At 43.4% G+C, this 142,455-nt stretch overlaps 2 protein-coding genes across 2 annotated transcripts; both read left to right on the top strand.

Annotated features, from left to right (window-relative positions):
* The first annotated feature begins 33,846 nt into the window (after positions 1-33,846).
* Positions 33,847-102,923, top strand: PPP1R9B (protein phosphatase 1 regulatory subunit 9B). Its single transcript, XM_073607773.1, has 10 exons — positions 33,847-35,298; positions 53,561-53,693; positions 79,303-79,423; positions 83,597-83,701; positions 84,272-84,407; positions 84,599-84,754; positions 86,694-86,747; positions 89,999-90,228; positions 95,364-95,460; positions 97,626-102,923. The coding sequence occupies exons 1-10, from the start codon at positions 34,150-34,152 to the stop codon at positions 97,677-97,679; spliced, it is 2,235 nt and encodes a 744-aa protein (XP_073463874.1). The 5' UTR covers positions 33,847-34,149; the 3' UTR covers positions 97,680-102,923.
* Positions 102,924-130,509: 27,586 nt separating this feature from the next.
* Positions 130,510-133,228, top strand: LOC141113753 (uncharacterized). Its single transcript, XM_073607035.1, has 2 exons — positions 130,510-130,562; positions 131,849-133,228. Exon 2 carries the CDS (start codon positions 131,930-131,932, stop codon positions 133,001-133,003), a length of 1,074 nt encoding a protein of 357 aa, XP_073463136.1. The 5' UTR covers positions 130,510-130,562; positions 131,849-131,929; the 3' UTR covers positions 133,004-133,228.
* The last annotated feature ends 9,227 nt before the right edge of the window (positions 133,229-142,455 follow it).

Raw genomic sequence — 142,455 nt, 5'->3', positions numbered from 1 at the left:
TGGTATCCGATCACTATCCAATAACAATGACCCTCCGATTCCCTGACCGGATTTCTTACACAAAGACCTAGAAACTTGACCCATCTTTACTCACAGATACTGTGAACGTTACACACATACGAGACTCTTTACAAAACTTTTTCAGAGACAATGACACCCCTGAAGTAACCCCGCTCACTCAGAGGGAAGTACATAAATGTGTACTGCGCGGAATATTCCTCTCACTCTCCGCTGCACGGAAAAAGGCTGCACAGGCCCATTTAGCCTCCTTACTATACACAGTGCGGAAACTCGAAGAGACTTATAAATGCACGTGTAGCAATAACGCTCGGTGGAGCTGCTGGTTTAAGCGGGCTTGTTACCTTCACTCTCCTTCCCTCTGTTTCACCGGCACCGGGTCTAGGGTTCTGTTGAGTTTACCTCCGAATGATATAAGCACCAACACTTGAGTACGTTTTCAATGCTTTATTGAACAATTAACGAAGGAAGTAACAGGAAAGAGGCAGAAGGGAAACTGCAGGGAAAGCTCAAATACCTTTCTGTATAATTCTTGACAAATGTCCTTTGGAGTTGAATATTACAGTAGAATGCGCTCCCCTCATGGGACACACTCTTTGCTCGCCTGGATAGGCCTCTCTCACTTGCCTAGCAGCCAGTACGTAGCATGAACAAAAGTCTCTGCCACAGACTTGCTTGGGATGAACCCGTATGATCCTCTGCCACAGGATGTATTGGTTTTGTGGTGAATGTCAGTCACAGTGCTTGAACCTTTAAGCCAAACCCGGCAACACTATGCTGTAAAGTTATTTTAGGATACGTCCTCCAACTGAGTCACCAGGCCCCTCTCCAGACCAGCACTCTGCGTGATCCTTCCATGATGGGTCCTCCCCTGGGATCTCCTCGGTTGTCCAGCTTCTTCACTCTGGATAGACAGCTCAGGACCATTCCTTGGCTGCTATGGTAGGCCCCAGACAAGCTTCTGGGCCCACCCATGCCCCGCAGCGATGCGGGCCTCCGGAACGGAGGACCACGAGGTAGCACGCTAACGCATTCCTGTCAGCCAGGAGGGCCAGCAGGTGGCTGTAAAACGAACCCCAAAATATGGCGTCTGGCCCATAAATACCCTCTCCCAGAATGCAACTCGGAGGACCACCTCCACCGAGTCATCTCCGGGACAGAGAAGCACCCATACGCTTTGACACGTTGTCTTTCCAACACTAGCTAGTGGTAACAGCGACACCCACTGGCTCAGTGTGGAAATACACGCAACGTCAGCCAAGCTGGAACAGAGGCAAATCTAACTTCCATAACAAACAAGTTACTAAATTTACCTATCAGATGGTAGATCACAAATCTACCAGCGCTACACACGCTAACCCAACAGGTATACGCGGAGTTACTTCATGCCTGTGTCAGACTGGCAGAGGGACTGAACAGGAAAACTAAGGGTAAATTTAATACAGAAACAAAAGTGGCAAAATTCTAGCCAGATCATTGCAAGCTAGAAAGGCAGCCTCCACGATCCACCAAATTCACACCCCACAAGGCCAACCTGTGGTGACTTCCACAGAAGTCGCATCGCAATTTGAAATGTATTACTCTGGCTTATACAACCTTCCTCCAGCACAACACCCATCAGATGACCCCAGACCCCGACTAGAACTCATCCAGGACTTCCTTGAGCAATATAGCCCCAAACCAATTCCCCACAAGACAGCTACCAAATTAGATGGTCCTTTATCTTATGAAGAACTAAAAACGTCAGTTAAACAACTAAAGTCAGGGAAAAGCCCAGGTCCAAATGGATATACGGCAATCTACTACAAAACGTTCCTTGATGTCCTTGCTCGCCCTTTCTCCGGGCATTCAACTTCCTATCAAAACCAGACATTAACATGCATAACCTTTCCGAGGCACACATCTCAGTAATTTCAAAAGCAGGAAAAGACCCCAATCTAGTGATTAACTACCGCCCAATCTCACTGCTCAATGTAGACCTAAAAATATTTGCCAAAATACTGGCTAATTGCCTAGCACAAATTATTAATACTCTAATTCAAACAGATCAAGTAGGTTTCTTCCCAGGTAGGGAAGCAAGAGACAATACTATACATCATTGGCTCATCTCCTCTAAAAAAACAGGATTCTTTCTCTCCCTTGACGCGAGAAGACTTTCGACAGGCTGGCCTGGGACTTACGGCGGTCTTACAGAAGTACAGACTTGCATGTTACATTTCATTATGGCTCTCTATAAAGTGCCTTCAGCAAGGCTCAGGGTCAACGGCCTCCTGTTGAAAGCCTTCTCCATCCATAACGGGACTAGACAAGGGTGCCCCCTTTCCCCATTGTTGTTCGTGCTTACACTTGAACCCTTCCTTAGACGCTTATGGGCAAATGACAACATTAAATGGATAACAATTGCAAATCATCAATAAAAAGCCTTTGCGAATGATGTCCTGCTATTCCTTTCCGAGCCACACATCACCTTGTCCAATCTTATCCAAGATTTTCATCTCTTTCAATTTGTTTCTAACTTAAAAATAAACTTTAGCAAATCCCATGCTCTAAATGTCACCTTACCAAAGCCAATAGTAGAACAGTGAAAAAACGAATTTCCCATTCCACTGGCAACCAGAGGCAATAACATATCTAGGGATACAACTGCCAATACGTCTATCTGAAATCTATGCCAGAAACTATATACCGATTATACAAACCATAACAGAGGATCTGGGACAAACCCATTTTTTCCTGGTTTGGGAGAGCGGCTATATTAAAAATGAATGTGCTCCCACGCTTACTTTATGTCTTGCAGGCAGTGCTGATAGAATTACCTTCAACATTCCTGCGCACCTATCAGAAAATATGTACAACCTTTCTATGAGGCAGAAAAAGCCCACGCATCAGCTATGCTCAACTAACCCTACTGAAATCAAAAGGGGGGTAGGTCTTCCAGACCTAGGTAAATACCAATGGGCCTGCCATCTAGCCAGAATAATTGACTGGCATGCGCATGATAAAGCAAAGGACTGGGTACAGCTGGAAGGATCATTTTCGAAGAGTCCTCTGAAAGCCACCCCATGGTTGACAATCCGTCAACTCCCCACTCCTCTGCAAAATCATCCGCTTATTAAACCGACCATTGTCAGCTTCCACAAAGCATGCACTAAAACCGAAATATCATCAACGACATGTCCCCTAACACCATTGCAAAGGAATCCAGACTTTCAGCCTGGGACATCCCCTGGTTTTCTAGCAGGGGCGGATCCGAACGATGGGCTTTGTGCACACCGCTTCCTTAATGCAGGGACATTATTGGATAGAGAGCGCTTAGCCTCCCAATGGCCAGAAAGTAGTATAACCCCATAGACATATATTCAACTTCGTCACTTCTTCCAAACCTCAGCTCACAAAACCAAAATGTCTCGGCCACTTACCCCGATCGAACATATATGCTAAAAAGCCGACCCTCAACAGCACGTCATTTCTACAGTTTATGGTCTTCTCGGAGAACATACACCAGTGAATACAGGCAAAGCGTGTCGTGCCTGGGAGAGAGACTTAGCTGTCGACATCCCCTTGGAAGGATGGAAACGTACGTTCCATGTTAACCAAAAAGGCTTGGTAAATGTCTCAACCCAGGAGACCAACTACAAACTTATGTCTAGATGGTACAGAACCCAAGCATTGATACATAAGTTTGATCGTACATGCCCCAACCGATGTTGGAGATGTCAGCAGGAGGTAGACACACTTTTACATGTATGGTGGGAATGCCCACTCCTGCAACCCTTTTGGACTGCAGTACATTCAACCACCCTTCAGGTTACCACAGACACACTTGAGTTTTCACTAGCACAGTACCTACTGCATTACACCTCACTCCCTATCAAGAATTATCACAAATCTCTAGCAATGCACATGATAAACGCAGCTAAGTCATGCATACCAGTACACTGGAATTCGCCATGGGTGCCTTCCATAAAGGAATGGTTCACACGCATTAACAAAATCACTCAAATGGAGGAGCTGATACACATAGCTAATGACAAGAATATAATTCAACATGGGCCTGTTGGCTTCACTTTCACACAACAGATGCATACAATCACATAATGAAAAATGGTCACTCGCAGGCCCATGCCGCAGACTCCAATACTCCCTGAAACTCACCTCCCTTTTAAAAAGCCACCACTTTCTACGTCACCTTCCAATCCAGAAAACACACGCCCCAAACTTTAGAACATTTTGATAAGTGAATTGATACACTCATTGATTACCATACCCCATGGCTACAAACATAATACAGATAAGAATGCTTGAGCTGTCAGGCATTTCTCTCGAAGGCTCAGATTTTTTTTTTTTTCTCTTTCCCCTTCTCGCTTCTCTTCCTTATCCCTGTCTCTAGACCCTCATATTAGGCTGAAGATTTCTCCACAGCCAGGTACTCTACAGTAATAAGAGGACAATAGAGGCCAAAGTGGATATAAGAGTACAAACACACTAACACAATAGATCCCTCCAAGAATAATAATATGCACACCTTACTCCTGGTAGGAGAAACTGTCATTCCCAAATACCTCTCACTCCCTCTCGACCTTCTCCCTTTCCTATATTCAAGATGTTCTCTAAACTTATAAGCTCTTAATAACCATTTTTTAGATAAATTGTTATACGTCTCATAAAGATCCATATACTACTACCCTGACTTTTAACCTCAAGTTTAACCACTGGCCGACCGCCGCACGCCGACGTACGTCCCTACTTTGGGGACAGATATTGTTGTTATGGCAGCAGCTAGCTGCCATAACCCCCGTATCCCCATGTTTGGCCGGCGGTCGGCTACAAGATAAAAGTGGTCTCTGCGGCGGATTCGTCGCAAGATCACTTTTATTCGTGGAGGGAGAAGGCCCCCCCTCCCGCCGCGATCCGGCGCCCTCTGCCGATATCCGGAGCCGTCGGCAGCGGCGGAGGCGATCGCGTCTGTCTCCTTCCTTGGTATGGAGATGAGTGAGGGGAAGATGGCCCCCACCCGTCTCCATACCATAGCAGGGCGGAATATGTCCTAAATGCACATTTTTCTGTTGTCATTTTTTCAAATGACAATTTTTTTTTTTTATTGCATTTAAGTCCAAATATGAGATCTGAGGACTTTTTGACCCCGGATCTCACATTTAAGAGGACCCGTCATGCTTTTTTATATTACAAGGGATGTTTACATAATAGGAATAAAAGTGACCCAATTTAAAAAAAAAAAAAAAAACAGTGTAAAAATAAATAAAATCAAGTAAAAGAAATAAGAAGAAAAAAATTTTTTTTTAAAACGCCCCATCCCGACGAGCTCGCGCGCAGAAGCCAACGCATACGTGAGTAGCGCCCACATATGAAAACAGAGGTCAAACCACACATGTGAGGTATTGCCACGACTGGTAGAGCGAGAGCAATAATTCTAGCCCTAGACCTCCTCTGTAACTCAAAACATGCAACCTGTAGAATTTTTTAAATGTCGCCTATGGAGATTTTTGAGGGTAAAAGTTTGATCCCATTCCACGAGCGGGCGCAATTTTGAAGCATGACATGTTGAGTATCAATTTACTCGGCGTAGCATTATCTTTCACAATATAAAAAAAAATTGGGCTAACTTTACTGCTGTCTTATTTTTTTGCAAGTATTGCAATGAACGCCATTTTATTCTCTAGGGTGTTAGAAAAATAAAAATATATATATATAATGTTTGGGGATTCTAAGTAATTTTCTAGCAAAAAAACTGTTTTAAACATGTAAACACCAAAATCTCAAAACGAGGCTGGTCCTTAAGTGGTTAAATGTTATGTATTTCCATATATGCAATTCAAATGTAAAAGTCTTGATACTATTAGCTGACTCACGAAAGGACTGTTTTCCTACTACTCATCTGCTAGGAATGTCTTTGACTATGTGATGTTTGTAATGTTCAACATGTATGAGCCGTTTACCTGTATGTAAAATAACATTTGTTTTGGAAGGAAAAAAAAAAGGAATACGCATATAAAAATGGTGTTTTTTGTTATACAACATATCATAAAATTGATCAATGATACAATTCATCCAGCAAGTCTATAACATGACAATTCCTCATATTTTCATAGACATATACTAATTGCTTGTGGCCCGGCACGTTTCATGGACATGGTCCACTTCTTCAGGAGATGCCAGTATAATTATGTATCAAAAATTATCTGCATAAAAACAGTAGCTAAGCTTCCAACACTTGTATAGACAGGAAGAAAACTTTATTCACAGCATTCTAGGGGGTCCTCAGGAATGTTCTGATGCTCAATGAGAGGGGCAGATATCTTCCAATCATTTAATTTCATTTACAAATGAAGAGTAGATATTTACATCTTTGTCACGGTCAGAGCCGCACGTATAATGCTAAGCAATCAGAAAGGCAAATTTGGATTCAGTGTTGTATAAAATTAAATAAGGGCTTGTTACTCTTCATCGAAAACACCTCCAGAGTCCTTGTCAAAGTATTTTATCCAAGATACATGAAAGGCATCGGGCCACAAGCAATTATTAAATGTCTATGAAAATATGAGGAATTGTCATGTTATAGACTTGCTGGATGAAATGTATCATTGATCAACTTTATGATACGCTATATTACCAAAAGTATTGGGACTGCTCCCTTTACATACACATGAACTTTAATGGCATCCCAGTCTTAGTCCGTACGGTTCAATATTGAGTTGACCCACCCTTTGCGGCTATAACAGCTTCAACTCTTCTGGGAAGGCTGTCCACAAGGTTTAGGAGTGTGTCTATGGGAATGTTTGACCATTCTTCCAGAAGTGCATTTGTGAGGTTCGGACGAGAAGGCCTGGCTCGCAGTCTCCGCTTTTATTCATCTCAAGGGGGATCTATCGGGTTGAGGCCAGGACTCTGTGCGGGCCAGTCAAATTCCTCCACCCCAAACGCACTCATCCATGTTTTTATGGACCTTGCTTTGTGCACTGGTCCAAATTATCATCATCCCAATACTTTTGGTAATATAGTTTATGTTGTATAACAAAAAACACAATTTATATATATATATATATATATATATATATATATATATATATATATATATATATATATATATATATATATATATATATAATTTATTTATTATTTATTTCAGGTACTTATATAGCACCGTCAATTTACGCAGCGCTTTACATATACATTGTACATTCATATCAGTCCCTACCCTCAAGGAGCTTACAATCTAAGGTCCCTAACTCACATTCATACATACTAGGGACAATTTAGACAGGAGCCAATTAACCTACCAGCATGTCTTTGGAGTGTGGGAGGAAACCAGTGTACCCGGAGGAAACCCACGCAGGCACAGGGAGAACATGCAAACTCCAGGCAGGTAGTGTCGTGGTTGGGATTTGAACCAGCGACCCTTCTTACTGCTAGGCGAAAGTGCAACCCACTACACCTTATTTATATATATATATATATATATATATATATATATATATATATATATATATATATATATATATATATCTTTAATAAAGAAATTGTATTTTAAGAAAAGTGCTGTGCCTTAAAAATCCAATTTCATATCTTTTGTTGTTCTATTTTGGTTAGTCATATAGAGATGTGGCACTATAATTATAATCTATCTAAGCTTTTTGTACAATACTTTTTGCGTATACAAATTTTTTACATAATTTTCCAAAAAATATATATTATTTGTCATTGCATTATTACTTTATTGCTAAAAAAAATATATAAAGTTAAAAAAAATCTATAGTGCTTAGAAGACAAAGAGCTGCCTTGATATATGGAAGACTGACTTTTCACAAAACTCTTTGAAGAAGTGTACCTGTATCCTCATACTAAGTATGGAAAACTAGCATCTGGATTTTAAATTCGGAGTCCAGTTTTCTTCCAGACCAGGCAAACTACAAATGCACCCTTCTACGTTTACCTTTCTGTGGCCCTGTAATTGGTCAGTCAGAACACTCATGATATTTAACAGCCAATAGCAAGCCTGAGGAGACATGGAGCTGAAGTAGCTGGATAAAGTCGGTATTTGCATATTTCAGCTCCTCGGGTTTAGAGACTACTGGGATGTTCTGGAAAAGAACAGTCTAAGCCTGTAGACACATCTAGGAAAACGAGGTCACTTGATATTCTGTACCTTGTTGCCAGGAATTTTGCTTTAAAAAATGCTGGCAGCCATGAACTATGAAGCATCTGTATTGACAACTAATTCTGAATAAGCTCATTACCAGAGGACATACAGTAGAACGTCACTAAGTGCTCTCTGCATCAGAATGTCCCTGTGACATTACACTGATGTCATTTAAAGTAGAAAAAAACTCCACTGTATATTGTCCATTATATGTCCAGGGTTCAATGGGGGAGAAATTTTAGCATAGGTGAAAGGAGAAAACTCCCCAATAGTGGGATTATGTGGGCCCAAAAAAGAGTATAAGAAGTGTAGCAAGGCCCCCTTGGGTACTGCTGAGAATTACCCGCTCATCTGCTCGGCCATGACCAAGTGAACCTTCCAACCCACCTGACACACTGGGTTCAGACATCCTCGTAACACTGTGCGGCAAGAATCAAACAACTCAATAGTATTAGTTTCTGAAATATTTTTTTTTTTTATTGGAAAAAGCCAACTTTATTTGAATGAAAGTCATTTTACAATGTAGTTACGTATGTAAGATAATAAACAGTACATTTTAACAGTCATTTTGTGTGAGATTCTTCATACATACATGTTAAGGTACAAGGTTATGATGGTGAATACATCCAGTATATAAGAGACTTCATGTCATTCTACTACCAATATATTTCTGATTAAGATTTACCTGGTTTAAACCTCCATTAGGACAGTCACCTTCTACTTTTATCTAAGTAGGTCTGTCTGCGAGGCATTGGGGTGTTCTAAGCACATGTTTCTCCATCTTCTAACCTTTGAGTACTTATGTGCGCATTTTCTATGGGCATAGACTAACTTTTTAAATAGCAGTGCATCATTAACATCCCTCTTCCACTGACGTATGGAGGGAGGCTGAGCCTGCATCCATACCTTGGCTATGCCCTTACGCGCCATAAACAGAGTTTCATTTAGAAATGTAGCTTGGTATTTGTCAATTTCTACATCTGGCAGAAGTCTCAAAAGACATAATTTGGGGTCCAATACCACCGGGGATCCCATATTGTCATGTAATAATTGGACAATCTGCGTCCAATATGTCTGAATGTTTGGGCAGCTCCATATGAGATGAAAGAATGTACCTGGTGCTGCGTGACACAAATGACGTGTTGTGTTATATGTACGGAGAAATTTTGCCTTTTTTAGGGGAGTCAAGTAGGGTTTGTGTATGATGTATATTTGTGTCAGTCTGTCTGATAACTTAGGGGATGTCAATCTGGTCCCTTCCAATAGTTCATCCCAGTCTTCCTCCCCTATGGGGCCTATGTCTTTTTCCCATTCCATTTTTGCCTTTTGTGCAGTGGCATTTGACCTACGGTTTCTAATCTTTAGGTAGAGAGCCGATATAAGTTTAGAGGGTTCCTCTCCCAGTATTACATCCAGGACTGGGGGAGAATCCGACACTACTTCCATATTTGGTATTTGTGTTTTTAATGCATGATGAAGTTGCAAGTACTTAAAGGCCATCTGGTTAGGGAGTGTATATTCTTCCTTAAGCACCTGAAACTGCTTGAGTCTGGAGTCAGATAGCACCTGATGGATGTATATTATGCCATATGTAGCCCATACTGTTGAGTCTGAGAGGTATTCTAACTCCGGTAGGTGTTTGTTAAACCATAGTGGGGTGTGGGTGTGAATTTTCCCAGTGTTTTGCTTTTTCAGCATGATTTCCCATATTCTTTGATGATGGAGCAGCATTCCCATATTATACCTTGGGAGTTTTTTAGTAATAAGTTTCCCTCTAAGGATAGCTTGAAGCGGGGTAAATGCTGGGTGACCCGGTTTGTTACATACTAGGGATCTATAACGTTGCATTTCCTCTTTATTAAAGTGATATATATGGGAGAGTTGAGCTGCCAAGTAATAATCTTGTAGATCAGGAAGGGACACTCCTCCCCTGTCTAGGTTCTGAAATATTTTACTTGAACCAAAAAGGGGAAAGTTATTTCACAGAAAGAGGTTATAAATCTGCTGAGCCGGGATAACAGGGCCAAGTCAGAAAACAAATTCCTCCCAATGGCACAAACAATGGTTCAGCAACGAACAATATTATATACATGTATGTACACTATATTCAGATCCAAAGTCACCTCCTAGCGGATGTTTCAGTTAACTACTTATGTTGCCACCCTGAGATAGATGTGATCTAGCCAGCCTATGCTATCCTAATGAAACAGCAGGTCTACAGAAGGTAATATATAGGCTTTCCAATGAGTAATGGCAATAGAGTTCCATGTTGCACATCTGATGTTCTTCGTTAGCTAGTTGGAGCTCGTTAACTGTAATCCATTTGGTTTTAGGTAAACCAATAGGTTCCTAGTGGTGAAGAAGAAGAAATGGTGTTCTGTAATGGTGGCAGTGAATAGATAAAAGGTCGAGCAATTTGTCCTCTCACCAACGACCAAATCGATCTGAGGTCTTTTGGACAGGTAGACGTGTAGCGGCATTCGGGCAGCGGATCCGCTGTCTCAGTCTTCCGAAGTGACTTGCCCCACACACCCACACCGACAGGCAAGCGATTCAAGTGATGTTAGTGACAGGATGTCCGACAGTGAATAACAAAGCTAGGCCTCGGGGTGGAAGTAAGGCGCTGCGTAGTAGGCCGCGACCTCTCTCCCTGTTACACATAGAGGTCCGTCTGGAGTCAGGCCCAGGAGGAAGAGACCTCTGCGCGGGCTTCTCAGTGATTTTATAGTCACTCCCAGCAACCTTCATGTCACCGTAAGGATCTCTGGGATGTGTAGTCTTAGGGTACATGAGTGCATAGCAAAGTCTGAAGAAGAACTATACGTCCCATAATTGGCTTTGCAGCTTTCATTAACATAATAAGTGCTGATCCTGCTGTGGAGGTCCTTGTTCATGCACTTGCTGTTGTATGGTGACAACTAGGGATGAGCTTGATGTTCGGGTCGAACATAAGTTCGACTCGAACATCGGGTTTTCGCCCGTTCGCCGAAGAGTGAACATTATGGGGCGTTCGTGGCAAATTCGAGCACCGCGGAACGCCCCATAATGCAATGCGAGATCGCAATGCATTGCAGTATAATGATTGGCCAAAGCATGCACCATGACCTGCATGCTTTAGCCAATCCCAGTGCCCTCTGCTAAGAGAGCCATAATTGGCCAAAGTCAGTCAGGGTGCCCTTGGCCAATCATGGCTCGGGGGAACTAAGTCCATGCCCCACACTATATAAGGCTGTTTACACGGCGGCCATGTGTAGTATTGTTGGTGTGGACTAGGAATGAGCCGAACACACCCCCCCCCCCCGGTTCGGTTTGCAGCAGAACATGCGAACAGACAAAAAATTAGTTCAAACACGCGAACACCGTTAAAGTCTATGGGATATGAACGTGAAAAATCAAAAGTGCTCATTTTAAAGGCTTACAGTGCCTTGCAAAAGTATTCACCCCCTTGGCTTTTTACCTGTTTTGTTACATTACAGCCTTTAGTTCAATGTTTTTTTTAATCTGAATTATATGTGATGGATCAGAACACAATAGTCTAAGTTGGTGAAGTAAAATTAGAAAAATATATACATAAAACTATTTTTCAGAAATAAAAAACTGATCATTGGCATGTGTTATGAAGCCCATAAAAAGCTCTGGTGCAATCAATTACCTTCAGAAGTCACATAATTAGTTAAATGATGTCCACCTGTGTGCAATCTAAGTGTCACATGATCTGTCATTACATATACACACCTTTTTGAAAGGCCCCAGAGGCTGCGCAAGAGGCACCACTAACCAAACATTGCCATGAAGACCAAGGAACTCTCCAAACAAGTAAGGGACAATGTTGTTGAGAAGTACAAGTCAGGGTTAGGTTATAAAAAAATATCCAAATCTTTGATGATCCCTAGGAGCACCATTAAATCTATCATAACCAAATGGAAGGAACATGGCACAACAGCAAACCTGCCAAGAGACGGCCGCACACCAAAACTCACGAACCAGGCAAGGAGGGCATTAATCAGAGAGGCAGCACAGAGACCTAAGGTATCCCTGAAGGAGCTGCAGAGTTCCACAGCATAGACTGGAGTATCTGTACATAGGACAACAATAAGCCATACGCTCCATAGAGTTGGGCTTTATGGCAGAGTGGCCAGAAGACAGCCATTACTTTCAGCAAAAAACAAAATGGCACATTTTGAGTTTGCGAAAAGGCATGTGGGAGACTCCCAAAATGTATGGAGGAAGGTGCTCTGGTCTGATGAGACTGAAATTGAACTTTTTGGCCATCAAAAAAAACGCTATGTCTGGCGCAAACCCAACACATCACATCACCCAAAGAACACCATCCCCACAATGAAACATGGTGGTGGCAGCATCATGCTGTGGGGATGTTTTTCAGCAGTCAGGACTGTGAAACTGGTCAGAGTTGAGGGAAAGATGGATGGTGCTAAATACAGGGATATTCTTGAACAAAACCTGTACCATTTTATGTGTGATTTGAGGCTAGGAAGGAGGTTCACCTTCCCGCAGGACAATGACCCCAAACACACTGCCAAAGCAACACTTGAGTGGTTTAAGGGGAAACATGTAAATGTATTGGAATGGCCTAGTCAAAAAATCCTCAAACAATCCAAGTAAATTCCAGGTTGTGAGGCAACAAAACACGAAAAATGCCAAGGGGGTGAATACTTTTGCAAGGCACTGTATATGCAAGTTATTGCCATAAAAAGTGTTTGGTGACCCTGGTCCTACCTCAGGGGACATGTATCAATGCAAAAGAAAGTTTTAAAAACTGATGTTTTTTTCGGGAGCAGTGATTTTAATAATGCTTAAAGTGAAACAATAAAAGTGAAATATTCCTTTAAATATCATGCCTGGAGGGTGTCCTTATTATGCCTGTAAAGTATCACATTTTTCCCGTGTTTAGAACAATACCACAACAAAATTACATTTCATTGAAAAAAACAGCATGGGTTCCCCCCCTCCAGTCCATTACTAGGCCCTTTGGGTCTGGTATAGATACTAAAGGGACCCCGCACCCAAATTTACCCTTCACCTATATACTCTGAACTGCAGTATATATACTATACGGCCTGCCCTATATACTCTGCAGAAAATTGGGCCTTAGGTGTTGGTGGTACCAGAACACTGTAAGCCCTCACAGTTACTCTTGGTGAGCGCAGGAACGGGCCCTGCTGTGAAATACTATATCAAAAATTGTAATTACATGCCCCTGTTGAACAGAGGCAGAAAAATTGGGCCTTTGGTGGTGGTGGTACCAGAACACTGTAAGCCCTCATAGATACTCTTGTTGGGCGTAGGAATGGGCCCTGCGTTGAAATATTATATCAAAAATTTTAATTACATGCCCCTGTTAAACAGGGGAAGACAGAGTGGGCCTTGGGTAGTGGTGGTGGTGCCACAACACTGTAAGCCCTCACAGTAACTCTTGTTGGGCGCAGGAACGGGCCCTGCGTTGAAATATTATATCAAAAATTGTAATTGCACGCCCCTGTCAAACAGAGGCAGAAAAATTGGGCCTTGGGTGGTGGTGCCACAACACTGTAACCCCTCACAGATACTCTTGTTGGGCGCAGGAACAGGCCCTGCGTTGAAATATTATATCAAAAATTGTAATTAAATGCCCCTGTTAAACAGGGGCAGAAAAATTGGGCCTTGGGTGGTGGTGCCACAACACTGTAACCCCTCACAGTTACTCTTGTTGGGCACAGGAACAAGCCCCGGAGTGAAATATTATATCAAGAATTCTAATTACATGCCCCTGTTAAACAGGGGCAGAAAAATTGGGCCTTGGGTGGTGGTGGTGGTGCCACAACACTGTAACCCTTCACAGATACTCTTGTTGGGTGGGTGCAGGAACGGGCCCTGCTGTGAAATATTAGATCAAAAATTGTAATTACATGCCCCTGTTAAACAGGGGCAGAAAAATTGGGCCTTGGGTGGTGGTGCCCTAAACCAAAAATATTGTTGGAAGCTAGCATCATCAAGATTGAGAAGGAATAGGATAGTCAGCATAGTCTTCAAGGGATCCCACATCCATAGCAAATTCAATCAATTACATCAGCATCAAGTGCTTGATAGCTGCTGATCCAAGACTGATTCATTTTTATGCATGTGAGCCTATCAACGAAGTCTCTGGACAAGCGCATTCTTTGATCCATTACAAACCCTCCAGCAGCACTGAATGTGCGTTCAGAAAGCATGCTGGATGCAGGACAGGCCAGTAGCTCAATTGCATATTGAGCAGGTTCTGGCCAGTGGTCCATCCTCAAGACCCAGTAACCCAGTGGATGCTCTGTTGGAAAGGTCAACAAGTCTGCTCTTGCAGACGCTGGCGATGGTTGCTTGAATCGATCAGACTTTGGCGCTGAGGACTGAAAAATTGTTTAAAGGCATCAGTCAGCCGGCCACCTTCTCCACCACTCTTCCTCTGACTGAACGAAGCCTCAGCAACATGTTGTCCAGCACCAGGAAATTGTAACCTCCCAGGGTCTGGAAATGCATTGCACAAACCTTTCTTCGAGGCCTCCTGAAGATGTTTCATCCTCTGCTCCCTCTGCGAAGGCAGGATGAGTTCTGCAACCTTACCCTTGTAACATGGATCAAGAAGGGTTGCCAGCCAGTAATGATCCCTCTCCTTGATACCACGAATCATAGGGTCCTTTCGCAGGCTTTGCAGAACCATGGAGGCCATGCAGCGTAAGTTTGCAGAGGCATTCGATTCTGAGTCCTCTGGGTCACTAAGCATCACATGAACCGTAACTACCTCCTCCCAGCCACGTACAACTCCTTGGGTTTCTGGGGACTAAAAACCATCCCTTGAAGACTGTTGCTGAGTGTTATCCTCTACATTCATGCTGACACAATCCTCCTCTTCCTCTTCTTCCTGTGTGTTTGGCAGGCCTACAGAAATGCTATCTGGATAAAGGGGGCCTTGAGAGGTAAGGAAGTCCTCCTCTTCCTCCTGTTGTTCTGCCTCAAGTGCCTTGTCCATGATTCCACAAAGCGTGTGCTCCAACAGGAAGACTAGAGGGACAGTGTCACTGATGCATGCATTGTCACTGCTCACCATCGTTGTGGCCTCCTCAAATGGTGACAGGACAGTGCATGCATCCTTGATCAGTAGCCACTGGCGTGGCGAAAAGAAGCCAAGCTCCCCTGACCCTGTCCTGGTGTCATACTCGCACAGGTACTCATTGATGGCCATCTGCTGTGTGTGCAGCCGCTGCAGCATTGCCAACATTGAGTTCCACCTCGTGGGCATGTCACAAATGAGGCGGTTGGTTGGCAGGTTGCATTCTCTTTGAATGTCAGCCAGCCGAGTACTGGCATTGTATGACCGTCGGAAATGACCACAGACTTTTCTGGCCTGCCTCAGGAGATCCTGTAAGCCTGGGTACCTGCTCAAGAACCACTACACCACCAATTTCAGGACGTGTGCCAAACATGGAACATAGGTTAATTGTCCCTGTCGGAGGGCGGAGAGAAGGTAGGTGCCATTGTTGCATACAACCATTCCTAGCTGAAGCTGGCGTGGCGTCAACCACCTCTGAGCCTTCCCCTGCAGAGCTGACAGAATCTCTGCCCCAGTGTGGCCATTTAAGAACAGTCACGGAGTTGTTATGAAGTTAGCTGTGTGCTTAGGGTCATTGTCTTGTTGGAAGGTAAACCTTCAGCCCAGTCTGAGGTCCTGAGAACTCTGGAGAAGGTTTTCGTCCAGGATATCCCTGTACTTGGCCGCATTCATCTTTCCCTCGATTGCAACCAGTCGTCCTGTCCCTGCAGCTAAAAACACCCCCACAGCATGATGCTGCCACCACCATGCTTCACTGTTGGGACTGTATTGGACAGGTGATGAGCAGTGCCTGGTTTTCTCCACACATACCGCTTAGAATTAAGGCCAAAAAGTTCTATCTTGGTCTCATCAGACCAGAGAATCTTATTTCTCACCATCTTAGAGTCCTTCAGGTGTTTTTTAGCAAACTCCATGTGGGCTTTCATGTGTCTTGCACTGAGGAGAGGCTTCTGTCAGACCACTCTGCCATAAAGCCCCGACTGGTGGAGGGTGCAAGGGTTTAATTGACTTTCTACAACGTTCTCCCATCTCCTGACTGCATCTCTGGAGCTCAGCCACAGTGATCTTTGGGTTCTTCTTTACCTCTCTCACCAAGGCTCTTCTCCCCCGATAGCTCAGTTTGGCCGCACGGCCAGCTCTAGGAAGGGTTCTGGTTGTCCCAAACATCTTCCATTTAAGGATTATGGAGGCCACTGTGCTCTTAGGAACCTTAAAGAGGAGTTCCAGTCAAAAAAAAAAAATTACAAGTCAGCAGCTATAAATTCTGCAGCTGCTGACTCTTAATTGGACACTTACCTGTCCCTGGGTCCAGCGATGCGGGGGATCGAAGCCCCGCTCGTCTCCCCCTCCGTTCTGCGGCGTCGGCATTGCAACTGTGGGCGCCGGGCTGTGGCTTCACAGCCTGGCACCCACTGCGCATGCGCGAGCGGCGCCGACCACCGTGATTGACCGCTCAGTCACCTGGGACCTGTAATGGGTCCCAGATGATTGACAGGAGGGAGGGAGCAGAGCTGAGCCCTTCCTGTGCCGAGGGGGAAGTGATGTCACCAGCCCAGGCACTGGAAGAGACAGACTACGAGGGACCCCCTAGCAACAGGGATTTAGAGGTGAGTAAAAAAAATAAATATCCAAATTTTTTTGTATTTTTTTTAGGATTTTTTATGTAATTTTTTTTCTTTGGGTGGAACCCCACTTTAAGTGCAGCAGAAATGTTTTTGTAACCTTGGCCAGATCTGTGCCTTGCCACAATTCTGTCTCTGAGCTCTTCAGGCAGTTCCTTTGACCTCATGATTCTCATTTGCTCTGACATGCACTGTGAGCTGTAAGGTCTTATATAGATAGGTGTGTGGCTTTCCTAATCAAAAACTTGAGTTAAATATATGAGCATCACAGCAAAGGGTCTGAATACTTAGGACCATGTGATATTTCAGTTTTTCTTTTTTAATAAGTCTGCAAAAATGTCAACAATTCTGTGTTTTTCTATCAATATGGGGTGCTGTGTGTACATTAATGAGGAAAAAAAATGAACTTAAATGATTTTAGCTAATGGCTGCAATATAACAAAGAGTGAAAAATTTAAGGGGGTCCGAATACTTTCCGTCCCCACTCTATATATCATATACACTGCCTGTACTGACTGAATATATATATATATCAAATACACTGCCACCAACTAACCTGCCTGCCTAATCTAGCTCAATCTCTCTATCTCCGTCCACTATAACACACTATACGGGCGCTGTGTAAGCACTCTTATATAGTGTGGGGCGTGGACTTAGTCCCCCTGAGCCATGATTGGCCAAAGGCACCCTGCTTTTGGCCAATTATGTCTCTCGCTGAGGAGCGTGCTGTGGTTGGCCAAAGCATGCAGGTCAGGTGTATGCTTTGGCCAATCATCATACAGCAATGCACTGTGGTCTTGCAGTCAAATTTGCTGCGAACGCCCCATAAAATTTGCTTTTCGGCGAACGGGCGAACACACGATGTTGGAGCCGAATGTACATATAAGCCTTTAAAATGAGCCCTTTTGATTTTTCACGTTCGTGTCCCATAGACTTTAACGGTGTTCGTGTGTTCCAACAAATTTTTTGCCTGTTCGCATGTTCTGCTCTTGACCGAACCGGGGGGGTGTTCGGCTCATCCCTAGTGTCAGCGCTTTGTCCTTGCATACCAGTTGTGCTCCTGCATTGTCACCCTGTTACATGGGCTTCCAATGAAGACTACAAGTGGCCCTTTCAGAGCAGCTTACGCAGTCATGGTCCTCTCTGTTGTAGCCATCATTTCTCATCACTCTGAAAATTACTGTGCAGCCATTGCTGGGGTGTCTGTGGAAGGAAAGAGGCTGCAGCAGTACTGAGATGCAACAATGAATTTAAAAAAAGATCAAAACAAGTATTTTATTAACCTGATGTCACTGACTGTACGCATATACACTCACCGGCCACTTTATTAGGTACACCTTGCTAGTACCGGGTTGGGTCCCCTTTTGCCTTCAGGGCTGCCTTCATTTTTTGTGGAATAGATTCAACAAGGTGTTGGAAACATTCCTCAGAGATTTTGGTCCATATTGACATGATGGCATCATGCAGTTGTAGATTTGTCGGCTGCACATCCATGATGCGAATCTCCCATTCCACCACATCCCAAAGGTACTCTATTGGATGAGATCTGGTGACTGTGGAGGCCATTGGAGTGCAATGACCTCATTGTCATGTTCAAGAAACCAGTGGTGAGATGATTGGAGCTTTGTGACATGGTGCATTATCCTGCTGAAAGGAGCCATCAGAAGATGTGTACACTGTAGTCATAAAGGGATGGACATCGTCAGCGACAATACTCAGGTAGGTTGTGCTGTTTAAATGATGCTCAATTAGTAGTAAGGGGCCCAAAGTGTGCCAAAACAATATCCCCCACACTATTACACCACCACCACCAGCCTGAACCATTGATACAAGGCAGGATGGGTCCATGCTTTCATGTTGTTTACGCCAAATCCTGACCCTACCATCTGAATGTCGCAACTGAAATCCAGACTCATCAGACCAGGTAATGTTTTTCCAATCTTCTATTGTCCAACTTTAGCCCATCTGCTTCAAGGTTCGATGTGTTGTGCGTTCAGAGATGGTATTCTGCACACCTTGGTTGTAACGAGTGATTATTTGAGTTACTGTTGCCTTTCTATCATCTAAAACCTGTCTGCCCATTCTCCTCTGACATCAACAAGACATTTTCCTCCACACAACTGCCACTCACTGGATATTTTCTCTTTTTCGGACCATCCTCTGTAAATCCTAGGGATGATTGTGCTAGAAGATCCCAGTAGATCAGCAGTTTTTGAAATACTCAAGACCAGCCCGTCTGGCACCAACAAACATGCCACATTCAAAGTCACTTAAATCCCCTTTTTTCCCCCGTTCTGATCCTTGGTTTGAACTTCAGCAAGCCGTCTTTACCACGTCTAGATGCCTAAATGCATTGAGTTGCTGCCATGTGATTGGCTGATTAGCAATTTGTGTTACCAAGCAATTGAACAGGTGAACCAAATAAAGTGTCCGCTGAGTATATGTAGCAGCACATCCATGGGCTCTAGCATCAAGCTGCCACATACATGTGTATAACTGGCGCCGCTGTTCTGTGCTAGGAGCACGCTCACTCGGCACCCCCAGCTTTCTGACAGAACTGGCACCAACAGGTCCTGGTCACCTTTTATGATCAGTAGCCAGTAGGTCAAGCTCACAATCATTTGACCACTGTGACAGCCAATTAGTGATCACATGATCAGGATCAGCCTACCCACATAAAGAACCCCTTAACCGGCTGTACATAGTTTAAAAGCCGATGTTGATCGATAGATTGACTTCAGTACCACCAGAATGCTTAAACATGGATCAAAATTCGTCCAGTCCCTACTGAACGGGGCGAATTTCGATCCACGTAAAACCACCCTGTCGGATTTTTGACACTCAATCAACGCCGCAGGCTATAGTCTGTAATGCAGATCAGTGAATTCTCACAGTGGGGAAGCCTCCCTGCTGTCAGAATACAATCGCTCGACGGGAGGATTCCTCCATCCACCTCGAATGTGTTTATGGGGAAGTAAAGTCATTTTATTCTTTTTCCTTAAACCTGCTGGTTCAATGAAAAGAAATGACTCATCTATGGACTGCTTTAGAAGGCCAGTGGGAGCTGGCAGTAGGAAAATATGGTCATTATTTTATGATACACAATGCTTTGACAAATTAAATATCATTCAGTTAGCATTTGCCCCCATGTTATGTGTAATTTGGTTGTGTTCTATTTCAATGGCTTTCTATTTTCAAAGAATACAATTACGTAAAAGCTGGTTTTCTTTCTAAAAAGGGTATTTTGCATTTTCTGTGCGCAACATACTGTATCTGATTTGTATTTTTTGGAAGTTTCCAATCTCATGCCCACCCCCCGCAGCACCTGACCACACTTCACTTTATTGAGGCTTCTTGGCCTTTTCCACTTTGCCACTTCCTTATTTATTACATACCGAGAAATGACTCACTAGCCTGCTTGTGATTGTCATGCACAGTGCAGCATATGGCTGCCCAAGGAAGAAGCAAAGGAAAGTGTTGTCATGTTACTGGAAAACTGCCATGTGACAATCACGAAGCCTTCCATTGACCACCATTCCTTCTGATGATGCAAGTTGTCTGGCTGTCATGCTGGTGCATTTGCTTCCAATGCTTTCCGAATCACTGAGCTAGAACAAGTTAAGTAACTCGGACACTCATTTACACCACCTTCCAGGTCTGTGACCCAAATAGTATTGATGCCAGACAAAACCAGCTGATGAGTATTTTTCAGAAGAAGATCAGCAATGGTAGTCTCTCCATACATCCCCCATGACAGGGTCACTTTAAGCACTCTCACACAAGCAGAAAAAAAAAACTGTAGCTGCAGGATCACACAAGAAAGTCAAATAATGAGAAGGGGTATTGAAAAATGAGATAACAATATTGTAAAAATAAAATGTAGGAGCAGTTGGTAATCATTGCTGATTTTCTTGCATGGAAAAAAGGTGGAGTATCCCTTTAAGCTAATACTCAGACATGGCTGGCCTGCAGTTAAATGGGCAGAAGGGTGTGCATTGTTTCTGGCTCTCACAGATCAATCTCCTTCCTCTCACTGCAGAAGGGGATCAATAAGTGAAATTCTGCCTGCATATTAGGAGACACAACTGACTAGTACAACCAGGCTTCACAGATGAGGGAATTGTTACTTGTACGCATGTTTTGATGAAAAATAAAGTGATGCAAGTGTGTAGAGCACATTAAAGAAGGACAACAATTGTTGAGTCCTAAAGTCCCAACCGGGATACGAGAAGGCTTCTCCACCAGAAGTCCCAGAATGTGCCCCGCTACTCTAACAACCACCCATAGCCTTCATAGAACTCAACAACATAGGGATTGCTAAAAGCTATGCTATCCTATAATTTTGCCCAGTTCCCCATCGTTCTGCATTGTGCATGTAGAGCTAGAGGATGATAGAACTGCCAAGAATAATATGAGCACAAATCAATTAGTCAGAGCAGAAGAGATCTAAAAAATATAGATGACTCGTTATGGTTTTGAAGCTTAGGCCCATGAAGGACTATTGATGCTGACACTCCTGAAACTGGTTGCAAGTCACTAGCAATAGGATCTTAGAATGCTGCTTTTTACAACTTCGCTCCTCTGAAGGCCAACTCACTGTACAATCTCTCCTGTAGGTGAGGGAGCATAAAAAGAGATGCCTTGCTGACCCAACCAACATGACAGGCGCAGTTGAGTAATTTCATTGCTCTCATAGGGATATTATTGCTGGGGACATAGAATTTTACTGGTGTCACTGTTTTTTCACCATTAGATGTCCCCAGCATTCCGGGTGGAATGAAGCCCAGTATTGTTTAACCCAGAAGACTAAAGCCTAGTACACACCACACACCACACTGACAGCTCAGATCGGAGCCGCTGTACTAACAGCGATAAATGTCGGCCGGTTTCTATTGGGCCCGTGAGTACTAGGCTTAAGGGCATACTGTGTGGTGCAGGCCATCATAGACCTGCCCCTTGAAGTGACATATAGGTATATATAAATCTACATATGTATATATAGATATATATCCGCATAGACTGATCATTACTTGGGCCTCATCCTGAAGCAATGTGTTTTAGGCTCAGGACCTTAGTTCCCTGCTGGAGTGGATATCTGGAGGGAGCTTGGAAAGAGGAGCTGGGTAGAAGCTAATGCTGGAAATTTTAGGACTGATCCATCACCCACAGATCAAGGATCCTGTGACTTTGAGAGGGTCAAGAGCCATGCTGTGCCTGCTCTTAAAGGATCATACATCTGCTTGGCTACTCTCACAGGGTCAGAAAATACCAAGACGTCCAGGTACAACTTAATTCCAATATAAGTCAGAGGGACAATCCAAAAATTATCCAACACATTTCGAGGGCCCCAAAACGGTCCCTTCATCAGGTCTTGATTGAAAACAATGTGAATGAACTAGAAGTGAACTGGTCCTTTAATGTTATTTCTTTCAGTGCGATTACTAGCAGAGGCAGCTGGTTCAGCTGCCATGGGACAAAGGGGCATTTTTGGACCCCTGAAACACCTTGGATACATTTCAGATTTCCCCCCTGACTTTTATTGGTATAAAGTTGTATCTGGACCTCTTAGCAGTGGTGTGAAGATTCAATTTTCCATTTTTGTTACAATAAACCACAAGACAAGAAGCCCATAGAGATCCTCTAGGGCAGTGGTCATCAACCCAGTCCTCAGGACCCACTAACAGTCCAGGTTTTATGTATTACCTTGGGGAGATGCAGACTAGAATACTGCAAACACTGATCAGCAAATGATATAATCTGTGATGTATTTCAGTTATATTGCAAACCTGGCCTGTTAGTGGGCCCTGAGGACAGGGTTGATGACCACTGCTCTAGGGTGTTGAAGCCTGCCTGGGAACCATTATTTACATCAACATCAATACATTAATATAACCTTATGTGTCCAGCACTATTTTTCCACTTTCCTTAACTAACAGAAAGGTTGCTCTTAACGGGCCTACTGCTACCAGAATATCTGTCCTATTTTTATGACCTTTTTGGGTATCTTGCACCTCAAAACCCTCAATCCTGGAATTGAGTTCCATAATAAAAGGTAAAAGGACTACATTGACTGGTGCCCAACTTATTTTACACCTTACCATACACCAAGAACCAGAACCTGAGATGGAAATGTTAACCTGTCACAAAACGTAAGGGGCCATTCTGCACGATCTCAAGAGGATGACATAAAATACAATAAATACACAGCAGGAGTATTATATTACCTATAAGGCTAGTGTTGGTTAGACTTTGGCACCTGAAACTCGACAATGTGTGTTATTTTTGTGTTTCCAAATACTGATATGTGTGACATTGCACGTGTATTTCACTATTAGGAAAATGTCTGCATTTGTGTTTGATTGTTTTGTTTGTGCAGTTCACTATTGTGTTTGTTTACTGTATATTTCAGTATATTGAAGGTACCTACAGTTTGTGTGTTATTTTATCTGTTTGCCTCACTTTAAGGCCGTTGCACAGAAATCCTTATCCCATCTCTTCTGCAAGCAAGAATCAATTCTTTTCATGAATTCTTTTTCTCCTGGGCTTTTAAAGTAAGATTTATTGAAGAGCAGCATTTAAAATGCAAAAAAAAGTGTTTTTAGTATAATCAGCAAACAAACTAAGATGGAGAGTGGAGAAGGTAGTGCTCGCTCCTCCGAGACAACTACGTGAATAGGCATAATTGTAATGCAGTCAATTTCAAGTGATCTCTTATTGTTGTTACAGGATATGTAAACTCCCTATCCTATGCACATCATAAAAGGGCCTTCTCAAAACTGTTGCCACAAGGCTGGAAGTGCACCATTGTCTTTGTATGCTGTAGAACAGGGGTGTCAAACTCAATTTCATCATGGGCTGCATCATCAGTATGGTCACCCTCAAAAGGCCAGCTGTATCTGTGGTGCACTACGTAGAGAGTGCAGAGTTCAGGATTGCATTACGTACAGAGTGCAGAATTCATTACTGGTGTATGGCTGATGTAGTGTCTGCCACCACCTACTACCACAACCCCTCTTACTGCCCAGCAATACCTTTAAAAGAAACACGTGACACTCTCTGGATTTTAAATGGCCGTAGCGGCCCCTTTATTAACAACCATAACAACATATTCCATTTTATAACCCAACTTTTTTACCCAACTTAAACTGACTGACTATGTCTCAGGTTGATGCAGGAAGGTACAGTATAAATATCTATCACATCGGCTGTACCACTACCACCTCAGCATCTTGGACCCTAGCCGCAGTTCCACCAGCTCAGTAACAAACTTTTACCATTTTCTTGCCCGATGCAGCCCGATGACTGATACCCCATTATTTCCATGGTAGGGAAGGTACCCATACCGAGATGGGCCCAACCCGTTCTACACCACATACTGCATTCCTTCCACCATTCCAACCTTCAAGAACCCGAGAACCCTGCCACAGACGCCCACCAGTGAAGCCTCACGCATGGGTGACCCACCATAGCCTCAAGGCCCTCTGAAGCCCCTCCTGGAGGCCCAGAAACCACATATCTGTGCCCACCGCTGACAGGTGCACTCTGTTACCCCTCAAATACAGCCCATTGTCTCCTCCAACTCCCCATGGTGAACAACCATCCCCCCATTGCAGACCACAAACTTGGCCACTACTTTATTGACCTCGATCCTGGCCTTGTTGATCCGATCATCTGACTGGGCCCCCCAGCAAGCTGCCCTGCCAATGATATCAGGCCAGACCAGGACAGTGTCCGGAACGGCCGTCCGCAAGTGGAGAAAGTCCCACTTGATGTCCCGAATAAGCTCTCTTGAAGCCCTAATACTTAGGTCATTACCACCCACATGCAGTAGCAGAACATTAGGAGGCCTGTCCATCCTGGCGTACCGCTGAATTTCTGGAAACACCCGTGACCACAGCATACCAGGGATCCGATCCACCGAACCACTGCCTCGCTGTGGGGAAAACCCAACTGCCTGCCTTCTGGCCTAACCAATACCCTCTTAGCCCCTCCAGTGAATATACAAGTGGCCCAGAATCCATGTCAAGCACACCGGGTCTGAAAAGAATACAGCACAAGAGACAAAGAGAAACCATGAACACCCCCTCCACACATACAGACCCCCCACCGGCCTAACAAGGCCACAGCACACAAACACACAGACAACACAAGATAAAAGATGCCTCCCTTATTCCACCACCGAGAAGAAACACCGCTAAGGAACCCCCCCAACCTTAAAGAAGGTGCGGACGTACATATAAGCGACAGCGGTGGGATTCCCAGTGACCAATACGCTGTAGGGTCTGGTTGCTCAAACCCCAATGCGCTGCCTCCGTGGCTGCCCCAATCCTGAAAGAATGCGAGGAATATTCCCCTTGCGAAAAACCTCCCACCACCAAACACTTCCTGAACACAGAATCAAACCGGTACCGTGAAAACACAGACCTGTACTCATGGATCAGGAAAGGACCAGGCCCAGCAGGCCGCAGCAACAACCAAGCCCTTACCACGATGACCGGGCATAGGGACAGGCCTGCCACTCCGCCAAGGACCACCCTAGCCCCTTTTCCCAGATGGTCGGTTTTTGATTTGTGAATAAGCAACGTGACAGCGTTGCCCTGCACTGACATGTCTGCCACATCCAACCCCCCAACCACTGCCTTGAAAGGACTAACCAATTCACCCACCCGCAAAGCTCCGAAAAAGGCAAAGACAAAAGCCGTCCTGCACAATTGAACCTCAAAGGATGAAAAACAGACACGGAGAAGAACTCCCGCCAACACTCCCAGCATACCCAACGACACAGGTCGCCGGGAATCTGGCCTAAGCTGACCCTTCCTATAACCCCTCAGGGCCATTCGCACTATAAAAGCCTTCGTAACATCTTCCAGCCCGCCATTTTGAACAAAAAGGCCAGGCCTGACATCTTCCGATTAACCGAAGCGACAGAAACCCCCTCCTCGCAGTTCTTACCTAGAAAATACAGCAACACATTTAACCTATCCTCGCCGCTAAAACAACCCCCAACGGTACTTAGCAGATCGTGCCACTCTTGCCAAACCCGCTCAAAGGCCTGCCACGTAGAATCTGCTACCAACTTCCGAATCAACCCAGTTTTGGTGGCAAAACGAGATCCCACAAACGACTGGGGCACGGGATTCCGCCCCCGGGGCCAACTGATGGAATCGGTCCCACTATAGGTGATAAAGCACATCAGCCACCTCATTCTCAGCCCCCGGGACATGAACAGCAAACACAAAAACATTCAATTGCAAACACAACACCAAATGACACAATAAGCGGACCACAGGCAAGGAGGAAGCTGACAATGAGTTAATGGCATGCACCACACCCATATTGTCACAGTGAAAGCGGACCCGCTGATTCCTAAATTCCGACCCCCAAAGCTCCACGGTTAGCACTATAGGAAACAATTCCAAAAGCGCCAGGTTACGAATGAGATCAGACCCTCTCAATTCCTTAGGCCAAGAGCCTGCACTCCACCGGCCATGAAAGTAAGCCGCGTAACCCGCCGACCCCGCCGCATCCGCGCACAGATCCAATTCCGTGGCCTGGACCAATAATTCGACATGCAAAATTGAGTTTACCCAACAAGGACTGCAACTCCCGCAACTGCACCTTGGAACGACGAACCACCCTGGCCACCGACCACCGAAGGTCCTTGAGCTTATCACTCACCAACCGGCATTCCATCAAGTTGGTATCAATAATGATCCCCAAGAAATTCAACTCTGTAGTGGGACCCTCCGTCTTACCCTGCGCCAATGGAACCCCAAAAATGTGAAAGACATGTTGTAACGTGGCCAACAATATGAGACAGGACCGATTCCCCGGAGGGCCCAACACCAAAAAATCGTCCAGATAGTGTAAAATGGATCCAAGGCCCGACAATTCCTTGATGACTCATTTGAGAAAAGAACTGAACATCTCAAAATATGAGCAGGAAATGGCGCAGCCCATCGGCAAACACTGGTCAACAAAGTAGACCCCTTTGCAACAGCAACCCAACAGGCGAACACTGTCTGGGTGGACCGGCAACAGGCGGAAAGCTGATTTGATATCAGTCTTGGCCAACAGCGCCCCCCAGACCAAACTTTTTAACCCACTGCACCACTTCATCAAACGATTCATATGAGACAGTACATAGGGAGGGATCGATCGCATCATTCACCGACCCCCTTTGGATGGGAAAGGTGGTGGATAAGGCAAAACTGATTCGGCTCCCTCTTGGGGACTACCCCCAACGGTAAGACCACCAGGTCTGCCACCGGCGGAACATAAAACGGGCCCGACATCCTCCCCACGCCACCTTCTTCCGCAGTTTCTGAGAAACCACTTCGGGGTGAACATAAGCCGACGTCAAGTTAGCCGAAACAATAAGAGCTGTGAAAATGTGGAATAGACTCTCTCCAGAGGTGATTCTAGCCAGCTCTGTAGATTGCTTTAAAAAAGGCCTGTATTCTTACCTAAATGTACATAATATAACTGGGTACTAACATTTTTGGGTAAAGTTGATACAGGGAATATCCGATTGCCCCTTGGTGGATCAGAAAGGAATTTTCTTTGGAGCAAATTGGATCATGCTTTGCTGGGTTTTTGACTTCCTCTGGATCAACTGTGGGTATAGGATTGTGTTTATAGGATTGTTTAATTTTTTTTGCTTTCCTTTTATTGGCTGAACTAGATGGACTGGTGTGTTTTTTAAACCAGACTAACTATGTAACCTGCTTTTTGTAGGAAGAGCATTTGCCAGTGACATAGAAATTGAACAAATTTTCTTTTTTTTTGGGTTATTCACTGCGTCATGCAAAAACATAAATATAGAAACATGGACACCATCATGTCACAATTTACACCAACATGTTTAAATATATTGTGCATGAAAAAAACATATTAACCAATAAAATAATATTTTTATTTTATAACAAATGTATGTTTTAAATGAGAATTCCCATGACAATCAGTTTTTCGTTTTTAAATGGGGTGCTGAGGGGTCAAAGCTTCTGACATATGGAGACATTTTTCCTTTTACTTCTTGCTGTGGCTCCAAGATGGAAATGAAAGAAAATCTCTCCATGGGACATGAAAACTTGACAGAGGTTTTCACAATTTTTTACTCCAACGTTTCTCAACCTCCTATTCAGTCACAGCACCCTTTAAAAGTATGTACATCTTGAGGCACCCCAGTCTACAGTGGAAATGTTACTTCACATCAGAGGTTACCCATCAGATAAGAGGTCCCCGCATCACATCAGAGGTCCCCACCATTACATCAGAGGCCACCCCTTCACATCAGAGGACCCCCATTTAATCAGAGTTCCGCCCATTACATCAAACCCCCTCTTCACATCAGTGTCCCCCCTTCACATCAAATGTCCCCCTATCACCTCAGAGCTCCCTTTCACATCACAGATCCCCCGATTACATCATAGCCATTCCTTTACATAAGAGGCCCCCATCACATCAGAGTACCCTGTTCACATCAGAGGTCCCCACATCAGGTCAGATGTCCCCATATCACATCAGAGGCCCCCATCACATCAGAGACCCTGTTCGCATCAGAGGTCTCTATCACATCAGAGGTCCCCTCTTCAGATCAGAGACCCCCCCCCCATTCACATCAGAGGCCCCTATCACATCAGAGGTCCTTCCTTCATGTCAGAGCCCCCCCCCCCCCTCACACCAGAGCATCCCTTTACATTAGAGTCCCCTCTTAACAATAGCGGCACCTCATCACATCAGAGGTCCCCACATCAGGTCAGAGGTCCCAATATCACATCAGAGGCCCCCATCACATCAGAGGTCCCCCCCTTCACATCAGGGGTTCTCCCTTCTCATCAGAGGCCCCCCATCATATCAGTGTCCCCCCTATACATCAGTATATCCCTTTACTCCCCATAGCATTAAAGTTATTTCTATACATTAGAAGCCTCATATAGATGAGTCGACCTATCACATCAAAGCCTCCCCATCACCAGAGTACCCCCATCACATCAGAGCTCCCCCGATCACAGAGCCCCTCAATCACAGAGTCCCAGTGGCACCCAAATTAAGAAAAACTGCCATATCCAATCCAAAACTAAAATAAAGTTTTGACTCTTGAAGAGATACTTTAACCATCGGGACAGTTACCCCTTACCCCTGGACCCCTTCCTATATCAGCATCATGTTTTAATGAAACAGGGAAGCAAAATCCATGTAGTTTTTATGCAGTATTAAATACGAACTCCAGGGAGAAACACAAAAAGAAGAAGCAGTCCTGCAGCTACACATTTACAAAAAATAATTAAACTAAATGCATTGAAATGCAGCCAATGTAAATATCTGAATCTGTCTTCATATTAACCTCCTGTCATCTCCTGCACAGCAGAACTCAGGCTGGGAGAAGGAGGGGCAGCACTAGCAGCCAATCCGGCTCTGCTGCAGCATACATCTGGTGAGAAAAAAAAGGCTAACAGCAGGAAAAAAAGCAGAGTGAGTAAAGAGATGACCCTATCGCTATGCTGCTACACTGCTGACCAATCAGACCAACCTGCTCTGCTGCAGTAAAGGTCAAGGACAAGGCTGCGCTGTCTGGCAGCATCTGGATCACAAGACTGCCGGGGCAGAATTACGCATCCTGCAGCAAGTACAATAATTTCCATGTATGTAGCTGTATATATATCTGTTTGCCTGGATTTCGGGGTTAAGGATCATGCAGGACTAACACTACTCTTACCTGTAGCTGCTCAAGTCGCAGCGGAGGCATGAGCAGTAAGAATTCACAATTCGCCTATTTTTTTCAAGATTTGTACTGCTGTTTTGATACAAGCGACCTGATTAATCTGCCCTATTATTTTCTAGGTCAGCGTGTCATCCCGATATCCCCAGAAAAACTATGAGCTTTGACCTCTTGACATATCCCCTTGGTAATGGCAATGTTCCCTTCCTGTTACCATGGCAACCTAATGCTTATACTCTATGGCGGCTCTCTTACCCCTGCACAACTTACAGCCAAAAACCTGTAAACCTCAATGGGACATGATAACAGGACTTATTACTATGTATTTTACAAATATCCATACATTTATAATCACTAATTAAAATGATAACTAAATAATATTCCCCAAAATAATCCCTACACATCCACTATTTAATAGCCTTGTGGTCTCTTTTTCATGAAATTGTTCCTTACTGTGTTTTTCTGCCCCCTTGTAACATCTTCAGTTAGCTCCCTAACCTCTCCTTCTCCTCCACCTCATTTCCGTTTTTACGGAACAAACAGCGGCCATTTGTTGCAGTCACTTGCATTACTCCATGCATACTACAAATCCCATAGTCTATAGGCCATAGTTCATCCTGGAAATAATTAAGAGAAGGGTGACTACTTTCCTACATACAGTGGGACCATGGAGAACGAATGTAACCAACCTCTAACAAGAAGATGGGTCACAAAAAAAAAAAAAAACTATCATAGGCGTGCCAGGTGTGCCTGGGCACACCCTAATCACCCCATGAAGCACAGATTCCCCCCCCCCCAAAGCTCCCCAAGGGGGCTCTAAAAAAATTGTAAAAAATAATAAAAAAATAAAATTGTAAAAAATAATACAAAAATAAGATCATAAAAAAAAAAAAAAAAAAAAAAACTACTGAAACCGTCCACTGCCACACTGACTCCAATCTCTGGCCTACTGATACCATCTACTGCCCTACTAACACCGTACATGTTTTAATACATTTTAAAATGTTTTTTACATTTATTTATAAGAGTGTGTGTGTATATATTGATGTACGTATATGTCTGTATATATACAGTTGTGCTCATAAGTTTACATACCCTAGCAGAATGACAGGTCGACTTGGCCTTGTGTTTTGGATCATTGTCATGCTGGAATTTCCAAGTATGTCCCATGTACAGCTTCCTGGCTGATGAATGCAAATGTTCCTCCAGTATTTGATAACATACTGCATTCATCTTGCCATCAATTTTGACCAAATTTCCTTTGTAGCTCACACATCCCCAAAACATCAGCGATCCACTTACGTACCTTTTATCATAGACCTTGTTGACTCCTCTCCGAATGTAGCATTTATGGTTGTGCCCAAAAAGCTCAATTTTGGTCTAATCACTCCAAATGACTTTGTGCCGGAAGGTTTGAGGCTTGTCTCTGTGCTGTTTGGCATATTGTAAGCAGATACTTTGTGGCATTTGCGTAGTAATGGCTTTCTTCTGGCGACTCGACCATGCAGCCCATCTTTCTTCAAGTGCGTCCTTATTGTGCATCTTGAAACAGCCACACCGCATGTTTTCAGAGAGTCCTGTATTTCACCTGAAGTTATTTGTGAGTTTTTCTTTGCATCCCGAACTATTTTTCTGGCAGTTGTGGCTGAAATTTTAGTTGGTCTACCTGACCCTGGTTTGGTTTCAACTGAACCCCTCATTTTCCACTTCTTGATTAGAGTTTGAACATTGCTGATTGGCATTCTCAATTCCTTGGATATCTTTTTATATCCCTTTCCTGTTTTATACAGTTCAACTACCTTTAACCGCAGATCCTTTGACAATCCTTTTGCTTTCCCCATGACTCAGAATCCAGAAACGTTAGTGCAGCACTGGATGCAAGCTGCAAGGGTCTGTCAGGAGTCCAGAAACTCATTGACCTTTTATACACACACACTAATTACAAGCAACCAGATCACAGGTGAGGATGTTACCTTTAATAGCCTTTAATAGCCATTCAAACCCCTTTGTGTCAAGGGGTTATGATGTTATCAGCCCAAAATCACCAGGGTATGTAACATTTGATCAGGGTCATTTGGGTAGTTTCTGTTGTCATTATGATTCAAAAAGAGTAAACACAGTTAAATAATAATAAATGGCTTCAGCCAAACACTAACCATGAGTGAAAGAAAAGTTTTTGTGTTATCATTCATATTCTCTAAAAAAATGGCCAAGAAATCATAAATTCTGCCAGGGTATGTAAACTTATGAGCACAACTGTATATTTATATATATATATATATATACACAGGTAGTTACCAAGTTACAAACAAGATAGGGTCTGTAGGTTTGTTCTTAAGTTGAATTTGTTTGTAAGTCGGAACAGGTAAATTTTTTAATTGTAGCTCCAGCCAAAACAATAATTTTTACGTTTTTTTGGATAGCATAGGGAAGGGTTTACACCCCTGTAACATTTGTTTTGCTGTCTGTGCCCCTGTCTAGAAGATTTCACCTCACTTTCTGTCCCTGTGACAATTGGATTTTGAAAATTTTTGGTTGTTGTGGAAACTAGGATTGGTGATAAAGCTCCAATGTGGACACCTTTATATATATATAAATAGCACTGTATCTATATCCTCTCTCTCTCTCTCTCTATATATATATAATATATCATTTTTTTTTCTTCTCCGTAATTTTTATGATATTGTTAACAGCTGCTGGTTAGGGCCCTTTCACACGTGTGCGACTTGGGACTGCAAAAGTCGTATGACAAGTCGTAATCCATGATTTCCAATGAGTACCGTTCATATCTGTGCAACTTTAAGTTGCAACGACTTCAAAGTAGTCCCTGCACTACTTTGGTCTGACTTTGATGCGACCTGGGGGTTTCAAGATTACACAGGCATTGCTTCAAGTCGCGTCACGGTCGCATCAAAGTCGCATGACTTTCAGGTCGTACAAGTGTGAAAGGGGCCTTAGAGCAGAACTTAACTCATCGATTTAACAGTTTTACCCAAAGCATGCTGTGAAAGACAACTGTCAAATCTCACTGTGCTGTCAACCGAACTATGAAGCCATCACATGACTGGTGGATGATCACTGATCACATGTACAGCACCATGGAAACTGCAAACCTAAACAGAAGCTAAGATGGCAGCTTCTTTGGCTGTAAAAGAGAGGAGGGTTTAGTTCTCCTTTAAAGAGGTAGGTACTTTTCACTTTACTTTTCTAAAAAAAACCTGCAAAAATGTTAAATATACATATATATATATATATGTATATATATATATATATATATATATATATATATATATATACATATACACATACACACACACACACACACACACACACATATATATATATATATATATAAAAATATATCTGAACAGTTGATTGGTTGCTGATCTTTTTACTAAATATTCCCACTAAGGACTTGTGTATAGGAGAAGCCTCATACAAGTCTATGTTAATGTGGTGTGAAGCAACTCAGAAGCAGCTTAAAATTATCCTAAATTCAAGCCAGTTTCTCCTATATACACGAACTCTAATGGGTAGTGATTTTAATGGAAAAAAAAGTAAATGATTGTTAAGACATTTTTGATTGGTTGTTTAGCACATTGCTTTAGAATGGTTCAATAAATGGATGGCGTCCTTACCTTATCAAACGGGGGTCTTAGGTTTGGAGCCTACTAGGGGCACTATTTGAAATTTATATGCTGTCCCCTTTTTTGGTTATCCTTCCTAGATCCAAAAAAGTACTAGTAGTTTAGGTATAACAAATACTGTATGAATGGCTCGTTAAGTTAGTAAAATGCACAGTAACCATCAGCAACAAATAACCAATAGCAACCCTGTTATGAGATTAAAGTGTCAAAATAATAATGTATTAAAGTGCATTATAAAATGTCTTGCAAACAATGTATGTATATATCTATCGAGAGATATATATATATATATATATATATATATATATATATATATATATCGATATACTGTATACAGAAAAAAAAATATATATATATATCTATATATATGCATTTGTGTGTGCGCATATCTGCACTTCCAGTATGTCTTGTCACTTTAAACGATTATTCACTCTCCTCTGCCAGCCCTCTAATACATTTTGACAGATGGATCACTCTTTTTTTCTCTAATCCCTTCCTCCCTCTCTGTTTTTGTTTCGTTCCAGCAATTCATCTCTCTGTAGGACCCTGCAGGAACCTTTTCAGATTACAGAAGGCAGGAAAAAAGGGAGAGCTCGAGAGAGGGGGAGTGATACAGAGAGAGGAGGGGGGGTCACACAGAGAAAGGAGGAAGGAGGATGTTGCTTTTCGTGATGCTAGTTTAGGCCAGGATGCATCAGCTCTAGTGACATGGTGGGGGACTGTGTCTGATAACGGTGCTCCATTGCCGGGCTACATCATCTCACAGCTTTGTGACACACCGGAAAGGATGCTCCAGTCTTGATGTGACAGACACAAAAACAGGAGGAGGCTGGAGGGAGAGGAGGAGGAGGAGGAGAGAAGAGGACTATGAGATCTGGGTACCCACATCCTACATCCCAAAAATGATGAAGACGGAGGGTAAGACCCCAAGTGGGGGAACCAGGAGTTCCTCACCGCACAGAAATGCCTATGAGGTTGGGGTGCAAAAGCTGCGCACAGGCAAAGATGGGGCGCCGGAGGCGGAATCCGAAGAAGCGCGCAAATCCAGGTGTAAATACGGTTCCAATGTGCACCGCATCAAGAACATGTTCCTGCAGATGGGGACAGTCCCAACAGGTAACGAAAACGAAGCTGGGAAACCAAAAGAGAAGCCATCCCGATTGACATTGCCGCGGGCCGGCAGTCTGAATGAAAACGTCAACCATAGCGCCCTGCTGAAGCTAGGAACCAGCGTTTCCGAAAGGGTAAGCCATTTCGATGCATCGGTAGATAAACCGGGCTCCAAACTGCAAGAGGCACGCCGGGTTTTTGAGAGGAACCTACAAGAGAAGGAGACCACCAACAGGATCTTCTTGCGTAAAGAGAGAGGTGGCTTCCAAGACCGCAAACTAGATGTCGTGGTGAGGTTCGGTGGGAGTACGGAGTCCCTTGACAAATTGGACACTGATGCCGTCTCACCCACGGTCAGCCAGCTGAGCGCAGTTTTCGAGAACGCTGACCTCCGCAATAACATTCACAAAGTTCCCCTCAAAAGCCCATCTAGCCGCAGAACGAGAGTTTTTCAGCCAGAAGCAACCAATGCCACCGAAGAGAAGAAACCTGCATCTAAAACCGTAGATGCTCCTCACAGGCCAACCTCAGTCCAGGAGATTTGTAAAATCAAGCCAGTGGAAGTGGAAGAAAGCGGTGAGTCAGAAACCGACGTGGTTAAGGAGGCAGAACCAGGAAAAGATGAAGGACCTGTCAACAACGCAACTGAGAATGGTGGGACAGAAGCTAAGGGGGTAACGGCGCGGGAAGCAGAGCTGGAGGAAGAAGTGGAAGCAGAAGCCGCAGATGAAGAATACAAGCGGGAAGACTGGTCCGAAGTTGAAGTAATAGAACTGAGTGCCTACAGTGGACTAGGGGAAGATTCAGGGGGCAGTGGTTTGGATGAAGATGAGGATGGTTTTTATGAACCGGTCACCAGTTGCCAAGAGATTGAGGGCCTCTCCGAAGAGGAGGAACCTGCTCCTGCACGGAAAATACGGTTCAGCACAGCACCCATTAAGGTAAGCCACCTGCAACTTCTTAGACTATTTCAGGTACTAGAGTATAGAAAATAGAGCACCAGTGACATAATTTGTTCTCTGCTTACTCCAGTTATAAGGTTGAAAATTTAAAAAAATGTATGCAAAATTCATAAACCTAAATGAAGTCTGCAGTATATTGTGATTTTAAGTCTTTACAAGGCAAGTAAATTATTTTCTTCTCCTGGATACATCCCATGGATCCACCAAAAGGTAACCTAAAGTCTTGTTGGCCAACCAGGCACCAAATCAGCCCTTTTACCATGACCTGTCCTTATTCTATCATGCTTATAAACTGTACAGTTTAACCAAAATCCCTCCGTCTGTATAGACAAGCACTAAATTCCAACATCATTATGTTTGTCATGTCAGCAATTAATGTGAGAGGCTCAAGAGCGTGTTTCCGACTTGGAATATAGGCCATAAATTCCCAGAGTCCTCTGCAATGAGACCAAGACTCAATTTATGTCAAGGCATCTAGCCTTGCTGAGTCTCCATGACAGCAAGAAATGGGGATCTATCTGGGCTGGCATTGTTGACACAAACAAGCTCGCTATCATGATATCACTGATGTTTAATCTACTGACCTCATCTAAACCTTAAATATGTATTCTATGGAATTAGAAGGAGAAGCAGTAGTGGCTTCTGCCCGCCTGCTTGTCCTTCTGTCTGGGTGTCTATGTGTAGATCAATCCTTCCAGCAGAGCTGGTGTTTTTCTCGGATTCATTACTATACAACACACTGAGCTGTTTGAGTGTAGGAAGTGTGTGTCTGTTTGACACTTCCTGCTGCGGGGACAGTGGCAGGCTGGCAGGGTGTGGGGGGGAGAGTCTCCCCCGCCCCCTCTACCCCCACGCTTCCTGTTATTGGGGCTATTAATGATATAGAGATTCCTGTACAGTGACACAGCTGCAAAGATGAATGTAGAGCTTATTATATATTGCATTTCTTTGGGTTTACTTCATAAGGCATACAGTAATGAAAAGAAAAAACGCAGCAAGCATAAAATAGTTGTCTATGGCCACTGGCACCCAGGGATGACCCTCCATGTTAAAAATTGTCATAGGTTTTAAATAGTGGTGCAAAAATAAACAACATAGTGTTACTTGGCCTTTTGGTATATGCTCAAATTTGACTGGTTATTATGTGTATGATAATCACCCAGGCATCCCAAACCAATCAATGGTACTAATCAGATCAGTAAAGGATGAAATCAGATTGGTTAGTAAGAGAAACGCATATTTTGCAAAGACATTATTTTAAAACAGAGGCCAAGCTGACTAGTGGTCCATCCTTACGCACCCACCGTAATCTTTGCCTGAATCTGCCTGTAGTGTGCATGCGGTTCTTTGACGCTTTAGCATAAAAGAGGTAGGGTTTGGGCCTATCCACAGGGAAATGTTCTAACAAGTTGATAGTCCTCCTTGTACAATTATGAGCACTTCTGGATGCCTCCAAACCTTATTATCACCCTACAGAACATGTCCAACAATCACAAGGGGTCTTCAAAAGCTGGAACTGGACTGTGAACCAAGACTGTTATTTGGTTTTCAGAGCTTGTTGAAAGGATCCCTATGCAATGACATTTATACTCAACATACTGGCCTGTCCATGCAAAACTGAAATTCCTGTGCTTGGCCGATGCCATCAGGTCAAAGTCACACTAGAACTTCTTTTATTAGTGGCAGAATTGTTAGCGGTTCACACACCTTCTCCTGCAATGTGGCTCCTTTGCTGGCTAAAGCAATCAATGGTACTAATCAGATGAGTAAAGGATGAAATCAGATTGGTTATAATGAGAAACAGCTATTTTGCAAAGAGATTATTTTAAAACAGAGGCCAGGCTGACAAGTGGCTCATCCTTACGGACCCACCATAATCCCACCGTAATGGTTCACATACACCTTCTCCTGCGATGTGGCTCCTTTGTTGGCCAAGCCAGCTAGATACCACTCTGACATTCTTGCTAGCGATCAAGGTTCTATAGTGTTTACGCAGGGTAGTAATGTCCAATAGGTAAACTGGCAGTTGCACCTTGGTGAGGTATCACCAGTGGCAAGATAACCAATGTATGGGCCTTAAAGTGGTTTTAAACCACATATATGAAATATGAACAAAGTGTTTTTCTCTATAGTGTGTACTTGTCTCAATTAAGAGCACTAAATGTCATTTCTGTTTGCTGCTTCGTTCCTTTGCTATCAGCAAGTTTTCCTGACACCAAGAGAAAAATGGTGACAGGAGAGGGAGCTTCAGCCCATTGAAAGCCTCATCTCTGTTCCTGTGTGAAGAGGGGTATGTCCCTTCACTTCAATCAGCTCTGGGAGCTCTCCTCTCTGAGCTCTGCAGAGTGTAACTTCAGCTCTCCATCCCTTTTTCCTGACACCTCAGGCAAGCTTTATAAGTTCTGGACTTTGAATGGATGTAGCGAACTCAAGACAGCAGATAAACAGGTATAACTTATGTAGGAGGATTTGTTTCATCTCTGTGTATCACCTGAGGTCAGTCTGGGAGGATTGAAGTATGGGGGGTTGCTCTTCATGATGCTTTTGTAAAGCTGCAAGTGTGGAAAGGTCATTGTGGTCCTTAGGGCAATGTCACATGAGGAATTCTGCTACTGGCAACATATCACCAAGAAAAACCTACCACTGATCTCCAAAGAATTGCTTCCTTGCTAGCCCAGAACACTGCCAAACCGTCCTTGCTAGTAAAGGGTAAGGATGAGCTTTGCATGCAGGTTAACTATGACTTTGACCCAAATCCAAGATGTTTGCAGCCTGCCGTTCATCTACTAAAAAATGTTACATAGTAAATAAAAACAGACACCTTTAAAATAATCCTTTAAAAAAAAAAACAAGTCCCATAATATAAATCTAACATCAATCACCACTGATATAGTTCCAATGCCCCAAGGTCACAAACACAATGACCTGTGCACGGCAATCCTCTCCTGCCAGTCCCCCAACGCAAATGGCAGTTCTGGGGAACCTGGCTGACGTCATTGACCAAATAGGGTCATGACCATTGTTGTTCATTGACATCAATCGGGATACCCTGACTGCTCTGTTAACAAACATAAGCAGGCAAGGGATCAGAAACCTTTTTGTTTGTCACTTTTGTTGGAGTACATCCTACGAGTACGCCACTTTACATTTTACATTTTAAGGCATGTATTTTAAATTTGCCCTTAAAGCCTTATTTAAAAAAACTTGCTCTGTGCCAAACAGTATTCTTTTTTAAACATTTTTTGAATTGGTACCTGTCTCAAATGGTAGTGTCCAGATACCCAAGTCCCTTTTCACCAAAAGCTTCCAAACGGGCCTTAACAAAGTACCGATACAACTCCCGTAGACTTTATTGGGGTTCAGGCACTATGTTTGGGGTTTGTGGATGTATTCGGGTAATGTCCAATAAACCAAACTTTGCTTGGTTTACTCATCATTAGTGAAGAGGCAGTGGGGGAGTAACATCTCGCTGGCCGGCTAGTGAGGTAGCAAACCCACAGAAACAGGTAGGTGGTCGATTAGTGATGCTGTTGTTGGCAAGTTGTCACCAACAACAGGATTGTTTGCATGACATGGCCCCCTAAACTGGTGATTGGTGATTCTACTGCTGGTGACAAGCATACAATTTTCTTAATGGGTGTTAGTCCCTAACTCCATCACTAATGTGGACCAAGTAAGCAGTTGGTGAAGCCTGAAAGGTCTGAACTGATGCATGCTCATTCCAGGTCAATGACTCACCAGGTAGTAAAGTGACAAACAAGATCCCACAGCCTGTACCTTGTAGAACTGACAGCTTTCTTTTAAACCACCTACCTGCTCCTTCCATCTGGCAGTAAGCTCTGGAGGCTGCACACACCAGCTATTGCAATTACGAGAAGGCCCACTCTCACTGCTAGATTCTTTCTTTTGTATTATGGGGGAGGAACACCTAAACACCCCCTGTGCTAGCATAAGTATTAAGACTCCAAGGTGCGTGAAATCAAGCTCAAATCTGTCTTGGAGGGATATTAGAGTCATCATACTGGAAGTTAGCGGTTAAGTCAGCCCACCAGCCTCCACTTACAATCACTACGATGAACCGACCATTTAAACAAATCTCTTTCGGAACATTTTTGAATCTGAATAGCATAGATCAGAAGACAAAAAGCGGTCAGTGTTGGGTAAAATAATTTTCTTCGTACTTATCGTTTTTCCTTACTTTTTTTGGTTTCACAATGGTGATGGGTTTTCATTTGTGAGACTACAACTCCCTGCATGCCTTGTAAAAAGAATAACGTTTTTTTTTTTTTTTTTATGTGGGAGTGATACACTAAAAGTAAATATAAATCATTCATATTGGAAATGTGATGTGATGATGTTTACCTGACTAAAATGATAAAATAGTTTTATATTTTAATTTTTTTGTCCCTGGCCATAATCAGTTCCCTTTAACTTATATTCGTACCTTTAATGGTGAAATAGGTTTTCTGCCTGCCCATACTGACCTCCTTTTTCTGAAAAGGCCTTTTTCTGGTTCAGAGATGGCCAAACAATGAGCACTTTAAAAAGGTTAGAATGGGCAGACAGCTAAATTCTCCTTTAAATCTCTGTTCTTGGATGTGTACGGAGGAGCACCCAGTACAAAAGTTCATCTCACTTATGCCCCGTACACACGGTCTGACTTTGTTTGGACATTCCGACAACGAAATCCTAGGATTTTTTCCGACGGATGTTGGCTCAAACTTGTCTTGCATACACACGGTCACACAAAGTTGTTGGAAAATCCGATCGTTCTAAACGCGGTGACATAAAACACGTACGTCGGGACTATAAACAGGGCAGTGGCCAATAGCTTTCATTCTTTATTTATTCTGAGCATGCGTGGCACTTTGTGTGTCGGATTTGTGTACACACGATCGGAATTTCCGACAACGGATTTTGTTGTCGGAAAATTTTATATCCTGCTCTCAAACTTTGTGTGTCGGAAAATCCGATGGAAAATGTGTGATAGAGCCTACACACGGGCAGAATTTCTGACAACAAGGTCCTATCACACATTTTCCATCGGAAAATCCGACCGTGTGTAAAGGGCATTAGAGGACTTTTTGAAACATTTAATGGTTAAGAGCATCAATGAAGCCAATGCATTTCAGGGGGAAAAAAGCCTCCTTCCTAAACAGGTCTTGAACAGTCAATATGAATAGAATCACCACCTTTATTGTCATTAGGAGATATCAAACCCTAACACAGGTCTTTGTGCAGTCTTTCGTAATTCTGTTATCCTTGACTGCTCAAGCCCTGAAGAGGGAAAAAGCAAAAGCAAACGTTTGTACCAGGGGCTTTACAGTGCACATCCAAGTTATGTGTTGAGCAATCCCTTTGTCGCTGTCAGAGTGGTACCTACCCAAGACCAGAACAGGGTCCACCTATACCATATTCTAATCATGGAAAAGCACCTTACAGTGGATCCATCAGAACTAACTTTCACTTCTACAAGTCCAGAGCTTTTATATACTGTACATATCATGTTTAACCTCTTGGTATTGATAGCACACAAATAGGAGGCCTCTCAGCGGCTGGGCCTTGGTGCCGAGTGCCAAGAGTGCTCGCCATGCGCATTCCTGGCACAGTTATCGGTGACTAACGCAAAGCTCTCCGATCATGTGTCTGCCATAATGCCGTCACGTGCCGCTAATCACAGCAGTCACATGATCATAAATCCCGCCCCACCTCCCGGCATCCAAAACTCCTTAAGGGGCCGGAAGGCGTTAAGGGTTAAATATACACTATGGGGTGGATTTACTAAAGGCAAATTTGACTGTGCACGTTGCAAAAAGGCTTAGTAAATAAAGAGAAGCTCTGCTGAGTTCCATCATCCAATCATGTGCAAGCACAAATGCAGTTTTTGTTATTTTCCTTGCATGTGATTGGGTATTCTTTGCAAAGTAAAGCTTCATCTCATTTACTAAGCTCTGGAGAAACTGCATATTCAAAGTGTACAAGCCTTTAGTAAATTCACTGAAAAAAACAACTAACTCCGCGCCAATGGTGTCAATAATTTTGGTGAATAAGTGAATCATATACATAAATTCAACCAGTGAAAAAAATATATAAATAAACATAAATCAAGCTGCTCCCCAACTTGAACATAAATGATCAAATGGTAGATAAGTAGATAGGGGGCGCTAGATAGTAAGATATAATAATTGGAGTGCAACAAAATTATGCTTAATTGAATACCTTAATTAATAAGGGAAATTAAATTATTATAATTATTAACAGTGAAGTTATTGCATAACCAACCAAAACAGTACATTGATAACAATGCCAATGGTAAATTATCACAACAGCAGTGAATAATAAGTTCTAGAGTGAAGTGATATCTTCCAAAATGTGCCAATTGCTTGCCGTTGATAAAAAAAGGTTCCGTCACCAGAAAGAAGAGAATACACCTTAGTTAAAAAGAGAGTCACTAGCGCTTATGCAGGATTGTGCCTGCTCACATGGACGGCTGGACACCTGGATGATGTTTTAGGCATGAACCCCTCCGATCCCAATCCTTCAAGCAATGGATATATGGGAAACAAACAAAGTCTCCATAGTGTAAAACCATTTATTAAGATGTTAAGATAACAATAAAAAGCCAAATGGCCGCTTACATTTGTAGATGCCTACCCGGCACTGGGGCTGCTCGTTTGTCAGGGTATGGTTGGTGTCAGAGACCCATCGCACCGCATCAATGGACGGCGTGCGTTCCACCCGGCGTGAGAGACAACCAGATAACCAGAAGTGGGAAAACAATCACGTGACCACGTACCGCTCCGACGTACATTTCGTTGTGAACGTCCTCAGGGAAGCGTCTCTGACACCAACCATACCCTGACAAACGAGCAGCCCCAGTGCCGGGTAGGCACCTACAAATGTAAGCGGCCATTTGGCTTTTTATTGTTATCTTAACATCTTAATAAATGGTTTTACACTATGGAGACTTTGTTTGTTTCCCATATATCCATTGCTTGAAGGATTGGGATTGGAGGGGTTCATGCCTAAAACATCATCCAGGTGTCCAGCCGTCCATGTGAGCAGGCACAATCCTGCATAAGCGCTAGTGACTCTATTTTTAACTAAAGGGGTCATTGGTATCTGGTAAGCAGATATCTATTACTTCAAGGTGTATTTTCATCTTTCTGGTGACGGAACCTTTTTTTATCAACGGCAAGCAATTGGCACATTTTGGAAGATATCACTTCACTCTAGAACTTATTATTCACTGCTGTTGTGATAATTTACCATTGGCATTGTTATCAATGTACTGTTTTGGTTGGTTATGCAATAACTTCACTGTTAATAATTATAATAATTTAATTTCCCTTATTAATTTTAGTAAATTCACCCCTTTGTGTACATGGAAAGTAGCCATAACTTTATCTAAAACTAATTTTAAAAATACACTACAGCATGCATGTAAACACGTGCAAGTCATGGGAAGTATTACATTCAGGGAAATGTCATAATGTGTACTCCGAGAAAACAAACTGGAGCCTGTATATAATGGGTGTACTAATGGGAAGAATTTGTGTTTGCACATAGCAACCAATCAACTTCCAGCTATCGTCTTTTCCGCTGTCCAGATGTAAATTGGAAATGCAGATGGCAACAGAACAATAACAATGTATCATTAAGCTCTAACCCTGGGTAAAAATAACTCAATCCATAGTCCAGTCGTGGCAGAGAAACAACCTAAAATAGCTCTATTTATGCATAATCGTGATTAAATCTGTAAATCTCAAAGATTCAACTAAATCTTTGAGCTATACAGATTTCTTGATTATGGCTGATGCACGTAGGCACAGAGGGCTGTACGGCATAGAAAATGGCCGTATTTCTGTGCCCAGGTGGATCACGAATTCCCTACTGACTAAAATGGACGTCACTTGTGTGAAAAGGCCCTTACTCATATCAGCTCACGCACATGGGTGCATAGGGCCATACAGCTCCAAACACGGTCATAGGTGTTTCGTACAGCCGCCTGTACAAATCAATGACAGGATGCAGCTGTACACTGGAAAATGCAGATGTGAGTGTATACATGCGTAGAAGTATGGATGTACATCCCTGGATACAGGCACTCTGTGTCCAGGGGAGTAATTCTGTACCTGTTCATGCATATGCATGTATCTAAGTTTACCAGCGTACAGTCACATCCTGTAATTGATTTGTACAGGTTGCTGTATGCAACACCTGCGATAGCCAGGCACAGAAATATGGCCCATATGGCTCTATGCATCAATGTGCATGAACCCTTATGAGTAAGGCAGGCCATAGATAACGGTTTGCAGGAAAGAAATTTGCACGATCCCCCCCATCAACACAGGCAATTGTCTTCGCCCAGGGGAAGGTAAAGCCGTCACCGTAGGGAGAAGACAGTGATGATCGCTAGCAGATATAGCAGCTGCTAATCGCAAGTTAATCCAGCAGACTGAATGTACCCAAGTTGATTAATCGGTTAACTTGGTACATTCAGCCTGCCCATTAATGGTTTGAATCTCGGCCAGTTCCGGGTGAACTGGCCAAGATTCGAACCGTTTATGGCCGGCCTAAGGGCCCTTTCATGCAAGTGGTGTTCATTTTGGTCAGCAGGGAATCCATAAACAGATCCCTTGCTAAATCAGAGCAGAACGGAATAGATGTCACTCTTGTAACACCCATGTCCCCTCAGGTTTTCCTCCAGTTTCGGGCTTCCTCCAGCCTGAAACTAAGCCCATAATTGGTCTACGGGCCAGTGGATTTAAGCTATAATGCATCTCTTTGCATCCTTTTACCTCAGATCTGTCAAGTTTAGGTCCAGTAAAACAGAAAAGGATGCATCGGATCTAGGCAGACTTGAAGGTACATGTTTGTTTGAAGCCACCTACCCATAACAACCATGGAGCTTCCATTCAGATCCATCTGAAAACTGAAAGCAGATCTGATCGGGCCTCCTGTGTGAAAGGACCCCAAGCAGAGCTATTTTATGTTGTATCTCTTCCTTTATTAGACTGTGGTGTGAATTATTTATTGGCGCTAACTGATACATTGTTATTGTTTCTTATACTAGATTAGTGGAGATTGGTCTAGTTCAGTTAAACTGCTGGATACATATTTTTTTATGTCCTAGAGCAGGGGTGTCCAAACTTTTTTCAAATAGGCCCAGATTTGATGAAGTGAACATGCGCGAGGGACGACCATTTTGCCTGACATTCTTTGAACCAATAAAATGAAATGCATATTAACTAATACACTGCCCAACAAGAATTCTCTTGCCTTTGTGGCTGTGTGTGGTGAAGAGTCAAAGGATGAGCTTGGGCATGTTATTTGGATATACTGTATTTATTGGCGTGTAACACGCACAGGCGTATAACACACACCTTCACTTTAAGAGGGAAGTTTCAGGAAAAAACTAAAATTTTAAATAAATAACTGTGAAGCAAAATAAGGGTCAGTGCCCATCAATGCAGCCTAATCAGTGCCCATCTGCAGCCTCACCATTGCCATGAATGCAGCCTCACCATTGCCATAAATGCAGCCTCGCCATTGCCATAAATGCAGCTTCACCATTGATATGAATGCAGCCTCACCATTGACACGAATTCAGCCTCACCATTGACAGGAATGCAGCCTTACCATTGCCATGAATACAGCCTCAGCATTGCCATGAATGCAGCCTCACCATTGCCAGGAATTCAGCCTCACCATTGACATGAATGCAGCCTCACCATTGACATGAATGCAGCCTCACCATTGACATGAATGCAGCCTCACCATTGCAATGAATGCAGCCTCTGAATGGAGCCTCACCATTGCCATGAATGCAGCCTCACCATTGCCATGAATGCAGCCTCTAAATGCAGCCTCACCATTGCCATCAGTGCAGCCTGATCCATGCCCATCTGCAGCCTCGGAGGGGACAGGGAGGGGGCGGGACGAACACCAACAGATTACATACAGGAGTATCTCCTGTTTACTCGGCGGCCTCTTTAATACAAAGTCCCACCTCCTATTATAGACAGAACAGTCGTCCAATGCCAGCCCAGGAGATGGGGCTTCCTATTACAGAGGCCGCCGAGTAAACAGGAGATTCTCCTGTATGTGATCTGATGGCACTCGTCCCGCCCCTTCCCTGTCCCCTCCGAGGAATGATAAATACAGTTCGTTGGGGGCCACAAAAGATATATATATCCAAATTACCAGTGGGGCCGTATGAAACCAGACCACGGGCCGCAATTGGTGGGAAGAACTTTGGACATGCCTGTCCTAGAGTGTGCCGAAGAAACCAGTTTGTGTATTTCCTGACAGATACTAATGGGTTGCTAAGGGCAACAAGAAATTTTCCTGCCAGCATGCTCGTTATTCAAAAGCCTCCTTTAGAGTTGCTATGGAAATACCTATGCCCAGGATGCAGCCTACACCTCCTTGGTATCCCAAAAATACTGCAGTGGCATCCACAAATGAAGTTTAGGGTATCCCAGTGATCAGATATCTGTTGAGAACTTTTTTGTTCCTCAGAAATACACACAGGAGCTGCTGCACCCCAAAATGATTTAGCCTATAAAGGTCTTCTGACTAGAGTCCATGTTTGACAATGTAATAAGGATTCTGGGCAACACAAAGTCTTCCTGCTATTATATCTTTCTTCCATCAACCCCATACTAACTGGTCCACTCTATCAAAGCAAAGAGAAATGTGAAAGTAGAAAGTACACTTGTCCATAGCAACCAAGTCGATTTCAGTCAGTCATGATTGATATACATTGCTACACTGTACACAATAGGCCGGTAACCTTACAAAAGGGAGAGCCTGTAAAGTTGTAGTCTAAGCTAACAACGGAAATGAAGTTTATGTACCCATCATGTGATAGGCTGTGGTTAACAAGCTGTGATGTATAAGATAGAGCGGTGTCACCAGTAAACACACAGCCGGCTGAGCTGTGTTTATGTCTTATGCAAACTAGTATTATGTTTTGTCATGCGGAAATACTCGCCTCATAGTATAAGGCATAAGTATGGAGGATCTGCCCAATGATTGTCACTTATTTCCAAGAACGTATGACATTTTATATATCATTTGATTACATTAAACCTGGTTTGGACTGTGGTATTGAAATTCTTACACACTTGTATTATTCTATATAATTTCTGCTCAACTTTGGTCATCAAGGACAGGGGTCTCCAAACTGTGGCCCGAGGGCCAGATGTGGCCCTATGCTAGCCTTTATTGGGGCACAATTCCATCCACTGATATGAGGCACTATTCCTCTCACTGTCACCAACAATAGGGCACTATATCTTCCACTGATACCAATGATGGAATACTATTCCTCCTACTAATAGGGGGAATACTCCTCCTATTGACCACCAACCCTGACGCCATATTTATTCTCACTGATGCTGGGCCCGTGACATTTTCTGCCCCTGCTGGCCAGAATCCGGCCCTCCAAAAGTCTGAAGGACAATAAAGTGGCCCTTTGTTTGAAAAGTTTGGAGACCCCTGATCAAGGGTATAGGGAGCCAGTAAGTTGTGCACAAGGGCTTACAGTCATTTGAAGGGCTTTAAAGATCAGAACTTGTGGAATGGCAGCCATCTCTCCAGATGGGCCCATTCAAACTATTTTCCAGGGGCGTTTTTCTGCACTTGACCAACGCCAGTTGGTCTCAAGGGCACTAAGAAAACAATTATTTTCTATGTGCCCCGTTCGCACTGCAATGCTGCCTTCACCATGCACCATTGCTCATCTGAAGTCACCGTCCATTTTTGCACCACAGCATTCAATGCACTTAAATTGTCACTTTAACATACAGTGCATCACACCTCTTTATGACCAATAGGGCCTTGTCTCTATCATTTGCAGTGTCTCATTCCTCTCCATAACATACAATGCCTCATCCCTCTCTATTAGGACCTGTTCACAATAGGAGGTCTAGCATGTCACTTTTTCGGGCAGCCCATTAGTTTCAATGCTTAAATGTGCATGAAATGTGCAAAAAAGTGAAGGCATGATTTTTAAATTTGCCCTGCACCATAGCGCATGGTACTGTGCAGGGTGGATCTGATTTCAATCAAGTTAATTTAAATCACGATTTTTAAAGAGCAACTGTCATGTCTGTCCCGCAGCAGATCCTCCTCTGACCCGCTGTTGACTCACCGACAGTCCCATTCACTTTAATGGGACGGCTGGTGTTGCAGGAAGTGACACAACAAGGTGAGGGACGTAGCATCAGGCGAGTGGATTCCTGCTAACAGGCTCTGTCATGATGGATCTGAAATGACTGGTGCTCTTTAAATGTAAGGACTTATTCTTAGTAGTAGTTGAAATCTTTAATATTTGCAAACAAAATGAAGGTTTCCTATTTAGGATAATAAGCTGTCAGTTTAGTAAAACAGCCATATCAGAACGAATTCAACCATACAGTATGTAGTCTACGTAATTTGCAAAACAATGGGATAAAGGAATATTCCTGAACTTTGTTTTATCTCATGGTTTCTGTGAAATTGTGTGCATGCATCAATGCAGTGCATGTTACCTCAGCTTGCAGAGCTTGGATTCATTGAATGAGTTTACCAAAAATGTAAATATTGCAGAATATACAGCCTCATGTTACATAACTAAGCTCCATTTCATACTGAATAAACTAAATGATTAATGTATCTTAAATAGAAAACTAGCTTTAGATTTTTACTCCAAAAGCATTTTATTAAAATAAATTTGATAAAAATCAAAAAAATCGATTTAACTTAAAAAAAATCTGATTTAAATAAAAAAAATCAGATTAAAAAAAAAAAATGTAAACAATCATTGATTCTATCCACCCTGGTACTGTGGTACAATGCGTTTTTGCGTTCGCTATTGCACACATTTGAAAGATGCGTGGGGTCTGCAAAGGGGCAGCATGTTTTGTGCAGCGCAGGAAAGTGGGTAATTTTGCATTCCTGAACCGAACCTGGTGTGAACAGAGCCTTACACACAGTGCCTCATCCCTCTTTATTAAACATAGTACCCCATCCCTTTCTATTGAACACAGCCACTTATTCTTCGCTTTTACACAAAGTGCCTCATCTTTCACAATTGTATGTAGTTTATCATCCCTCTCTATTACATGCAGTGCCTCAGCTCTCTTTATTACATGTGTCTCAGCCTTTTCCATTACATGCAGTATCTCAGCCCTCTTTATTACATGTAGTGTCTCAGCCCCTTTTATTACATGTAGTGTCTCAGACCCTTTTATTACATGCACTGTTTCAGCCCTTTTATTACATGCAGTGTCTCAGCCCTTTTTATAACATGCAGTGTCTTGGCCCTCTTTATTATATGCAGTGTCTCAGCCCTCTTTATTACATGTAGTGTCTCGGCCCTCTTTATTACATGCAGTGTCTCGGCCCTCTTTATTACATGCAGTGTCTCAGCCCTTTTTGATACATGCAGTGTCTCGGCCCTCTTTATTACATGCAGTGTCTCGGCCCTCTTTATTACATGCAGTGTCTTGGCCCTCTTTATTACATGCAGTGTCTCGGCCCTCTTTATTACATGCAGTGTCTCGGCCCTCTTTATTACATGCAGTGTCTCAGCCCTCTTTATTACATGCAGTGTCTCCGCCCTCTTTATTACATGTAGTGTCTCGGCCCTCTTTATTACATGCAGTGTCTCGGCCCTCTTTATTACATGCAGTGTCTCGGCCCTCTTTATTACATGCAGTGTCTCGGCCCTCTTTATTACATGCAGTGTCTCGGCCCTCTTTTTTACATGCAGTGTCTCGGCCCTCTTTGTTACATGCAGTGTCTCGGCCCTCTTTGTTACATGCAGTGTCTCGGCCCTCTTTATTACATGCAGTGTTTCGGTCCTCTTTTTTACATGCAGTGTCTCATCCCTCCTTTTTACATGCAGTGTCTCGGCCCTCGTTTTTACATGCAGTGTCTCGGCCCTCTTTATTACATGCAGTGTCTCGGCCCTCTTTATTACATGCAGTGTCTCGGCCCTCTTTATTACATGCAGTGTCTCGGCCCTCTTTATTACATGTGGTGTCTCAGCCCTCTTTATTACATGCAGTGTCTCATCCCTCTTTATTACGTGCAGTGTCTCAGTCCTCTTTATTACGTGCAGTGTCTCGGCCCTCTTTTTTACATGCAGTGTCTCGGCCCTCTTTATTACGTGCAGTGTCTCGGCCCTCTTTTTTACATGCAGTGTCTCGGCCCTCTTTATTACATGCAGTGGCTCAGCCCTCTTTACTACAGGCAGTGTCTCAGCACTGTTTTTTACATGCAGTGTCTCAGCCCTCTTTACCACATGCAATGTCTCATCCTTTTTATTACATGCAATGTCTCATCCCTCTCTATTACACACAGTGTATCAGCCCACTTTATTACATGCAGTGTCTCATCCTCTCTATTAAATGCAGTCTCAGCCCTCTTTACTACATGCAGTGTCTTAGCCCTCTTTATTATATGTTGTGTCTCAGTTCTCTTTACTACATGCAGTGTATCAGCCCTCTTTATTACATTCAGTGTCTCAGCCCTCTTTGTTACATGCAACATCTTAGCCCTCTTTATTACATACAATGATTCATGCCTCTTTATTACAAGCAGTGTCTAATTTCTCGCAATTTAAATGCAGTGCCTCATCGGTTTCTATTACTTACAGTAACTCATGCCTCACTGCTATACGCATGACCTAATCCCCCTCTACCACATACTATGGCACATGCCTCCTTATTAATGTTTGCCCCTTTCACACACCTTTTATAATTTTGATTATACAACCTACACAGGTTAGGTTAAATGATTCAAAGACTGTAAGAGAATTGTTTGAAAGAACCAATTGTAAAATGTGTGTCCAAAAATAATCTGTCTGGACATTTTACAATCTGATCTATACTGTGTAAGGTCCGACCTAGGCAACTCAATACATTTAAAGGAAATCTATGGTCACAGCATACACTTTCATTTTGTCAGCATTGTAATAGTAATACAAACAATAGTCAATAGAAGCATTTTTGAAAAACCTTATTTTATGTTGTGAGTGCTGCCTGTCTGCTGGCCATCTCTTTTCAAAACTTTCTGAATTCCTTGCATGGTTTGCAGCTTCTCCTCTGTTGTTTATTTTCCATTTATATGGACTACATATCCCATGGTACCTTGCTGCCTGCAAGCAGTGATTCCTGTACTTACTCCACCTCCTAAAACTCCTCCTCTCAGCACCTCTGTATTCACAAGGAAGGCTCTGTGAAATGTGTGACACAGCAGTGTGTATATGCAGGCATAGTGCTGACTTGTCACAAGGTAATAACGTATGGGGATCTTCACAAAGTAAGTTTACAAACTTTAGCATTGTTCAGAGTAATAGGAGCAAGCTATAAATAATTGAACTACAATGTGGAAATGAATATATGATTTTACATTTTGACCATGGATACACTTTAAAGTGGCGCAATGATATCATTCCCACTCATGCGCGTGGGTGCCGGCAGTCATGGCATGGGCCCTGAAGAAACGGCATGGGTGGGCCGTTCCTTCAGTGCCCATGCGCCGATGACGTTGGCCGCAGAGTATATAGTAAATATCTCCTAAACGGTGCAAGTTTAGGAGATATTTAAAGTACCTACAGGTAAGCCTTACTATAGGCTTACCTGTAGGTACAATTAAAGAGGAAGACTTTATTTCCTTCATTGTATGCATTAAGGTGAAAAACCTTCTGTGCTGCAGCTCCCCCCAGAGCCCCCCTTTTTCTTACCGGAACCCGATTCGATCCACGAGCACGAGCGCAGCGGCTCCAACTGCTCTCTCATTGGACAAATTGATAGCAGCAGGAACCATTGGCTCCCATTGCTGTCAATCAAACCCAGTGACACGGGGGGCGGGGCTGACTCCCGCTGTCTGTGTCAATGGACGCAGCAGCGGGACTCAGGAGGGCTTTCCATGGGGGCACCCGATGAAGAGGAGGAGACTGGAGCGCCAGCAGGGCACCCCAGAAAAAGAGGATCGGGGCTGCTCTGTGCAAAACGATTGCACAGAGCAGGTAAGTATAGGCATGTTTGTTATTTTTATATAAAAAAAAAACAAGGGTTTGCAACCCCTCTAAATCGAAACACCTTCACCCTACATTTTTGTTGGTAAATCCACTTCAGATTGCATAATATGGTTGAAAGTGCACAACTATCTTTAATCTAATATTGTTCAGACTAATTCAATTGATGTTTTATACAGCCTCATCCAAATTTTATAAATGCATTTGCCCATATGTACTCCCACAGAGCTTATTATTTTGTACATTTCTAAAACGTAGTGAGCATGGCTAAGCAGGCACGGTCAGGTGTTCAGGAGGTGATTTTGACGCTTCCTAAATGCCGGTTCTTTTTATTTATTTTTTAATGGGAGTGATGCGCCACAACCACAAGCCAAGCGTTTGGCTTGCTCTTGCGGTGTGGCCCAATTGACTTAAATGGCAACATGTCAACTCAACACGTTGCGTTAAATTTGCACTGGTCGCTGCACTTGAACAGCCCCCCTCCAGCTGTATCGTAATCATTTGACGGGCGGACGGGGCCAGTAAAACTACTGCTTAACCACCCACAGTATATTTACCCTCGGGTAAATATAGAGAAGAACCTTCAGCTTCTGAGTGTCCACCACTATGGATCACCACTAAGGAGGGCCAGGGCTAAGGGATTTTATAGTAAGTAAAAGTAGTCAAGATTTTAATAGAATTTCTGCTACTTATTTCCAGGTTACCTGCTTATACATGTCCCGTTGTTCCCAGTCTGAAAGATAATTAGATTTAGATTTAGTTCCAACTAGGCCAGTTGGCTGGTAAAAGTGTTAAAGGATAAATTAACCTTTAAAAAACAGGAACCTGGAAAACATTGCACCAGCAATCAGCAGATCGCTGATACCATGCAGGACTCCTGTAGACTGTCAGTTTAAGCTGTCTGGCCGTACATCATACGGCCAGGCAGTTTCACCCGGACAGGAAGACTCAATGAACTACCACAGCACTCAACAGCGCCCTGGTAGTTCTTAGGAACTACAAGCCTACAGGCGTGAAGGCTTTCGGTACTTGTAGTTCATTCATTCACAGAACTCTCTGAATAAATTATGCGGCCATGTGACAGCTGGTACGAGGAACTTCTTGTACTGATGTCACACAGAGGCAGCAGACCCTTGAACAGCTGCAGGAGCAGGAACATGTTACATGTTCCACCCTAAAAACGGGTGGAACATGTAACATGTTCCCAAAGGTGAACTTATTCTTTAAGGGTGGATAACTGCACACCCTGAAAAGATAAAGCTTCAACTTCTTTATTGAATATTGAATAGATTAAAATCCTTGGGCAACGGTACAGCTACACAGAGAAACCAGGTTGATGTGTTTTATGTCCACAGACGCTTAATGGTGTTGTTATGATTATCACTATATCTACAATTCATGATACATTAGTGTGATGGTCAGTGGGAAGAATGCTCCTTACACTTGTGTTCATTGGGAAGAATTACCCCCTTACAGATAGCTAAAAAGATCAATGGTATTATTGGGAACCTATCTGAGAAGTAGAAATTGCTCATTGCTTAAAGAACCCCTAGAAACCTCTGGAGGAACCCTAGTTGAAAACTCTGAACCTTCAGCTTCTGAGTGTCCACCACTATGGGTCACCACTGATGAAGACCAGGGCTAAAGGATTTTACAGTAAAAGTTAAGATTTTAATACAATTTTGGCTACTTATTTCCAGTTCACCTGCTTATACATGTCCCATTGTTCCTAGTCTGAATCGTCCAGATGTGGACATTTTCAAGATAATTATGCCTCGTTTCCACTGAGCGGATCGGTTCGGTTCGGTTCGGTACGGTATGCTATTTTGGGTGTTTCCATTAGGAAAGTGGCCCATACAACCGAACCGCTCCATTCAGGGTCCTGCTTCAGATGTGGGGCCATAGAAAATGGAACGGTTCGGCTAGGCCGGAGCTACGATACATTCCACTGATTGGCTGACAGAAAACCCTCTGCTGTGCTATGCTGAGGCATTTTTTCTAAACCCTGTATGGCCCCATGTGGTCCCACTTGCAGTGGAAACGCTCACCAGAATAGACCGGACCATTCTAGGCCATTCAAACTGTACCGAACCGAACCAATCCGCTCAGTGGAAACGAGGCAGATTTAGTTGCCTCCAATGTGAAGTGATAATAATAATAATGAATTAATTTAAGCTTGCATGAAACTAACTGTGCTCATCCAAACAGGTCTTCAGCACATACTCCAATGAGGAATATGACCGCCGCAATGACGATGTAGACCCCATGGCTGCCTCTGCAGAGTATGAGCTTGAAAAACGGGTTGAGAGGCTGGACCTCTTCCCTGTGGAACTGGAAAAAGGTAAAGCACACAGTATACTTCCATGTCTTCTCTTATGTTTATTTACAATCATCATAACTGCTGTGGTTTTTTTTTGGTCACGATTGTCTCATACGAAGTTAACTCACAGGAATGGAAAATAGTCTAGGGTGACCCAAGCCTTAGTAATGCTAAATTAATACTGGAACATGCAGATCCCTATATTTGTGTCCTGCCAAGTTCCAATTAGGCCAGTTGGCTGATAAAAGTATTAAAGGATAAGTTCACCTTTAACCTCCCTGGCGGTATGATTATTTCAGATTTTAGGTGCTGAAAGCGGTACCATTATTTTGCACAGAAATTTGGCGTTTTATATTGTAGGCCTGTAATTCTTAGGAATAGTTCACTTAAATCTGTCCAAACAAGAGTCTAGTAGACATCCCGGGTATGATAAAGTTTGAAAAACGAAATAAAAAATTATAATATAATAAATAACTATAAATAATTAAAACACATAATAATATAATAATAATAAAAATTATATAATAATGTAATCAAATCAAAAACACTGAAATTTGCTCAGTTCCAGAATTTTAGCTTTTATTACTTTTAGTGTTTGATGACGGATCTCCCCACAAATCACTATCGCTCAATTCTGCAAGTGATTATAATTTATTATCGCTTTTTTCTAGCTGGTCTAAAACCACTTTTGATGTAAAGAGACAGTTTTGGTTGCTATGGACAATCTCCAGTTTCCAGGCAGAAAGAAGTTTTATATATATAAAACTGCATGCAGGACACTGGGCAGACCACTAGGGACAAAGGGGATGTGTAGTTATTTGATACAGTACTGTAATCTGTAAGATTACAGTATGCTGTATCTATACTGTGTGTTTCACTTTTGAATTTACCGCCGAACTCCGTCCCCGTGCGTCGCAACGCTTGCAGGGAACGGAGCTCAGCACTGTGAATCGAGCGAGACACAGCGGCTCGCCGATCACAGCGGGGAGACATCGCAGGATCCAAGGGACAAGGTAAGTAATCTCTTCCTGGATCCTGCGATGCAAGCCTGAGTCTGGCTCGGGGATACCGCTTTTGGTATGTAAAATCCACCCCGAGCCAGACTCGGGAATACCGCCAGGGGGGTTAAAAAATAAATAAATGCACATTTTTTTGCAAGTAGAAAAATGTGTATTTACTATTGTTTTTTTAGGAGCCTGAAAAGCATTGCAGATCGCTGGTACCATGCAGGACTCCTGCAGACTGTCAGTGTAAGCTGTCTGCTCGTACAGTGTACAGGAAGCAGTTTCACACTGACAGGAAGACTTAATGAACTACCGCAGTGCACAACGTCTGCAAAGGCTGTCTGTACTTGTAGTTCATTCATTTACAGAACTCTGTGAATGAATGACGCAGCTATGTGACAGCTGGTACAGGGAACTTCTCCCTATACTGCTGTCACACAGAGGCCCTGAACGGCTGCAGAAGCGGGAACATGTAAAAACGGGTGGAACATGTTCTCAAAGGTGAACTTATCCTTTATGGGTGGATAACTGCACACCATGAAAAGATTAAACTCCAACTTCTTTATTGAAATTATGAAAATCCTTGGACAGCAGCACAGCTACACAGAGAAACCAGGTTGATGCGTTTCATGTCCACAAATGCTTAATGATGTTATAATTAAGCATCTGTGGACATGAAATGCGTCAGCCAATTTCTCTGTTTAGCTGTGCTGTTATCCAATGATTTTAATTGATTCATCATTTCATGGTGTGTGGTTATCCACCCTTATTAATTTGACTTTTCATGGTTAAGAGCCAAACCTGCACCTAGTTTATCACTGGGCCACTGGAGTAGTGGACCGGCCTGGAGCGATGTTTGCTTTATTTGTAGGCCAGTTGGCTGACTAAAGTAATGATGTCGCTGCTCTTCCCACATAGGGGCCAGATCAGTGAGTTGATACTGCAGAGCAGAGAGTCGGGAGGAGGGTGCTGTGGCTCACATTGTTGCCCATGTTTTACTAAAACTGCCTGTTTACTGCTCTTGTATTATCTCAACCATCTCTTTATTGCCTATGTATTGTCTTTTTTGCCTGTTCTATACCTATGTATGACCAGGATTTACATTTTTTGCCCATGTTTAGTCAGTGTGTTACCCTCATTTGTTGCTCACCAGTGGTCATGTTTACTGGTGGATTGCCAAAGTTTATAACCCATATATTGTTGCAATGGCCCATTTGGTGCTCATGTATTCTTAGGATTGTCTGAGTAGGCCCACGTATTGCTAGTTCTTTTCCCATGTATTTTTATAGAGAGTCCGCTACCCGTGTTTTTTCAGTATATCCAGTGTTTTTCCCATGTGTTGCATTTGTCTTATCCACTTGTGTCCACCTGATGTCACAACAATGTGTTGCCCAGATATTGCCATGATTGCCATTTTGTTACTCACCTTTGCCCCTATATACTGTATTTATTGGCGTATAACACTCACTTTTTCACCATGAAAATTGGGTGCAAATAGCTTGTGCGTGTTATACGCCAATACTTCAATTTTAGCTGCCTCGGAGGGGACAGGGAAGGGGGGCAGGACGAGCGGCCTCAGATTACATACAGTGAGAAACTCCTGTTTACTTGGTGGCCTCTATAATAGGAAGTCCCGTCTCCTGGACAGCCATTGGACCACTGTTCTGTCTATCATAGGAGATTCTCACTGTATGTAATCTGTCGGCGCTTATCCCACCCCTCTCCCTGTCCCCTCTAGGCTGCAGATGGGCATCGATCAGGCTGCACTGATGGCAATGGTGAGGCTGCTGCATTGATGTGGACTGGTGAGGCTGCATTGATGTGGACTGATGAGGCTGCATTGATGGCACTTGTGAGGCTGCAGATGGGCATTGATCAGGCTGCATTGAAGGCAATGGTGAGGCTGCAGATGGGCACTGACCCTTATTTTGCTTCAAAGTTCCTTATTTAAAATTTAAGTTTTTTTCCTGAAACTCCCCTCTGAAAATGAATGTGCGTGTTATACGCCTGTGCGTGTTATACGCCTGTGCGTGTTATACGCCGATAAATACGGTAATCAAAGCTTAGTTATATGTTGCCGTATGTGTGAGTATGGGACCAAGTGAGTGCTGTTTGTATAAGGGATTTTGTTACTACATGTTGTCAAACGGCTTCCCTGAAAACATATAATGCAAAAAGTATATATATATATATATATATATATATGGAGAAAATAATTATTTGATCCCCTGCAGATTTTTTAAGTTTGCCCACTTACAAAGAAATGAAGGGTCTATAATTTTTACCATAGGTGTATTAATGATAGAGACAGAATATCAACCAAAACCCAGAAAAAAACACATAAAACAAATGTTATAAATTGAGTTGCAGTTCAGTGAGTAAAATAAGTGATTGATCCCCAAGCAAAACATGACTTAGTACTTGGTGGAGAAACCCTTGTTGGCAAGCACAGAGGTCAGACGTTTCTTGTAGTTGGTTACCAGGTTTGCACACATCTCAGGAGAGATTTTTGTCCACTCTTCTCTACAGATCTTCTCTAAATCCTTAAGGTCTGGAGACTGGCTAGGCCACTCCACGACCTTCATGTGCTTCTTCTTGAGCCACTTCTTTGTTGCCTTGGCGGTATGTTTTGGGTCATTGTCATGCTGGAAGACCCATCCACCACCCATCTTCGGTGTTCTGGCTGAGGGAAGAAGGTACTCATCCGAGATTTTACAATACATGGCCACATCCATTAGCCCCTCAATGCGGCAAAGTCCCCTGTACCTTTAACAGAAAAACAGCCCCAAAGCATAATGTTTACACCTCTGTGCTTGACTGAAGGGATGGTGCTCCTAGGGTCAAAGTTAGCATTTTTCTTCCTCCAAACACAGCATGTCACGCTAATGCCAAAGAGCTAAATTTTGGTCTCATCTGACCACAGCACTTTCTCTCAATCCTTCTCTGAATCATTTAGATGTTCGTTGGAAAACTTCAAATGGGCCTGTACATGTGCCTTCTTGAGGAGATAGACCATGTGGGCTCTGCAAGATTTCAATCCATGGCGGCGTATTGTGTTACCAATAGTTTGTTTGGTGACTGTGTTCCCAACTGCTTTGAGATTATTCAAAGGCTCCTCCTGTGTAGTTCTGGGCTGATCCCTCACTTTTCTCATGATCATCCTTACCCCATGAGGTGAAATCTTGTATAGAGTCCCAGACCGAGGGCGATTGATGGTTATTTTGTATTTCTTCCATTTGCGAATAAACGCTCCAACAGTTGTCTCCTTCTAACCAAGCTTGTTGTTGATGGTCTTGTAGCGCATTCCAGCCTTGTGCAGGTCTACAATCTTGCCCCTGACGTCCTTTGACAGCTTTTTGGTCTTGCCCATGATGGTGAGGTTTGAATGTAAGAAAGAAATTCTGTGGACAGTTGTCTTTTTGCACATAACGAGTTGTCGTTAGGAGCACCTTCTTAAATTGACAGAACTAATCTGTGTACCACATGAGCACATACTGTAGCCAGTCTGTGGGAGCCAGAATTATTGTTGGTTGGTAGGGGATCAAATACTTATTTTACTCACTGAACTGGAACTCAATTTATAACATTTGTATTATGTGTTTTTTTCTGGATTTTTGGTTGATATTCTGTTTCTATCATTTAAAATACACCTATGAAAAAATGATAGACCCTTAATTTCTTCACAAGTGGGCAAACTTACAAAATCTGAAGGGGAATAAATAATTATTTTCGCTACTCTATATATATATGTATACCCTTATCAGACAACTATTGCATTTTCCTTGCATTTACAAAATCTGATATAAAGAATGACAGGCGTCTCAAATGCTGTGAGAATGCTAAAAAAAAAAACACAAAATAATGAGATGATTGTAGTAGTGAAGCACTTTCTAGACCCTTGAAAACCTTCCAGAAACTGCATGGTAACTGCTCCTATTATTTTAAACAGGGGGGTAGTTGGAATGAGCACAAGCATTTTATTTTGCAGCACCTGACAGCCATAGAAATGCTAAAGGAGGATTCCTAGAGATCTACACAATAACGGCATATGATCTGCCAAGAACTCACTGGTTGCCAACACTTCCGAAGCACCCAGCCTGACAGATAAAAAAAAAAAAGTTAAAAGCTATATTCAAGCCATAAAACATACTGACCCCTCCTTTCCCTTTCCCCAGCCAGGTTCTAAACCGTCTTTCGCTAGACATTAAAAATAAATGTTCTAACACCCATGGTTCTGCAACAGCCAGTGTCCCAGTCTTCCGCTCTTCAGGGGCGGGATGTGGGTGGGTAATTCTACCAGTGCCTACATCCAATCCTATTTACAGGACAGGCACGGGAGGGGAGGTGACAAGACGGGTCATAGTGTGGCTTTAGCAGGAACTGGCAGAGAGGAAGATCAGGGGACGGTAGATTAAGGGGATATTTTTGGCTTTAAGAACATTAAATTAAAAAAAACAAAAAAACAGGTATATATATATATTTTGATGAAGATGGAGTAGTGGAGTGGCTGTTTTTTTTTTTTTTTTCGTTTTTTTTTGGGGGTGGAATTTTGCTGATGGTATTATTTATTTTCCAGCGCTGCCTGAACTAATACCCAGCCCCTTCCAAACCTTTTTTCTTTTTTTTTTGTTGGAGTGGAAGTAGGGATAAAAAATCTCAGGCAGATTTTAATGTACAGTCTGTGTCCCCATTGGAGAGATCTCATCTGGGACAAGGCCACAGACTGCAACAAACACAGTAAAATGGGGAAGTGTTAGAACCTCTAGCGGTTTGTTATCAAAGTATAGCTAAAGGCAAAACTTTTTTTTAGCTTTGGATAGGGTGGAGAGGGATTATAACCCCTGTTTTTATTGCTGTCTGTGTCCCCGTTATGGAGATTCATCCTCTCTATTTGTCCTGTTTACCATTATCATTGAAAGTGAAAGTAAAAGAAAACCCCACATTTTGGGTTGTTCCCAGAAAAGTAATAGAGGGGAAATCTTCCAATGGGGAAACTAGTTCTGGTTACCTGGGGGTCCCCAAAAAATTCCCTTAATTTTCAGGGATTTCCTCACACTTCCTGTTTGGCTATGGGACAGGAAGTAAAGGGAGATCTCCCCAATGGGACACAAATGCAAAAAAAAAAATTTGACGGGTTATAATCCTCCTTTGCTCTATCCCAAATAAAAAAAAGTTTTGCATATAGTTCTACTTTAAGGTCTGTGTCTACCTGTCCCAGTGACAACCACTTCCTTTTTTTTTATCCTGTTGTCACCGGGACAGAAAGTGGGGTCACGGACAGCAATAAGAAAAGTATTTATTGTATTCAATGCTAAAAACACTAAAATAAAAAAAATACCAAAATATTGAAGCTACCCATATTTCTTACCAGAATACTTGTGATAATATTGTGATAATATTGACCCCAATGGATTAGCATGATAGACAGACAACTAGCATTTTTGGAGGGGCTCTGTATTGGCAGCTCCCATATCTCTCTTAGGATTCTTTCACATTGGCAGGGTAATGTTTACCAACCTCTGAAATGCAATTCATGGTGGATCACTTTTCAGAGGGCAGTATATTAGCGGCTTATGTGCGTTTAGTAGGCAAGACTGCCATCTCCTGATGCCAATTTTTATTTTATTTTTATTTATACCTTTTTTTATTTCATTTAAAAAAAAAATTTTTACATTTTTGGACAGAAATTTTACATTGCGGGACCACGCCGCTACTGCAAGCCAATAATTTGCTGCCCCATTGATCTCAGTGGACAAGTGTCACCTGTCAAACTTTGCAGCCTAAAATAAGAATTGCTGCAGGCGCGGCATGCGTACAGCCTTTGTGGCTGTAATGTTAGAATTTGGGTTGGTGGCTGGGGAGGCATCAAAACCGTGGCTCAGCCGCCCGTTTTTACCTCTGCCCAGGTGTGCAAAATAGGCCCCACCAGATCGACCTTGAAACTCTTCGACTCTGGAGCTCCACCCATTCATAAACAAGCCCCACCCATTTTGATAAAGCCATTCTCCCTACTGCTTCTGGATTCTGCATCTGTCAGCAATTACGCTATATAGGGTATAATTTGCCTTCAGGAAAAAACGAATTAGCGGTTTCCCTTGAGGATCCCAATCTAGGGTCTGAGGCGAAATGATAATGTGTTTGATGTCATGCCCTCTCCAATCTGCAAACATTATCTTCCTTGACTTGGACTCCAGCAAGAAGTGAGGAGGAAATCAGCTTATTTCAGAGAAGCGCTGTGTGCTCCAGCTCCAGCCCCCTCATTTCTCGCTGCAATCCATTATCCAAAACAAATGGCACTCACAGACATTGTGTGTTAGTCTTGATGAATTGCAGATTTGGTCCCGCGTTCCTTGTGTACAGTGCATCCGGAAAGTATTCACATCGCTTCACTTTTTCCACATTTTGTTATGTTACAGCCTTATTCCAAAATGGATTAAATTATTTTCCTCAAAATTCTACAAACAATACCCCATAATGACAACGTGAAAGAAGTTTGTTTGAAATCTTTGCAAGTTTATTAAAAATAAAAAACGAAAAAATCCCATGTACGTAAGTATTCACAGCCTTTGCCATGACACTCAAAACTGAGCTCAGGTGCATCCTGTTTTCACTGATCATCCTTGAGGTGTTTCTACAACTTGATTGGAGTCCACCTGTGGTAAATTCGGTTGATTGCACATGATTTCAATTTTCAATTTTCAATTCAATTTTTAAATTTTTCGCTCTTTGTTATATTGCAGCCATTTGCTAAAATCATTTAAGTTCATTTTTTTCCTCATTAATGTACACACAGCACCCCATATTGACAGAAAAACACAGAATTGTTGAAATTTTTGCAGATTTATTAAAAAAGAAAAACTGAAATATCACATGGTCCTAAGTATTCAGACCCTTTGCTCAGTATTTAGTAGAAGCCCCTTTTGATCTAATACAGCCATGAGTCTTTTTGGGAAAGATGCAACAAGTTTTTCACTCCTGGATTTGGGGATCCTCTGCCATTCCTCCTTGCAGATCCTCCCCAGTTCTGTCAGGTTGGATGGTAAACGTTGGTGGACAGCCATTTTTAGGTCTCTCCAGAGATGCTCAGTTGGGTTTAAGTCAGGGCTCTGGCTGGGCCATTCAAGAACAGTCACGGAGTTGTTGTGAAGCCACTCCTTCCTTATTTTAGCTGTGTGCTTAGGGTCATTGTCTTGTTGGAAGGTAAACCTTCGGCCCAGTCTGAGATCCTGAGCCCTCTGGAGAAGGTTTTCGTCCAGGATATCCCTGTACTTGGCCGCATTCATCTTTCCTTCGATCCAGTCGTCCTGTCCCTGCAGCTGAAAAACACCCCCACAGCATGATGCTGCCACCACCATGCTTCACTGTTGGGACTGTATTGGACAGGTGATGAGCAGTGCCTGGTTTTCTCCACACATACCGCTTAGAATTAAGGCCAAAAAGTTCTATCTTGGTCTCATCAGACCAAAGAATCTTATTTCTCACCATCTTGGAGTCCTTCAGGTGTTTTTTTAGCAAACTCCATGCGGGCTTTCATGTGTCTTGCACTGAGGAGAGGCTTCCGTCGGGCCACTCTGCCATAAAGCCCCGACTGGTGGAGGGCTGCAGTGATGGTTGACTTTCTACAACTTTCTCCCATCTCTTACTGCATCTCTGGAGCTCAGCCACAGTGATCTTTGGGTTCTTCTTTACCTCTCTCACCAAGGCTCTTCTCCCCCGATAGCTCAGTTTGGCCAGACAGCCAGCTCTAGGATGGGTTCTGGTCATCCCAAACGTCTTCCATTTAAGGATTATGGAGGCTACTGTGCTCTTAGGAACCTTAAGTGCAGCAGAATTTTTTTGTAACCTTGGCCAGATCTGTGCCTTGCCATAATTCTGTCTCTGAGCTCTTCAGGCAGTTCCTTTGACCTCATGATTCTCATTTGCTCTGACATGCACTGTGAGCTGTAAGGTCTTATATAAACAGGTATGTGGCTTTCCTAATCAAGTCAAATCAGTATAATCAAACACAGCTGGACTCAAATGAAGGTGTAGAACCATCTCAAGGATGATCAGAAGAAATGGACAGCACCTGAGTTAAATATATGAGTGTCACAGCAAAGGGTCTGAATACTTAGGACCATGTGATATTTCAGTTTTTCTTTTTTAATAAATCTGCAAAAATGTCAACAATTCTGTGTTTTTATGTCAATATGGGGTGCTGTGTGTACATTAATGAGGAAAAAAAAAATTACCGTATTTATCGGAGTATAACACGCGCCGGCGTATAACACGCACCCACAGTTTAGGAGGGAACTTTAAGGAAAAAAACTTTTAGGAGGAAAGTTTAAGGAAAAAAACTTACATTTAAATGCCCATCAATGCAGCATCATCAGTGTCCATCTGCAGCCTTGTCAGTGTCCATCTGTAGTGTTGTCCCCCATTGCAGCCTTGTCCCCCATTGCAGCCTTGTCCCCCATTGCAGCCTTGTCCCCCATTGCAGCCTTGTCCCCATTGCAGTCTTGTCCCCCATTGCAGCCTTGTCCCCCATTGCAGCCTTGTCCCCCATTGCAGCCTTGTCCCCCATTGCAGCCTTGTCAGTGTCCCTCTGTAGCCTGTGTATCATCTTTGAAAATGGCGCCGCCGTTCTCGGCCGCCTTCGGCCATTCTCGGCGGCTCTCACCCGCCTTCGGCCATTCTCGGCGGCTCTCGGCCGCTTTCGGCCATACTCGGCGGCTCTCGGCCACTCTCGGCTTTCGGCAGCTCCCGCGGGACTGCGAGAGGCGCCGAGAATGGCAGAAAGCGGGCGAGAGCCGCCGAGAATGGCCGAAGGCGGGCGAGTGCCGCCGAGAATGGCCGAAAGCGGCCGAGAACAGCAGCGCCATTTTCAAAGCCGCCGAGAAGAGCCAAAAGCCGCTGAGAGCGGCCGAAGAGCTCACAATCGGCGGCGGATCGGCGTATAACACGCACCCACGATTTTCCCCTGATTTTCAGGGGAAAAAAGTGCGTGTTATATGCCGATAAATATGGTAACTTAAATGATTTTAGCAAATGACTGCAATATAACAAAGAGTGAAAAATTTAAGGGGGTCTGAATACTTTCCATCCCCACTGTATATAAGGTCCCACAGTTAACAGTGCATGTCAAAGCACAAACCAAGCCTTGAAGTCCAAGGAATTACCTGTAGACCTCTGAGACAGGATTGTATGGAGGCACAGATCTGGGGAAGGGTACAGAAATATTTCTGCAGCATTAAAGGTCCCAGTGAGCACGATGGCCTCCATCATCCGTAAACGGAAGAAGTTTGGAACCACCAGGACTCCACCCCTAGAGGGGGCTGGCCCGGCCAAACTCAGCGATCAGGGGAGAAGGGCCTTAGTCAGGGAGGTGACCAAGAACCAGATGGTCACTCTGACAGAGCTCCACGTTTCTCTGTGGAGAGAGGAAAACCTTCCAGAAGAACAACCATGTCTGCAGCACTCCACCAATCAGGCCTGTATGGTAGAGTGACCAGATGGAGGCCACTCCTCAGTAAAAGGCACATGACATCCCGCTTGGAGTTTGCCAAAAGACACCTGAAGGTCTCTCAGACCATGGGAAACAAAATTTTCTGGTCAGATGAAACAAAGATTGAACTCTTTGGCCTGAATGGTAAGCATCATGTCTGAAGGAAACCGGGCACCGCTCATCACCCGGCTAATACCGTCCCTACAGTGAATTGTGGTGTTGGCAGCATCATGCTATGGGGATGTTTTTCAGGGGCAGGAACTGGGAGACTAGTCAGGATTGAGGTAAAGATGAATGTAGCACTGTATAGAGACATCCTTGATGAAAAGAACGCTCTGGACCTCACGCTGGAGCGAAGGTTCATCTTGCAACAGGACAACGACCTTAAGCACACAGCCAAGATAACAAAGGAGTGGCTATGGGACAACTCTGTGAATGTCCTTGAGTGGCCCAGCCAGAGCCCAGACTTTAACCCGATTGAACATCTCTGGAGAGATCTGAAAATGGCTGTGCCCCGACGTCCCCAACCAACCCGATCGAGCTTGAGAGGTCCTGCAAAGAATGATGGAAGAAACTGCCCAAAAATAGGTGTGCCAAGCTTGTAGCATCATACTCAAAAAGACTTGGGGCTGTAATTGGTGCCAAAGGTGCTTCAACAAAGTATTAAACAAAGGGTGTGAATACTTATGTACATGGGATTTATTTCATTTTTTATTTTTAACAAATTTGCAAAGATTTCAAACAAACTTAATTCACATTGTAATTATGAGGCATTGTTTGTTGAAATTTTAGGAAAATAATGAATTGAATCCATTTTGGAATAAGGCTGTAGCATAACAAAATGTGGAAAAAGTGAAGCGCCGTGAATACTTTCCGGATGCACTGTATTTATGTCACAGGGGATGTTTACATTCCTTGTGACAGCAATAAATGTGATAAAAAAAAATAAAAACAACAGTTAAAAAAAAAATGAAATAAATAAATTAGGTTGAAAATGCCCCTGTTCCCCCCGTACTCACGCGCAAAGGCGAATGCATGCGTCGTTTCCACACGCACGCAAACAGCGATTGTTCCACACACGGGAGGTATCACCGCAAATTTCAGATCTTGGGCAGTAATGAGACCTTCTCTGTAAATCTAAAGTGGCAACCTGTAGCCTTCTAAAGCTTTGCCTATGGATAGTAAAAGTTTCGTAGTTTGTTGCCGTTGCACGGGTGTGCACAGTTTTAAAGCATGACATGTTTGGTATCTATTTAATTGGCGTAACATCATCTTTTAAATTTTACAAAAAAAATCGGGTTATGTATTGTGTTTTTGCATTAATTAATTTTTTTCCCAAAAATTGCATTTGAAAAACCACTGCGCAAATATTATGTGACATAAAAAAATTACAAAACCCAGCAATTTATTCTTTAGAGCCTCTGCTTTATATATATATATATTTATTAAATGTTTGGGGGTTCTAAGTCATTTTCTAGCAAAAAATACTGATTGTTACATGTAAACTAAAAAAAGTGCCAGAAAAGGCCTGGAGCTAAAGTGGATGTCGGGCAACATTAGCCAGTTTAATAGAAACCCTCTGACATTTGGCCCGTGTGGACGGCGGTATATGCTGAGCAGCGCAACTTAGTTTACATAAAACTGAGCAGGGGGGCATGTGGGGCCTCTGCAGAGAGACCACTGCTTCCACACAGAAAGCCAGGGCCCCACTCTGCAGCTGACAGGTTTTTCTACTCTGTGCAAAGGCTGAAAGGGCTCGTTCAGATGACAGCTAGAGGCAGCTACGGTGCAGCATTCAGATGTGGACAAACAGCAGCAGCATTCTGTGCTATGGCCACATACAAACAGCAATTAGCTGCATCCAGCTTGTGTGCATCCAGAACCCCTGGGATGAGGGGTTACATGCCAACAGCGGAAGTCTGGCCATTGATTTCTACAGAGTACCTTTCTGGCCGTGCAGCTGTTTGCATGCAAGGTGTGCATGGGGGCATAGTCTCACTAGCAAACCCCCATCTGAATGAAACCTAGGACTTTGCATACTTTTAGTTTTGATACATCTGGAATGTATTTAGCTGAATTATTCTGTTCCTGTCTGTGCTATAGCCGAATGATGGCTACAGAGGGGCTCTCCAGTTGTGGGGGGACGTCAGTGACAATCACAGCGGCCCTTTACCATGTGATCAGCTGTGTCCAATCATAGCTGGTCACATGTAAACAGACTTGCCGTTTTTTGACAATTCCTTCCTCACACGCTGTCTCTGTGTGAGGAAAGGAGAACCGATAACCGGCAAGTCTGACAGGACACAGTGAGTGCATAGTTTACACTGATAATCAGAGCACTAATGATCAGTGCATCCCCCTCAGTGCAGCTTGTCAGTGCCTATTAGTGCCTCCTATTAGCGCCCATCAGTGCCACCTCATCAGTGCAGCTTCGTCAGTGCCCATCAGTGCTGCCTCATCAGTGCCCATCGCTGCAGCCTCATCAGTGCCCATCAGTGTAGCCTCACCAGCGTCCTTCAGTGCAGCCTCATCAGTGCCCATAAGTGCAGCCTCATCAGTGCCAATCAGTGCAGCCTCATCAGTGCCTAACAGTGCCGCCTATTAGCGCCGCCTATTAGTGCCACCTATTAGCACCCATCAGTGCCAGCTCATCAGTGCAGCTTCACCAGTGCCCATCAGTGCAGCCTCATCAGTGTCCATCAGTGCAGCCTCATTAGTGCCAATCAGTGCAGCCTCATCAGTGCACATGAGTGCAGCCTCATCAGTGCCCATCAGTGTAGCCTCATCAGCGTCCATCGGTGCAGCCTCATCAGCGCCCATCAGTTCAGCCTTATCAGTGCCCATAAGTGCAGCCTCATTAGTGCCAATCAGTGCAGCCTCATAAGCTCCCATCAGTGCTACCTTATCAGCGCACATCAGTGAAGAAGAAAAATTACTTATTTGTAAAATTTGCTAACAGAAACTAAGAAAATGTTTTTGTTTTTTAATTAAAATGCTTGGTCTTTTTTTTTCGTTTGTTTAGCAAAAAATAAAAAAAAAACCCAGTGGTGATTAAATAACACCAAAAGAAAGCCCTGTCTAAGAAAAAAGTTGAAAAAAATGTAATTTGGGTACAGTGTTGCATGACCGCTCAATTGTCATTCAAAGTGCAACAGTGCTGAAATCTGGAAATTGGCCTGGGCAGAAAGTGGGTGAAAGTGGCCAGTACTGAACTGGTTAAACGAAACGTTTATTTGGGTTTTCATGATGTGTTCATAAATAAAGAGCTACAATGTGTGCATTTTCCTGTGTATCCAGAATTCAGCTTTAAGCTGTATCCAAATCCAAGAACAAAAATGTGGTATATTGCATTTTACCAGATATGGAGGCTGCATTAGTTTTCTCTTTTTCAGTTTTTTTTTTTTTAAATAATTTTCCTGGTAATTCTGCCAGTAATTGACTTTCTATCCGAGGGTGACAATGGATTCACTGTATTGTATCAATGGGGGAGCAGTGTTGTCACCTTAGGACAGGAAGTTTGTTAGGATTACAGAACACCCCAGTAACACAACCCGTACTAAAATTTGTAATATCAAAATATACTTAGCTTCACCTCCCACCATATCGAGGGGTATAGTAGGTAATCTACACCAGAAATATAACAAAATAAAGGAAGATATTAAACTAGTGACCAGTGCATACCATATTTACCACTGAAAATATACACTCAGGTATTGATAGGGATTCCCCAGCCATACACAGTTAATTATTATTTTTTTCCTTAAAAACAAACAAGGTGGATGGAGGAATCCCCGCTGCCGGGACATTGTATTCTGACAGCAGCACCCACTGCTGTCAAAATACACTAATCAGCGGATGCAGCTAATTGGTTGCTGATCAGTGAAAAATTTTCCAACATGTCTCTTTGACAAAATGAAATCAAGCAACCATTTTTTGTCGAGTGGGGGGCGGCCACATGCTGATTGAAATTTGGTCGACCCCTACGGAACCAGCTGAATTTCGATCAGTGTAAGGACAACTTTAAAGTTAACCCTTATTGATATAATTTGTTTAAACACTTGAGCTCCGGGAAGGTTTTATCCCCTTCCTGAACAAGGCCATTTTTTGCAAAACGGCACTGTGTTACTTTAACTGACAATTGTGCGGTCGTGTGACGCTGTACCCAAATAACATTTTTGTCCTTTTTTTCCCCACAAATAGAGCTTTCTTTTTGGTGGTATTTGATCACCCCTGCATTTTTTTTCCACTATAAACAAAAAAAGACTGACAATTTTGAAAAATTTCTTTCTGCTATAAAGCACATCCAATAAAAAAAATATAAAAAAAATAAAATTTCTTCATCAGTTTAGGCCAATATGTATTCTGCTACATATTTTTGGTAAAAAAAAAAAATCTCAATAAACGTATATTGATTTGTTTGTGCAAAAGTTGTAGCTTCTACAAACTATGGAATTTTTTTTTTTTTTTATTAATTTTTTTACTAGTAATGGCGGCGATCAGCGGCAGAGAAATCGGACACCTAAGTGACACTTTTGACACTTTTTGGGGACCAGTGACACTGACACAGTGATCAGTGCTGAAAATATGCACTGTCACTGTACTAATGACTAAGGATGAGCTTCGGCGTGTTCGCACACTCCACGTGCAGAGCCCGCCAGGAAGTCGGCACGGCACTGCGCTAATCACAAGCAGTGAGACATTTTCCCGATGTGTGGCTGCAGAGATCGGGAAATGTCTCACTGCCTGTGATTAGCGCAGCGCCGTGCCGACTTCCTGGCGGGCTCTGCACGTGGAGTGTGCGAACACCCCGGAGCTCATCCTTACTAATGACACTGGCAGGGAAGGGGTTAACATCAGGGGCGATCAAAGGGTTAACTGTGTGCCTAGGTAGTGCTTACTCACTGTGGGGGAGGTGATTTGACTAGGAGAAGGCAAAGATCCGTGTTCTTGCTTAGCAGAAACACAGGATCTGTGCCTTCCCTTCTAACAGAACGACAGTCTGCCTTGTTTACATAGGCAGATTGTCGTCCTGCCTGTGCCCCCTGTGTAATGGACGGGTGCCAGCAGACATCGAGTCTGCGGTACCCACTGCTGGGCTCCCGCTGTGAATCAGCAGGAGCGGGTTGCAGTCGGCGCGAGCGCGCGCCCCAGACTCAGCAGTGTCAAATCACTTACTAGGTACGTGATCTGGTGCAGGGCAGTCGCCCTGCTGCAGTATTTGTACGGTGGGCGGTCCGCAAGTTAATTAATTACAGTTGTTAGAACCTTAACTTTGACAGGAGAGCCCAAAGCTGTGTGAAGCTTGAGCCCTTATCTGAAATCAAGAATGGCTAACAGGTCTGGCTGCTAGGGAAGGTGACACTGTAGACACCAATATAAATTTGTATTTATTACATCTAGAAAAGGACTAAGCTCGGGACAGGGGGCATTTTTTTTTTACTTTATAAATATGGTAGAATTTACTATATTTATCACTAAAAATGTATATTGAAGTAGCGAAAGAGATTTTTAAGCAAAGAGATGCTTTGAAGTTGTTCTATAACTTCCTTAACTTGGACAGGAGACCAGAGCTGTGTAAAGCTTGAGCCCTTATCTGAAATCAAGAATGGCTAACAGGTCTGGCTGCTAGGTAAGGTTATATTATAGGCATATAAATAAAATCCCTTGTTTTTCTGTATGTGGATGATGGCATTATAATTATTTTAACTAAAAAAAAAAGATCTAAGTACCTTTTTCCAAATCGATATATAGCTGTCACTGTCACATGACCCAGGTCTTCCCCAGCCTGTCTGCAGGAAAACATAAGCAGGAGGATCTTCTAGTCCTCTGCTGCTGGTCACATGTTTAAAATAAAATTAAAAAACAGCCTTTGGAATACAGAGTAAAAATAAATAAATAATATTAATAAGCTGTTTTAAATTGTCATACAAATATATATTTGAATTCAAATCTTTATTATTTATTGGCAATAAAATGGTGTGGGCAGATTTCTGCCAGTCAGGGGCTGTGTCACGCCCCTCCAGCCTGTGTCTTAGAAAAAGAGGGAGATGAAGCCTCCACCAATCTACAGCTGTGGCCAAAAGTTTTGAGAATGACACAGGTCAAAGTCTGCTGCTTCAGTGTTTTTAGATCTTTTTGTCAGATGTTACTTTTGTATACTAAATTATAATTACAAACATTTCATAAGGCCTCATGTACACTGCTGCTGTTAAACAGATGTTTAGGAGCAGTTGGGCATTTTTTTCAACTGCTCCTGAACTCTCCTCTATGTTATCTTATCAATACATTTACACAGGATCGTTTACAGTCATTTCTAGGCAGTTGAGTTTTGAGGCTTTCTTTGTAACGCAAAAAAATGGGTTCAGAAGCTGAGTTTAGAGGCATTTCAAGCGCAAAACGCTTCTAAACGCGGTAACTCGTTAAGTCTCGTTTCGTTTACAGGCGTTTTTAATTTAAACATATATATATATATATATATATATATATATATATATATATATATTTTTTTTTTTTTTTTTTTTTTTTTTTTAAACGGTTCGAAATACGGCATGTAAACACGACAAAACAGACCTTTTAAACATGGGTTACTATCTGTCAAGTTAAATCGTTCAGGAGAGGTTGTAAAAACATCCCGTGTACATGAAGCTTTAGTTTTCAAGACCTCTGCAATTCACCCTGGCATGCTGTCAATCAACTTTTAGGCCACATCCTGACTGATGGCAGCCCATTCTTGCATAATCAATGCTTGGAGTTTGTCAGAATTTGTTGTTTTTTATTTTTGTTCACTCGCCTCTTGAAGATTGACCACAAGTTCTCAAGGGGGTTAAAGGGGTTGTAAACCCTTGTGTTTTTTCACCTTAATGCATCCTATGCATTAAGGTGTGAAAAACTTCTGACACTGACCGGCCCCCCAGCCTCCCCATTTTACTCACCTGAGCCAGTTCGTTCCCTCTGCAAAGACATGCTGTACCTCTCTGCCCGGGGTTCTCGGCTCTTGATTGGATAGATTGATAACAGCGCAGCCATTGGCTCCCGCTGCTGTCAATCAAATCCAATGATGTGGGCGCCGGTCGGGCGGGGGCCGAGTCCGGCATTCTGTGTCTATGGACGCAAATGGTGGACTCGGGAGCAAACCTGCAAGGTAACCCCCAGGGAGAGCACTTCTCCTATGGGGTTTACCGATGTGTGGAGGCACCGCGAGCGCCATTGGGGGACCCCAGAAGACTGGGCAATGATTGGGCCACACTGTGCAAAACGAACTGCACAGTGGAGGTAAGTATGTTTGTTATTAAAAAAAAAAACAATAAAAAAAAAACGAGGGTTTACAACCCCTTTAAGGTCTGGGGAGTTTCCTGGCTATGGACGCAAAATGTCGGTGTTTTGTTCTCCAAGCCACTTGGTTATCACTTTTGCCTTATGGCAAGGTGCTCCATCATCCTGGAAAAGTCATTGTTCCTCACTAAACTGTTCTTGGATGGTTGGGAGAGGTTGCTCTTGGAGGATGTTTTTGTACTATTCTATCTTCATGGCTGTGTTCTTAGGCAGAATTGTGAGTGAGCCCACTCCCTTGGCTGAGAAGCAACCCCACACATGAATGGTCTCAGGATGCTTTACTGTTGGTAGCGCTCACCTTTTCTTCCCCGCACAAGGTTTTTTCCAGATGCCCCAAAGAATCGGAAAAGGGATTCATCAGAGAAAATGACTTTACCCCAGTCCTCACCAGTCCAATCTCTGTACTTTTTGCAGAAGATCAGTCTGTCCCTGATGTTTTTCCTGGAGAGATGTGGCTTCTTTGCTGCCCTTCTTGACACCAGGCCATCCTCCAAAGTCTTCTCACTGGGTGTGTAGATGCCCTCACACCTGCCTGCTGCCATTCCTGAGCAAGCTCTGCACTGGTGGTGCCCCAATCCCGCAGCTGAATCAACTGTAGGAGACGGTCCTGGTGCTTGCTGGACTTTCTTGGGCACCCTGAAGCCTTCTTTACAAATGCAGTGGAAATTATGGGATTCAGTACATTTTCATGGCAAAGAGGGACTTTGCAATTAATTGCAATTCATCTGATCACTCTTCATAACATTCTGGAGTATATGCAAATTGCCATCATAAAAACTGAGACAGCAGACTGTGAAAATTAATATTTGTTTCATTCTGAAAACTTTTTGGCCAAGGCTGTACATGTAATATCTTGCCCCCATTGTGTTTAGCTGGTTAGTGGGCATGGAAGAGGAGGGAGGGAGTGGGCTGTCATTTACTACTGTGTATATGCCCACATGTGTGATTCTATAGTCACATAGACTGCTCAGGTGTGATAGGGAGGAAATGCTCAGCATAGAAAATCACTAAAAACTGAGCATGTGCAGAGCTGCCAACACTACTCTGCAAAATCTCTAGCTGAATTGGAGGCATGAACAGAAGGGGGAGATAGAGAGCAGCAGGATCAACCCGATTACAGAGTACAGAAAACAAATCTCATAGTGACTGAGTGAGTATGAACAGCATGTAATACACCATTTATTGATAGTTTTTTTATGATGTAGGTTTAGTGACACTTCTGTGATAGACGCATTTATTATAGGCACATCCTGGGCTATACTAGCTGGGAATCTTCCAGAATCCAGGATCCCCAGGAGATAAAAGATTCAGGTAGGTTATTAATATGCCAGAATCTACCCAACTCTATATCAGTTTTGAAGGTGTTGACCCTTCAAATGGTATCATCTTACCATTTACACTTCAGTACCTTTCGAATGCAAAAAGAACCTTGCATTCTGGAGACTACCAATGAGTTCTATTTCACAAGAAAAGCCGTATTCAGTCCCATCCAAACTCTTTCTAAGGACACATCTCCCAGTACTCTTTTATCATAGTCATAAACAGCTAGAATACATCTATTATTCCCTCTAAAGTGTTTTACCGCATATTTAAAGAGAAGCTTTTAAGCTCAACAAAGGATCTTCGAAGGGGTTTCCACAACATGAATTTATTGGTTAGTACATGCCCTTAAGCGAATTTCATGAAATGCGTTCGTCTATTTTCCTGCATTCAATTCAAGGAGGACTGTTTTTGTTGCCCTTGGGTATAGCAAAGAGCTTCTCTATAGACATAACTGCTTGAACAAAGCTGCACAGTAAAGGTCATTTATTAAAGGGGATGTCTATAAAAAAAAACAAAAAACCATTGTATCATTTGGACCCCTCTAAGTAGGTTCACACCTACCTAGATCTAAAGCTGCAATTACATTTTTCTGTGCTGCATCACTTGCTGGTGAAGGTTGGTATCACAGTGTTCAGTAGCACTGAAATGGAATTTCAGCCAACAATTTCATGGTAGCGAGACTAGTATTGGTAGTCCTCTGTATTTCTGTTATGACAGGTTTATGATAATTAAGTATATCTAAAGGAGAACTGTAATTTTAGCATTGGATAATGCAGTGAAGGATTATACCCCCTACCCCCTACAGGATTAATTGTTGTGTTTGTGCCTGCTGGGAAGCTTCACACTTTGCTGTCACCGAGTCAGAAATTGATGGGATATCCAAGTTTTTAAAGTTGTGATCAGGACAGGAAATGAGGAAAAACAAATTTCAACTTTACAGTTTTCTCTTTTCCCCCTGCAAACTTCCACAAATACCTGTTAATCCTCCTTGTGAAGTTCAGCTAATGTAGCTTCCTGTGATAAGGTGGCAACTATGCTGCACTGCTCCTGAGATCAGAGATGTCACTCTCATGTAGGCTGTGCATGCTTGTACTACAGTGCGATGGAAAAATGTAGCAGGGTGTGTGGCTGCTAATTGTTATGGCTAATTCAATAGCCTGTAGCTTGCCAATCAGCACCTGGCCTCACCAGGGTTGCCACCTGTCCGGACAGTCCAGTTTTTGAATCATGTGTCCAGGTTTCAGTCCACCTGAAACCTGGACACATTAAAACAGGAATGTGGCTCCGAATAGTTCTTGATAGGAGGGTGAGGGGGCACTATGTGCGCTGCATTACTATTCTCTTTGGAGTGCCCAAAGGTGTCCCGGGTCTTTTACAATCCTATAATGTATTCTAAAACAAAAAAAAATTACTGTGTACTGCTAAAGTTTTCGGATTTGTCTTGAAGAAAAAGTGGCAACACTACCTCCATTCCTAAGGCCCTCCCAGAGTGAGGTGCAGTGTCTGGAAGGGAAGTGCATGAGACATACGTGGAGGAAGACTGGGCTCAGCCTAGGAAGGAAAATTCAATTTTTTGTTTTCTTTCTGAGGCTTGTGCATCACAAAGTAACTGGATTTGGTACTTGTGTACATTGTCATAGCCTTTAGATAAGTCTATTTAGACTCAATATTTCACCTGTCTCCAGAGGTGTAACTAGAACCTTCAGGGCCCTGTGCAAAAAACCATGAAGGGCCCCCGGACCCCTGGCTGGGGGCCCTTCCCTCCAAGCCTGGGGCCCTTACTTCCAAGCCCAGTGGTGGAACTCCCGGTCATAAGTGTGACCTTTGCGACCCTGGTAGTTCCACCACTGGTGTCAGTAGTTTTTTATTTATTTATTTATTAACTTTTTTTTTTTACAACATTGTTTTTTAAGATTTTTTACAATTCTTTTAGAAGCCTAGTTGGGGGCTCTGGTGAAAAATCAGGGGTCCAAACAGACCTCTGAGACAGAGAAAGAAGATTGAAGACACAGCCCTCAATCTGCTTCTCTGCAGCCTCAGCTACACAGAATGAATGGACAGGAATAGCTCTGTACAGAGCTTCCTGTTCATTCAAAAACTGAAGAATAGTAAACACAGTTTACTACACTTCAGTTATGAATGAGCAGAGTCAGTGATCGTACAGAAGCTGGCGGGAGAGGGGAGGGGGGAAGCCGGCAGAGCTCCTGGGGAGAAAGGGGGTCAGGAGACAGCACGAGGACCGGTGAAAAGTAGGGGGAAGGGGTGAGAGAGAGAGCACAGAATTTGCCATTGCCAGGGGAAGATCACAGGGGCCGAGAGAGAGCAGAGGGACCCACAGGCAGCAGAAAGAAGCTGGACAGGAGGGGCAGCATATAGAGGAACCAATGCCCTCCATGTTTCTCCTGCAGCCGCTGAATGCCTGCGGGAGGGAGAAGAGGAGAAGCGGGCATTTATCGGCTGCAGAAGGAACATGGAGGGCATTGGTTCTTTTATATGCCGCCCCTCCTGTCCAAGTGTAGAGGGGAGCCACACGGGCCCCCTGGAGCATTGGGCTGGGTCGCAATGGCGATCTCTGTAGTTACGCCCCTGCCTAGCTCCTTTACCTCTCAGTGACTCCTGCAGTAAGATGTTTGGGAGGAAAGAAAACCATACTTACCATGTAAAGCAGGCCAGACATAAATCTTTTTCTTTTTTTTTCAACCTGCCCCTTTAACCACTTCAGCCCCGGAATATTTGACTTCCCAATGACCAGGCCATTTTTTGTGATACGGCACTGCGTCGCTTTAACTGACAATTGCACAGCCGTGCAATGCTGTACCCAAACATAATTGACTGTTTTTTTCCCCCACAAATAGAGCTTACTTTTGGTGGTATTTGATAAACTCTGCGGTTTTTATTTTTTGCGCTATAAACAAAAAAAGAGCGACAATTTTGAAAAAAACACAATATTTTGTACTTTTTGCTATAATAAATATCCCCATTTTTTTTTAAAAAAAGCAAATTTTTTCCTCAGCTTAGGCCGATATGTATTCTTCTACATATTTTTGGTAATAAAAATCTCAGTAAGCGTATATTGATTGGTTTGCGCAAAAGTTTTAGCGTCTACAAAATAGGGGAAAGATTTATGGCATTTTTATTTATTTATTTATTTTTTTACTAGTATTGTCGGTGATCAGTGATTTTTATTGGGACTGCGACATTATGACGGACAGATTGGACACTTTTGAAACATTTTTTGGGACCACTGACAATTATACAGCGATCAGTGCTATAAAAATGCACTGATTACTGTGTAAATGTCACTGGCAGGGAAGGGGTTAACACTAGGGGGCGATCAAGGGGGTAACTGTGTTCCCAAGTGTGTGTTCTAACTTTAGGGGGATAGGAGTGACTGGAGGAAATGACAGATCGTTGTTACCAGCTAGTAGGAACTCACAATCTGTCTCTCCTCTCCTCACAGAACAGAGATTTGTGTGTTTACACACACACGTCCCTGTTCTGGCTCTCGTGCCCCCGATCGCGCGTGGTCGGCGGTCATCCCGACTGCCGGCCACGTGCATCGGCACCCCTGCAGTGCAGCGTGCCAACCTGCCGCAGTATAATGACGGCGGATGGTCGGCAAGCGGTTAAACAAAAATTGATCCAACTCCTCCATCCACACTTTCGAAGAAGATGGGGGAATCACTCCCACTGTGCTATTGTGTTCTGATGGCGAGGAGCCTTCCCCGCCATCAGAGAACATTGATCAGTGTTGCCAACTATAGCTGACGGCACTGATCTTTTGGGGAAAACCCAACCATACATAAATCAAAATTTAGCTGGTCCCTGCTGAACTGGCTGAATTTCGATCTATATATATCTATATATGGCTACCTTAAGTCATGTAAGACCATACCTATAATGTGAGAGGTGGGTGAAATTGGGAATTCATTGTCTATAACAGTGTTTCTCAACTTCTCAACTCTAGTCCTCAAGGTGCCCCAACAGGTCATGTTTTCAGGATTACCCTCAGATGAAACGTCTGTGGTAGTTACTAAGGCAGTGAAGCTGATCAAATCACTTGTGCAAAATAATGGAAAGCCTGAAAACATGACCTGCTGGGGCACCTTGAGGACTGGGGTTGAGAAACACTGGTCTATAGGATATACTGCATGTAGGTTGCCATCTCTGATTTCTCTCCCTGCAAATGGCCTGGTTGTTATGCTGATCCAAAAACTTCAAGCTTTCTGGAAAAACATGAAGCTCATGCTTACTTTTTGTTTGGGGTCAGGGCTATGAGATTACTGAAGACAGTGGAAGACAGGTTTATAAGGAAGTCAGGAATGTCTGTTTTTTAAAGGTCATCTTAAGCAAACAGTACATGTGGTAGTCAAAGACTGTCATAGTACACCTAGGAAGCCCCCAAGAGGGCTACTAGGCTCCCCCCAGACTGCACTATAAGCAGCTGCAGGAGACCACCATGTACATACTGCAAAAAGCCTGTTAGGAGGTTCAGGGTCGACCTTTTAAAGGCCTGGCTGCGTCAAGCCTCCCACTACTTCTGGATGCCGTCACGATGCTCCAGGCTGTTGCCCAGCAACCATAGAGGTCATCTACCACCGCAGACAAGGGAAAGGTGCCATGCTGGGACCTGACAAGCTGTGTGGTTCGCATCCCTGCAACTGTTCACTTTTTATCGAAAAAGAGAGATTTGCCTCTTTATTCCTCAATAGTTTAGGATTTTATTTAATAAGGCAAAGAAATATATGGAATTTTCAAAAACAGCCATCCGTGGTTCCCTTCTGTTGTAGACTAATGTAACGAAAGTTTGATACAAAGTATTAGGTTTGATCACTCATTCCAATGCCCTGCTAAAGGCTTAATCCACCCAAAAGTGATATAATTCCTAACTGGGAATTTTGGACATTCCTGCCCACCTTCCGGTGTTCCAGTTCCTCCCCTTACATTCTTCATGATATAAAATAAAGAGAATCCAGTTGGGTTGGTGGGAAGCCCTCATAATGGTGTGGGTGGGTGTGAAGATCCAGGAACTTAGAGATTTCACCAGTAGAGTCACCAAGAGATAGAAGAGAATGTCAGGTAGTTTAACTCTCCGGCATTTACCAAAAAACTGAAAAGACCCTTTTGGTCAGATTGTTCCTTTAAATAAACCTGGCCATACATGGATCAAAATTTGGTTGGTTCAGCAGGGACCTGCCAAATTTTGATCCATGTATGGGTGGAGTGGTTGTACAGAAGGCAATCTACAGCTGCAAATATATATTCCTTTAAAAAAATATGTTTTTTTTTTTTTTTTTCCATCCCATGGACTCTCTATCCTTCTTACTGCCTTTATTCATTTTCTTTCTCTTTTCTACACTCCTACTCTACTACTTCTCTTTTCCTTCTCCTTTTCTTTGTCTCCCTCCTCATTTTTTCTTCTTACCTCCTTGGGCCACAAGGCATAGGCCTTGGTGTGATGGTTACATGGTAAAAAAAATTACATTTTATATAAAGTATATCTTAGAAAATATATTTTCTGACTCTATGGTCTGATAATCGCTACACTTAAGACTCTGTAAGACCGTTCCTACTCACATCTGGTGCAGCGTATTCTAAAATTCCAAGGATCCATATGGTGATGCCAATCTCTTACATGTTATGTATAACTACTCTTGGGACTTCAATGACTTGAACATATCTATGTGGCTTAGTTTATTTTCTTTTGAAGTTTTCTTTATTTTTCCATGATATGACTATCAATGTGATGTATTGTTATGTTGAACTGAATGTAAATAAAACCCTTTGTACAAATAAAAAAAAAAATGTTTTTCAGATTTTTTTAATTTAAGAAACATACCTACCTATGTGGATACAGCATCGATCCGATGCTGCATCCGTCCCCCACCAGCTCTAACACTGAGAACCGAGCGATCAAAGACTGCTGATCGCTCGGTTCTTAGTGCTATGTGAGCAGAGAGCTGGTGACTGTCAGTCATCGTCTCTCTGCTCTCCCCTTCAGCACTCACTGGAAAGCTGGGCTGTGGAGGGGGTGGGAGCCACTGGCTCAGGCTCTCAGCAGCTCACTAAGAGGCTGAGCAAGGTGCTGGTCCAGGCTCCTGGGTGGATCCCAACCATATGGTCGCAATCTTTCCCCAGCCTGGACCGGCTCTGTGACGTCAGCTGAAAACAGGTCACAGGAGTGTAGAACTAACTGCACTGCTGTGATCCACAGGAGAAGTACAGCCAAACGAGCTTTGGCTGTACTTCTCCTTTAAGATGTGTTTTCAGCACAAACATTCACTTACCACTTATCATTTCATAACTTGCATAGAGGAATATATGCAGATGAAGTGCTTCTGCTTATCAAACACCAATAAATGACAGAACTGCTCCATGTGATGCAAACTGAGATACATTCCAGATCCTTCAAATATGCTCAACCACCCACATACGCAAGCCCTTAACTGCTCATTATCATACCTTGTTATGTGTTTTTTTCCTGCAGACTCTGAAGGTCTTGGAATCAGTATTATTGGGATGGGAGCTGGTGCTGACATGGGCCTGGAGAAGCTGGGAATCTTTGTTAAGACCGTGACTGAAGGTGGAGCAGCCCACCGAGATGGGAGGTAATGTCAACCAGAAGTCAGTTTTTCATATACTGTCCTATAGTAAATACTGTACTGATCTGAGGCCTTGATTATTTTATGTAATTCATAAAAACATTCCAATCACAATCCAAAAGGGATTGTGCATTACATAGTAGGACAGTCTCCATACAATCTCCTTTAGATTTTCCAAAAACTATGTAGTATGGGGGTCTGCTTCAAAAAATAATCTAATTTATTTTCAATTGGGCAGGTCTTCACATCACATAATTATTGGGGCTGAACTGATTGTAAGCTGGTGACCACTGGTGATGTGCCATGTAATTATTGATCAAATTGCCCTTTTACACTGATGGTTAGTGGGGAAAGTGTCCCCTTACATTGATGGTCAGCTGCAAAATTCCTTCTTACATAGGTGGTCAGTGGTGCATTGCCCCCTTATTATGGTAATTAGAGGATAGGTGGCCCCTTACAGTGGTGAAGTGTCTCCTTACATTGGTAGTCTGTGGTGAGAGCGCCCTTACATTGGTGGTCGGCATTGAAGTGCCTTCTTACAAGGGTGTTGGCCATTGGTGAAGTGCCAACTTAAATGGTTGGTCAGTGGTAAAGTGCCCACTTAAATGGTTGGTCAGTGGTGAAGTGCCTCCTTTCATTGGTGGTCAGTGTTAAAATGCCCTCTTACATTGGTGGTCAGTGAAGAGACCCTTTATATTGGTAGTGGTGAAGTGCCTCTTGACATTGGTGGTCAGTCCTGAAGTGCCCTCTTACATTGGTGGTCAGTGAAGCGACCTCATACATTGGTAGTCAGTTGTGGGGTAAGGTGGGCAGTGTTGAAGTACTTCCTTACATTGATGGTCAGTGTTGACGTGCCCTCTTACATTTGTGGTCAGTAAAGAGACCCCTTACATTGGTAGTCGGTAGTGTAGTGACCCCTACATTGGTAGCCAGTTGTGAAGTGCCTTCTTACATTTTTGGTCAATCTTGAAGTATCTCCTTACATTGGTGGTCAATGGTGAAGTACCCCATTACATTGGTAATCAGTAGTGAAGTGACCCCTACATTGGTAGCCAGTTGTGGAGTTCCTTCTTACAATGGTGGTCAGTAGTGAAGTACCCCCTTACATTGGTGGTCGGTTGTGAAGTGCCCTCTTAGCCCTTGGTAGCTGCCCAAAAATATAAATAATCCTGAAGCTGTAAGGATCATGTCACCACTGACAACAGTCCTGATTTGAGCCTGCCCCAAAAAAAGAACTACCATAGACCATATCTGTAAGAAAGTCTGTTAAGTTACTTGTTTTGGATTGTGGAGGTAGTACTGGGGGTATCCTTGGTATGACCCCTGGTATTACAAGGTAAGAGTACTTAGTACCTAGCTATCATGCTGCCATACTGTAAGGATTCTGTGAGTGGGTAACACAGAAATTTTGCTAGCTATGCTTACCACAAAAAGATAATTTCAGTATAAATAAGGGACAGCCCAATTTAACATTTGATAGAATTCCTCTACTTTGTCTAATGATATTGTATTCTAATGAAGACCTCCAAATGTGATTTAAGCAGCAGACCATAAGTTTGCATCCATCAGTCCTGGACTGGCAATCTGTCAATATGGGCATTTGTCAATGGAAGAGGAGTAGGCTGATATGGTCTGCTCACATTCTGTCAGCAATTAACTGTGCTTTTCATAGACCAATCAGCAGCTCTAGAACACTCTGTGCCTGAAACCCAATGACAGTTGCATTCCACAGCTGATCCAATATATATAACCCTGGGGTGGTTTACAGTAACAAGAACAGCTGCCTATAGCAATAAATGAGGTATCATCTTTTGAAAGAAACCAAGATTCTGACTGGTTATTATAAATAAATATCAAGGGTTGGTTGTTTCAGCCATTTTAATTTAGCCCCGGATTTGAGCAATGTGGTCACAGACTACTGTATCTGGCCAAAAATATGTTCCAAAATTTTAAAGTCCATGTGTTTCCAGTTAATGGTACTGTTATAGCTACAGTATACAGACATTTTTTGACAATTGTGTGTTTCTAACCCTTTAGTAATAGTTTGAGGAAGGCCCTTTTCTATCCCAATATGACTGTGCCCCTATGTACAAAGCCAGCTCCATAGAGATGTGGTTTGATGAGTTTGGTGTGGAGGAACTCGAGTGACCTGCACAGAGCCCTGAATTTAACTCTACTGAACACCGTTGGGATGAATTGGAATGCCTAATGTGAGCCAGGTCTTCTCACTGAAGATCAATACCTGACCTCACACTTTAGTATTTAGCAACTTGAGTGACATGCACAGAGCCCTGACCTAAACTCTACTGAACACCATTGGGATGAATTGGAATGCTACATGCTAGCCTTCTTACATGCAAGGTCTTCTTATTGAACATCAATACCTCACCTCACAGTTTGATGTGAAGAAACTCCGAGTGGCCTGCACAGAACCTTGACCTCAACCCTACTGAACACCTTAACAGTGAATTGGAATGCTACATGCGAGGCAGGTCTTCTTATTGAACATCAGTACCTGACCTCACAGTTTGGTGTGGAGGAACTTCAGTGGTCTACACAGATCCCTAAACTCAAACCTACTGAACATCATTGGGATAAATTGAAATGCTACATGCGAACCAGGTTTTCTCATTGAACATCAATACCTGACCTTACAAATAGGCAAACATTTTTACAAACCCACTTTAAAATTTTGTGGAACTCTTTCCCAGAGAAATGGAGGCTCTTGTAACTGTAAAAGGGGAGCCAGGTCCATACTCATGCCTATGGTTTTGGAGTAAATGCCCAACAAACTCAAAGGCGTGATAGTCAGATGTCCATAAACATTTGATTATAATGTTTCCTCTTATATGGAAGAAAATGCCATTGGTTCTGACATTCTTTACTGGAGGGGGCACACCATTGTTACCACCAATGAGGAGCCCACATGTAGGAGGCAGTCATCAGTGCATACTATATGGGTAATCCCTTAATGCAGTGAGTCTCCAATGAGTCTCCAATTTTTATGTCTTTCAGTATTTAGGGGGCTGAACCATGACCAGTAGGAGTAGGAAATGTCCTGGCATCAGTAGGAGTAAACAATACCCTATCTTTGGTATTAGGGAAATTATTAGTGCCCCATCATTAGTATCAGTGGGAGGAATAGTGTCCCATCATTGGTGTCAGTGGGAGGAAAAGTGTCCCATCATTGGTGTCATGGGGGGGGGGGGATAGTGCCCCTTCATTGGTGTCATTGGGAGGGATAACGCCCCATCTTTCGGTGTCAGAGGGAGAAATAGTGCCCCTTCATTGGTGTCTGTGGAAAGAATAGTGCCCCAGCATTGCTATCAATGGAAGGAATAGTGCTCTATTGTTGGTGTCAGTGGGCGGATCAGATAAAGGCAAGCAAAGGCATGTAACTGCAGTAAAATTTGTATTGAAGGTTCACAACAATCCTGGTGGGAAGACTGCCCAACCAAGTTAACTCACCTTTACAGCAACGCAAGCAGAGCGGGTTGCAGCCAGAATGACAACATCTGTAGAGAGGGGCAGAATGCAGCCTGGCCTTTTCGAGCCCATTTGGGAAGATGTCCAGGGGAGATGCAACCCTACGCTTTCCCTCCTCATCAAGAACATCTCCCTACCAGTAGTACTGTCCCTAACAGATGGGGTACCTTTCCCTGCACTACCCACTCGCACAAGGCATACCAATCTCGAGAGTCAGGGCCTTAAAAAGGCTCTGCCTGACCCGAGATGGCTTCCAGCGTCACATGGGGCAACCGCATCCAACCAGATCGCTTCCCCAGTGACCCAGGAAACTAAAGAGGAAGCAGATTCCTCCCAACTGCAGCTGGCTGTGGTTGAGTGCCACCTGCAGTGGACGAAACAAACTGCATCTGCCTACATGTTCCAAAATTGGAGTATATTTTCCTTATTTTAGCATGAAAAATGGTTTTAATGCGCATATCAATAAAAAGAAATCGTTTTTATATATGATTGTATGGATGCCTTAAAAACTGTATTGTGCAAAAGTTTTTTGGTTCTTCACTTAATCTCTTGAAATCGGATGTGACACCAGTTTATGATAAGCCCAAGATAGTTTTTTCTAAACCTAGATTAGATTTCATGAGTTTTGTGGAATGGATTACGTAACTTTCTCATACACAGATGTACCCTGACAATCATTGATATATTTATCAGGATTCAGGTGAATGATCTGCTGGTAGAAGTTGATGGAACCAGTCTGGTTGGTGTGACACAATCCTTCGCTGCTTCTGTTCTGAGGAATACAAAGGGACGTGTAAGGTGAGATACATTTCGGCACTATATATTTTTCTCTGACCTGATCCCTATACTTTTAAATGCTTCTTTTTCCATATAACATATATACTGTACAGTAGATATATAGAAGTGCCTGAAACTTCCAGAATCCAGAAGATTTGTGATAGGAACCTCATTATTGTTGGTATCTCTGCTGCACTATAACTGTCAGACTTCTACTCTGTATCTACCTTAAAGTTTGGAAGGCTGTTCAGTCACTGTTGGGAGGGTGAGCAGATGGAACTAGGCTGGTAAGAGTGAAAATTAAAGCCCAACACCACTTTCCACTTAAAACTAAAATCACAGTTTCGAGTGGATGCTGGAGAGCTTAACCACCCGACAGTCTCTAAAATTTGCTGTGGCCAAATTCCCAAAACCCCCATGTGAGAAGGAGTAGAGTTAGCAACAATAGCAAAGAGATCTTGCTGCTGGAGTTCCCCTAAGATATAAGATAACTAGGAGATGGCATTGCCCACCATACTTCATCTGTAGATGAACTTTCACTTTTTGACACAATTAGATATGTGTGTGATGCTATTGGATTTTGTGTGTAAGGTTCCTGATAGGGCGAGAGAAGCCTGGAGAGCAGAGTGAGGTGGCCCAGCTAATCCAACAGACACTGGAGCAAGAGAGATGGCAACGGGAGAACATGGAACAGCGCTACAACCAGTGTAACGAGGATGATGAGGAAGTGAGTCTGTAGTATCTATCTATCTATCTATCTATCTATCTATCTATCTATCTATCTATCTATCTATCTATCTATCTATCTATCTATCTATCTATCTGTGATGTTATATTCTACCTATCTAATTACTGAGCTTGGAGATTCCATTAATTCTGCTATCTGCTGTATAACCAAAGTCGTGTTTGGTGTCACAGACAGGGGAGTATGCCACAGACGAGGAGGATGAAGAGATGAGCCCCATGTTTCCAGGTGGAGAACTTGCCATTGAAGTATTTGAATTACCAGAAGGAGAAGATGCTTTGTCCCCTGTGGAGATGGACCCTGAGAAACTCGTGCACAAGTTTAAGGAGGTGAGGGTTACATTTAAATGGTAAAAAAGACAATACATTTTTATTTCGAGAAGTTATCTGACCCCCTAATTGATGTCTCAATTGCCCAACAAGCACACACAGACAGGCAGGCTTTTGTTGTACGGAGGGCATAGCCCTGTACGAAAACAGTAAATTAAATGGCGCTGGAAAGGTGGATATGCCTTAATGGTTCTCTAAAAAGTCAGTGAATAACAGTCCATATACTGATATGCTAAGTCCATAAATTCATTATTAAGTTTATAAAACTAAGCAACATCAGTGGTAGCTCCCTATAGTGAGTGAAGCAGTAACCAGTGTGGAAAGCGTAAGATGTCGCAGAAGGAGCAAGGCCAGAAGTGACATCAGCAGGAAACCGGAGATACCACAGATGGGGAGGTGACACGTTTCCAAGCATCCACTTCTTTCTCAAACCTTATACACTTAGTTGGTGTGCCTTTTTATAGCCCTGTACAACAGTGGTCATCAACCCTGTCCTCAGGGCCCATTAACAGGCCAGGTTTTATGTATTACCTTGGGGAGATGCAGACTAGAATACTACAATCACTGAGCAGCAAACAAAATCACCTGTGATGTTTTTTAGTTATCCTGCAAACCTGGCCTGTTAGTGGGCCCTGAGGACAAGGTTGAGGACCACTGCTGTACAAAGCAGAAGCCTTTTCTGTTGGCTTTTGTTTGTTAGGGGAACAATAGTCTACTGGTAAGAATAACCCAGCTTAGACTTTAGGGTATCTACAGATATGTGTCTAGTAAAGTGGTAGTCAACCCACTTGATATAGATGGCCCCAGTTGCAGTTCCTGATATCATAAAAGAGCCACACATAATATTCAGTAAATTTAATCCTACAGAAAGGTCTCACAGATTGCAGACATGAACAGGTAATAGCATAATGGTTTACAAATTACTGCGCTGTCCTAAAAATTATGTGAAAAAATCAGTGATTACAGTGAAAATAAAATAAGGATGGAAAAGCAGCTGCGACCTTCTGATACACACTGTGTGGTCACACAGCAAACTGAGAATGTGCAGCCTGTCCCCTGGCTCTGTAAATATCAGGTTATTTTTTTGGAGACAGTGAAAGAAGGGGAGGATCACAGGAGACAGGATCGAACAGCCTTTTTACCCAATGCAGAGGATTAACACCTTAGGTTACACAGAATTATCTGGCAACGTGTACCTGTGAATGGTAAACATCTGGGAAGACGCTGTGACCTTGGCTGCATACTTAAAGGCCCGGGCTGGGTATTAAGCCAGAAGCGAATGTGATCTCCTGTAATAGGAGATCAACAGAAGTCGGTAAGCGGCAGTGTGTGTGGAGGTGGAAGGCACATCTTTTATCTCATGACTATTCCTGGGTGTACTGTTTGCTGATTTCACATTGGAGATCTACTATCAATAGAATGGACTGTTTATAGTGTGCTGATTGATCCATATTTATTCATGATTTTCACTTCATAAGGGTTGAATATGATTAATTCATTGCACAGATTCACTTTTATGAAAATATAGCGCAACTTGATATTGGAAAAGGCAACAGGTAATGTTGATGGCTATAGACATGCTAAAAGAAATGGCCAGAGACTGCAGCCATGTTGCAGGAGATGATCAACATAACCACAGCTCTTTTCAAGCGAAACACGTCGATCCACCTGTCTTTTTCCACAAATCAAGTTATATATGTACTCTTTTCATTGAATGGTAGCTCATAATATTAATAATCATGTTTTTTACAGTGTGTTTATTTTAATGTGATAATAAAATTGTATTTTTATAGTTTTTTTTTTTAATTTCTATTGGAATTGCTTTGGCACATACAAATTCCCATGTCCCGCTGTTCCCTCTGTGGGGCAGTGGGAATTTACTACTGCTTTACACATCTGTTTATACTATGATAGATCTCACTATTGTCTTCTCATGCAGCTTCAAATAAAGCATGCCGTGACCGAGGCAGAAATCCAACAGCTCAAGAGGAAGGTGAGGAGAGACTATTCTACACGTACAGTTGTCTTTAAAGCATATCGAAATTTATAAACAAAAATGTAATTTATTGTAGCTAACCAGTCTTTAGAAGTAGTGGCAGCATTTGTTTGCTTTCTTCAGATTTTTATTCCTTTATTTTGGTGATTCTACCAGTAACACACTTCCTGTCCTAAGGTGACAACGCTCACTTAGAGCCCTTTCACACTGGGGCGGTTTGCAGGCATTATTGCGCTAAAAATACCGCCTCCAAACCGACCCAAAACAGCCTCTACTGCTTGTTCAGTGTGAAAGCCCGAGGGCTTTCACACTGAAGCGGTGCGCTGGCAGGAGAAGAAAAAAACTCCTGCAAGCCGCATCTTTGGAGCGGTGAAGGAGCGGTGTATTCACCGCTCCTAAACCGCTCCTGCCCATTGAAATCAATGGGGCAACGCAGCTATACCGCGGCAATACCGCGGCTATAGCCGCACTATGCAAGCGGTTTTAACCCTTTTTCGGCCACCAGCGGGGGTTAAAACCGCACCGCTAGCGGCCGAATACCGCCGCAAAAACTACGTTACGCTGTTTTACCGCCGACGCCCCCACCGCCCCAGTGTGAAAGCAGCCTTACTGTACTGTATCTCTGGGGGGAGCTGCATTGTCACCCACCAATATGAGTTATTACAGATGTTCTGTAATATATATTCTACCCACCAGTTTATCTTGAAAATATTTCCATGATATTATATTATAGTCAGATTTGTAGAGGGCATATTCATTAGAACATGAGACTGCTGGCCTCAAATGTCAATTTGCCTGTGGGGAAGTAATGCCTGACAATGTTTTCCTGCTCTGAAATATGTTGTTTGCCTTTCAATTTCTTGGTGCATGATGTAACACTGAAAGAGGAAATTGAGTAGTCGTTTCAGAAAGCACCTACTATTTTGGTAATTTTTTTTTATTAACACATAAATATAATTTGTTTTATATCTACCTGCATGTATATATATATATATATATATATATACATATATATATATATATATATATATATATATATGTATATATATATACATATATATATATACATTATATATATTATAATATATTATATAAAATTTGCAAATATGGCTTCCCTAATGCCACATCTCATTAAAGGGAATATATAGTTCTTTCTAGGTTTTTCCCCTCAACATGTTGATTTAAAAAATCTTAGAAGGCTGTGAGAATGCTTTTAAAAACAGTATTATATAATAATATATAATATATTATATATTATTATAATTATATAATAATTAATAATGATATTATTATATAATTATAATTATATATGTGAATTGGGAAGCCTTATTGAATCAATACATATGCTCTGCGTTGCAGCACTACAGAAATGCAGCAGGGACTGTCTGACATCAACATGGGGACAAGGTGCTTTGGCTCAGCCCCCCCGCCCTGAAGCATCCCCCCCATGTTGAGGGCATGTGGCATGGTATGGTTCAGGAGGGAGGGGGTGCTCGCTCTCCTTTCCTGCCCTGCCAGGCTGCATGCTCAGATAAGGGTCTGGTATGCATTTCGGGGGGAACCCCACGCCATTTTTTAAATTTTGGCGTGGGGTTCCCCTTTAAACCCATACAAAACCCAAAGCCACGCTGTTTTTTTTTTTTTTTTCACTATTTTTTTTATTGTCGGCAATGTTTATTTTTTATTCAGCTGTCTGCGGGGGAAGCCCGTTGACAGCTGATGATTCATTCGTCGTTAAAGAGGAGTTCCACCCGAGGTCCAGTCAAAAAAAAATTAAAAGTCAGCAGCTACAAATACTGCAGCTGCTGACTTTTAATTGGACACTTACCTGTCCCGGGGTCCAGCGATGCGGGGGATCGAAGCCCCGCTCGTCTCCCCCTCCGTTCAGCGGCGCCGGCATTGCAACTGTGGGCGCCGGGCTGTGGCTTCACTGCGCATGCCGTGATTGGCCGCTCAGTCACCTGGGACCTGTAATGGGTCCCAGATGATTGACAGGAAGGAGGGAGCAGAGCTGAGCCCTTCCTGTGCCGAGGGGGAAGTGATGTCACCAGCCCAGGCACTGGAAGAGGCAGACTACGAGGCACCACCTAGGCATTTAGAGGTAAGTAAAAAAAAAAAAAATATCCAAATGTTTTTTTGTATTTTTTTTAGGATTTTTCATGTAGTTTTTTTTATTTTTGGGTGGAACCCCACTTTAAGGACGCAGCTGCCATCTTCCCGGGCCACTCCTTAACAACCAGCTATTCACTGTTCCCTAATTGGGCAAAGTTTTGCCCAATCGGGGCTTAGAATGCGCTGTGCAGCGCCCACCCACCGAGCACCCCACATATTCACCGAACGGGGGAACAGGCAATGTGCGGGACAAACTTTTGCTCTGCTAGATCTGTTCGCCCAACTCTAAATACTATATGATTGCTTAAAAACTATAAAGAGAAACAGTGGTTATTAATTAAACACTCATGGCCCGTACACACGATCTGAAAATCGGATGAAAAATACCGATTTCGAAGCGATCGTACGATAATCGGATTGTTAGTACAGAGCTTTCGAGAGCAGAACACAACACTTCATCTGATATTATGCGATCGCACAAACATTCAAATTTTTTTCGTATGGTACCAGATCGTACGATTTTCGTTTAATCAGTACAGTTGTCGTCCGAAAATACAACAGAAATACACTACAACACGTGACATCACTTCCGATTTTTTATTCTGTCATAAGTTAATTTTCACAACTTTGGTAACCTCTCCCTTTTTGACATGCGACAAAAAAACGGACGATCTGTCCGATTTTCGGATCGTGTGTAGGGACCATTAGGACCCTTTCACACGGGCTGTCTGATCAGCGCCGCCTGTCCGTTTTTCAGGTGGACCTGATCGGACCATCCATTCACCTCTATAGAGCGGCAGATGACATGTCCACTGACACCCGCCAAATACAGACGGATGGTGACCTATTTTCCATCTGTCTGGCGGATCGGATGGGATTGGATGAAAACAGACCATCCAATCTCCCCATAGAGCTGAGCGGGACTCTGACAGGTCCATCTAAGCACAGTGAGCGGAGACAGACCTGTCATCTGCCGGCTCAGCAGTGATCAACGGAGCGATCCCCCATTGAGCAAAGCGGAGTCCATCAAAACGGACCTGCCCCATGTGAAAGGGGCCTTATACTAAAAGAATGATTACATTCCTACAAAAGATGCTAGATTCCCTTTTAGCTCAATGTCTTCTCTGTCTTTGTAGCTGGCTGGCCTGGAGCAAGAGCGATCTCGCTGGAGAGTGGAGAAGGTGCAGCTGCAGCAGAGTGTTCAGGAGAACAGGGAGCGTGTGGAGAAGCTGCAGGGCTACTGGATGGAAGCTCAAAGTCTTTGTCAGGCAGTGGATGAGCATCTGAAGGAGACCCAAGCCCAGCACCAGGGACTGGAGCGCAAGTACAGCAAGGCCAAGAGGCTCATCAAGGAGTACCAGCAAAAGTAAGTGAACCGGCCTCTCTAAAAAAACATTGTTTTTTTTTTTTATTAATGATAACTATTTATTTTGTAACCAAGAAAGTTGTGCATGTTGCTTGTATGTGATTATTGGAGTACAACTTTTTTTTTATTTTACATTGAGTGGGGATGGGTTAGACCTTGTGTTGTTTTTTTATTGCTGTCTGTGTCCCTGTTAAAGCAGTTGTAAACCCTTACATATACCCAGTGAAGCGACTAGCATCAGATGATACACAGAGATTAAACAAATCTTTCTACATCAGTTGTACTTGTTTATCTGAATTCTTCTCCCCTCTACATCTATTCAAAGTGCAGAATTTTAAAGCTTGTCTGAGAGTTCAGAAAAAAGTGGGAGCTGACGTTACAATCTGCAAGCTCAGTGAGGAGAGCCTTGAGAGCTGATTTGAGGGAAGAGACATGCCCCCCTTCGCACAGCACACAGGAACAGAGCTAAGGCTGTCAATCTGCTTGAGGTCCCTCCCCTGTCACCTTTTTTTTCTCTTGGTGTCAGGAAAACTTGTCAGAAGTGAGAGTTCAGAAAAAAAGTGGGCGGGGAGCTGATGTTACAATCTGCAAGCTCAGTGAGGAGAGCTCTGAGAGCTGATTGGAGGGAAGAGACACGCCCCCTTCACACAGCACACAGGAACAGAGCTAATGCTGTCATTCTGCTTGAGGTCCCTCCCCTGTCACCTTTTTTTCTCTTGCTGTCAGGAAAACTTGGCAGAAGTGAGAGTTCAAAAAAAAAGTGGGCGGAGAGCTGACGTTACAATCTGCAAGCTCAGTAAGGAGAGCTCTGAGAGCTGATTGGAGGGGAGAGACACGCCCCCCTTCACACGGCACACAGGAACAGAGCTAAGGCTGTCAATCTGCTTGAGGTCAATCCCCGTGACCTTTTTATCTCTTGGTGTCAGGAAAACTTGTCAGAAGCGATTCATGCTGATAGCAGAGGAACAAAGCAGCAGACATAAATGACACTTAGTGCTTTTAATTGAGACAAGTACACACTATAGAGGGATATGCTTTGTTCATATTTCATGTCTGAGGTCTACAACCACTTTAGGGATATGTTTCTATCAAGGTATAAATCCTAGCTGTGATTCCCCCCCCCCCCCCCCCATAGAGGACATTTTTCTTCTTTTGCTTGTCTGACATCTACCACTAGGAAAGAAAATAAGGCCAAATCTCACTCATGGGAACACAGTCAGCAATCAAATCCTGACAGAGGTTCTAACCCAGCTTTTCTCAACATTTTTGACACAGAGGAACACTTAAAATAACTTATGATACATTAGCATAATGGTCAGTGGGAAGAATGCTTCTTGATCATTGGTGTCAGCGGTTCCTTATCTGAGAGGTAGGAATTGCTCAACCTCTAGCAACCTCTGTAGGAACTCGGATTGAGAAAGGCTGATCTAACGTGTCAACTGTTTCTCTGAGAATTTTTAGGGTTTTTTTTCTGTTTTTTATTTTTTTTTTTCTGCCTGTGCCATCATTGGTGGGATTTCCCTCACTTCTGTCCTGACACCCACCATATAGACAGGAAGTGAGAGAAAATCTTCACCCTGTGGATAAAGATAGCATAAAAGTATGTATCCCATAGTTTGTAGACACTATAAATTTCACGCAAACTAATCAATATACACTTATTGGGATTATTTTTTTTTTTTACCAAAGACGTGGCAGAATTTATTCTGGCCAAAATTTATGAAGAAAGTCGATTTTTTATTTTGGATATGTTTTATAGCAGAAAGTAGAAAATATTGTTTTTTGTTCAAAATTTTCGGTCTTTTTTCATTTCTATAATACAAAAAAAAAAAAACAGTGGTGATCAAATACCACCAAAAAAAGAAAAAAAGCTTTATTTCTGTGAAAAGAATTATATCAATTTCATTTGGGTACAGTTAAAGTACCACAGTGCTAAATAACTAAAAATGGCCTGGTCATGAAGGGGGTAATAGGGCAAAAACAAGTCCTGGACGGCCATACTCCAAAAAGGCACTTTTATTGAAGATAAAAAATCTAATATACAGTCAGTTCATGTTGCAAAGGCAGGGAATAATAGCTGACGCGTTTCACACCATAATTTGGTGCTTAATCATGAGCTATGATTAAGCACTACAGTTTTTGCCCTATGATTCGTCCCAGGGCCAGCACCTGAAGTGTTCCAATAGGGCGTATGCCTCAAGAGGATTAGGGTTTGGAGCGATATTTGCTTCTTTATGAAGGGGGTAAGTTTGGAGGGAATACAAGAAGGAAGCTGTCAATGCTGGTCCAATCGGCTGTGGGCAAGGAATTTGCTGCCCCACAGCTGTACGTATGCGAAGGGACAGGAATGCTCATTATCATTGACCTAATATGACAACATGGCCATATTAGGTCAGTGATGTCACAGGCACCCTCGCCCCCTTTTGTATGTGCAACTGTGGGATGGGGAATCACATCTGGTTAGCTGGTCACTGACAGCTTCCTTCTGAGTTCGAACCAAACCTAACTTCACCTCTAAAGATGAGTAGGAGAAGGTCATTGGAGAACAGGTGAAGAAATGTTTTTTTGCTTTGACCAAATTGGCCAGTATTTCATTAAAGTCATATGGAAGATAGATGAATGACAAAGATCTGCTCATATACAGTGCATCCGGAAAGTATTCACAGCGCTTCACTTTTTCCACATTTTGTTATGTTACAGCCTTATTCCAAAATGGATTAATTTCATTGTTTTCCTTAAAATTCTGCAAAACAATGCCCCATAATGACAATGTGACTAAAGTTTGTTTGAAATCTTTGCAAATTTATTAAAAATAAAAAATGGGGAAAAAAATCATATGTACATACAGTAAGTATTCACAGCCCTTGCTCAATACTTTGTTTAAGCACCTTTGGCACCAATTGCTGTCTCAAGTCTCTTTGAGTATGATGCTACAAGCTTGGCATGCCTATTCTTTGGCAGTTTCTCCCATTCTTCTTTGCAGGACCTCTCAAGCTCCATCAGGTTGGATAGGGAGCATCTGTGTACAGCCATTTTCAGATCTCTCCAGAGATGTTCAATTGGGTTCAAGTTTGGGCTCTGGCTGGGCCACTAAAGGACATTCACAGAATTTTCCCATAGCCACTCCTTTGTTATCTTGGCTGTGTACTTAGGGTGGTTGTCCTGTTGCGAGATGAATCTTCACCCCAGTCTGAGGTCCAGAGCGCTCAGGAGCAGGTTTTCATCAAGGATGTCTCTGTACATTGCTGCATTCATCTTTCCCTCGATCTAGACTAGTCTTCCAGTTCCTGCTGCTGAAAAACATCTCCACAACATGATGCTCCCACCACCATGCTTCACCGTAGGGATGGTATTGGCCAGGTGATGAGCAGTGCCTGGTTTCCTCCAGACATGACGCTTGCAGGCCAAAGAGTTCAAACTTTGTTCCATCAGGCCAGAGAATTTTGTTTCTCATGGTCTGAGAGTCCTTCAGGTGCCTTTTGGCAAACTCCAGGTGGGCTGTCATGTGCCTTTTACTGAAGAGTGGCTTCCAACTGTCCACTTTACCATACAGGCCTGATTGGTGGAGAGCTGCAGAAATGGTTGTTCTTCTGGAAGGTTCTCCTCTCTCCACAGAGAAACGCTGGAGCTCTGTCAGAGTGACCATAAGGCCCTTCTCCCTGATCGCTCAGTTTGGCCAGGTTGTTTATTCTAGGAAGAGTCCTGGTGGTTCCAAACTTCTTCCATTTATGGATGATGGAGGCCACTGTGCTCATTGGGACCTTCAATGCTCAAGAAAAATGTCTCTACTCTTCCCCAGATCTGTGCCTCCATACAATCCTGTCTCGGAGGTCTACAGACAATTCCTTGGATTTCATGGCTTGGTTTGTGCTTTGACATGTGGGGCCTTATATAGACTGGTGTGTGCCTTTCCAAATCATGTACAATCAACTGAATTTACCACAGGTGGACACCAATCAAGTTTTAGATACATCTCAAGGATTACCAGTGAAAACAGGATGCACCTGAGCTCAATTTTAGAGTGTCATGGTAAAAGCTGTGAATACTTATGTACATGTGATTTTTTTGTTTTTTTATTTTTATTACATTTTCAAAGATTTATAACAAACTTTTTTGACGTTGCCATTATGGGGTATTGTTTGTAGAATTTTGAGGAAAATAATGAATTGAATCCATTTTGGAATAAGGCTGTAACATAACAGAATGTGGAAAAAGTGAAGCACTGTGAATACTTTCTGGATGCACTGTACTACTTTAATGATAATTTTGATGCTGAAGCTGGCCTGGTCAGGTTGAAAAAATAGAATACAGTGCTTCAGACCCACGTAAGTACACAGCTAGATCAAGAATAAAAAAGGTGTTGCTTTTTATAGGGGTGCAATACCACCCCACTCTAATTCTGAAACAATACAATCCATTAGTAAAAGGTTTTTGTTTTTGTTGCATTCTTTGCTTTTGACCGCACATCATTTTCTAGCTTCAGAATATAAGGTTAAATGGGAAATTAGATAAACCTGAATAGATAAAGCTTTTGGATTTTAAAGCGGAACTTCTGTCATGTTTTCATCTTTCCATCTATTAAATCTTCTGCCCTTGTTGTTGTTTTAATTTTGGATAGTAAAACTGTTTTTCTCTGCCAGTAAATACCTTCTACAGCCCACTTCCTGTTTCTTGTCTGGTCATTAGCCCCTAGGCTTATGACATCATGCACATCTCTCTCTCTCTCTCTCACTCTCATGAGAGTTTGCCAGGAAGGGAGGGGGTGAGTCATAAGAGGGCCAATGAGAGCTGCAGAGCTGAAGGTGTGCCTCTGTGTGTCTGTGTAAATCCAGAAAGTAAACAGGAAGCAGCTTCAGCTGCCCACAGCTAAAATGGCTACAGCCAAACTTAGTGGAGGGAGATTTCTTCAGCATATTTGGCAAGTACAGAATCACAGTATATATAAAAAAAATATGAAAAGTGGTTGGAGGGAAGCTGCAAAATGGCAAAGATGTTTTTATTTCAAATTATGTGAGCAGACTGCAGTTCCTCTTTAAGATCTTGTCAACAGGACTTAAAAGGATTATATTGCTGCTATACAGAAACAGAATTATGATTTAATTAATCAGTTTAATCAATAACACTCTTATTTGCAGGGAGCTGGACTTTTTGAAGAAAGAAGAGATTCAAAAGCAGGCACTGGAAGAGATAGAGACTGCACACGCTGCGGAGATCCAGAGACTTCAGGAAAAGGTATCATTAGATACAGTACAGCTATTGAAGCCTGGTATGTCATTGTGTTAGCGGACATGTTAGTAGTTTGCATGTACTAGTGATTGTAGTAGTGCTTGATGCATGAAATGCATTATTGATGAAGAATGCATTAATCCCAATCAACCTATGAGAAAAAAGTTGTCAGTAAACATAAAGCTGAGCTCCAACCTTCCCTTTAGTCTTGCACATTTGTATAGGTTCTTCTCCTGCACTAAAATAGCTTATTCTGATTTCACTGCACACAGTGAACTTCTCACATTGTGCATTAGAAATCGCAGCTAGTCAGATAGAGCTCGCCTCATTTTCTGGCTGGAGGACTTCCAGCATCTTCTAGCTCTTTTCTACCTGACAATCCCTAGTCCCACCCTGTCTCTCATTGAATTTCAGTTCTTTGATTCATAGAGGTTTAGCGTCACATGTGGGTCATCAGTCAGGGGCGGATCCAGAGTCTAGTCTCGGGAGGGGCACTGTCAGAATATACGTTTTTTTGGGGGCAATTTTTTGGGGCAATGGTGTTGGCGCTTCAATCATCACGGCACCATGGTTGTTATGGTGTCAGGATGATTGAAGCGCATTATTTCTATTATTACATTGTAATATAAAATGAAATAGTTCAACTCACCATAATGCAGAATCAGTGGGAGCCCTGAGTGTGTCACTAGCCACGTCACCTGCCACCAGATGCAGATTGTCATTTGTCTGCCACCAGATGTGGATTGCCACTTGTCACGTCACCTATCACCAGATGCAGATTGTCACTTGCCACATCGCCTGCCACACGTTGCGGATCGTCACGTCACCTGCCACACATTGCGCATTGTCACTTGCCACGTCGCCTGCCCCCAGATGCGGATTGTCACTTGCCACGTCACCTGCCACACTTTGCGTATTGTCACTTGCCTGCTACAATTGTCACTTGCTGTGTCACTTTCCTGCTAATGTGGTCTCTTGCTGTGTCCCAGAATCAGGCAGCAGGTTACCAGTCAGGCAGCAGAGAGATGATGTAATCTCTCTGTTGCCCGCGGATGCCTGCACAGTGAGGGCAGAACTGCAGGGATTGCCCCATTGCCCCCCCCCCCGGATCCGCCCCTGAGTCGTCTACATGAAAGTACATCCTGCCTAGGAATGCCCACTTCTCCAGACTGACATACACCCATCAAGACATGTTGATATTTGCAGAACTGCAGGGATGCAGGGCGGGCTCCGTGCGATGAGAGATGATGTCATCTCTCTGCTCCCCCGCCTGCCGGCTCCCTGATTGGTCAGCCACCCGCTCACACACCAAGCCGCCCAGCTGCTGGCCCACTCTCTCACCTGCCCGCTCACCGACCGAGCAGCCCGGCCCACCCGCAGAGCCGCCCGCCAGCAGAGCTGCCTGCGCTCTCACCCATGAAGCCGCCCGCCCACTCACTCACCCGCATTCTCGGAGGGGGCAATTGCCCCGTTGCCCCCCCCCCCCCCGGATCCACCCCTGAGTCGTCTACATGAAAGTACATCCTGCCTAGGAATGCCCACTTCTCCAGACTGACATCCACCCATCAAGACATGTTGATATTTGCAAAACTGCCATAAGCCTGTAGAGGAATGATGCTTATACTTACCTATACCCTGGGCACTCCGGTGAGGTCACATGATCTCCCCAGCGGCTGACTTTAGTGTGGAGGAGAGATCGCTAATAACAGTTGCAATGCCTGTGCGGTGACATCACCTATACATAGGCCTGCTATGGGGCGTCAGCTGTCCTTCCTCTACCCTAAAGCCAGCACTGGGAGCCGATCATGTGAGTGGACTGGAGAGGCCAGGGAATAGGTAAGACATCTTTCCTCTACAGGCTAGTTAGTATAGGGCTTAGAATGGGGGTGGGTGCAGGTTTAAGTTTACATAGGATTAGCCTGGACTGGCTGCTATTAGCTATTAGTGTATAACCTAAGAATGAGTCACCTTATGGAGACCTTTAGTATCGCAACTTGCTACGAGTAGCCATTGACCTGAAAAATATAAAACCAGTAGTTTCCTATAGTGTAGACTACACCAAATCTGATAATCAGAGACTAATATAATGAGGGTAGCCAATTAGCATTCTTAGTGCATATCAATCAATTATTATTAATACTGCTTTCTTTTTTTTTCTTTCCTTATCACAGGTCACTGAATTAGAGAAGAAACTTGTGACCCTTCAATGCCCTACTCCTCCTTAGAGTATACATTACAGAAAATAGGGAATGTTGGGGCCATGGTGGCTTCTGGTTGCCCACCAGTGCAGGATCTGTGTCACCAGTGAGGTCTGCCCCCCCTCTTATCTTACTTAATACTCCAGTGATTCAATGGGGGTGAAGTCTTACTCGCATCTGGACGTGTGATTGTGGTTCTCTGTCAACATCTAACCGGACAACGGTGGGATTCCAGCTGGTTGTGTCGTGACTGCAGCTCTGTAGCCTGTGTCTATGTATTTGTGTGGGCCTTAGGCTCATGTATTCCTGGTGGACCTTGGAATGTGCCACATGGCAAGATATTGTATTCAGTGACCCCACTGGCTGTATCTTATAAGGACTTTGAAATGACTGGGATCCTTTGCCCCCTGGTGGCCTAGACAATGACTGTGGCCTCTTCTCCTGGATTTTGCGTGTACCTGTGCTGTGTTTGTGCTGGTGGTCTCTGTCTAATACCTGCCCTTGGCATCTCAAGGAAAGTATGTACCATTCACTCTTCCTCTGTTCCAAGCTTTCTTTTGACAGTAGTGACTCCCTTCCTTTTCTGCTTGCTTACAGCAGGAGCAAGGTTGTGATGGACCTGCCATCTTGTTGGTTATCAACTTTTTTTTCTTTTTTATGAACCAAACCCATCACTGGACCTAATTTATCAAGGTGTTCGGAATACAAATTACTTGCTGGCAACCAATCAGCCTTTTCCTTATTTTTCCATTTCAAACGGCAACCCTAAAGGCTGGATGGGTTTGGTAGTTCTAAATAACACAAATATTTTATAATAGATACCTTGATAAATTAGGTCCACTTTGGTGTAAACCCAAGATCGGCCACACTTGGCCTTTAAGTTACAGGTGGATGCTGCTGGTGACTCAGTATTCCACTGGCTGTATCTACCTTCTGAAGTATGATCTTATACCACCCTTTTTTACCCATGAATCCCATTGCAATAGGAATCCAAGGTAAGCAGACCTGGGAACTGGGCTGTAGAGATCTTAGTAATAGAAACCCAAGATAAAAAAAGAATCTGCCGAGTAATATACTGCAAATGGCAATTTTTGGTGGACTAACCCTTTATTCTACCGTCTAATGAATTTACTGGAATTCTGCTGCAGCCTACAAGATGAATTCCTCCAAAGTGTACAAGCACTTAGTACACTGTAGTGAAATACATAGTGGATAGCTAAGTAACTGAGAAATTGACATAAGGTAAGGTATATGAATCTGAGTGTATGAATGACTGCATTAGCCAAATTCACCTACTAGGACCTACCAAACATTTAGGAACTGCTAGGATCCAACCAAATCTGGCCTTTACCGACTAAACCAAACTTTTTATTACCCTTTCCTATGTTGTGCTCTCAAAATTAGACCTGGCCTAGTCTTAATAAAAATGGCTTTTGATGTTGTTCAGTATAGTTTGGGTTCATCTGGGGAATCTAGGAACTGCTAGGATCCAACCAAATTTGGCCATCACAGACTAAACCACACTTCTTATTACTCTTTTGTGATCCCAAAATTAGGCCTGGTCTAGTCTTATATTCAAAGTGGCTTCTGCTGTTTTTCAGCACAGTTTGGGTTCATCTGGGGAAAGGAGGGTGGGGGGGGGGGGTCTAACATTCTCTGACTCTGGTGTTAGAATAAGTTTAGAATATATTTAGTCTTACATATACAGGTTTGTAGGGCTTGAAAATGATTGCATGCTTATTGATGGAGATATTGGTGAATTCCACTGAGGTGGGGTTCTACCTGAAGGTGCGACACATTTGAGCATGTCTAACTAAAGCTCGGTTAGAACATATAAACATGGGACCAGGAATTTGGATGCATTCTCAGGTACTGTTTGGGCATTGGGAGGTAAAACACTGCAGGTGATGGCATAATCACTATACACCGCACAAGATAGCAATTCTTTGTATTATGTTGAACATAGGGGCTTCTGATAAACACCATTCACCAGGGCTGTTCATAGACACCATGGTCCACCTTTACATTTTTGTAAAGCAAGAGATGTGAAGCATCTCCTGACTTAGCAATGATCTTGGATTTGGAAAATAAGGAAAAAGTCCCGTAAGGCTTGAGAGCTCTTACAATACTGAACAACATCTTGCTATTATCATTGAGCGCAGGAAGGCTGTCCTGTTTCAGATGAAGTGTCTTATCTAATTAACGAAAGAATCGGCATTCGGTTTCTGATCTTCTATGTCTTTTATTTCATCCTCAGCTTACAAAGCTTGACAGAGGTGCTAGTGCCTTTATTGTAAGCTGAGGATGCTTTGATTGTAAGCTAAGGATGAAAAAAATGATATACAGAAGATCAGAAACTGAGTGTCGCCTTCTTTTTGTTTGATGGTTATGAGGCTAACAGGAGCCCGAGAAAGCACCAGCATCCCCTGCTGATATGTGGAATATAAATGTGGGAGGTAGAGTGCTTTTGTTTAAGTCTTATCTTTTTTTAAGTCTACAGAAGCTATTTTGGAAGTAAGTCTCCATTGCCTCCACATCTCTCTGTGGACCTGCGTCAATTGCCCTTCCTGTCCCTTTATAAAATTTTTCCTAGCACATCTATAGCAGTTAATGGTCCTCAAGCCCCTACTGAGGTGCAGTTTTGCTGCAATCCAGGCCCAGCACCACCCTGTGGGCCAAGAGGTCCTTGCATCTAGAGTTTCAAGAGCGCTAATGCTGCCATTCAAACGGTCATGTGTGCACGATCAGATTGTACCTTGTACATAGCAGTGACAATGAAAAGTGTGGCTTTTGTATGTGTGAGAGTGTATATGTGTGTACTGAAATGTATCACAGACACACAATAATGAGCTTCAGTAAAAAAAAAGTACAGCAAGCCTTTAACAATCAGAATCCCTCTTTCACTGATCTGACCTCTTTTAGGTTAGAGATACACAGGGGAGTTTTATTTGCTCAGTCATGCTACTAAAATGATAGAAATACAGAAAGGAGCACCAGATCAAAACCAAATAAAAGAGCCCAAGATTATTTTCATTGTTTGTAAAAAAAAAAAAAATAGTAATAAAAAATCAGCCAACGCGTTTCTCGCTCTACTCCCCTTTATCAGGACTTAACACATGATAAAACTTGAAAGGACTCAGAGAAAATGACTCTTCAGGTATTTTAAAACCAGCACTGAACTTTCCACTTGGAGCAACAACTTGACAGTGTTGAGTCCTATGAAGGGGGAGCGGTATTGCCCCTGAAACACATTAGATATTTTTATATGACTTTTTTTCCCCAACAACTAAAATGATCTTGGACTCTTTTATTTGGTTTTGGTCTGGCGCTCCTTTCTGTATTTCTATGGCTTGAGCTACTGTTGGGTGCCTTGCCGCCTCGCTATAGCTATTTAGCTTGTTGGAAATTTTTCTTTATATGACTACACTTACAAGTCTAAAAGCTCCCAGTGCCTCTTTGAGTATGTTGTTTTGGAGTCCATGCTACTAAAATCATTAGAGATTAATTGCAAGGAGGAGCAATTGATGGAACACATGGCTTTCAATAGTGTCAGCTACAGCATGCAGTAGCATCTTGTAGCGATCCAATCTTACATGATTGGATCAATGTGTGAGTATGAAAGTTTTTTTACTGTGTCATGGGGCTTGTCTAGTTTACGTCATAAGAATCCACATCCATGACCAACTACTACTCCTAGCAATTAGTCTTTAGCCATTTTGATACTCTATATTGCCAAAAGTATTGGGACGCCTGCCTTTACACGCACATGAACTTTAATGGCATCCCAGTCTTAGTCCGTAGGGTTCAATATTAAGTTGGCCCACCCTTTGAATCTATAATAGCTTCAACTCTTCTGGGAAGGCTGTCAACAAGGTTTAGGAGTTTGTCTATGGGAATGTTTGACCATTCTTCCAGCACACATTTGTGAGGTCAGGCATTGATGTGGACAAGAAGGGCTGGTTCGCAGTCTCCACACTAATTCATCCTAAAGGTGTTCTGTTGGGTTTGAGGTCAGGACTCTGTGCATGCCAGTCATGTTCCTCCACCCCAAACTCGCTCATCCATGTCTTTATGGACTTTGCTTTGTACACTGGTGCGCAGTCATGTTGGAACAGGAAGGGGACATCCCCAAACTGTTCCCACAAAGTTGGGAGCATGAAATTGTCCAAAATGTCTTGGTATGCTGATGCGTTAAGTGTTCCCTTTACTGGAACTAAGGGGCCAAGCCCAACCCCTGGAAAAACAACCCCACACCATAATCCCCCCTCCAATCAAATGATGTGGAGGGGTGGCCCAATACTTTTGGCAATATAGTGTGGATGAGCGTGTTTGGGGTGGAGGAACTTGACTGGCCTGACCTCAACCCGATAGAACACCTTTGGGATGAATTAGAGCGGAGACTGAGAGCCAGGCTTTCTCGCCCAACATCACACATGTGCGTCTTGAAGACTGGTCAAATGTAGACACACTCCTAAACCTAGTGGACAGCCTTCCCAGAAGAGTTGAAGCTGTTATAACTGCAAAGGGTGGGCCAACTCAATATTGAACCCTACAGACTAAGACTGGGATGTCATTAAAGTTCCTGTAAAGGCAGGTGTCCCAATACTTCTGGCAATATAGTGTAGCTTGATTGAGCTACTAATCTCCCCTGTACCTGTAGGCCTAAGTGAAATTGGAGCGGTGTGGGTTACTGAATATGCTTAATGCTCATGTATGTACAAGCTTTCCTCTTCCCCGCTGTATATAGCTTCAAACTGTGAATCAACTTCTAACGTTTTAGAAACATTTGCATCTAAAGCAACTCATGCAATGTAGATGCACACCTAATAACAATGACAATGCCACTGGTTCTGGCAAGGAAGCTGCCGGCAGCCGTGTCAATTCCTGGCAACCCCATCTTGTGACAGAACAAGAGGAAGGACAGAAGGAAGAGGCTTCTGTGGTCACGTAACACCAAGACATCTGGCACTGTCCTTTAAGAGAAGAGGGCGGGGTTTATTTGTATATTTTGAACAAAGGGATGCATGGGGGGGGAGAGGGACTGCCACTAGGGGGTGTGAATGGGTATTATTAGAAGGAGGTTGAATGATACTGTGCCAAATTACTATCTGTCTATTTATTGGTATGTTATGGGAACAAAAAAAAAAAAAATGAATGGATGTAAATAGGACCTTTTAAAGTGAAACAGAACAGGTCGATGAAAAGCAAAGCATTCTGGGGGATTATTAATCCAAGCAAAGTTTGGCATTAAACAGACTCTGATCAAACTAATATTGTTGCTTCTTGTAAAACTTGAGATGTGCGTGTGTGGATAACTGTACTGCTACAAAATATTCCTGGCTCCACGAAGGTTTGGGAACTTGAGTTTTCCAATGGTGTGTATAGTTTAGTTGCCTGTGCCCAACCGTGGGCATTTTAAGGGCGTTGTTTAGGGGCCCTACCGCCATGGAGGTGTCCCCTCCTCCCTTTACCTCCTAGCAAAGAACAACCTGGTGGACTGACTTCCAGCAACAAAAATGCAATAAGTCCCTAAGGATATTTTCTTTTTTAAAAGAGGTGCCAAATGAGTGATGTGACACCATCGGTGGGAGAGGTGTCACCAGATCTAATAGAGAGAACGCCCTACCAAGGGCCTGTAGGTTTTGAAAGGTATTCCAATATCAAAGCTGAAAATGATAGTTTGGAAATCATACAGAGCACACAGCCTCCCTGCATCTTGCCACCTCACCACCAAACCCACCTTTGTTCAAGTAACTTGTTAATATTGGAACACCTGTTTCTGAACTATGCAAGTGTGTAATGATGTGTAGATCTGAACCATAAAGGAAGCCCATTGAGAATTCCAAAATGTGCAACCTGAATATACCCAACTTTGCCCGCTGTACACTCTTGAGTTAGTGGAGTGTGGCAGGCTGCATCATCATGTTGGTGAGGTAATCAACCAAAATGCTCTTTTATTATCTGAACGGGACAAGGGGTGGGCAGGAGGGTCAGCTGCCCTGGGCACTGTGGTATTATGTGAGATGGGTGGGCACCATGAACAGATTGATGGGGGAGAGGATTTGTGTTAGGAGGAGGAGTTTGGGGGGCAGCAGGGTAAACGAATTGTTCTATAAGAGGAAATTTGAAGGGGTAGGGTTCAAGGAGTGGTGATTCAGGGGGATTTGTGTTGCGAGGGGGGTGGGAGAAGAGGAGTTGTGCTAGGAGGGGGGATTTGGGGGGCTTGTGCTAGAAGAGGTGATATGGTAGAGGAGGGAGGGAAATTGGTCTCGGAGGAGAATTATTTTTTGGGAGAAGGAGGATTTGTGCTAGTAGGGATGATTGGGGGGTGTTTGTGCTAGGATGGGGGAGATATTTATACTAGTAGGTGAATTTAGAGAGGGGAAGGAGAGAATGTGTACCCAGAGGGGAAAGGGGAAATTTGGGGGGGTGGAGGATTTGTGCTAGGAGGGGTGACTTTTTGGGGGGATATCTGGGATGGAGAAGGCAAAGATTTGTACTGGGAGGGGGGATTTCACCTGGGGGGGGGCGATTTGCACTGGGAGGGGGGGATTTATGCTTAGGGGGGTAATCACGCAGATTAGTGCCCAATTTTTTGTGTGTGGGGGATATTTGCTGACATATAATGCTCATACATATTGGGGGGGGCGCAGTTCGGTATGTTCTCCCTGGGCTCTAGGTGACCTTGTCCCGGCACTGTCTGGACACCATTCATTGTTCCTCCTCTTCTCTCATTTCATCCCTACTCCCTATAACTTTTACATTTACAGTCCAGCCTCTATCCTCCGTTCAGCTCCCAGCATTTTCATTCAGGTGGTTGGCAACACCTAACCCTCCAGACTGGCATATTTGAACCATGAAGAAAGCCCATTAGGAATTCTGACATATCCAGCTGTTTCAAAATCATAATGGATCTATAGATGAATGTAGATCTTGGGGACCTTCACCAAAGTGTACTGTTGGCCTTGGCCAGATGATGAGGGAGAAGTTGTCCTATTTTGGAAAAATTATGAGAAGAACCGACTCAATGGAAAAAAAAGAACAATTATGCTCATAAAAATTGAAGTAAAAGAGGAAGAGGATGACCAGCAATAAAGTGGATGGGTACAGTAACAGAAATTATGAACATGTTGCGAAGATCTAAGAACCAAACGGAAGTCAGATTATTCTGGAGAAACACTATCCATGTGGTCACCAGGAGTTGACATTGATTTGACGGCACATAATATTATTTGTTTCCTGGACAGGATTACGTTTTCATTGGCTGACTTTGTTGGATGATGGAACTTCTCAAGAGGCCATCTGAAACTTTTAGAGTGTAATAGAGCCCCAGATAAGCCAGTTATTAATTCCCTACATATACTTACATGTTTTTTGATACCTCAATCTGTCTATGTACTGACCTGCTGTACTCCACTGCACACGAGCATTCAGACCAGAACAGAAAAGGGCAGTACTGTAAGCCAGTCAGGCATAAGGCTGTGACTCTAATAAATGGAACTTGATGATTGGAGGAAAGCTCCTGCTTCTTCGTGATCTAATCCTAGACGAAACTGTCCACAAGAAAGAGGGCGCCACCTTCTAAGTGTAGTTTATCAGTAACTGAATAAAAACACAAATATAATGCACTCACTTAAGGCGGAACTTCACTCTGCCAATCAACATTGACTATTTTTAATCCTTATTCTGCTAGCATTAGTAAATAGGTAGGAAATTATATAATATTTACTAGTTTTATACATTTTTTACATTTCTTTAGTCACTTCCTGGTTTCCAGGCCTAGGCAAATTATGTCATACATCCCAGGAGTCTTCAGGAGGGGAGAAGAGGTTTTCTCAGCTAAGCATGCCCTCCTGCCTGCATGCCTGAGCTAAGGGCAGATGGATTCCAGGGATTAAACGCTACATGAATTATCTGCCCTTACTCAAGATGGCCGCAGTCAGAAATGATAGGGGGTGTTTTTCAAAGTGGTTCCTCAACAAAATAAAGCATGGAGACATGGGAGGATGGGGGAGTTTGCTTTGAATATTAAAAATGAATTAAATAGCGTTTTTGGTTTGTGGTGCTCAGATGCAGTGTCGTTCCACTTTAATGATATTAAAGACTGTCATGTAGCAAAGATCTGATCAGTCCACCCCGACATAGATCACCTGCTAGAGATGGAGAACCTACTGGCTAACTGCAGAGTTCAGCAGGAAGATGGCCATGACAAGCAGAGTGTAGCATGGAAGCAGCTGAGGCTACACTCTTCCTCTTCTCCAGCAGATGATCAATATCAGAATGGACTGATCGGACCATATCTTTGCTACATGCTAGCCTCTATTATCATTATATGCATTATATTTGTGCTTTTATTCAGATACTAATAAACTACACTTAGAGGGTGGCGCCCTCTCCCCCTTTCTTGTGGACAGTTTTTTCCACACTATGATGGATCACAAAGAAGCAGGAGCTCATCTCTATATTCTCACCTCCAATCATCAAGCTCCAGTTATTAGATTCATAGCCTGATGCCTGACTACATGCCAGTATCTACCATCATTAAAGTGATTGTAAACGCTCATCTTGTAAAACAACCCATTCAGTTTACAATAGAAATGAAGTGCAAAACATTTCTGTATAGATATAAAAAATATATATATAAATACCTTGTTTCCCTTTGTTGCAAGTGATCACATTTCCTATGTTCTCAGCTTCATAAGAGCTGGGGGAGGAGAAGCAGCAGCAGCAGCACACTGATTACCCAGAAAATGGCTGTGCAGTGGGGGCGTGTCAGGACAAGTATGATCATTGGAGGAGAGCATATTGAGTTCCCAGCATAGCTAGAGAACTAACCACATTGTGCTCTCCTGCTAAGTGTGGTCAGTTTTTAATAGAATAGCAGAGGGACTGTCAAGTACACCAGGGATTTCACACAAAGGAAGCAATATAAAGAGAACAGGATACTTTCTCATACAAGTACATGGTACAGCAGGCACCTATCAGGAATATGAAGTGTTGGGGTAACAAACACTTTAAGTGATAGCATTATATTTGTGCTTTTATTCAGTTACTAATAACCTACACTTAGAAGGTGGCGCCCTCTTTCTTTCTTTCTGACATTTACAGGGCTACCCAAGTTCCTTAAGTTGAGAGGAACAGCAGCCTAAAGTGTTCCCATCGGCCACAGTTGGACTTTTTAGGACTTTAATTGTGTGTCATGATTTTGGACACTATACAAATTCACGCATCGTTGTGCCATTCTTTTTCAAATATTATGGACAAAACTGTATTGAGGAAAAATAAATCATCCGGACCTGGCTGTGGAGTGTGGCTGTGATGTCTGGATTAGAAAACTTGCCAAGCAGAATTAAAAGGTTTTTTTTTTTTTTTAGTAGATATGTGAGTTTACTGTAATATATATATATATATATATATATATATATATATATATATATATATATATATATATATATATATATATATATATGTGTATATGTAGCAATAACTCTCGGTGGAGCTGCTGGTTTAAAGCGGGCTGTTACCGTAACCTTCATTACCTCAATTTCACCAGAACCGGGTCTAGGGTCCCGTTGAGTTTAATACCAGACAATGTAGGCACCGGACACTTGAGTATCTTTTCCAATGCTTTAATAAACGTAATTGAAAGAAGTAGCAGAAAAGAGGTAGAAGAAGAGTTGCAGGGAAGTTCATATACCTTTTCTTAGTGTAGTATTAGGAATTGGAATCTTGTAGATGAATGTACTCTCTTTTTAGAGTTGAATCTTTGCCCGCCTGGATAGGTTTCTCTCACTAACCTAGCAGCCAGTACGCAGCACGAACAAAAGTCTCTGCCACAGACTTGAATGGAATAGAAACCCGTATGATCCTCTGCCACAGGATGTAATGGTTTACGATGAATAGCAAACACAGCACTAGAACCTTTAAGCCGACCAGGCAGTACTATGCGATAGGATTACTTTAGGATACGTCCTCCAACCGAGTCACCAGGCCCCTCTCCAGACCAGCACTCTGCATGATCCTTCCATGATGGGTCCTCCCCTGGGATCTCCTCGGTTGTCCAGCTTCTTCCCTCTAGGACAGACAGCCCAGGACCATTCCTCTGCCGCTGTGGTAGGCCCCAGACAGGCTTCTGGGCCCACCCACACTGCAGCAACGTGGGCCCCCCGGTCGGAGGAACACGAGGTAGTACTCCTAGCACATACCTGTCGGCCAGGAGGGCCAGCAGGTGGAACGAAAATGAACCCCTAAACATGGCGTCTGTCCCATAAATACCCTCTCCCAGAATGCAACTCGGAGGACCACCTCCACCGAGTTATCCCCGGGACAGAGGAGCACTCATACGCTTTAACGTGTTGCCTTTCCAACACCGACCCATGGTGACAACGACACCCACAGGCACAGTGTGAAATTACATACAACTCAGCCGAGCTGGAACAGAGGCAAATCTGACTATGTATGAACAGATAACCCACTAAATTTACCTATAAGCAGTAGATTGAAAATCTACCAGCGCTACATATATACACTATATTAACAAAAGTATTGTACTGCCTTTACACGCACATGAACTTTAATGGCATCCCATTTGCAGCTATAACAGCTTTAACTCTTCTGGGAAGGCTGTCCTCAAGGTTTAGGAGTGTGTCTATGGGAATGTTTGACCATTCTTCTAGAGATGCTTTTGTGAGATCAGGCACTGATGTAGACGGGAAGGCCTGGCTCGCAGTCTCCCCTCTAATTTATCCCAAAGGTGTTCTAGCAGGTTGAGGTCAAGACTCTGTGCAGTCCAGTCAGGTTCCTCCACCCCAAACTCACTCATCCATGTCTTTATGGACCTTGCTTTGTGCACTGGTCCAAATCATTTGGTGGAGAGGGGTTTATGGTCTGGAGTTGTTTTTCAGGTGTTGGGCTTGCCCCCTTAGTTCCAGTGACTTTTGAGGCTTCAGCATAACAATACATTTTGGACAGTTTTATGCTACCAACTTTGTGGGAACAGTTTGAGGATGGCTCCTTCCTGTTCCAACATGACGACTCACCAGTGTACAAAGCAAGGTCCATAAAGACATGAATGAGTGAGTTTGGGGTGGAGGAACTTAACTAGCTCAGTCATGTTGGAACAGGAAGGGGCCATCCCCAAACTGTTCCAACAAAGTTGGGAGCATGAAATTGTCCAAAATGTCTTGGTATGCTGACACCTTAAGAGTTCCCTTCACTGGAACTAAGGGGCCAAGCCCAACCCCTGAAAAACAGCCCCAAACCATAATCCCCCCTCCACCAAATTATTTGTAGGGGTGGCCCAATACTTTTGGCAAAATAGTGTGGATGAGCGAGTTTTGGGTGGAGGAACTTGGCTTGGCTGCACGGAGTCCTGACCTCAACCCAATAGAATGCCTTTGGGATGAATTCGAGCGGAGACGGCAAGGCAGGCCTTCTCGTCCAACACCAGTGCCTGCCCTCACAAATGCACTTCTGGAAAAATGGTCAAACATTCCCATAGACACACTCCTAAACCTTGTGGACAGCCTTCCCAGAAGGGTTAAAGCTGTTATAGCTGCAAATGGTGGGCCAACTCAATATTGAACCCTACAGACTAAAGGCTCATACATACGATCGGATTGTTGGCCAGCAGAGCATCAGACTTTTGTCCGGAACTTGCCAGGAACTTGTCTTGCATGCTAACGGCACATGATTGACAGCCAACAAACACGAACGTATTGACGTACTACAAGGAATTTCAGCTCTTGAGCGCCACCCTTTGGGCACCTTCTGCTAATGTCGTGTTTGGTGATCATCGATTCCGAGCATGCGTGTTTGTACTTTTGTGTGACGGACTTGTGTACACATGATAGGAAAATCTGACAACAGACCTTTGTCCAGCGAAAATTTACTAGCCTGCCATTCAACATTTATTGGCGGAAAGTTGGACAACAATTGTCTGATGGAGCGCACTAACGGTTGGATTTTAGACAAACAGTCTGTCATCACACAATTCCCTGCCGAAAATCCGATCGTGTGTACGAGGCTTTAGACTGGGATGCCATTAAAGTTTATGTGCGTGTAAGGCAGGTGTCCCAATACTTTTGGCAATATAGTGTATGTGAGTTTACACACAAATATACTGTATATATATATAGTATATTTATATAAGTAATATATTAGATGTTCGCTTACACCTTGGATCAATGTATACTGTCATAACCAATTAAAAGCTATGAGGAATAGTAAAAAAAAAATACATCACACTTTGAAAGCAGGGATGGAAAATGTTATTCAGCACCACATGTCCACATCCCCATTACAGATGATGGTGAGCAGAGATCATCTTCCAAAATCATTTGGTGGGCCACAAGGGCTGCTGGTAGAGAAACAAAGAACCATGTCTGGGTTCACACTGACCCTCAGTGCTATGAATGTGCAGGATGCACAGGGTATGTATTCCGAATAATTCAATATTAACAGGATCTGTTCCAGAAACAAACATATATATTTCATGTGCACATACATCTCGTTGAAGATCAAAGGCCCCAACACAATAGTAACCAGAGGCGAGCTGGTAATTACGGTTACTCATTAAGTAGCAGCGCAGCATGTGGATCCTTGAAAGGCAGCACCTGCTGCACAGATATATTAATAGGTGCTTCTGGGAAGACAGGGACAGCCTTTTCTGGTTTATTACACTCATAATAATGAAAATGTCTTCTATTGATGTCTTCAAGTGAACCTGTCACTTTGCTCATTTAGGAAAAAGTAACTACAGTGCATCCGGAAAGTATTCACAGCGCTTCACTTTTTCCACATTTTGTTATGTTGCAGCCTTAGTCCAAGGTTGATTAAATGAATTCTTTTTCTCAAAAACCTTCAAACAATACCCCATAACGACAACGTGAAAGAAGTTTGTTTGAAATCTTTGCAAATTTATTAAAAAAAAAATCACATGTACATAAGTATTCACAGCCTTTGCCATGAAACTCAAAATTGAGCTCAGGTGCCTCCTGTTTCCACTGATCATCCTTGAGGCCGGGTTCACACTAGTGCGACAAACACTCCGACATTGGGAGCTCATGTCGCATGACGTGTGAAAATCAATGCTTCCCTATGGGAACCGTCCTAACTGGTCCGACACAAGTCGTTCCGACTTTAGAAATGCTCCCTGTACTACTTTGGTCCGACTTTGATCCTACTTCAGCCCATTCACTATCATTGAAGTCGGATCGCCGTCTCGCATGATCCGACTTTGGCATGCAACTTGTGCTTAGATGATCTTGAGGGGGAACTCCATGCCAAATTTTAAATAAAAAAACGGCATGGGTTCCCCCTCCAAGAGCATACCAGGCCCTTCGGTCTGGTATGGATTTCAAGGGGAACCCTCTACGCCGAAAAAACGGCGTGGGGGTCCCCCCCCAAATCCATACCAGACCCTTATCTGAGCACGCAGCCCGGCCGGTCAGGAAAGGTGGTGGGGACGAGTGAGTGCCCCCCCCGAGCCGTACCAGGCCGCATGCCCTCAACATGGGGGGGTGGGTGCTTCGGGGGAGGGGGCGCCCTGCGCCCCCCACCCCAAAGCACCTTGTCCCCATGTTGATGAGGACAAGGGCCTCTTCCCGACAACCCTGGCCGTTGGTTGTCGGGGTCTGCGGGCGGGGGGCTTATCGGAATCCGGGAGCCCCCTTTAATAAGGGGGCCCCAGATCCCGGCCCCCCCCCCCCATGTGAATGAGTATGGGGTACATCGTACCCCTACCCATTCACGTCGTCCCGTGCACGAGCGGCCTGCGCGCCCCCTGCAGGGCGCGCGCGGCGCGCTCGGTGATCAGCGAGTCTATGAAACTCGCCTGATCACAGATCAGAGTAAGGGGTCGGTCCCTACCCCTTACCACATGATCAGCTATCAGCCAATGACAGCTGATCATGTGATGTAAGCAGAGCCGGTAATCGGCTATTTTTCCTCCTCGCGCTGACAGCGTGAGGAGGAAAAAAAAAACCCCATCACCAGCGGCCGTGATCGGGACATAGTCCCGATCACGGCGATCTAATGTGACACAGCAATAGGCAGCAGTGCCGCCTACCAGTGCCCACCAGCGTCACCCATCAGTGCCCGCAGTGCTATCAATCAGTGCCCACAGTGCCACCCATCAGTGCCCACAGTGCCACCCATCAGTGCCACCCATCAGCGCCCACATCAGTGCAACAACAGTGCTGCACATCAGAAAGACTTGAGGCTATAATTGCTGTCAAAGGTGCTTCAACAAAGTATTGAGCAAAGGCTGTGAATACTTATGTACATGGGATGTTGTTTTCTTTTTAATAAATTTGCAAAGATTTCAAACAAACTTCCTTCATGTTGTCATTATGGGGTATTGTTTGTAGAATTTGAGGACAATAATGAATTCAATCCATTTTGGAATAAGGATGTAACATAATAAAATGTGAAAAAAAATTGAAGCACTGTGAATACTTTCCGAATGCACTGTTTATTCTTTGCTACTAATAGTTACCTTTCCAGCACTGGTATGGGTACATTCAGGTACGGTAGGCATGTGATCATCTCCCCTTACGCCCATTCTGCGGTGTCACCCAGGCAGCCAGTCAGCATGTCCTAACATTGTCATGTGGTGGAAGGTCCTTGCGTAGTAAGGAGACAACAACACAAATTCCAAATTGTTCTTTATTAAGTACTGTCTTCAGATTTATAGTCAACTCAGGAAGGTTACTAAATACAAAAATTGAACAGATTTCTCCATCCACACTATACGGCCTGGATGGCTGAATGTGAAAAAAGGAATTAACTCCAGGGATAAAGCGATAATTCTCCCACTCTACGAGACTCTGGTCCGGCTGCACCTGGAGTATGCTGTCCAGTTCTGGGCACCAGTCCTCAGGAAGGATGTACTGGAAATGGAGCGAGTACAAAGAAGGGCAACAAAGCTAATAAAGGGTCTGGAAGACATTAGTTATGAGGAAAGGTTGTGAGCAGGGAACTTACTCTGGAGAAGAGACGATTGAGAGGGGATATGATTTCAATTTATAAATACCGTACTGGTGACCCCACAATAGGGATAAAACTTTTTCGCGGAAGGGAGTTTAACAAGACACATGGTCACTTAAAATTAGAGGTTTAACCTTAAACTACGTAGAGGGTTTTATTACTGTAAGAGCGGCAAGGATGTGGAATTCCCATCCACAGGTGGTGGTCTCAGCTGGGAGCATCGATAGTTTAAAAAAACTATTAGATAAGCACCTGAACTACCACAACATACAGGGATATACATAGTTACATTGTAGGTGAGGTTGAAAAAAGACACAAGTCCATCAAGTCCAACCTATGAGTTTGATTATATGTCAGTATTAAATTGTATATCCCTGTATGTTGTGGTCGTTCAGGTGTTTATCTAATAGTTTTTTGAAACTATCAATGCTCCGCACTGATACCACCGCCTGTGGAAGGGAATTCCACATCCTTGCCGCTACGTACAGAGTGCAGGGGTTCAGGGGTATGCTACGTACAGAGTGCAGGGGTTCAGGGGTGTGCCATGTACATAGTGCAGGGATCAAGGGATTGGCTACGTACAGAGTGCAGGGATCCAGGGGTACGCTACGAACAGAGTGCAGTGATCCAGGGGTACGCTATGTACAGAGTGCAGGGGTTCAGGGGTGTGCTACGTACAGAGTGCAGGGATCCAGGGGTATGCTATGTACAGAGTGCTAGGGTTTAGGGGTGCACTACGTACAGGGTGCAGGGGTTCAGGGGTGCGCTACGTACAGCGTGAAGGGGTTCAGGGGTGTGCTACGTACAGAGTGCAGGGGTTCAGGGGTGCTCTATGTACAGAGTGCAGGGGTTCAGGGGTATACTACGTACAGAGTGCAGGGGTTCAGGGGTGCGCTACGCACAGAGTGCTAGGGTTTATGGGTGCGCTACGTACAGGGTGCAGGGGTTCAGGGGTGTGCTATGTACAGAGTGCAGGGGTTCAGGGGTGCTGTAACATCTCATTTCCACCCCTCCTCCTGGGTTCTAACCTCTGCACCCAGCACTTTGCCCCCATCCCCCCACCTCTAAACACATCTTCCTACACACCTCCACAGCCATCCCCCCCCCCTCCACCTTCCACAGCAAACCTCACATATGTACTCTCCCCTACATGATGGCATTTACAAGAATGCTTTCATGGCCACTAAGTCCTCAAAACCCCGTCCTCAAGATGCAGCCACTGGATGTAGATTAGAACACATAGCCGCCGGAGCCATTAGCTACCTCTGCCACTGACAGGCTATGCCGGACCAACAGCGCACGCGCTCAGCTACACACACATGGTGCCGCTGGGGAGACTGAGAAGAAGAGCACAGGAGAGCATTTTTACTCCTGTTGCCAAGGAGAGCTGTTCCATGACAGCGGAAAGCAGCTGGTGAGAACAGGAGGTGGCGTCCGGCAGTTGCTGCATGGGCCACATGACAAGGCCTGGCTGGCCAGATTCGTCCCACGGGCCTTGTGTTTGCCACCTGTGTCATAGAAGGTTAATAGAGTGGTTTGGCAAGAAAGATTCTTCATGAATCCATGCTGATTACTGATAATGATACCGTTCTCATTACTAAAATCTTGCATATAGTCCCTTATCATCCCCTCCAAGAGCTTGCATACTACTGATGTTAGGCTAACTAGTCTGTAATTCCCAGGGATGTATTTTGGGCACTTTTTAAATATTGGTGCTACATTGGCTTTTCTCCAATCAGCTGGTACAATTTTAGTCAGTAGACTGTCAGTAAACATTAGGAACAAAGGTCTGGCAATCACTTGACTGAGTTCCCTAAGTACCCTCGGGTGCAAGCCATCTGGTCCCGGTGATTTATTAATGTTAAGTTTCCCAAGTCTAATTCAAATTCTGTCCTCTGTTAACCATGGAGGTGCCATAAGGATAAACACTGTAGTTTTGGTTACAAGGTAAAACTGACATATAATCACACACATGGGTTGGACTTGATGGACTTGTGTCTTTTTTCAACCTCACCTACTATGTAACTATAAAAGCAAACAGACTTGATCTATTTTCCAAAATGTACCTCAGAGTAGCGCAGAAATGTGAACAGGCTCTGTCGATAACATTGCCTTTGATGATTTCTCTTGGCTCCCTTTGGTCTATTAAATATACGACCAAAACCGTTTTGTTTTATCTGTGTGATAAGTGCAGAAAAGTGCCTGCTGGTCCAACCAGCTGTGCTCCCTACCTGTGCTACATTTTTATTAGTTCCATAATACCCAGCTACACTGTATTACCAAAAGTATTGTGACGCCTGCCTTTACACACACATGAACTTTAATGGCATCCCAGTCTTATGCCCCGTACACACGGTCGGATTTTCCGATTGACAATGTCCGATCGGAGCGTGTTGTCGGAAATTCCGACCGTGTGTGGGCTCCATCGGACATTTTCCATCGGATTTTCCGACACACAAAGTTGGAGAGCAGGAGATAAAATTTTCCGACAACAAAATCCGATCGCGTCAATTCCGACCGTGTGTGGCCTGTTCCGACGCACAAAGTGCCACGCATGCTCAGAAGAAATTCCGACACGGGACAGTTCGTTCTGGTAAACATAGCGTTCGCAATGGATACAGCACTTTCGTCACGCTGCAATGTTAAAAATGATTGAAAAAAGCGCACTCTCTTCTTCTTTATAATGTGACAAGAATTAAGTAGTTAAGTAGTAGCGAAGCCTGGGACCCCCACGGCAGACATCAATTCTTCAACATCAAAATTGGTGGCCTGAGGAGTCCATATCTAAGGGAGGGCAGTCTGGTCCAGAAGTCCCAGAGATCCGGATAGCAGCAGATGACATCTGTGTCCCCAGGCTGTGGTACCACAAGAGGCTGCATCTTTTGGCCGACCAGACTGAACCCAGGGCAATCACTGTCTGGTCTTCCTTCCACGCTTCCTTCCGGGCTGTGGCTGTGCAGTTAGAGATGTGGCAGGAGGAGGAGTAGGACCTTGAGGAGGAGGAGGACTGGGGGGACCTGGAGGAGGACTGGGAGGACCTGGAGGAGAGGGAGGAGGAGGACCTGCAGGAGGAGGAGGAGGACCATCCCAAAGATGTGTGTGAGGTGTAATTTGGCCCCTCATACCTTTCTCCAGAGCCTCCGATATGAGGGCCTCACACAAGACTTTTTGGCCCTCCTCCATCCTCTGCATTTTATAGGCTATGAAGGCAGCAATGTTCTCCTGCATGGTGTGGGGTGCTCCCAGGACCTCTGTAGCCCTCCAAAAGAATGCTATAGCAGCCTCCTCTAGGGTACTCCTCCTACTGCCACTTTCTGTTTTCAGGGGGGGTGGAGGGACCTTGATATCAGCCAGCCGGCTCGGCCCGGCCACCTCCTGGCTGAGACTTCCCTGTGTATGAAAAAGGGACATAGTTGTAATGTTTTGCATCATCAATCACAATCCTAAATTAGTACTGCCAACTAACATCTAGTTAACATCATTGATTGGACAAGCAGAAATATTTAGAGGAATGCTATACCTGGCTCAATCTGGGCTCCTCCACATGTGGCCTGGAAGGCCCAGGTTGGGCGTCAGAAGCCTCAGCCGGGGGGGAAGGAAGCCTGGAAGGAAGACTGGAGAGGGATGGCCTGGGTTCAGCCTGGCCTGCCAGAAAGTGCAGCCTGTCGTAGTACAACATCCTGGGGACATAGATGTCATCTGCTGCTCCGGATCTCTGCGAATCCTGGACTTTCTTGCGCTCCCTCAGATATGTGCTCCTCAGGCCACCAATGAAAATCTTTAAATAAGTGATGTCTGCCGTGGGGATCACCTGCTTCACAATTTTACACAATTGCTCCAGTGCTGCCTTCCTCTTTGCTTGGTTCTTGAAATGGGGGTGGGTAATCTCCCACAGACAGGGCAGCTCATTTAGCATCTCTACGAATACTGACATGAAGTCATTGTCTTTCATTAAGATATCCATGTTCACTGCAAGACACAACACAAGACAAAGCCTAATGTCAGACAAAACTCTCCTAATCTTGTTACAATATAGGCCTCAATCTAGAAGCAGTATAGGCACAAGTTTGTCTCTTACCTTCGTTCTTACGATCGGCGCGTCCAATGCTCCTTCCTCCGCTCACAGATCGTACGTAATACGCACGCGTGTTACGCTTTATACACACTGTGCATGCGTGTAACTCCGCCCGCCCCTGACGTTCTTTCTAGTCTATTCCCCGCCCCTTTTCGTTCGGCGCAATGGGTGAAGAGCATGATGGCGGATTTAGAGCAGGTGTGTGCTAATTATAGCAACGAGGAGGAGGAGGAGGAAAGCCCGGATCCAGGCACGTCCCGATCCAGAAGGAGACGTTTTAAGGCCACAAATATGTCCTTTGGGGAGATGTTGGAGATGGTCGACATCATGAGGAAGTCCGACTATGACGGAAAATATGGGCCTTACCCCAACCCCAACATCCGAAAGGCCAAGATCATGGCGAAAGTGGTCAGGAGTCTTGAGAGGAATTTCGGGGTACGAAGATCTAAAGATCAGCTCAGGAAGCGGTAGTCGGACCTGAAGTTGAGAGAGCCAGAGCAGTACCGAAAGATCCGGAGAGTGCTGCAAAAAAGTAAGTAGTTGTGCTGTGTTCCTATTCTTTCTGTCTTTATTCCGTTCGTTCTGCTCCATATGCTTTTATTAATTGTAACGTTTAAAAGGGCAACTTTAATGTTCATGGGCCCATTATTCGTTCGTATCAAACATTTTTCTTTCGGCCTCTAGAACACCATTGTTTAGGCCATATGCATTTTCACACATTTTTTGGGGCCTACTTGGATGCCAAATATTTGTTTGTGTAGATGGGTTTGTTACTAGAATGAAATGCAAACTAGATTGTGTGTAAGGAGAGGACACTGAGCAGCTGTTTTCACATCTGGACACTGGAGCACTAGTGTGGGACCCCAGAACACCATTTTTATTAGGGGGGGCACACAGGTGCTCCAGTGTATACTATAGGGGGGGGCTACATCTGTGAAGCTTGTACAAAACAGGTAAAGTATTGCAGCTTGACAAAGGGCAATAAAAAATATACATCTTGGAACTCGGCTAAAATAGACAATTGTACACCACTTCCAAGCAATGTTTACTATTTCTAGTTCTGCCATCAAATATCTGTGTGCTAATTCTACCATTTTTGTTTTACATAGGGGAGAAAAGACTCGGAGGACACCCCTCATCCCAGGAGAACACAGACCCCCCACCTCTGGAAGAAGGGGAAATACCGCAAACCCAAGAAGCTGAGCAGGAGGAAGAAGAAGGTGTGGTGGAGATTGGCACCACAACAGGTGAGTGTCTGCGACCACAGGCTCAGGTAAAAGAGCTGGATGGTGACAGATTTTTGAGACCTTTTTTTTTGTTCTTTATCTCTTTTTAGGTGATCGTGATGTGAGGGAGAGAGAACGTTTCACATCTGAAAGTGCCCAGATACTGATCGGGGAGATCATGGGGTGTAATCTCGAATTGCACAACATACAGCAACAAATCAGTGATGTTATTAAAAAAAATAATAACATCATTGATGTTTTGGGGCGAATTTAAACCCCACAAAATCACCTGTTTTCTTGTGGTCCAATCTTGCAAAAATTTTTTCAATGTTTAGAAAAGCCAAATTTGGAGGATGCACACAGTGTGCCAACATGTGCTATCTGCCATCGCGGGAGATCAATGGACGCGTTTTGGGGGTGCAACCCCTTCCTCAATTATAAAGTCGCGTTGAGGAAGGGCTTGCTCCCCCAAAACACGTCCCTTGATCCCCCCTGATGGCAGATAGCACATGTTGACATTCGTAAATTGGTGTGCATCTTCCAAATTTGGCTTTTCCAGGGGTGATTTCCCCCCATCTGAACGCTATATCAAACCCAGTTCCTAAATACTGATGTCTGATATAGCCTTCAGGTTTTACCATATGTGAACTTTGTAAGTTCAAGTTTTTTGGCTTTCTTGTTGGTTTTACACAGGCCTGTTTTATCTGAAATGGATATTTCGATTTTTGATAATGCTACTGCAAAAATTGTTATACAACAAACATGTTGGTTTGTTTTAAAAACCTTTCGTAAATGCACATGTGATTGTGCAGGTATAAAAAAGTGGCTTACTCAAGAATGTGTGGATTATTGTGTCAACACTACAACACTTTTGGGGTGATGTAATTGCTGTTTTATGCAAAAATGGGGGTTATTTCCTAAGGGCAAATACACTTTGCACTACAAGTGCAGGTTCAGTGCAGTTGCAAGTGCACTTGTAGTGAAATGTGTTTTTGCATTTAGGAAGTACCAGCCAACACTGTTTTTTATAAGGTTACCCAATCACGACATTTTCTGCACGCAACACATTTCTGTCAGGGTCAGCTAAAACAAACACAAGCAGTAAATGTCCACAAAGAATTTCTTTTGGTTGTTTTTTATTTGAAAAAGGTTTCACAGATTGTCTGGCATATTGATAGCCCCCCTACCCGCAAAGAACTCCAGGTAGCGTAACCGGACATCACGGGCACTCAGGGAGGGCAAGCCAGGACGGCCACTTTCAAGCGCCGTCAGTGTTAAAAGGAATTTGGGATTCCGGCCTCAGGCCCAACTGAGCCAGCATAGTTGGCTGAATGTTTTCTTAAAAAATTATGGAGAACACAGCAGGCAAGTATTATATGGTTCAGTTTATACTCCGCCATATTGATGGGTGTCAGAAATAATCGGAACCGGCTGGCCAGGATTCCAAATGTGTTCTCCACCACTCTTCGGGCTCTGGCCAGCCGGTAATTAAAAACCCTCTGTTCCGGGGTGAGGGTCCTCATCGGGAATGGCCGCATCAGGTGGTCCCCCAGCGCAAATGCTTCATCAGCAACGAACACAAATGGGAGACCTTCAACATTGTGCTCTGGAGGTGGCAAGTCCAAGCTTCCATTCTGGAGACACCTGTAGAACTCCGTCTGGGCGATCACTCCACCATCGGACATCCGGCCATTCTTCCCCACGTCCACATACAAGAACTCGTAATTAGCCGACACCACCGCCAACATCACTATACTATTAAACCCCTTGTAATTATAATAGTACGACCCCGAGTTGGGTGGTGGGACGATGTGGACGTGTTTCCCATCAATTGCCCCTCCGCAGTTAGGAAAGTCCCACCGCTGGGCAAAGTGGGAGGCCACAGTCTGCCATTCCTGTGGCGTGGAAGGAAACTGTTGAGGAAAAAACAATAAACATTACTATTTTTTCACAGAAACATGGCAAGCAGATTAGACACAAACATTATGGGGCAACCTCCAGATAGCATTTATTAAGGGGAATTTAACAACAACAAAGTATAAGGTACACCTATCATATTCCCCCTCCCCCCCTCATGGGCCATTTCTAACATTATAGGGGGGGGAACTCTTGGACAGGTAACCCTCTTCACTTCATTGAGAGATGAATGCCTAAATAATGGGTATTACTTGGAACAGACCCTCCTTAGTTACACTATTGGCAGACCACTGGACAGGTAAGAAGTGTCATAATACAAAGATATAAATACACACTGTACACATTTGAGCACATTTGAACATTCTGCTATTACCTATCAAGATAATAATAGGATACAAGAACTTTAAACAGTACCATTGGAAAGTATACAGGCAGGCCCTTGCACTACATGCTTTGGGGAATTCATCCATAAATCTGAGCACTAAAGAGATGGGTATAGTGTGTATGGGATTGGCAAAGTCAGCAGATAGATGATTGAGGATAGAGAATTGGGATCAGCTGACTTAGCAGTTGGGGGAGGGAGGGTTACAAAAAATTTGGGGACACCACAAAAAAAAGCCTCTGGCACTCTGCCTGAATTTAAATAAAAAATAACATTTCCAAACATTTTAGGGGGTGTTTGGGGTAAAGCACTACTATAGAGCTGATAAAATACATTGTTAAGTGACTACATGAGGTGAATATAGGGCAGGAGACACCATGCTGGAGAGGTTATTGAAGGGCAAATATGTATGAAGGACATAAAATAATAATTACATAAAAATCCAGCATGCATGAGGACAAAGGGGACATTCACAGCATATTACAATCATGGTAATTAGGGAATGAGGAAAGAAATACAATATATTATCAAACATTCAATACAATAAAATGGGATATAAAAGGATAAAAATCTTACCTTCATATACTCCTTCTGCAGGACCTGGATGATGGCAGAACAGGTCTCTGGGATAATGATCCCCAGAGCCTGGGGGGAGATGCCTGTCGAGAACTTGAGGTCCTGCAGACTTCTCCCTGTGGCCAAATACCGCAAGGTAGCGACCAGCCTCTGCTCCGCAGTGATGGCTTGCCTCATGCAGGTATCCTGCCTGCTAATATAAGGGGTCAGCGAAGCCAACAAACGGTGAAACATGGGGTCCGTCATCCGGAGAAAGTTCCTGAAATCATCAGGATTATTCTCACGGATCTCACGGAGCAAAGGCATATGACAGAACTGGTCACGCTGAAGCAACCAATTCTTGGTCCATGAACTCCTCCCCACCCTGTTCATGGATTGGACTTGTGTCAAGGTCAGGACCCCAACACCAAGCCCCCGCACAGCACGAACTCTATGAGGAGTACGCATACGAAACATGGCTAGAAAACGGTCGGCTGCTCAGAACGAAGTAACAGAACGCACTGAAGAACAGCAAGGCCTGTGAAGAGCGACCTGAAAACCAGTAACGAACGAACAAGAATACAATGACTACTTAAAGTCACGCGGAACTTGCTTGCACGCACTGAAGAGAAGATACAAACCCACAAGCACAAACTGAACGGCAGAAAACGATCTGAAAGCCACGAGTCTGAAAAAGCGCGAACCGTCTCTCACCAAACTTTTACTAACACGAGATTAGCAAAAGGAGCCCAAAGGGTGCCGCGCTTGGTTCTGAACCGGCCTTTTCTAGTCTCGTCGTACGTGGTGTACGTGACCGCGTGGTTGGCGACCGGAAATTCCGACAACTTTGTGCGACCGTGTGTAGGCAAAACAAGTTTGAGCCAACATCCGTCGGAAAAAATCCTAGGATTTTGTTGTCGGAATGTCCGAACAAAGTCCGACCGTGTGTACGCCCTATTAGTCTGTAGGGTTCAATACTGAGTTGGCCCACCTTTTGCAGCTATAAAAGCTCCAATTCTTCTGAGAAGGCTGTCCACAAGGTTTAGGAGTGTGTCTATGGGAATGTTTGACTATTTTTCCAGAAGCGCATTTGTGAGGTCAGGCACTGATGTGGATGAGAAGGCCTGGCTCGCAGTCTCTGCTCTAGTTCATCCCAAAGATGTTCTATCAGGTTGAGGTCAGGACTCTCTGCAGGTCAGTCAAGTTCCTCCATCCAAAACTCACTCATCCATGTCTTTATGGACTTTGCTTTGTGCACTGGTGTGCAGTCATGTTGGAACAGGAAGGGGCCATCCCCAAACTGTTCCCACAGAGTTGACAACATAAAACTGTCCAAAATGTCTTGATATGCTGACGCCTTAAGTGTTCCCTTCACTGGAACTAATGCCGCGTAGTTACGATCGGACTTTTCGCCAACAAAACCGTGGATTTTTGTTGAAGGTTGTTGGCTCAAACTTGTCTTGCATACACACGGTCACACAAATGTTGGCCAAAAATTCTGAACGTGGTGACGTACAAGACATACGACGAGCCAAGAAAAAGGAAGTTCAATAGCCAGTGCTGTTCCTTCTGCTTGATTCCAAGCATGCGTGAACTTTTGTGTGACGGACTTGTGTACACACGATCGGACTTTCCGACAACAAAGCTTTGTTGGTGGAAAATTTGAGAACCTGCTATCAAACATTTGTTGGCGGAAAGTCCGACAGCAAATGTTCGATGGAGCAACAAGCTCACATCCAACATTTCCCATCGGAAAATCAGACCATGTGTACGCGGCATTAGGGTCCAAGCCCAACCCCTGAAAGACAACCCCACACAATAATCCCCCCTCCACCAAATGATTTGGACCAGTGCACAAAGCAAGGTCCATAAAGACATGGATGAGCGAGTTTGGGGTGGAGGAACTTGACTGGCCTACACAGAGTCCTGACCTGATAGAAAACCTTTGAGATGAATTAGAGCGGAGACTGCGAGCCAGGCCTTCTCGTCCAACATCAGCGCCTGACTTCATAAATGCGCTTTTGGGAGAATGACCAAACATTCCCATAGACACACTCCTAAACCTTGTGGACAGCCTTCCCAGAAGAGTTAAAGCTGTTATAGCTGCAAAGGGTGGGCCAACTCAATATTGGAACCCTACCGACTAAGACCGGGATTCCATTAAAATTCATGTGCGTGTAAAGGCAGGTGTCCCAATACTTATGGTAATATAGTATATTGCCCTGTACACACAATCGGACATTGATCGGACATTCCGACAACAAAATCCATGGATTTTTTCTGACGGATGTTGGCTCAAACTTGTCTTGCATACACACGGTCACACAAAGTTGTTGGAAAATCCGATCGTTCTAAACGCGGTGACATAAAACATATACGTCGGGACTATAAACGGGGCAGTAGCCAATAGCTTTCATTTCCTAATTTATTCTGAGCATGCGTGGCACTTCGTGCGTCGGATTTGTGTACACACTATCGGAATTTAACCGATCGGGTTTTGTTGTCAGAAAATTTTATAGCCTGCTCTTGTGTGTCGGAAATTCCGACGGAAAAAGTCCGATGGAGCCCACACACATGATCGGAATTTCCAACAACACAATCCGATCGCACTTTTTCCGTCGGAAAATCCGACCGTGTGTACAGGGCATATCTCTTTGGACTACAGAACCCATCCCCTCTGTCATATAAAAAAGAGGAGGTGTTCTTTAATCCTGTGCTAGGGTGACAACCAGGGGCGTAACTACCACCATAGCGACCCATGCGGGCGCTATGGGGCCCGCAGCCAAGTGGGGCCCAGTGAGGATGAGAGCACCGCCGGCACAGTCTCCCAGCCAGGGGAAGAGAGAGGAGAGGAAGAGGCAAGCTGTGACCTGTGCCCAATACAGCCTGGTCTGCTTGTGCCCCATACAGCCTCACCTGTGCAAAGGAAGAGGCAAGCCACCCGGATCAGCAGAGAGCTGAATTGCCAGATGTAATAGCTTTCATTAGAACTTCTAGTGTTCCTGGGGCTCACGTCACATAGCTCCACCTCTTGGCCCGGCGCCTTTGATAGACAGAACGCCAATCCAATGCAGGACGTGTGACGTCATCAAAGGCGTCAGGCCAAGAGGTGGGGCTATGTGACGATGAGCCCCGGGAAGACGGGAAATTCAAATGAAAGCTATTACAGCGGGCAATCCCGCTCTCTGCTGATCCGGGTGGCTTGCCTCTTCCTCTGCACAGGTGAGGCTGTATGGTGCACAGGCAGACCAGGCTGTATTGGGCATAGGCAACGCTGTATTGGACACAGGTCACGCTGCATTGGACACAGGTCACGCTGTATGGGGCACAGGTCACGCTTATTGGGCACAGGTCACGTTGTATGGGGCACAGGTCACGCTGTATGGGGCACAGGTCACGCTGCACTGGGCACAGGTCATGCTGCATTGGGCACAGGTCACGCTGCATTGGGCACAGGTCACGCTGCATTGGGCACAGGTCGCGCTGCATTGGGCACAGGTCACGCTGTATGGGGCACAGGTCACGCTGCATTGGGCACAGGTCACGCTGTATGGGGCACAGGTCACGCTGCATTGGGCACAGGTCACGCTGCATTGGGCACAGGTCACGCTGCATTGGGCACAGGTCACGCTATATGTGGCACAGTTCACGCTGCATTGACACTAGGGCAGCTGTGGGGGGGGGGGGGGCTGTTTGCAGGGGGACCCCATACATTTGTTATTTCTAGTTATGCCCCTGGTGACAACGTTGCTTCTCAATAGAAAGAGCAAGATGAGTGACCCCAAGAAATGTGTCACTGACTGGATCACTGGGTGACAATACTGGGGAAAAAATGCACAGACACCACACCTAAAGACTGGTTAGATGCAAACAAATAATTTCAGTATAGGTTAAATCTCCTTTGAGGATAACCTACACTGTGCTCATATTTTATAAAGTAGATACACGTGTATGTACGTCAGCGGACATCTACACAGAGAGGACACACAGTGTGCCATTTTTACTTTGGGCGGATGCACTTTCTCTTGCAAGATGAAAAATTAAATTCCGTCTTTTAGAAGAGCCACTGCTAAGGAAACTCATGGTAATGAACAGGTCAGCTTACGTGTCAGATGTATCAATGATTACACTACCTCTGTAGAGCAAAGAGCCCGGGCTGCCTGAAAGAACACAAGTATTAATAATATATGGCCGCCATGCATATTTCATGGCCTAGTCAGTATTGTGGGGCTGGAAGACTCAGGAGAAGTTACAGGTCTCCCCCTACTTACCACCAACCAAGACCATTACTGGGATCCAGCAGAAGTGAACGGGAGGCGGTGAACTTTGCTGAGCTCTGTAACAGGTATGTGGGAGTTCAATCTGCAGCTTTAATTATTGGTATGTGTATAGGGCAGGGCTGCGTCTATCTGAAGGGGAAAGCGGCTGCCAAGGCAGATCTCTCCTATGACGTGAGGTGAGAATTTTCTCTCCCCCTGCGTAAACCACACCTGACTCAAAACACATCCAAAATGAAGGGGCTGTTTACCATTAATAGCGTTCAATAAGGACGTTCCAAGAGCAATCAACAGCTAACAATGAGATTTTGGTTTGCTGTGACCATATCTCTCAAGAAATTTGTGTTTTAATTATATTTATGCATATAAATAATTTTATATAAATAAATAAATATTTTATATATATGAAAAATAAAAGAAATATCTGCGCAATAATCAAACACATCTAAACATCAAACACAATAATCAAACAGCAGCTATGCACTATAACCCAGATAGTAGGCACAAAAGCAAATAAAACAAAAAAAAGTGCAGCGCTATAGATGTAGGATAAGATTAATTCAATAATATTAATTATTATAAGTGAATATTAAAGTACTATAAAAAATGCAGCGATGTAGGATAATATTAATTCAATAATATTAATTACTATAAGTGAATATTAAAGTACTATAAAAAGTGCAGCGCTATAGATGTAGGATAATATTAATTCAATAATATTAATTATTATAAGTGAATATTAAAGTACTATAAAAAGTGCAGCGATGTAGGATAATATTAATTCAATAATATTAAATACTATAAGTGTTAATTAAAGTACTATAAAAAGTGCAGCACTATAGATGTAGGATAATATTAATTCAATAATATTAATATAAGTGAATATTAAAGTACTATAAAAAGTGCAGCGCTATAGATGTAGGATAATATTAATTCAATAGTATTAATTACTATAAGTGAATATTAAAGTACGTTACTATAAAAAGTGCAGCGCTATAGATGTAGGATAATATTAATTCAATAGTATTAATTACTATAAGTGAATATTAAAGTACGTTACTATAAAAAGTGCAGCGCTATAGATGTAGGATAATATTAATTCAATAATATTAATATAAGTGAATATTAAAGTACTATAAAAAGTGCAGCGCTATAGATGTAGGATAATATTAATTCAATAATACTAATTAGTATAAGTGAATATTAAAGTACTATAATACAAATAATATGATAGTGAACCACATAAATCAATAAAATGAACAATTAATTGAGAAAAAGTCCAATATGCACATACTATCCAAGTGATGATGAAATATGTAAGTGATGTGAGTTCATATAGAAAATTCCTGGTGCACTGTAAAATGAATCATTCCTGAATGGTGAAAATAAGAAAAACTTGACCACGTGAGACCACCACAGAGAAATAGGAGGCTTACCAGAAAACCAGTGACCACGTATATTCAGGGGGGTCAAACCAGGCTTGTTGGATCTGTGATCGGTTAGAGGTGTAACTGGAGCCTGGAGCGATGTCCCAATGTGCTAGGTCTTCATCTCCGAAAGGTATACACAAACACTTCAGTCCAATCCACGGCCAGAAGTGCAAGTGAGCAAATATAAAAGAAAAAAGGGGAAACCCCAATAGCGCAATACTGTTGCAAAAAAGTGCTTTATTAGAGGGGAATGCACTGCTGCATGAAACGAGATGACCCACAAACGAGTCACTCGAACGGTAAAAAATGGAATTCCAGACACATTAAAATCACATCAGTGTGTGATAGCGATCGCGCATGCGCAGAAAGTGTAAGCGTGGCGTCCCTTATATATGTATATATATTATACATAAAATATAATATTATTATAGTATAATATTATACAGTACATTTCTACCTGTAAATAAATAATATACAGTAAATAATTGCTTTGTTTAATAAAATGTGCCATCTGAGAGGGGATGCTTGCCAAGAAGAGTCAAAAGCCTCTTGACAGCTCCACTCATAAACAGATGACAGCTATGGAATCTCTGGATTGTTGTACAGTTTTGGCTTTAGATACACTTTTAGAGCTCATTCACCCCACATCATTCGAGCTTTGTTGAACTGCACAGAACATTGCATGCTAAACGCCAAGGCGCATAGAAAATAGTTATTTTCTATGTGCCTTGTTAACCCCATAATGCTGCTTTGAGGTGCATCGCAGTGCTTTGCATAAAAAAAATGCAGACATGCTGCATTTTTTTCATACCACATCTCATCTCTTGTCACTGCATGTCTCTCCAAACGAGGTGCAAAGATGTGGATGATATGTCATTTTCTGACATTTCAATAAAGTTAAAAAACAAAACAAAAAACAAAGTGAATGAAATGTCATTTTGTGGCACTTCAATAAAGTTTTAAAAAAAAGAAACAAAGTAAATGAAATGTCATTTTGTGGCACTTCAATAAAGTTTAAAAAAAAAAAACAAAGTAAATGAAATGTCATTTTGTGGCACTTCAATAAGGTTAAAAAAAAACAAAAAAAAAGTAAATGAAATGTCATTTTGTGGCATTTCAATGAAGTTAAAAAGAAATGTAAACAGTGTCTTGGATTGTTACAATGTAAAGCACCACCCCTTACCATCCATACCCAATGGGCACCAGTTTGCACCCATTTTAGCATGCGGACTGGTGTGAACAACTGAACAAGCCCTAAGGCTGGGTTCACACTGGTGCGATGTGGAAAACCCTGCGAATCCTGTGCAGGTTCCTGCATCGCACCTGAATCGCAGACGGTTCACACTGACATCTGCGAACCACTGTGGGTGTCAATGTAAAGTTAATCACCCCCAGATCAGTTCGCAGATCGCAGTGCGAATTGCCAAATGGTGCAGGAATCGGATTGCATGCGATCAGATTCCAGCAGTGGCGGCTGGTGCTGTATAACTTGGGGGGGGGGGGATGGCAAACAAGATATCCCGATGACTAAGGACCCGCTTCCTGATTGGCCAGGTGGAGAACAACTGGGTGGGCTTGGGGCGCCCCGAGCCCACCCATTTTTGAAGCCAATTAGACCCTCATTGGAATTCATGCATCCGGCACCCTGCATGTAGATTAGGGGCCGGACACATGGATTAGGGGGGCGGTGCCCCTGCTCCCCTTATGGACGGACCGCCACTAGATTCCAGTGTGGACCAAAAAAAGGGTCCTGTAGCGTTTTGGTCTGAATGCAGTGCGATTTCAGCCATACAAACTGTACAAAATGTGGTGCGAATCACATGCGATGTCTGTGTTTGCACCAGTGTGAACCCAGCCTTAAGAATAAGTGTGCTTTACAAAACATAGTTAATTCATAATCCATATCCTAACCCATAGATGTATACTTCCCTTTATCTGACACCCGCTGTTATGTTTTTGTTGTCCTGACCTCGTCTGTACATTAGAGCTCTGTAGACTCCTATAGGTCTCTGTCCCGGGGCCGGAGATGATAAGAGACAAGTACTATGGGGCCATGATGTGCAGGCACAGCCAGGCCAGTTAAGACTTGCAGCGCTAGAAGGGCCGGCGTTGGATAAGGTAAGTATGCATCTGTGGAGGAGGAGGGTGGGTTAGATTAGATCAGGGTAAGGGGGGGGGGGGGGGCAAAAAGAAAAATGTACTTTGCTTTAAAATGCACTTATCCTTTAAGGTTGCCTAGGAAGTGCTCAGTCAGTATAAAAAGTTTTGTTTTGTGCATTTGAATATAATCCAACCAAGGCGTTCTTATAATTTATTAATCTGATCCATGCTTAAATATTCATAATTTAGTGTCCTTCCTAACAGTGTACAGCTCTGTGTACATTGAGTAGAACTAATGCTGGCCACTAGGGATCAACACTTCTGTCTGGGTTCAGGTCAAGAATCTTGCTTGATGTTCATGCACTTGATGGTGAATTATATTGAAGTCTATGTGAGGAGGGTGGGAGGGAATCTTGTTATTTAATTCTGGCCATTGTAGAGTCAATAAGGAAGCTATTGTCAAACAAAAGTCATTGGAAGCCTGGCAATGCCAGGGTTACCTGTGCCAATGCTAAAATAAACAAAAACTATCTTTTCATTCATATAATTATCAGCTCTTCCAAAGCAGCTCTGACACTGACAATATGGCTGCCGTGAGACCACCCTTTTATAGACAAGGGGCCATTCCTTTAGAATATTGGCTCTTGTGACTCATCTGATCAGGGGCAACAGCTTTCCATTGGCTTATAGGCTATTCCTTATTTCACCGGTGGTGAACCTTCAACAATTTTGGCCTAAAGTTTATGAATCCAGGGGATTCACTACCAGCCCATTGTAGTAGTGAACCCAAGTAGGTATCCAAGGCAGTATTGAGACAAGGTCAACCAGTGCCTAGGGCAAAGATGCCAAACAGGTTAAAGACATAGTATCTTATCATTGAACCCATCAAGTTTACGGTATTCCACCCAAGGGGACTGTACGTTGAAGAATTTTTTATGGAACTACTATACTTATTTTTGTAGCAGCTGCCCCTATTGCCTACATTTTGTTACAATTCATTGGTAGTGTAGAAGTGGGCCACCACACATATTGGCCTGGATGCAATCCATGAAGGAAGCATGTAGAATTTGAAGCCACCAGCAGTTGCACAAAGCGGAACCTGTAAAGTTTTTGGCCTAAAGTTTGAAAATACAGAGGATTTGCCGCCAACCCATGGTAGTAGTGCACCCAAATACGTGCCCAAAGGTCAACCATTAGGACTTGCAACAGGAGGAATTTCCAGCGTGGTTTTATTCATGTTAATGCCTCAGTGGGGTGCAGCCCACCTTTCTCAAGACGCCTCACCAAAACGCTATTATCATTAAAAAAAACACATTGGCAATTCCACCTGTTGTAAGTTCCACTGGTTAACCTTGTCTCGGCACTGCCTGGTGTACTACTTTTTATTAATGATATTTTGGTGAGCCGTTTTGAGAAAGGTGGGCTGCACCCTGCCGAAATGGTAACATGAATAAAACCACACTGGAAATTCCTCCTGTTGCAAGTCCTAATGGTTGACCTTGTCCTGGCACTGCCTGGGGCACTTGGGTTCACTACTACCATGGGTTGGCAGCAATTCCCCCAGATTCACAAACTTCAGGTTCTGCTGAGGTCACCTGCTGCCTGAATTAATATTCTTGTTACACCTAGAAATGGCAGAGAATGTTTGTAATGTTACTAATACCGCTCGCCTGCCAGTTATGGGCAGCTCTCAGGCTGTTGGTGATCTACATGCCTTGCCTGTGCATGATGGGGTTTAGAGTTCCCCTGCAGCTGGTTAGTCAGACTGCTTCTGCACATGGAAAGTCATTGAGGAAAGGATATGCAGTACGATTTCTGATGCTGAAGGGATAAAATGGTCATAATCCAGCCCTATTAATCCTGCTGAGGGATTTGATTTCCATGCACAGCTTATGTCACAAGGCGCATATCTGACCCACATCTGCAAGATAAAGGTGGACTCCCGGAGCGGACATCACGGGTATGTGACACAACTCAAATGTCATGACAGTAAGAGGAGGTGCACATATATACACACACATACGGACACATCATATACATACAGGCCATATTAGGCAATACTGAAAGAAGCAGAGGAACAGACTAGATAATACACAGATCTTGCAGAAGACATGATGAGATTAAACACAGCAGAGTAACTATGAGACTAAAAAACTGTAGAGGCAGCTCCAGGGTCCACAGGTCCAACCCTACTGTTTATGTTACATTACAGGACGACCCAGAACTGTTTTTAGGCAAGATGGGACATCAACGTAAAGGAAATCTGCCATTAAAGAAATATAGGAAACCATCCTCAATGCTTTCCAAGTCACTGAACCAAGACAGGTTTATAACGGGAGTCGTCACCTTTTCCCCTCACCTTTCCCCCTAGGGATAACTCATAGGGGTAGATTTACTAAAGGCAAATAGACTATTCAGTTGCTCCAGGGCTAATGAGGTAAAGCTTCACTTTGCAAAGAGTAACCAATCACATGCAAGAACAATTTAAAAAACCAACATTTTTGCTTGCACATGATTGGGTGATGGAAGACAGCAGAACTTCTGCTCATTTACTAAGCTCAGGAGCAACTGCTCTTGCAAAAAGCAAGTCCACTTTGCAAAGTGCACAGTCTTTTTGCCTGTTGCAAATCAACCATATTGCATGTCATAACCTGCATAAACCTGTTACTTGCAGCAAGTCAAGTTGGCCTCAAGAGTTGAGGTTCTAGGTAAAGAGTCAAAACCCACAGCCTACTAGATTAGACAGTTTGAAAAGCTCATCAACCCATGAGAACCCATTAAATTTCAGATTTCAAAAGTGGGCAGAGTAGTGAATGCTAATTGGTTGCTATGGTATACTGCAGTGTAAACCTCTGACAGATATATTTCTAATTATGTTCTGGTAAGCTTAACTAAAGTTCATATACTTGGACTTGTGTTTATGTTTCTGGAAAGGTAGCAATTATGTTAAGGTAGCACTCAAGAGTTCAGGCATAAGTCAGAAGTTGTGATTAGGAATGCTAAAAAAAACCCACAGGCTCAGAATATGTGATCACACTTTTTTTTGGATAAAGTAGACATGTTGCAATATCTTTTTTACTCTCAATAATGATGTTGACATGTAACACTGTGTAAATCGGTGCACTAATGGAGCCAATATTGACCATAATCTGAACAATTTTAAGGAAAGAGAAAAGTAATTATAATTATTAAGAAGAGTTATTTTTTTTAAATGGAGTTTCTATTTAATTAATTTTATTGCTTTAGGGAGCAAGGGTATCCAAGTGAGAATCACCATCTACCAGTCTACAAAGCATGAGAAGATAACTACTAAAGGAAGTCTCAAGCATGTTCTCCAGTATGGCAGCCTTGCTGTCCCTATTTCACCTGGCTTGTTCTTTGCATTCAAATCCATCGCAAACCTGCCCTCTGTCTTGCCTCTGCTATGATTCTTCAAACCTTGTAGAGTGCAGAGGACTGGAACTTCCTGTGGTTCCTCACCACCTTCCTCACAGCACCTGGATGTTGGACCTCCGTCAAAACAACCTCAGCCGCCTCGAACCCGCCTCATTCCAAGCTTTGTGGTCACTCCGCATCCTTCTGTTGTCTGACAATTACATTGAGGTTGTGTCTCCAAGATCCTTCCGCTCTCTTGGCTTCCTGGAACGATTAGATCTTTCAAGTAACCTCATCAACAGCCTACCTCTTGACTTCTCTAGAGGTCTGGGTTCTTTACGAGAACTAAAAGTCCCTTCTAACAAGTTGACCTCCCTTAATTATGAGAGTCTCAGACATTTGGAGAGCTTGGAGAAGTTGGATATTAGCAGGAACTACCTGAGTACCATAGAGCAAGGAGCCTTTCGTGGTCTTTCAAGACTTCGCCACCTTCACCTCCAATCCAACCTTCTTGATTCGGTAAGAGGTGGCTATTTCTTTATGCTCCAGAACCTAGAACTTCTGGACCTTTCAGATAATAATATCAGCAGCATAGCAGTTGAGTCCTTTACTTCTTTGCACTCATTACGACTACTGGCTCTTTCAGAAAATCAACTAAGTCATCTCAAGTTCAAAACATTCCTAAACCTCCAGACCCCTAGTACACACATTCAAGTTTCTGGAAACCCCTGGGTGTGTGACTGTGACTTGCAGAGAGTGTTTGGAAAGATAAACAGTGTTAGGCACCTTCACATAGATGACTATGATAACTTGACTTGTGAGGGACCATCACAGCTCTCCGGAGCAGCGCTAGTCTCGGTGGACAACCAACTATGTGTAGCAGAGACTGCCACTGTATTGGTCATTACCATCACTGTCCTGGTAACAGTGATTGCTGCCATTGTGATGGCTGAGAGGAACCGCAAGAAAAATCAAGATAAGAACTGGAATGACTCAGATGGTCCATTTGAAACACAGGACAAGTGAGACACGTAGAAAATGGGCAACCTGTACTGAGCACATGTGGAGGCTACCATTGCCGATCTCCCTTTCTGGAAAACAGGCCCGGACTGGGACAAAAAATAGGCCCGGGGATTTAGACTGAGCAGCCTGGGGGAAGGGGGCTTGCAGATGTTTGCGGGGGCAGTTGGTGACAGAATAGTCACAGGGTCGGTCCTCCGTACTGAAATGTAGAGGGGCATAGTGATATAAAGGGGACTGCACTGTAAAGGGGTACTGTAATGATTTCAGTGCCCCTTTACATTACAGAACCCCTAGCAATCACAGCACCCCTATCCCAGTGCCCCTTGCAGTAATGCCCCTCCTCCCACTTTTCTCTCTAATCACAGTGCCCCCTTTTGCTCTCTGCTCCCCTGCACAGTCTTACCTTCAGCAGGGCAGAGGCAGGATTCAGCCTGTGTGTCCTCTCCAGGACCTCCTGCCCCACCGATGATGTCATCTTATCAGCAGGGCAGGAGGAGCTGCATATCTGGATCATATTAACAAGCAGGTGATTACCTGAGAGACTGCCTGTGCAGATCTCCAGCAACTTCCGCCCCCCGCGACGCTGATAGGATGACATCATTGGCGGGGGGAGGACACAAAGGTATGGCTGCATAGCGGGAGGTGAGCGGTGACTGCAGTCTATGTTAGCCCTGTCTAGACCGCGGTCACTGTTTACCTCCAGTTGTGCGGCCCATTTATGAACAGGCCACGGACCGGTACCGGTTCGCAGCCCAGGAATTGAAGACCCTTGCATTAGCCAGCTCTTGCTAGGACATGCAGCCCGGTGGCCCCCTTCCCACCGGCCAAAATGCCCGGTGTGCCCTATGGCCAGTCTGGGCCTGCTGGAAATAATAGCTCCATGCAGGTACCAGTATCTTCAATACTTCCAGAGTCATGAAACCTGAAACAAAAATGGAAATCAGGAGCTCTGAAATTACTGGCTCTCACATCCACTATGCTTGTTCCGAATCAATGTGTCTAAAAACCAAAGAAAGCCAGGTAACCAGCATTTCAAGAAGGGGTTCAGCAATTGCAGCCTTTATATTTCTATCAGTAAAGGTTTCCTTTAAAGTGAACTGCTTGCACTCAATTCAATGTAAAATGTGTTTTTCAATTACGAATTTAAGGATGCATTACGGTAAAAAAAAAAAATGTTACCTTTGTTTTAAAACCCAGTGGAAGATTTCAAAGTAGAAGTTCCACAGCAGACAGTATTGCTATTAGTTATCTGCAGTGTCTCTTCTTCAGGACCAGCTCTTGGAGGCATATTAAGTATTTTTTTGGCTCTGGCACCAGGTTTAGTAACAATTCTCTTGGACGATACATTTTTTTTTTTTTTAAGTGAAACTTTAGTCAGAAAATTAAGTCCTGCTAGATCACTTCACTGGCCCTTTTGAAGGTATAGCTATGAAAACATTAAAACTAAGTGTCTGTAATGTTTAAAATCCAGCAATACGTTGTCTCTGCTTTGCACATGGTCAGTTGCTTTCTATTTTTAGGCACTGTGCCGAATTTGTAGAGGCCGATCTGCTGACAGCCTAGAAATTTTATGCCGCTCAGGGGTCCTGGGCTTCAGCAAAATGGCAGCCTTCGGCAACAAGAAACAGGAACAATGCTGGAGGCAATTTACAGCACACACTTATTTTGGTAGTGTAATTATTAATGTGGAATGTATGTTCCTTGCTAAATAACATGATCTTTTATCAAGTTGTTATGGGTAAAGTTCCACTTTAAATTGCTTTTACTTTCTCTTGATGAAATAACCTGTCCTCCAGTGGTCCAACAGACATCCATTTGTGGAAGGACGGTCAGTATCTCCGCTTTCAACCACACTACTTTTTGGGAGATGATGAGCCACCAAGTCCACTCAGAAGGGAAATTCTTATTAGAGAGCTCCTCTTTTAAAGGTCTGTACACCCAAAAAGTGATACTTTATTTATAGCTAGGAACTTTCAATTGCTGGCTTCTAATATGTGACTCTAGCAGCAATTATCCCTCCCACCCAATAAAAAATAAAAAATCCTGCCCACCTTGGCATGTTGTCACTTTTATTTCATAGCTCCCAACTGTCCCCGATTTCGAGGGACTGTCCCTGATTTGAAACAAAGTCCCTCTGTTCCTCTTTCCTCCTCATTTGTCCCTCATTGATCTTTTTTTTCCCATAAGGTTTTATGGTCTGATCTATATAGTTGTGTATAAAATGCACTGTTTCTCTTTCAAAAAGTGTTTCCCAGTGCTAAACCTTTCATCCAATTTCTACATTTCTGCATTTGTAAACTTCAAAAGCCAATATAAAGGTATAGCAGTGGTAAAATAAAGCACTTGTGGGCTTAACCAATCATTTTTTATATAATTCTTCTTTAAGGGGGGTGTGTCCTATACCTACATAGTTTTGCTAATAGGTGTCCCTCATTCCCATCTCAAAAAGTTTGGAGGTATGTTATTGTTGCATTCTTCTTAACCACTTGCCGACCGCCGCATGTACATATACGTCCCTACTTTGGGGGCATATATCCTTGTTATGGCAGCAGCTAGCTGCCATAACCCCGGTATCCCTGTTTTTGGCTGGCGGTCGGCTACAAGATAAAAGTGGTCTCTGCGGCGGATTTGCCGCTAGATCACTTTTATCGGTGGTGGGAGAGGGCCACCCCTCCTACCACGATCCGGTGCCCTCCGCCGCTGCCGACGGCTCTGGTAAGTGGTGGAGGGCACCGGATCGCGTCTTTTCCCTACATGTGCATGGAGACGAGTGGGGATTTAAGAGGACCTGTCATGCTTTTTTCTATTACAAGGGATGTTTACATTCCTAGTAATAAAAAAAAAAAATGTGTCACTTTTATTCCTAAGTGTAAAAATAAATAAAATCAAGTAAAATAAATAAGAAGAATACAAATTTTTTTTTTTTTAAAACTCCCCGTCCCGATGAGTTCGCACAGAAGCGAAAGCATTCGTGAGTAGCGCCCACATATGAAAACGGTGGTCAAACCACACATGTGAGGTATTGCCACGATCATTAGAGTGAGAGCAATAATTCTAGCCCTAGACCTTCTCTCTAACGCAAAACACGCAACCTGTAGAATTTTTTAAACGTCGCCTATGCATATTTTGGAGGGTAAAAGTTTGATGCCATTCCACGAGCAACTTTACTGTTGTCTTTTTTTTTTTTATTCAAAAAAGTGAATTTTTTCAAAAAAAGCTCGCTTGTAAGACCGCTGCACAAATACGGTGTGAAAAAAAAGTTTTTTTTTTTCAAAGTTTTGCATAGAATGGAGAGGTATTAGAACAGTTTTTATTGCTGTCTGTGACCCCCCCGTTAGAGGGAGATTCATGCTTTTGATTTGTCCTGTTTACCATTATTATTGAAAGTAAAAGAAAATCCTACATTTTGGGTTGTACCCAGAAAAGTAATAGAGGAGAAATCTTCCAATGGGAACACTAGTTCTGGTGGCCTGGGGGTCTCCAAGAGATCCCCTTACTTTGCAGGGATTTTCTCTCACTTCCTGTTTTGGCTATGGGACAGAATGTGAAGGCAAAACTCCCCAAATGAACAAAAATGGCAAAGAGGGGTATAACCTTCCCTTACTCTATCCCCCAAAAAAAGTGTTGCCTATAGTTCTACTTTAATATCAAATTCAAATCCATAAATAAAAGTAGAGCTTCTCTTTAGGCTGGGTTCACATCATTGCGAATTGGATGGGGGATCGCCCCATCCAATTCGCAATAGCAGGAGATTTTGACAGGCTCTCTATGGAGCCGGTTCAGATATCTCCGCAGCAGGTCCGGTGCATTGTGCAGAAAAACACTGTGCGTCATTTGGTCTGTTTCAGCCCAAAATTCGGGTTGAAATCGGACCTGAAACAGTGAACCAGCACACACCGATCAACTGCTGTGAGCCGCATGCGGCTCTTATGTGAGCCGAGCCTTAAAGTGTATGCATAGCTAAACTTTTATTGTTTTGGACAGAGTAGGGAAGGGTTAAAGATGTCTATCAGATTATATTTTGCATTTTGTGTCCGGTTGGGGAGATTTCCCTACACTTTCTATCTTGGAGATGCAACAGAAGTGAAAGGAAAAGTGAGGGGGATTTCCATCTTAGAAAGCTGTCACCAGACCATTCACCCTTCACCAGAACAAACTGCACTCCTGTGATCCACAGAAGTACAGCCAAACAAGCTTTGGCTGTACTTCTCCTTTAAGGCTTCCAACAAGCTTTGGCTGTACTTCTCCTTTAAGGCTTCCAACAAGCTTTGGCTGTACTTCTCCTTTAAGGCTTCCAACGAGCTTTGGCTGTATTTCTCTTTTAAGGCTTCCAACGAGCTTTGGCTGTATTTCTCCTTTAAGGCTTCCAACAAGCTTTGGCTGTACTTCTCCTTTAAGGCTTCCAACAAGCTTTGGCTGTATTTCTCCTTTAAGGCTTCCAACGAGCTTTGGCTGTATTTCTCCTTTAAGGCTTCCAACAAGCTTTGGCTGTACTTCTCCTTTAAGGCTTCCAACAAGCTTTGGCTGTACTTCTCCTTTAAGGCTTCCAACGAGCTTTGGCTGTACTTCTCCTTTAAGGCTTCCAACGAGCTTTGGCTGTATTTCTCCTTTAAGGCTTCCAACGAGCTTTGGCTGTATTTCTCCTTTAAGGCTTCCAACAAGCTTTGGCTGTACTTCTCCTTTAAGGCTTCCAACAAGCTTTGGCTGTACTTCTCCTTTAAGGCTTCCAACGAGCTTTGGCTGTATTTCTCCTTTAAGGCTTCCAACAAGCTTTGGCTGTACTTCTCCTTTAAGGCTTCCAATGACCTTTGGCTGTACTTCTCCTTTAAGGCTTCCAATGACCTTTGGCTGTACTTCTCCTTTAAGGCTTCCTATTTAGCATCCTTGCCATATAAAGCTTCTAATACAAGTGTTTTCCTTCCTGGCAAATTGCCTTTAAGATATTTTCCCTATTTCTAAAAAGTTATTTTTAAAAAGTTCAGATGGTGCATAACCATGCTAATACAAAAATAAACTTCGGTTTCACACACATTATTTCCAGTATATATGGATAGGCTGTAGACCCGCCTTTCTCAACCTTTTCAACACAGAGGAACCCTTGAAATAACTTTCCGGTCTCAGAGGGAACCTTGTGCTAAAAATGACTATAACTAGAACTCGATACATTAGTGTGATAGTGAGTGGGAAGAATGCACTTGTGGTCATTGAGAAGAATTGCCCCCCTTACAGATAGCTAAAGATCAATGGCATAACTCCCAACTTTTTGAGATGGGATTGAGGGACACCTATCAGCAAAAGTATGCAGGCATAGGACACACCCCCTGCCACACCCCCTTAAATGAGAATTGTACAAAAAAAAAAAAACAAGATTGGTTAAACCCACAAGTGCTTTTTATAACACTACTATTCCTTTATATTGGCTTTTGGAATTTACAAATGCAGCAATTTAGAAATAAGGTGAAAGGTTTAGCGCTGGAAAACACTTTTTGATAGATAAAAAGTGCATTATATTTTATATATATATATATATATAGATCAGACCAAAATGAGGGACAAATGAGGAGGAATAAGGGACAGAGGGACATTGCTCCAAATCAGGGACAGTCCCTTGAAATCAGGGACAGCTGGGAGATATGTCAATGGTGTCAGTGGGAACTTATCTGAGGGGCAGAAATTGCTCATAACCTAAGAAACCCATAGCAACCTCTCATGAAAGCCTGGTTGAGAAACCCTGCTGTAGACTGTCAACAAACTGAACCTTCTGTCGGATGGGATTATTTCTGCTTTCTTGGACAGCAATGAACAATTTAACCACAAGATGGCGCACTTGTTGCATTTTTATATCTGTGAACCCAATGAAGAATATTTTCAGATAGGGTGTGCCTTCTTCTGGATGGAGCCATGTGCATGTGTGTATTTACAAATGTATTTATTTCATTAGAAAATACATGTAAATCCCAGTTTTTGGTGTATTGTCATTGAGGACCGGTTCACACTGCTGCGGTGCAAATTTGATCTGATTGCGTTGCAAATTTTCGTTGCAAAATTTTGTGTTCTGGTGAATCTACTGCGATTATACGGCAAATATTGCGAATTGGTTGTCAAATTGGGAGGGGATTGCAATTTGATGTCCGGCCAGCCATATAAAAAAAAAATGAATATCGCAGTGATGTGAATGTACAATTGCGTTTTCATTGCGAGTTCAATTGCAGTCTATGAAGCTGAATTCGCATCGGACACGGACCAAACTCGCACAGGACCCTTTTTGTATGCAGCTTGGATTCGCAACGCATTGACGTGAACTGCACTAATGGAAAACGGTGTTATTTAAATGACTTGCGAATTTGAGCGATCGCAATGGCTCAAATTCGCAATAGAATTCGCAGCATTGTGAACCGGCCCTTACAGATGTGGACAAATTTGATGGTACCCTTACAGCTCGTTGAATCAATGCTTCATTTCTTCTGAAACGTGATGAAATTTTAAATAAATAAAATAAATTGTTTGCTATATATTATTTTTGTGAAAAGAAAATATGTATAGAAAATTGTATAAATTCGCTTTAAAGTGGTCTTATCTTCACCTTTGCAAGTCTTGCCCCTAACACTGCAAACACATGGATTAGAGCAGGGATATGCAATTAGTGGACCTCCAGCTGTTGCAGAACTACAAGTCCCATGAGACATAGCAAGACTCTGACAGCCACAAGCATGACACCCAGAGGCAGAGGCATGATGAGACTTGTAGTTTTGCAACAGCTGGAGGTCCGCTAATTGCATATCCCTGGATTAGAGGAATAAGGAGCAATGTCTTATTCATCCCTCTGGCAGGCTCCCTCCATCTGTGCAACTGGTCCCCCCCAAATGACGCAGTGGGGTCTGCCGTCACAGGTTAACAAGAAGCAGAGACCGCTAAAGCCTGCTGGAGCAAGAAATAAGGTAAGCAGTAGAGTTTTATCCTCTACCCTCTACACTTAATAAGCATTTAACTCTTGCAGTGCAACACATTATTTCCCCATTCTGGGGTTAGAATTTTTTCTTTTTTTTTTAATGCAACCGTTGTTGCAGCCATTGAGCTCAGCCAGGAAGCGGAAGAACACAAGCAGCCAATCAACTGCAATGAATCTCTAATTTCCAAAATGGTATGCTTCAGGAGGAGACAGCAAAGAGTTGAGTTCACCAATCTACTTTTCCTTCTAATGTCCAGTCAGAGGTTAGGAGTAGGGTTTGTCAGCTTTTCTTCAAGCCAACACTTTAGCGGCCTGGTGCCCCAAGGAGAGTGGTAATACGGTGCACAAAGCGTGCCGCAGTCAATGGTGGGTGTGGCCAGATTACTCTTCCTGACATCATCACCCTGCCCTCCATTGATGCCAAACCTGCCACCAGCTGGCCGCTGCAGCTCTCGGACGGCAACAAATTTGCGTGCGACTATTTTACTTACTTGAGGAGCCACAGCCTGGTCTGAATTCAATAATGTGTCCGGGTTTTCTGTCTACCTGAAACCTGGACACATGATTCAAAACCCGAACTGTACGGGTGAATCTCGTACAGGTGGCAACCCTAGTTAGGAGAAGGATAAGACCTGTAATGGACCAGCTTGGATCAATGTAAATAGGTACATGCCATACCTGTGGGACCAATGTGGAAGCTGGAAATCACTGTAAAGCCGCGTACACACGAGCGGATTTTCCCGTCGGAAAACTCTTGAATGTTTTTTTCGCTCAAGCTTGCCTTGCATACACACAGTCACACAAAAGTTCTCTGAACTTTCGACCGTCAAGAACGCGGTGACGTACAACACTACGACGAGCCGAGAAAATGAAGTTCAGTGCTTCCGAGCATGAGTCGAATTGTTTCTGAGCATGCGTAGGAATTTTGCGTGGCGGAATTTGTACAGACGATCGCATTTTCGGATAGGAACTTTTTTCCGTCCGAAAAATTGAGAACCTGCTCTCAATCTTTTGCTGGCGGGGATTCCGCCAGCAAAAGTCAGATGGAGCATATACACGGTCGCATTTTCCGACCAAAAGCTCTCATCGGCCTTCATGCACACTGGACGTTTTTTGACGTTTTTACAGCAGCTGTTTTTGGCTGTAGACGTTTTTTTCTACAGTCAATAAACTCTCCATCATGTTATCCTATGTGTCCATGCAGACATAGGCTGGTATTTGGGCAGTGGCGTTTTTGAGCAGTAAAAAAAAAAACAAAACTAGTGGGTTCTGAGAGACGTTTTTCAGCTGTAAAAATGCTCTAACGCTGACAAACGCTGATACGTCGATAAACGCTCAAAATCGTCGCTTACCAGCATTTTTTAACGTTTTTGATCCATTGAAAAAAAAAATGTAAAAAAAAATTTTCTTAAAAAAAAAAAATAAACGCTAAAAAAACGCTATTAAAACTTAGAAACTCACCGCAAAGCTACTGGCGTTTTTATAATGTTATTTTGAAGAGGGAGTCCCGCGAAAATTTTTTTTTTAAAAGTCAGCAGCTACAAATACTGCAGCTGCTGACTTTTAAAATATGGACACTTACCTGTCCCAGGGTCCAGCGATGTCGGCACCCGAGGCCGAACCGTCCCTCGGTCCTCGGATGCTGCCGCCCCCATCTTCGGTATGGGAATCAGGAAATGAAGCCTTGCGGCTTCACTTCCCGGTTCCCTACTGCGCATGCGCGAGTCGCGAAGCTCTATCTGAATGGTCCGTGCTGTCTCTGGGACCCGTGTGTGAAGAGGCATAGACTCCCGTGGGAGTCTATGCCCGGAGGTGGGTGCAAATACCTGTCTTAGACAGGTATCTGCACCCCCCCTCCCCCCTGAAAGGTGCCAAATGTGACACCGGAGGGGGGGGAGGGTTCCGATAAGCGGAGGTTAAATTTTTGTGTGAACCTCTGCTTTAATGTCCAGTGTGCATGAGGCATCATCATCGCTACTACAGTGACCATGCTGCACTGACTGCTGCATAGTGACCACAAAGGGGCACTCATTTGGCACGTGCACCATTCACAGAACGCCTTGTATTTTTCTCAATGAATGTAAGGTGTTCTCTGATTGGACCAGGTAGAGTTTGTGACATCTGCTGTAACGCATAGACCTCATACGTAGCAAGGACCCACTTTAAGGTTTGTGTGTTGCAAGCATGAAGGAGCAAGATGGAGCAGGTTTTTATTCAAAGCACATCTACATTTTATATGTGATTCAGCACACAAAATATAGTGTGACCCACAACACAAAACTTACAGGTGCCGGTCAAGGCCCCATCAGGTCCCCTTGCATGACAAACCACTAGGAGTGCCGACAAAGGACATACAGTGCCTTGAAAAAGTATTCATACCCCTTGAAATTTTCCCACATTTTATCATGTTACAACCAAAAACGTTAATGTATTTTATTGGGATTTTATGTGATAGACCAACACAAAGTGGCACATAATTGTGAAGTGGAAGGAAAATGATAAATAG

The sequence above is a fragment of the Aquarana catesbeiana genome, linkage group LG12 (assembly GCF_042186555.1).
Source record: "Aquarana catesbeiana isolate 2022-GZ linkage group LG12, ASM4218655v1, whole genome shotgun sequence".
NCBI lineage: Eukaryota > Metazoa > Chordata > Amphibia > Anura > Ranidae > Aquarana > Aquarana catesbeiana.
Note: the sequence above shows the minus strand (reverse complement) of the source record. Positions and strands in the feature narration are given on the sequence as shown.

Coding starts and splice junctions, on each gene's coding strand:
- PPP1R9B (XM_073607773.1), top strand. CDS start 34,150: ATGATGAAGACGGAGGGTAAGACCCCAAGTGGGGGAACCAGGAGTTCC. Junction 83,702..84,271: donor AATACAAAGGGACGTGTAAG/GTGAGATACATT, acceptor TTTGTGTGTAAG/GTTCCTGATAGGGCGAGAGA. Junction 86,748..89,998: donor TCCAACAGCTCAAGAGGAAG/GTGAGGAGAGAC, acceptor CTGTCTTTGTAG/CTGGCTGGCCTGGAGCAAGA.
- LOC141113753 (XM_073607035.1), top strand. CDS start 131,930: ATGTTCTCCAGTATGGCAGCCTTGCTGTCCCTATTTCACCTGGCTTGT.